At 38.6% G+C, this 144,179-nt stretch overlaps 2 protein-coding genes and 1 non-coding gene across 7 annotated transcripts; 1 reads left to right on the top strand and 2 right to left on the bottom strand.

Annotated features, from left to right (window-relative positions):
• Positions 1-8,071: 8,071 nt before the first annotated feature.
• LOC131241847 (small nucleolar RNA R71) lies at positions 8,072-8,178 on the bottom strand. The gene has a single exon (XR_009169414.1). It is a non-coding gene; the product is annotated as a small nucleolar RNA R71 (small nucleolar RNA).
• Positions 8,179-48,843: 40,665 nt separating this feature from the next.
• Positions 48,844-75,947, top strand: LOC131240055 (plant UBX domain-containing protein 11). 5 transcript variants are annotated; one of them, XM_058238067.1, is made up of 11 exons: positions 48,869-49,045; positions 57,733-57,783; positions 57,934-58,033; positions 58,352-58,404; positions 58,520-58,601; positions 70,713-70,781; positions 70,897-70,964; positions 71,079-71,300; positions 71,748-72,294; positions 73,141-73,416; positions 75,160-75,947. In XM_058238067.1, exons 3-11 carry the CDS (start codon positions 57,934-57,936, stop codon positions 75,390-75,392), a joined length of 1,650 nt encoding a protein of 549 aa, XP_058094050.1. In that variant the 5' UTR covers positions 48,869-49,045; positions 57,733-57,783; the 3' UTR covers positions 75,393-75,947. The 5 variants fall into 5 exon arrangements, with proteins under 5 accessions (XP_058094048.1, XP_058094050.1, XP_058094049.1 ...); XM_058238068.1 differs by having other exon boundaries at positions 48,872-49,000; XM_058238069.1 differs by having other exon boundaries at positions 48,872-49,000; positions 57,733-57,784; positions 57,921-58,033.
• A 15,797-nt stretch (positions 75,948-91,744) lies between these two features.
• On the bottom strand, positions 91,745-102,687 carry LOC131240054 (probable methyltransferase PMT19). Its single transcript, XM_058238064.1, has 6 exons — positions 101,961-102,687; positions 97,940-98,150; positions 95,845-96,142; positions 94,210-94,599; positions 92,577-92,654; positions 91,745-92,089 (listed from the first exon to the last, which is right to left on the bottom strand). Exons 1-6 carry the CDS (start codon positions 102,624-102,626, stop codon positions 91,861-91,863), a joined length of 1,872 nt encoding a protein of 623 aa, XP_058094047.1. The 5' UTR covers positions 102,627-102,687; the 3' UTR covers positions 91,745-91,860.
• Positions 102,688-144,179: the final 41,492 nt, after the last annotated feature.

The following is a 144,179-nucleotide window of genomic DNA, read 5'->3' as shown; positions in this document are numbered from 1 at the left end:
ATCCATTTCCATAGAGAGGGGCGCGGATTGGATACTGACTAGGTTAGTAGCCAAATCACTACTGAAGTGACGTCACCAAGTTCTGTGGACCCCACCATGATGCATGTGTTGTATCCATACCATCCAACCATTTTTAAAGATCTATTTATGGAATTACAAAGCAAATGAGATATATATAAAGTTCAAAGTGGATCCCACCAAAGAAAATAGTGGGGATAGTGACATCCACCATTTAAAACTTCTTAGGAGCCACAATAGTTTCCGATGAAGCTGATATTTTTGTTTTCACTTCATCTATCTCTATGTTAACTTATGAATAGGATGGATCTAAAAAATACATCACTATGGCCCTTATAAATGTTTCAATGGTGGGTATGACGGCTCCCATGGTTTTTTGTAGTGGGTCCACTTGAAATTTAGATCTATCTCATTCTCTTTGTAATGCCATAAAAATAATTCAAATTAAACTATCCAAATTTGGGGTATGAGTTTAGGTGTAGCCAAAGAAGAAGAAAAAAACACTACTCATGGTTAATTATTGATTGTCAGATTGGTGGACATTGATTAGACTGTTACAAATGAAAAAATATCCAGCGGTCTTGTTTCACCGAACAAGTGGTTGTGGATCAGAGGCTCGGATTGTTCTATAACTTAGTGAATTGGGCTCTATAATTTAGTCAATCTAATTTAAGTCAGATTGTTCAAGCAAGATCTAGAATCGAGTAAAGCCCTGAAAATCAAGGATTTTTTACCATAAATTTCTGAGGAATCTTTATTTTACGTTTATTTTTTATTTAAAAAGTAGTGAAGTTCAAGACTGGTCGGGCCACATGGAATGTATATAACATCCAACCATCCAACTTATGCTCCCCATCATAGTTATAAGTTTATAATGTACATCAAGTCGATCAGATCATCAAATTAGCAACATTTGAAATTGGATATCTTAAATGGTGTTTTTTTTTTTTTTGGATGTCCATCTTATGATCGTATCCGCTATAAATTTTTTTGTTCATCTAATGTAGGATGCTTGGAAATGAATAATAGCAGACATGGCATAGTGTCATGTGTGGGTACATGAAGCCAAATCACTACATACATTTTATGTGTAAGTTGCTTAAAGTTGTATGGTGGCACATGTGGAGTAAGATATGCATCGCACATTTAACATTTGAGCACTTAAAGTTAGATGTAGTACTTATGCTCATTAGCATCATTAGCACATGTAGCATATTCGGAACTAATAAAGATGGATGATGACACATGTGATATATTGGAACAAGAAATGCCATGTAGTGTAGGACATGCATTGGCACATTTGACATGTTGGTTAGTGCTGGCCACAAACCAACCCAATCCTGCGGATTCGACTCGATCTGAACCGATCTGAAGGCCTAGATTGGTGTTGTTCAAGTTAGATCAGTCAGATCCAACCGTTCATCGAATCAAGTTCGGATTGTGGTCAATTCGGACCGATCCGAACCGAATGGATCCGATTCGGACCAATCCGATCTGATCCAGAGTTATTCTTATGAATATTTATCACATATATTTATCTTATGAACATGTTGGATGAAAAATAAACATCACTGGGGTCTTATAAATTTATCAATGGTGAAAATCAATACTTTTACTTTTTCTTGTGGTATAGTCCACTTAAGCTTTGGATATGCATCAATTTTGGGTTCAACCACTAAAATGATCTGGAAAAATGAATGGACGACATGGATAAACCACATGCATTCACGGTGGGCCCCAACAGAGTTTACTCAGTACAATAAGAGCCCACTGAGAAATTTCGTGATGTGCACGTCAAGTCGTCAACACAGCTCAGCAGCTTGGAAGCAGATTGCATAGTGAGCAACTCACTACACTTAGCGTACTGAGCAAAGTCTATGGGGTCCACCATGATTATGTATTTTATCTACTTCGTTCATTCATTTTACAAAATAATTTCAGGGCTTGAGCCCAAAAATTAGAGATATCCAATATTCAAATGGACCACGCCACAGTAAACTGTTGAATTGAACATCTACCGTTGAAAATTTCTTGAGGGCCATAGAAGTTTTGGATCAAGCTTATATTTGTGTTTTCTCTTTATCCATGTATTTATGATATTATGAACAGGTTGGATGACAAATAAACATCACTGTGGGCCTAAAAAGGTTTCAACGGTGGAAATCATTATCTCCACTGTTTCAAGTGGTATGATCCACTTGATCATTGGATATGCTTCAATTTTGGGATCAACCCCTTAAATTAGATGGAAAAATGGATGGATGTCGTGGATAGACTACATACATTCAAGGTGGGCCCAACTGAGTTTCCTCAGTATGATGAGAGCGTACTAACTACTGAGTAACTCAGTACGCAATCCGATTTGCAGCCGCTTACAGGCTATAAGTTGTAGCCTATAAGTTACAGCTAGTGTATAGATACGTGTCGTGCAAAGACGGGCGGTGTGGATAGAATTCATACATCTTGTTGACCCCTTAGTGGCCCATTGGAGCGCCATTCATCTCATCCCCCATCCAACCGTTGCATCCCCCATCAAACCATCCATTCATCTCATGCAATCATCCAAACATCCATCAATCCATCTATCCAACCATTCCATCCATCTATATATCCAGTCATCCAAACATCCATCCATGCATACATCTATCCAACCATACTATCCATCCATCCAACATCCAACCATTTGGTTCATACATCAGATCATCCCATCAATCATCAAAACATCCATCCATCCATGCCATCTATCCATACAACCACCCCATCCATCCATCCAACCATCCCATCCATCCATTCATCCATTTATCCCAGCTATCAATCAAACTAACCCATCCATCCATTCATTCTATCCAATCATCAAAACATCCATCCATCCATATCATCTATCCATCCAAACAACCACCCATCCATTCCCATCCCAACCATCTAATCATCTATCCATCCCATCCAACCATCCATCCCATCGATCAATCTATCAATATCCGTCCATTTAACCATCCCATCGATCAATCTATCCATCCATCATCCAATCATAAGATCCGTCCATCTAACCATCCAACCATCGCATCCAAACATCCATCCATCCCATCAATCCATCCCAAATATCTTATTCATCGGTCCATCCATCTGATCTATTCACATATTGATCCATCCAACCATCTCATTCAACCATCCATCCAACCAACCATCCAACCATCCCATCTATCCATCCATCTAACTATTCCATCCAACCGTCTAAACATCCATCCATCCATCCCATCCATCCACCATTCAATCAATGATTGGAGGTTGATTTAATGGTCGAAAGCACTTTGTGTTATACGATCATTGATTGGGAGGTTGATCTTGTGATTGTCGGTGATGTGTAACATTCGATTGTTGATTGGAGACTTAATAAAGTGATGCACGATGATTTCCACCATCCGATAAAGGATTGGAGGTTGATCGGATGGTCAACAACACTTTCTATATATCGTTCGATTGTTGATTAGAGGTTAATCAAGTGATTGTCGACGTGCACCATTCCATCGTCAATAGGGGAATTGATAATAAGTTTTATGTTGGTTTGTACCGTTCAATTATTAATTGGAGGTTCATCAGATGTTCAACAACACTTCGTGTCGTCCAATTTGTTGATTAGGAAGTTAATCGACCAATCATCAGTAATGTGCACTGTTCGATCATCGATCTAGAACTTAATAAGGCAATATACGTTGGTTTTCACTGTTTAATTGATGAGTACACCGACAGATGAAGGAAAACTATTCATAAGAGTACACGGCCAGATAATTTATGATGTTATTACAAATACTCTGCCCTTTCACAATGAAACTACATTCGTCGCAAAAAGATTCAGTTAGTATTTGTCGCAACGAGTTAACCTAGTCACCACTAAAACAAACTATTTGCAGCAACTTTTGTGTTGTTACAAAAAATAATGTTTTGCTATGACACTCAATTCATCGCATAAAGTGGACATTAGCGATGATGATGGAAACAGGTGGTGAAACGTCTTTCCCACCATATAATTTTTCCGGGAGAAATTGGTGGGAAACGTTTTAGCGATGATAATTATATCTCATCACAAAAATGTTGACTATTTATGATGATCTACAATGTTGTTACAAATACTCTAACAATTCGCAATGAAACTACATTCGTCACAAAAAGATTCAGTTACTATTTGTCATAATGAGTTAAATTAGTAGTCACTAAAACAAACTATTTGTAGTAACTTTTGTGTCGTTGCAAAAAAAATATTTTTCCATGACACACAATTCATCGCATAAAGTGGACATTAGCGATGACGATTGAAATGCGTGGCGAAACGTCTTTCCCGCCATGTAATTTTCTCAGGAGAAATTGGTGGGAAACGTTTTAGCGACGATAATTATAACTCGTCTTAAAAACGTCGACTATTTACAATAATTTACAATGTTGTTGCAAATACTCTAACATTTTGCAATGAAACTACATTTATCGTAAAAATCTTCAGTTGGTATTTGCCGCAATGAGTTAACCTCTTCGTCGCTAAAATAAACTATTTGGAGTGACTTTTGTGTCATTGTAAAAAATAATATTTTGCCATGACACTCAATTCGTCGTATAAAGTGGACATTAGCAATGACGATTAAAACGCGTGGTGAAACGTCTTTCCCACCATGTAATTTTCCAAGAAGAAATTGGTGGAAAACGTTTTAGCGATGATAATTATAACTCATTGCAAAAGCGTCGACTATTTGCGATGATTTACAATGTTCTTGTAAATACTCTAACATTTTGCAACGAAATTATATTCATCGCAAAAAGTATAATTCGGTATTTTTTGCAATGAGTTGAACTAGTCATTGCAAAAAGAACTGTGGAAAAAAGTCTAATGTTGTATTTTCGCAAAGAACTTAACCAATTGTCGCAAAAGCTACTATTTGCGATAACTTTTGTGACATCATAAAAAACTTTTTTTTACGACACCTAATTTGTTAGTGAAAAATTCATACAACAACTTTTCACGACAAGTTTTGTGACGACAATTGAAGCTCATCACAAAAAAGTTAACTATTAGCGACGATTTAAACTGTCATCATAAATAATCTATTTTTTGCAACGACTTGAAATGTCATTATAAAAAATTGAATTTTTGCAATGAAATTAGACTCGTCGCTAAAAAAAATCATTGCAAAAAGTCTAATTTGTTGTAGTGGATTCTAGTTCATTCATGTCTATGGTTGGCTAAACCTCTTAGCTAGGGCTAGAAGGTGAAGCTTATAGTGTGATGGGATGTTTTCTATTACTTTGATCCATGTTTAAGTTAAACTATCTTTGATTCTAGTTTGATTATAAGAAATACTTTCAGTTTTTAATGGTTAATTGTGACTTAAATTACAATAGATCTGCGATAGCTTTGAGTATGTTCGTTTTATGTATTGAGATTGTGAAATTAGGAAATCCCATTGTTCACCATCATCCCTTGGGTATGGTTGGATGATGGAATCCTCCATAACTTTCACAATTCTCTCGGATTGATTGTGGGATTGGTAAATCCTGTTGTGAGTCATTGTCTCATGGGCATGGTTTTATAATGGAATCACTTCCAGTTCTCGCACCTCTCATCCATTGACAATTAGGTCAAAGGAAGTTCAGATTGATTTTACTGAGATATCTTCCAATTAGATAAGATGGGACTTTGATTCCAATTGTTCAGATCTCCCAGATCTCTACAAGTGGATCCTTGGAAACCCTAGTTTCCCACCTTTGAATTTCTTAAGTTTTTTCAGTAAATCTCTCACAATTACTCTCTATACTTCCAAGGTTAGGTTTTCATCTTCCTCTAGTTTAGTTCTAGTTGCTTTCAGAAAATACACGAGATTAATCCCTATGGCTTCGACCTCAGTCTCGCCGAGATTATTACTACATCACAGCCCTACACTTGGGATTGTGAATAAGCTTTTGGCGCCGTTGCTAGGGATTGATGGTTGTGTTTTTCTGAGAATAACTAGTTTTAGAATTAGGTTAAGATTAGGGTTTTTCTAGTTTTCTAATTTTAGGTTTAAGTTTTCTGTTTGATTTTTAAAAACTAACCTAACTTTCCTATTTTGTATGATTTTGATATAGACTTTCTAAATTGGTAATCTCTTTCTAATTTTTCTAATTTTTCTAATTTTAGGATTAGGGTTTTATTTTCTATTTTAGAAACTTTCTAATTCTAGGTTTTCTTTTATTTTTAGAAACTAACTTGCTTTCTAATTCTAGGGTTTAAAAATTTCCTAATCAGTTTTAGAAACCTTCTATTTTTTGTTTTTAGAAACTAGTTTACTTTTTTTAAGAACTTTCTAATTTTAGACATTCTATTTTTAGAAACTAACTTGTTTTTTTTTTTTTTTGCAAGTTTTTAACTTGGGGACTCAAATTTGGTAACTTCTTTCCAACCCTCTCTTTTCTTTTTATTTTTAGATTTCTATTCCTTTCTTTCTTTTAGGTTTAGTTTAGAATCTGAATTGAGGGCTGCGAGTGTTTCATGCCTAAGTAAGTCCGTGATAACACTCAACGTCTCTTGACTGAAGGAGGATTGGTTGAGGGGTTGACTATCCATCGCAGGACTAGACATCGCTCGAGATCCCCAGAGTTAATTGAGGTTATGGCCATAAATCAACTGGCCAATCAACCAGAGGGACAACCTCAACCTAGAGTTGGGGAAGTCCAGGATGAGAATGAGGTGCATCAAGCACCGCCGCCTCGTACCTTATGAGATTATTTACAACCGGCGGGGGTAAGCACGCCCTCATGCATGGTTTTTCCAGAAAACACGGGACACATGGATATCAAGCCAATGGTGATCTAACTCCTTCCAAAATTTCATGGGCTTAAATTAGAAAATTCATATTTACATCTGAAAGAGTTTGATGAGATCATAGCCACTCTGTACTTTCCTAACGTGTCTGATGACACGGTCAGGCTGAAACTCTTTCCCTTTTCTTTGAAAGAGAAAGATAGGACATGATTGCATTCACTACGTCCTTGATCTATTAGTAGATGGAATGACATGACAAGGGAGTTCATAAAGAAAAATTTCTCATACCATAAGACGTAGGGCTGTTCACAAGTTGAGCTAGCTCGAAAAACTTGTTCAACTCGGCTTGAGTCAGCTTGGATTAACTTGGCTTGAATGGCTAATTCGAGTCGAGCGGAGCTAATTATTTGAAGCTCAAGTTGAGTTCAAGCCAAGTTCAATCAGGGGGCATTTTAACTCGACTCGACTCGAACTCGAGCTCGACTCGGCTCGATTAATAAATATTATATTATATATATATATATATATATATATATATATATATATAAGTTTTAAGTTTAAACTTAAAAAATAAATAAAAATACAAACCCTAGAGTCTCTACCCGACCGCACACACCCCCTTTCCCTTTCTTCTCTTTCTCTACCCACTGCTAGCCACATGCCCGCCCGAACCACCCCCACCGGTTTTCATTTCAGCTCCACAATAGTATGATTTTAATATCTTGAGATCTATTTCTTGGGCGAGAAACCCAAGAAATCCGAGATGGGTTCTTCTCAGATTTGTTAGAGCTTCAAGGAAATCCACTGATCTGATTGGCTAGAGCTCTTTACTTGGATTTCTGATCTGTGTTCTGCTTTATTTCTTTTCTAGTACTTGGATTTCTGTTGGTGGAAGAAGATCAAGAACAGATCTGTTCTTACAGGTTTCCTCATTCGATTCAAAGCTTTGTTTGGTTTTTTCATCGGGTTTTGCTTTGATTCTCTTAAGATTTTTGAATTTTTCATCAATGGAGGAGGATCAAGAACAGAATCCATTACTCTCTCACCCAACAAGCTTGAGCTCAACTCGAGGTAAACTCGACTCGACACGAACCACTAGCTCGACTCGAACTCGACTTGACAGCTTTGGCAAACAAGTCAAGCTTCAATGTTGAGCTCGAGGCCGAGCTTGAGCTCGAGCTCGAACTCGAGTACATCATGGACAAGCCAAGCCGAGCTTGGCCCACCTCGACTCGACTCGGCTCGATGCCCACTTCTGATAAGACAAACACCCTTAGAAAGTCGATCATGAACTTCGCCCAAAGGTAAGATGAAACGTTCTTCCAGTGTTGGGAGCGGTTCAAGGATCTTGTCAATTCATGCCCATAACATGGTTTTAAAATGTGGCACATCACAAAATTTTTTTATGATGGACTGACATCTCCCATACACCAATTAGTTGAGACAATGTGTAATGGGGAATTCATGAATAAAGGTGTCGATCAGGTGTGAGACTACTTTGATAAGCTTACTGAAAACACACAATCATGGGACATCTCCCCTAAACCAAGCACCATGCCTAGACCAACTTAATCAAAGGAGAGGAGAGGAATGTGTCTCCTAAAAGAGGACGATGATATCAGTGCTAAAGTGGCTAATCTCACTAGAAAACTCAAGGTCATGGAATTAAAGAAGGATGAGGCTAAGGAAACTGTTTGCGGCATTTGTGCTTGCAACATTCACACAACTGAAAATTATCCAACAATACTTGTCTTTTAAGAGGTGTTGAATGAGAAATCTAATGCCGTGAACAATTACTAAAGACCTTTCAATGGACCTACCTCCAATACATTCAATCCTAGTTGGAGAAATCATCCAAACTGTAGTTGGAGGAATGGATAAACTACTACCCCTCAAGGTTTCTTCAATCAAATTCCACATCAAGAGAAACCTCAAGAGGACCCGGTTCTAAAACATCTTCAAAAGCAAGAGCTTTTCAATCAGGGAATGCTACAAGCCTTTCAAGACCTCACAAAGGCCATATAAGGATTTGATACAAAAAGTGTGATTGGGAATAAGGGGAGCCTTCCAGCTCAACCTCTTCCCAATCCAAAACCACAATATGAAGTTAGCGACCCGAGCTCTTCAAATCAGATGGAGCAAGCTAAATCTATCACCACTCTTAGGAGTGGGAAGACCATTGACAAAACCATTCTGGTTAGGGCTAAAAAGCCTAAGGAACAGGAAGAGGACAACAAGGATGGATCTAGCCATGCCCCACAAGAATTAGAACCGGAACCTTAAGGGAAGCCAGTTGCTCCATTTCCCCAATGGTTGGTTGCACTAAAACCTCTCTCTAACTCTCAGGACATTCTACAGGTGTTCAAATAAGTGAAAGTCAATATTCCTCTACTTGTTGTAAAACAAATACCTTTATATGCCAAATATCTTAAAGACTTGTGTACGACCAAAAGATGACAAAATATTCAAAAGAAAGTCTTCTTAACTGAGAAAGTGAGTGTTATCCTAAAGAAAAATGTGTCACAGAAATTTAAAGATCCTAGTAGCCCAACCATTGCTTGTGTAATTAGGAATTACCACATTGAGCAGGCACTTCTTAATTTAGGAGCAAGCATAAATCTGATTCCTTATTCGGTCTACAAACAGTTAGGTTTGGGTGAATTAAAACCCATCTAAACCACACTACAACTTGATAATCACTCTGTTCGTGTACCGAGAGGGATAATTGAGGATGTGTTGGTCCAGGTTGAAAGATTCTACTACCCTGTAGATTTTATCGTCCTAGATACCGAACCCATCAGTAACATGAGCACACAAATTTCTGTCATTCTTGGTCGCCCATTCCTTGCCACTTCAAACGCAATCATCAATTACAGGAATGGTGTCATGAGCATGTCCTTCAGGAATATGAGATTGGAGTTAAACATCTTTTTCAACACGAGCAGATGGTTAGAGGATGATGACGATTTTCATGACATTAACATGATTGACTCTTTCGTGGAAGATAAAATGCATTTGACCTTATCCTCTGACCCTCTAGAGACGTGCCTGGCCCACTCCCATGATTAAGGAGATGGTTGCCATGCTTGATACTACGCTGGTACTTGAAGTTAACCAGTGGAGGCCACAATTTGAAGAATTGCCCCAAATCGAAGAAGTGCATCTGCCATTTAACCTCAAGACACCGAAGCTTGACCTAAAACCTTTGCCCTCTAATTTGAAATATGTTTATTTAGGTCAAGATGAGATGTACCCGGTGGTGATTTCATCCCACCTTGAACGAGAATAAGAGAGTATGCTCATATCTATTCTCATTGAGCATAAGGGAGCCCTTAGATGGACGATTGCAGACCTCAAGGGAATTGACCCTTCGATTTGTACTCATCGCATTTATCTCAAGGATAATGCGAAGTCTTCTTGGCAATCACAATGAAGACTAAATCCAACATGAAAGAGTGGTTAAAGCCGAGGTTCTTAAACTATTGGATGTGGGTATCATATACCCTATATCTGATAGTCAATAGGTGAGTCTAACTCAAGTGGTTCCTAAGAAGTCCGAAATCATTATCGTAACCAATGCCAATAATGAACCCATACCAACTAGAGTTACTACTAGTTGGAGAATGTGTATTGGCTACAGGAAGTTGAATACCGTCACGATGAAGGATCACTTTCCTTTACCCTTCATTGATCAAATTTTGAAAAGGTTAGCTAGTCATTCCTATTACTGTTTCCTTGACGGGTATTCGGGCTACAATCAGATACAGATAACCCCTGAAGATCAAGAAAATACCACATTTACATGTCCCTATGGCACCTTTGCTTACCGAAGGATGTCATTCGGACTATGTAATACTCCTGCCACCTTTCAGCGATGTATGATGAGTATTTTTTTTATATGGTGGGACAATATCTAGAGGTCTTCATGAATGACTTCTCTGTCTTCGGTCCATCTTTCAGCGATTGCTTAAAGAATCTTAAATGTGTGTTGAAAAGATGTGAAGAAAAAAATTTGGTACTCAATTGGGAGAAGTGTCATTTCATGGTTCGTAAGGGAATTGTCCTTGTACATATCATCTCGTCCAAAAGAATCGAAGTAAATAAGACAAAAATTGATCTTATCTCTAACATACCTCCACCCAAGAACATACGAGATATACAATCCTTTTTAGAACACGCCGGGTTTTATAAAAGATTCATAAAGGACTTTAGTCTTCTCTCTCATCCTTTATATAATCTGCTTCAAAAGGATGCACCATACGAGTGGACTGAGCAATGTCAGGAAGCTTTCACGAAGCTTAAGGGCATATTGACTACTTCACCTATCATGCAACCACCCGACTGGAGCCTTCCTTTTGAACTTATGTGTGACGTGTCTGATTATTCTCTTGGGGCGGTTTTAGGCCAAAGAAAATAAAAGAAGCCGTACGTTATCCATTACGTAAATAGAACTCTAAATCCTGCCTAAGTGAACTACTCGACTACGAAAAAGGAACTCTTAGCCGTAGTGTTCGCTTTTGATAAATTTAGGTCCTACTTGATCGGATTCAAGATCATCATTTACACAGATACTGCGCTGAAGTATCTTCTCTCTAAGAATGTTGCTAAGCCCCGCCTAATAAAATGAATCCTCCTACTCCAAGAATTTGACTTAGAAATAAAAGATAAAAAGGGAGTAGAGAACATAGTGGCTGACCATCTTTCTCATCTTAATCTCCCTAATTCCCCTGAGACGACACATATCAATGACATGTTCCCTGACGAACAACCATTCAAAGTCTCCCATTCACCTTGGTTTACTAATATTGCTAATTATCTTACCACAGGTTTCACGGTGACACATTGGACTGCACAAGATAAGAAGAAATTTTTCACCGATGTGCGCAAATTCTTATGGGATGATCCGTATTTGTTTAAATATTGCCTAGATCAAATATTAAGGAGATGTGTGCCAGACAATGAACATCAAAGTGTCATCTCCTTCTGTCACTCTCATGCCTATGGTGGTCACTTTTTAGTTAAAAAACCAGGGCCAAGATTCTATAGTGTGGCTTTTACTGGCCCACTATGTTCAAGGACACTCATGAGTTTTGTAAGGCTTGTGAGCGTTGTCAGAAATTGGGAGCGTTGTCTCATCGAAATATGATGCCCTTGAACCCCATCCTTATCATAGAAGCATTTGATTGCTAGGGCATCGATTTCATGGGACCATTTCCCCGATCCTTTGGAAATCTATATATTTTGCTCACCGTAGAATATGTCACTAAATAAGTTAAAGCGATTCCGTGTAGGAACAATAACCATCGTACGATCATTAAATTCTTAAAAGAAAACATCATTTCTAAGTGTGGAACGCCTCGCGCCATCATTAGTGATGGGGGCTCACGTTTTTATAATAAACCATTCGAGAATTTAATGAAAAAATATGGCATCTCTCATAAGGTGAGCACCCCATACCACCTACAAACAAGTGGACAAGCCGAGATTTCGAACAGGGACATCAAACACATTTTAGAGAAAACAGTTAACCCTGATCATAAGGATTGGTCAATCCAATTAACCGATGTCTTATGGCTTACCGTACTGCATTTAAAACCCCTATTGGAATGTCTCTCTTTAGACTTGTCTATGGGAAAGCTTGTTACTTGCCTGTGGAGTTAAAACATAGAGCCTACTGGGCAATCAAAAATCTAAATTTCAATCTAGACAACGCTAGCTCGCTATGCAAACTTCAGTTAAATGAACTTGAAGAAATCCAAAATGATGAGTACGAGAACTCGAGAATTTACAAGGACAGGATGAAGGCATTTCATAACTAACACATTCTTCGAAAATCATTCACGCCAAGTCAGAAAGTCCTATTGTATAATTCTCAGTTACATCTCTTTCCGGGTAAGCTTTAATCTCGTTGACAGGCCCTTTCACTGTTATCAATGTTTATCCTTATGGGGCTATCAAGATTTGAAATCCAGACAATGGTAATGAGTTTAAAGTAAATGGACATTGATTAAAGCCGTTTGTTGAGGAATTTGATTCAGATGACATTTCCATGTCTCTGAATGATCAGATTTACCAAGATTGATCTCCTAGTCTGGTGGAGGTATAGGTAGGTTTACTACTTTAATAGGACTAGGGTAGTTTGCTTTTTGTCATTCTAAGATAGTCAGCTTTATGCCGTTAAGATGGGTTGCTTTCCAGTTGTTATAGGATAGTTTACTTTGTTGGTTTAACTCATGTACCGAGCCATCTTCACACTGAGATCTCTTTGGAAAAAGCCGTTCAATTGCCTCATCATGTACTATCTTTTCATCACTTCTTTACTTTCGTTGTCTTATGTGCATTGCATGTGTATAAGAATTTTTTCTGGAAATTCTTATGAAGTAGAAGTGATTTTGAAGGTCATCCTTGATTTAAGAAGTATAAGATACATAATGTTGGTGAATTATGACTCTTGGACTCAGTACCTATTAGATTTCACAGTTAAGTTAGAATTATTAATCCATAATTAGAAGTAAACATTGATTGAGTCATGATTTCACATGTCACATCTAGCTTACACATGAAGGTTTCAGTTCGATATTGAATTATTAACCCGGTAATCACTAAGCATGGAAGGAACCAAACTAGGGAAGTTGTCCATCATGTTCAAAAAAAAAAAGAGAGAGAGAATACCCCGCTAAAAAATAGTTGTGTACGAATACAGCTACCTATTAAAGATCTTTAAAAAGGTTGACACAGCGTGAAGCCATCGATGGAAAAATAAAAAACTGTAAGAATAAAAAGGCTGAACTATAAGGCAAGTTTTGGGATAGGTTCGGTTATCCGAAATGCTCTTTTTTATTATCAATGTTATCATGAAAATTGATGATTAGATCTTTAATTGTGATAAGCCAAGGTTGCACTATACATCCATGGAACTCATTGTTTAGAATTTTTCTAATTAATGGATTAATACATTGAGCTTAACCATGAAGTTTATCGTGCGCTTGAGTTTAGGAGAAGGAAATACCCAACATTGATATATCTTGGAATTCTAGTATCTGAATTGTTTTTCACAAATCACTCGAGTTTATAGAAATTGTCATGTAATTCTCAAATTATTTTTCGCATACTTTGCTCGGGACTAGCAAAATGCTAGTTGGGGATTATATTGAGGGTCAAATATTACATATTAAACCCCACTTATCACATAATTTTACATACATGATAATGTTTAACACCCTATTTTAATCATGTTTGTGTTGCAAGGTGAATTTAGGAGCCCGGACTGAAAAATGGTACTAAAAGCATGGATTTAACGCTAAAAAATCATCAAGGCAAGGGACGGATCCTAGGAGACTGAGATCAAATAAATTACACGCCAAAGATCTGAGAAAATCAAGTGATTTAAGTTAAAGGGGCCTGAAAGTCATCCTGAATGCAAGATCACAAGGTTCCCACCATCTGTTTGGCTCGAAACTTTATATTTGGCCTGAGGACCCTAAATTAACTATATATGTCGAAATTTAGCCTTCGGATCCTTGTGGAAGTGACCCAACAGATAGATCAGCCTATAATTCACTAATCTGGGGCCCACCCGATATCTACATATGTTTCAATTTTGGTCTCGACCCCTTAAGTTAGAAGACAAAATGGATGGACGGAGCAGATTTCTCATAAACATCACAATGGACCCCATGTCACGTCCTAAAATTCAAGTACTGAGTGTGCACCATCAGACCTGAGTTACGGTCCATGACTCATACACTTAGTGCACTTAAATCAGTGAGTCATATTATTTAATAGAGGCATAATATAATCTGAATTCTATGTTCTCATTAACATCAATCAATACATTCATATCAACTTAATCCATTCACAAACATTCACCACTACACATCTAAAAAAATCAAGAACAGAAGTTAAAACTAAATTGAGACTTTTATTAAGTCATTATAATCATCAAGTAATTCAAAATTGAAAAAAAAAAATCTAAATTTGAAGTCATTTAAAAAACAGAAATAAAATAATAATAGGAAACACATGTCTCATTTAATTATTCTAATGATCTAATGAAGTAAACTCGTCTTTAGTTAAATATGGCCACTGATCCTATAGATCATCTACTAGTTTGGCTTCATGTTCTTGCTCTTGAGTCATTGTATCTGCTTTAATTTCATCTGTACGGTTTTTTCATCAATAAACCGTCATCTAGCTAGGCCTAGTGAGTGAACCCATCATGGTTCGTGCACAATACAATACAAATAATACATACAAGTAAAGCATAAAAATCAAAAATACAATGCAAATAATTAAAGCGTATGCTATGAATGGTATTGATGATGCATCAAGTGAGTATAAATAGAAATCATCCACTTACTTGAGTTGGACATCGACAACCCGCATCTACACTCGGCAGGCTTCTACCGTTGGTAGGCATGGACAAGGCCCGCATCCCCCCATTGGGCAGGCTTCCACAGTAGTGGGCTTCTAGTGGGTACAATGGGTTGTCCCCTATGTAATCGCACAAGAGTGTTAACGATGCCGAACATGAATGTTTGATGCAACAGTAATCATATCAACAGTCACATACATCTCTCCCTATGAGAAGCATTTCACATGTTCATAATTCAAGAATATCTCAACACTAATCAGTTCATAAGCAATTCAATCAAGTCATTCACAACAACAAATTATTTTAATCATATGGAGAGGAAACATGTTTGCATTACTCACCTAATGATTTAGGGAGAAATCTGATAGAGCAAATCAAATAATACCTATAAATAATCCATATGCAGTACACTATAATATTAAAAAAATATTAAGTTCATAAAGCATTTGATTTGTTTTGATTACTAACTAAGGTCATACATGGGAGTGATCCTTAGGTTTTATAAGGTAACATACCTCATAGATAGTGTTTATCTTATTTATCTCAGCTAAAAAGGGTAGGCTAGATATCTTATAAGATGACCGACCACATGGATGGCTTGGATCTTGTAATAGCATGCCATGATGACACATAATTTTAGCTTATGTATGTTTTGTCCTAAACATGCATATACCTTATATAAGTTTTACCGTGCATCCGAATACTGAAATATATAACACATTTTTTTTGGGTCCTACTTATAGGGATCTAGACTGATTATATGGTTACCACAACTATATTGACTATTGGGAAGAAATTTCAATCCAATCTGAAATTTGTAAGACCCGTAATACCCTAAACAATTATTGTACAACTACCATTATTTTCTTTCTATATGGGTTGCACACATTTTGAATATGTCCTAAATTTACACTCTTCATCCACAGTACCCTTCCAAATCAAATGCATGGAGTGGATACAATAAATATATCATTGTGGGTCCACAATCTGATGACCCAAGATGGTTTTTAACATTAGAATCTGCACTTGGTTTCAACGCTGGAAACAAAACTTTATTTTTTTGTACTTATTTATTTAATTTGTTGATAGGTCTATGATAATCGAAACCATGGATAAGATGGGTAATCTCCTCATAAAGGACGAGCCCTAAAATCTCCTCCAAATAACACTTTTGTGGCCCACACGAATACTCAATGGTGACAATTTAATTTTCACTATTTAAGGCACTGTGGTCCACGTGAGTTTTCTTTCGAATAAATTTTTCAACCACATGTCTCTTATTAAGTGAGAAGATTATTAGATGGTACGAATTTAATACTTACATCAAGAAAGCCCCGCATATAAGGCCCATCAATCCGGACTAATTCCAATAACGTAAATAGATCAACTTTACTTTTGCACACTTGAGTGTTTTTACACCCATTTTATATTATTATACTTTTGTCATGATGGCCCATACATAATATGTGTGTATAAGATCTATCCCATTCACCATTTTACCAACATCATTTTAGGACATTGGTGGAAAAATGAAGTGGATTCGTTATTCTGATGGGTCATACTATCCTGAACAACACTGACTGTTCTTCCACCATTAAAACATATACATTTCTTATTTCAAACCCTCCTAACTTTCTATATAAGATCCAAGTTGTTCATTAGTCCACCCAATTATTTTTTAATGGTCAAAATAATTGGTATCTCCATCAAAACTCTCTGCGACCCCGATGGATATTCCAACAGCGAATGCATCATGAATTCTATTTTGCATATTGTAGCTTACCAAAATGTTAATTTAGCCTAATTTTTGGAAGTTTTCCATATTTTGGTCCTTAGAACCTAATGGACTGAATTGATCGGGCTACACATGCAAAATAATTCAAATATGTAATTCAAGTAAAATAAACAAAAAGAAATTACGTGTTTCCTTTTATTTCTTGTTACATGCGTAAGGTGCTCCAAGGTGCATCGTGCATATGCGCACATATTGATATATGTGCACATGCATTGCACCCATGGTAGATCCACACCATCCATCACGCAAAGCCAAAGCATAATAACATATTTAAAATAAAAATCTAAATTAAAATAAAATAAGTACTAACCTTTGCAAGTTGTTCTTCCACTAATCTCTCTACATTTATCTTTTCTCTTATTTTTGTTTTTCTCTTTTTGATTGGCGAGAAATGTCCGTTCTTATAAAGAAAAGAGAGTTACTCGGATAAAACAGATAAAAAAATGATGAGGGAGGTTTCAACTGATTTGATCCCCTTTATAAAAATAAATAAATAAATATTTAAAATTTTTAAAATTTAAGGAACCAGAAAAAATTGGAGTTGTTACAAATTTATTTTCCATTGATATGTGGGGTCCATCCTGTTCCTTATGAGTAATCTATTCTGCTAATCCACTTTATTATATCATGTTAGGTTATGAACCAAAGGACAAGACATATCTAACAATGTATGAGTGAGTGGTGATGATAGATGGTTGGCTAGATTAGATTGATAGTGACTAGGGTCACGTAGTTGGGACGGTGTAGATCACTAGGAAAATCGACCCCGTTCATTCAACTTCTCGAGTCTTGTTAACTTATAGAAAAAAATGGAGCTTATTTAGTAATCATGTGTGCCACAAAGTTTGGAAATCAACTTAAACCTGTCTATTATTGGAATTTTCCCTGTGGCCAGATCTGATGATCGGTTTGGATCTTCTCAGTGGGTCCTACTATGATGAAAGGGTGAGTATTTGACTAGCCAAGATCCACTTCCATTTCGCAACTAAATGAGTTGAGAGATAACGTGTGATACCAAAACACATTGGTGTTATCTTTACTCTTCTTTTTTTTCTTTTTTTTTTTAAATATATATGTATATAATATATTATATTAAGATACGGGTTCAGTTGCATAAATCGGAAGTCCCACATCCCTTAGTTTTTGGAAATTTTTTTAAAATGTAAATAACTTTCATTCACACCGTTAGTTTCAGATGAAACTTTACCATGGCCCATCATTTTGTCTGCTCTATCAATAGGTTAAGTTTGAGCCTTGATCTTACCAAGATGGTAAAAATGCCTTTTTAATGACTCACATCTACCTATAATTCAAATCAACATGCATTAATGTCCCATGTGAAAACTTACCGGTAATTGTAATGTATGTCTTATAATCTTTCAAATGAATAGTTTATTTTGATATTTTGATGGTCCGTCTGGCGGATACAAACATGATAGACGGGATAATGAAGTACAAAAATTTAAGTAATTGGATTGTTAGGATATTAATCGTACTTATGGGTTATTGTACGGTGAGTTTTGTAAATGGATACATAAAAAGTAGTTTTTATGATGCGATTTATGTTAGAAATGTACACCGTTAGATTTAAGTGAATGGTTCATTGGTGAAAAATGCTTAGATCATAATTTTAACGGTAAGTTAAGCATATTTATAAGTGACAAACAAAATGAGCAGATTCAAATTTTAATTTGATGTGAGAACAAGTGGATGTGAAGACTTGGTAATTAGTTTACTTTGATCAGGTGGTCCAAATTTAAAGTGGATGGTCAGATATCTACAACTGATGGCGATAGGTTATATAAATGGTTAGTTTTAATTTACGAGTAAGAATATTAGGGTATTTAATTATTCATCCTATCAATCAATGATTAAAAAGTGCTCCCTATGGTTAGATTTAGGTTAAACTACATAAGTATTAATGGATCTATAAGTGTTAAGTTGAACAAGTGTAAAAGTGTAATCGTACATCTTTACGTATAAGTAAACTTGCACCCAAAATTTTGGGTTGTTACACCCCACATGGGGACGGGCGTGTACACAACACACGTACACGCGAGCCGTAACAGACCGGAGAGTCCGGTCAACACACCAAGACCTGACCCCCGCCCGAATCTCCACAGCGTCCATAAGAAGCCGACGCTGTGGCACATTATGGCCCACCATTGGGGCCCACATGGCCAATCAGGACCATCTATTCGACTTAGGGGGTGGGGGCGACAGTGCCCATGCCCTCCTTTTGGTCCCATGCACGTGTACATACACAGATCACCGTCAAACGCAGGATGAACGATGAAGTGATTTAATACAGTGGGCCGGACCAAAACTTGACCAAAACCACCCCTTTTCGACCGAAATTTTGGCAGGAATCTAATGGATGGGATATCTTCAAAAACATCACTGTGAGGCCCACCAAGCATCTTAACGCAAGATTCCTCCAATTACGCACATCCGGACGACGTTTCCTCCGTTGGCCATTCTGCAATCTTAATCACGGTCGGATCTATGATCCGGACCATCCAGAGGAGAGAGAGGGTGGCCACTGTAAGTGCTATAGTTTATATCCCTGTCTGTTGTCAAATTTATGATGACAAAATCACTGTTATGTTATATATAACTTGCTTAAGTGAAGCTCTTTCAAGGATCAACATTCATGAACAAGCTAAGCTCACAACAAGCAAAGCTCTCAAGTACAAAGGATCAATCTTGAATGAAAGAACTGCTCACAAGACAAGACTCAAGATCTTGAATGAAAGAACTGCTCACAAGACAAGACTCAAGCTGCAAGACTTCAAGAAGAGTTCAAGGCAGTTTGTACACTTTCAAGATTGAGCTACATCAAGGTTTGATCTACATCAAGACTTCAAGGCTCATACTTCAAGGTCTCAAGTTCCGAATATTTCAATGTCCATACTTCATGGTTGAGGTTTGATTGACCATAGGTTGACCTTAGAAGTAGGTCATTTTGGATACATAAACCGAATGTTTATTTTACATGTGATTGGTCTGTTCTTCGACTAGTCCTAGACTTGCTTCGACCAGTCTAAGAAAATCCTCGACCAGTTGTGAGTTTGTTATAAAATTCCGGATAAAATCTGTTAGCCTTCGACTAGTCCAGGAATCTGTTCGACCAGTCGTAGGAACAGTGTCGACTGCTCTTCGACCAGTCATAAAATCTTCGACTCGAAGTCCAACGAAGATTTGCAGGACCTACGACCAGTCGAAGGAAACCTACGACCAGTTGTAGGTGACCTACGACCAGTTGTAGGAGACCTACGACCAGTCGTAGAACGGTCAGAGCATATCCCGCCGAATTTTTTAAATATCTGTTGTTTCTTCGACTAGTCGAAGAGCACTCTAGACCAGTCAAAGACCCAATCTTCTCACTTATAAATAGTGCACGAATCTCAGAAGAAATCATCGAATTAATTAAAGTATTCAAGTCAATCTTCGTCGAACTTCTGAGAGATAATTCTGTGCTCCATCTAAGCTAAGTGTGCTTATTTAATATTCTCTTTCCTTAGCTTTATTTTAATTGATTTTGTTTCTGCTATTCCAATCTGATTTGAAAAGAGGAATTATTATTCCCTTTCTTTGGAATCAAAATCAATTAAGGCAAGCCCTATTTGGTTTAATTTAAAATCTATTAGAATTAGAACCACTGTAATCGAGTACTGGACATTGAACTTGGACATTCAATCATCTACTTCGATTTGGTTCTATCGGGCTGCTACAACGAAGGAGATATTCAGGTATTTTACATATTGTAAATTCCTTTCTATTATTTTGGTTTCTTTCAAGATTTGCCAGAAAAATCTTGTTATATTGGTTATCTGAGGAGAGCCAGGAAAACTCAGAAGTGGGGTTTTTTTAATTGTGTAAGCCCACATACAAAGACACAATTGTAAGGGTTTTGGGTGAACCTGGGAAAACCTATTTTTAGTAAACGCTAATATCCCCTGTGTGAGGATATTAGGAGTGGAGTAGCTTTTTGTGTGGCTGTTGTTTAACAGTTGGTGAACACACAGGCGAACCACTATAAACCCTTGTGTTTAATTGTTTTATTCTTCTAATTTTTTATTCTTCTTTTGTGGGATGTATGTATGGTGGTGAATGTTGTAATCATTTAATTCAAGCTTTGTGAGAATGTTGTAATAGTTTAGAATTTATTTTCTGCTATTCCTTTATCAGCTTGATTTTCAATTTCATTTGAAAGTTGTTCCAGCAAGGTTGCCCTGCCATTTTTATGGTGTATGGCTGTCCCTAGAATAATACATTTTTAATTACAAGTTATTTCAATTCAGTTTGTATTTATTTTTGTATTCCTCTTCGATTTGAGACTTGATACAAAGATCTTTCTAGAAATAAGGTTGTCCTACCATAAACTCTGTTTTTGGTGTAAGGTTGTCCTTAGAACAACGTTTGTATCAATCTCTCAAGATCTGAATTTTGAGGTTTCTTTAATTTACTGCATTGTGATTTACTTTGGCTATCATTTTCTTTTTATTTCCGCTGTTATTAGTTTTTATTTGGCATTATCCTATTCACCCCCCCTCTAGGACATATAGCTTGGCCTTTTCAAGTGGTATCAGAGCCTAATAGCTCCTTTTTAATTCTTGGATTTAATTCCTGAGCTAACGATTTAAGCTATTTAAGATGTCAAATTTTGATAGCCTTTCAGTCACTAGGCCTCCACCCTTTGATGGCTCCAACTATGCTTATTGGAAAGCCAGAATGAGGATCTTCTTCAAATCAATGGATGAAAATGTGTGGCAAGCCACAGTGACTGAATGGAATCCTCCTATCATGGAAGTTACTGGAGTTGATGGTTCAAAATCAATGAAAGTCACACCATATTACCAATGGACCACTCTTCAGAAAAGTGAGAGTCGTGCAAATGCTAAAGCACTAAATGCAATTACTTGCGCACTATCACCGGATGAGTTCAAAAGAATCATTTCCTATGATACTGCAAAGCAAGCTTGGGATATATTAGAAATGACACACGAGGGTACTACAATTGTCAAAAAATCTAAAGTCCAACTCCTCACAACCAGATTTGAAGAAATTCATATGGAGGAAAATGAAATGTTTATGGACTTTTACACTAGATTGAATGACATTGTAAACTCAATGTCGGGTCTTGGCGATAAAATCCCAGAAAGTAAAGTGTGTGCAAAAATACTACGCTCACTTCCTGAACGGTTCAATTCTAAAGTAACCGCGATCCAGGAACTTCGTGATACGGATAATATGAGGGTAGAAGAACTAGTTGGTTCACTACAAACCTACGAGTTAAACTTTAAAGCTCCTAAAGGAAAATCTATTGCACTAAAATCTTCTAAATGTAATTCAGAAGAAAATTCTGATTCAGATGATGATATGGCTCTTTTAGCTAAAAAATTTTACAAGATTTTCAAAAGCAAGAAAAGGGTTGATTTTCAAAAATCAAATGACAAAAAGAAGTTTAGACCCAAATCTCGAAAATCTTTGAAAGATAGTCAATGTTACAACTGTCTAGAATATGGGCACTTAGCAAATAGATGTCCTAAAAGGGACAAACCCAAGAAGAAGGGTATGTTGGCTACATGGGATGAATCATCTGATTCTGAAGGTTCTTCTGAATCAGAAGATTCTGAAACTGAGTCGGGCAATGAGGTTAAAGCTCTATGACTCTAGCCAAATTCACATTTTCAGATAATGACTCTACAAGTGAAGAAAATCTGAATAGTGAATGTGAAAATGAAGATGATCTTCAAGACGCTTACAATGCCCTATATAAGAAAAGTTATAAAATTGCTGTCAAACTTAAACTTCAAAAAGAAAAGTTTTCTAAACTCAAAAATTGTTTTGAATCACTTGTCTTAAAAAAATCACAAATTTCAGATTGTTTTGAAAAATCAAAATGTGATTTGGAATTCAAAAACTCACTAATTGTTGATTTAAAATCTGAAATTGAGAATCTTAAAACAGAAATATCTTCTCTTCTGAGTTTAAAGGACACATGGAAATATGCCCAAGGTGATCCAAAGTTAGAGAAACTTTTATCCGGATCAAGAAAATGTGGTGATCGATCCGGGTTGGGCTATGATAAAAATTTACCTCCTAAACAAAAGTATATTCCTCCTATGTTTGTTAAAGGAGAGTCCTCAAACTCAAAAGGGAAAAGTACTTATCAAGATTTTTCTAAAAATTCAAAAACTTTTCAAAAACCTAGAAGCAGCCATGTCAACTTTAATCAGAAACGAAATCCACTAGCTGAAAAGATAGTTGATTTACTCAAGGAGCTCTTAAAATCTAACTCTATAAGTCATTCCTACAAATATACACAGAAGAAGACCAACTATGTTCCTAAACCTAAAACTGTTTTGAAATGGGTTCCTAAAGTTACCTGCTTGGTTGCTCACACTGCTTTCAAAGCAACAAGTCATTCAAAGTGGTACCTAGACAGTGGATGCTCACAGGTGACAAAGCTTTATTCACCGATCTGAAAGATATGACTGATGGTTCAGTCACATTTGGTGATGGTAGCAACTGCAAGATTATAGGCCAAGGTACGGTTCAACTTTTTAATCTTCCGGTGTTTAAAAATGTTTTATACGTTGAAGGCCTAAAGCACAACTTGCTTAGTATATCACAAATATGTGATAATAACCATAATGTTCGGTTTTCTAATCAAAGCTGTGAAATACTAAACAATAAGGGTTCTGTAATATTAACTGGACGTAGAACGTCTGAAAATTGCTATATTATTAGTGAATCCAGCTCATCTAATCAAACATGTTACATGGTCCATACAGACGAGACTGACTTATGGCACAAACGTCTTGGACATGTACATTATCGAAATTTATATCGATTGAGCAAACGAGAACTTGTAAGAGGTTTACCCAAACTTCAGAAATTAGATAAAATATGTGGTGAGTGCCAAATAGGCAAACAAACAAAGAACTCATACAAAAAGGTGAATTCAAATACCACATCAAGACCACTCGAACTTCTCCACATGGATCTGATAGGACCTACCAGAACGGAAAGTCGTGGTGGTAAAAAGTATATCTTGGTAATAGTTGATGACTTTACCAGATTTACTTGGGTAGTCTTCTTAAGGGATAAATCTGAAACCCTTGAAGAAGTAAGAAAAGTTCTCAAAAGGATTCAAACTGAAAAATCTTCTCAAATCAGTAAAATTCGTAGTGATCATGGATTTGAATTTGAGAATAGCAATTTTGAGAAGTTCTGTACCGACCAAGGAATATTACATGAATTCTCTGCTCCCAAAACTCCACAACAAAATGGAATTGTAGAAAGGAAGAATAGGGTGCTTCAAGAAATGGCTAATGTCATGTTGAATAGCATGAAGCTCTCTAAAAATCTTTGGGCTGAAGCAGTCAACACAGCTTGCTATATTATTAACCGAGTATACACTAGCAAAGATAATAATAAAACGGCTAATGAATTATGGTTCAATAAAAAGCTTACTGTTAAATACTTTCGAGTTTTTGGCAGCAAGTGCTATATTTTACGTGATCGTGAAAATTTGGGAAAGTTCGATACGAAGAGTGATGAAGGTATTTTTCTAGGATATTCTTTAAACAGTCGAGCTTATAGGGTCCTAAACAAAAGGACTGGTGTGATTCAAGAATGCCAAATAAAAACTTATAACAGCGGAATAATAAAGAAAATGATAGCCAAATTAAATAACAATGCAGGAAAGAAAAACAACCTCAAAATTCAGATCTTGAGAGGTTGATACAAACGTTATTCTAAGGACAACCTTACACCAAAAACAGAGTTTATGGTAGGACAACCTTATTTCTAGAAAGGTCTTTGTATCAAGTCTCAAACCGAAGAGGAATACAAAAATAAATATAAACTGAATTGAAATAACTTGTAATTAAAGATGTATTGTTCTAGGGACAGCCATACACCATAAAAATGGCAGGGCAACCTTGCTGGAACAACTTTCAAATGAAATTTAAAATCAAGCTTATAAAGGAATAGCAGAAAGTAAATTCTAAGCTATTACAACATTCTCACAAAGCTTGAAATAATTACAACATTCACCACCATACATACATCCCACAAAAAGAATAAAAAATTAGAAGAATAAAACAATCAACCACAACTCAAGGGATTATAGTGGTTCGCCTGTGTTCACCAACTGTTAAACAACAGCCACACAAAATGCTACTCCACTCCTAATATTCTCACACAGGGGATATTAGCGTTCACTAAAAATAAGTTTTCCCATGTTCACCCAAAACCCTTACAATTGTGTCTTTGTATGTGGGCTTACACAATTAAAAACCCCCACTTCTGAGTTTTCCTGGCTCTCCTCAGATAACCAATACAACAAGATTTTTCTGGCAAATCTTGAAAGAAACTAAAATAATAGAAAGGAATTTACAATATGTAAAATACCTGAAAATCTCCTTCGTTGTAGCAGCCCGGTAGAACCAAATCAAAGTAGATGATTGAATGTCCAAGTTCAATGTCCAGTACTCGATTACAATGGTTCTAATTCTAATAGATTTTAAATTAAACCAAATAGGGCTTGCCTTAATTGATTTTGATTCCAAAGAAAGGGAATAATAATTCCTCTTTATCAAATCAGATTGGAATATAAGAAACAAAATCAATTAAAATAAAGCTAAGGAAAGAGAATATTAAATAAGCACACTTAGCTTAGATGGAGCACAAAATTATCTCTCAGAAGTTCGACGAAGATTGGCTTGAATACTTTAATTAAATCGATAATTTCTTCTGAGATTCGTACACTATTTATAGGTGAAAAGATCGGGTCTTCGACTGGTCTAGAGTGCTCTTCGACTAGTCGAAGCTCTAACAGATATTTGAAAAATCCGGCGGGATTTGCTCTGACCGTTCTACGACTGGTCGTAGCTCTCCTACGACTGGTCGTAGGTTTCCTTCGACTGGTCGTAGGACCTAAATATCTTCGCTGGACTTCGAGTCGAAGAATGTACAACTGGTCGAAGATCAGTCGACACTGTTCCTACGACTGGTCGAACAGATTCCAGGACTAGTCGAAGGCTAACAGATTTTATCCAGAATTTGTAACAAACTTACGACTGGTCGAGGAATTTCTTAGACTGGTCGAAGGAAGTCTAGGACTAGTCGAAGAAGGCCTAGGACTAGTCGAAGAACAGACCAATCACATGTAAAATAACATTCGACTTATGTATCCGAAATGACCTACTTCTAAGGTCATCCTATGGTCAAACAAACCTCAATCATAAAGTATGGACAATGAAACAAGAGACCATGAAGAATGAGCCTTGAAGTAGCTCAATCTTGAAAGTGGCTTGAGTTTCAGCTTGAGTCTTGAGTTCAGCTTGAGTTTCAACTTGAGTCTTGATTTCAGCTTGAGTCTTGCCTTGTACTTTCTTTTCAGCTTGAGTCTTATTTTGTGAGCAGTGCTTGTATTCAAGATCTTGAGTCTTATCTTGTGAGCAGTGCTTGTTGTGAGCTTAGCTTATTCATGAATGTTGATCCTTGAGAGAGCTTCACTTATGCAAGTTATATATAACAGAGTATAATAGTGATTTTGGCACCACAAATTTGACAACAAACAGGGATAGAAACTATAGCACTTACAATCTCCCCCTTTGTCAAATTAGTGACAAAACACATAACCATAATAAACAAATGTAAAACAACTGGTTAACAACTGCAAATCAATATTCAATATTCAACATTCAACCATTCATTCAACAAGATCAAACATATATTCAAGATCAAACATATATTCCCCCTAACTCCCCCTGGGTAACATAACCACTGCTACTCCCCTCACAATCACATTAAGAACAAACCATTGTCCCCCTTTTTGTCACAATATGACAAAGGAGAACTAAAGAAAGGAAGTCATGAGAGGAAACATGAGGAAGTAAGAGAATGAGAGGAACTCAAGATAGCATCACATATATCCAGCATTACATCAAGAACAAATATTCAGCATAAAACATAAATAGAATCCAAATCAAAATCAACCAAGTGCTAAGTAAGAAAGTTATTACATATAAAAAGTCTCATAGAAACTAGTCAGAACTAGAACTTGAAGATGGAGCAGGAATAGAAGGATCAAGTTGGTGCATGCCTTTGTTCAAGCGCCTAAGATATTTGCGCATATACTTGAATTGCAAATCATGAGCAACAGACATGTTTTCCAACTTAACATTTATATACTCAACTCTACCTTCTAATGCACTCAGACATGCATCAACATCAGATGGTACAAAATCTGGATCATTAGCTGAGTCAGAATCCAGTTCCTCAAAAATGTCATCCATATTAATATCAACACCAGCTTCTTCAGGACCACCATCACCACCACCAACTTGTTCAGGAAGCAGATCCAACTTCATCTTATTAATATTTGTATTGTTGAAGATCAGATGATAGATTGGTGCTTCATCAACAGGTATATCGACTAACATATGAGTAGCCAATACAGTCATAAAGTATGCAAATGGAATGTCACTATGACCAGGATGGAGTCGAAACTGAAGAATGAAATGACAAATTAAGGATGGCAAACAAATCTGAGTACCATTAGAAATAGCATGGATAACACGAACCATAAATGAAGTCAGGTCAGATTTATTATCCGAACGAGGATACAGATTAGACACAAAGATTCTGTGGAGAATTCTGTATTTGGGTAACAAATACCTTGCGGGGAGCGCATTCCCTTTTTGAGTCCATTGAACATCCATATTGCACAAGTCTTTAGTTAGCATACGTTTTTCAGCCATTGAGGGTTTATCAGTTAAGTTATGAATTGGAATACCCTCATCATTCACAGGAATTTCCATAAGGGCTGAAATTAAATGACGATCAACGTCAAATGGCCCTTCTCTAGTAGAAATTTGAAAAGTTAAATTATCCTGTGAAAATGCACTAATACATGAAAACATGGATTGGGCAATGGACCGGTATGCAGGCCCACCCCAATGCAATAAGTTAGTCCAACCTACAGCTTCAAGCATAGGAAGGATGTCAAATGGAGCAATGTGATTGACATCAACAGGATGTTCAACGATAACCTTACGAGATCTAATGTCCCTAACAAATGATGGATCATCATTGGGAACAAGAAGATGACGTTTAGAGATAGGGGTTGATCTGGAGGAAGAAGAAGGACCACGTGAAGTAGTTTTTCTTCCTCTAGAAGCCATTTGCAACACGGAATTAAAAGAATAAAGAAGTTGCAAAGGATTGAGAAGAGGGTTTGCTCAAAACAGATTTTTCACAACCCAAACCCCAAATCTCAATGATTTTCAAGATAGAAAGCTTCAAGAGAGAAAAGGAAGCAATCTTGACACAAATATGCAAGAAAAATGGATTTGGAACACTAACCTTGAAGAACTTGAAGGATGGGTTCGACGAGTCGAAGTTCGGCTCCAAGGAGAAGAAAGAAGAAATGAGGAAGAAAGTGAAAAATCCCCAATTTGAAGTGAAACCTGTGTTCCACGACTGGTCGTGGGTATCTACGACCGGTCGTAGTATGACTGGTCGTGTATACTCACGACTGGTCGTATAAACCCCAAAAAATTCAATTTCTTGCAATTTAAACAAAAATTGAAATACAATCTAGCAAATATATACAATATTATACAAGAAGGCATAAATTATCAATTTAAAATGCACATGCCAAGATCAAATTTCATCTTTTTGAACCTGCTTTTATCAAGAGGTTTTGTGAAAATATCAGCACGTTGATCTTCAGTAGGAATATATTCTAGAGATATAACTTTTTCTTCTACTAATTCCCTTATATAATGAAATCTAATGTCAATATGCTTAGTACGAGAATGCTGAATAGGATTTTTTGAAATATTTATCGCACTGGAATTATCACAATGTAATAACATAGAATCCTGTTTAATTCCATAATCACTTAGCATTCGTTGCATCCAAACAAGTTGTGTACATGCATTACCAGCTATATACCAGTTGTTGAAAGTGATATAGAATTTTATTTCTTACTAAACCAGAAACTAGACAATTTCCAATGAAAAAACAACCACCACCGGTTGATTTTCTATCATCAAGATTGCCACCCTAGTCAGAGTACCCAACTAATTGAACATTGGTTTCATGAGGATACCAGAGACCAAGATTTACAATATTTGCGACATATCTAATAATTCGCTGGACCAGGAATCAAGTGAGATTCTTTTGGATCGATTGATATCTTGCGCAAATACCAACACTTAGAGAAATATCGGGTCTACTAGCATTAAATATAACAAACTACCAATCATACTCCGATAAAGTTTTGAGTCAACATTTTTACCATTAGAGTCTTTTGATAGTTTCAGGGTAGTACTCATAGGAGTATCAAAATTCTTGCCATTCTCAAATCCAAATCTTTTGATTAGATTCAAGGCATACTTAGATTGAGAAATGAATATTCCTTCATGTTGTTGCTTTACTTGCAATCCAAGGAAATAAGTCAATTCCCCAACCATGCTCATTTCGAACTGAGATTTCATCAAATCTGCAAACTCAGTAGTCAGTACAAGTTGATCCATAAATGATATCATCAACATAAATCTGTACCATTAGGATATGATTATTATGTTTCTTAACAAACAGAGTTTTATCAACAGATCCCATTTGAAAATTATGACTTAAAAGAAATTTTGTTAGTTTCTCATACCATGCCCTAGGTGCTTGTTTTAATCCATAAAGTGCCTTTTTAAGCCGATATACATGATCAATATTTTTGAAATCTTCAAATCCCATTGGCTGTTCAACATAGACTTCTTCATGTAAATCGCCATTTAGAAAAGCACTTTTCACATCCATCTGATAGATCTTTATCTTTCTAAAACATGCAATGGATATAAATAGACTGATAGATTCAAGACGTGCTACTGGTGCAAAGGTTTCATCGAAATCAATCCCTTCAATTTGAGTATAACCTTGTACCACTAGTCTAGCCTTGTTTCTAATTATATTTCCACATTCGTCAGACTTATTTTTGAATATCCATTTTGTTCCAAAGATGTGTTTATCTTTAGGTCTTGGTACGAGATACCAAACATCATTTCTTATGAATTGGTTGAGTTCATCTTGCATCGCAACAATCCAGTTTTCATCAGCCAGAGCTTCTTTTACGTTAGATGGTTCAATTTGGGATGTAAAACATACATAATTACATATATCCTCAAGTTTTCTACGGGTGCGAACACCGGTGAGAGGGTTTCCAAGAATTTGTGTGATTGGATGATCTTTAACAGTCCTTAACTCAGAATCAGTCTGATTCGATGAAGTATCGAGTTTATCAATGATTAGTACTTCATCATTATCTGAATTAGAGATTGGTGTGTTTAAGTGATCATCAATGACAACATTAATGGATTCTTGAATCACACCAGTCCTTTTGTTCAGAACTCTATAAGCTCGACTGTTTAAAGAGTATCCTAGAAAAATACCTTCATCACTCTTCGTATCGAACTTTCCCAAATTTTCACGATCACGTAAAATATAGCACTTGCTGCCAAAAATTCAAAAGTATTTAACAGTAGGCTTTTTATTGAACCACAATTCGTAAATCTTTGCTAGTGTATACTCGGTTAATAATATAGCAAGCTGTGTTAACTGCTTCAGCCCAAAGATTTTTAGAGAGCTTCATGCTATTCAACATGACATTAGCCATTTCTTGAAGCACCCTATTCTTTCTTTCTACAACTCCATTTTGTTGAGGAGTTTTGGGAGCAGAGAATTCATGTAATATTCCTTAGTCGGTACAGAACTTCTCAAAATTGCTATTCTCAAATTCAGATCCATGATCACTACAAATTTTACTGATTTGAGAAGATTTTTCAGTTTGAATCCTTTTGAGAACTTTTCTTACTTCTTCAAGGGTTTCAGATTTATCCCTTAAGAAGACTACCCAAGTGAATCTAGTAAAGTCATCGACTATTACCAAGATGTACTTTTTACCACCACGACTTTCCGTTCTGGTAGGTCCTATCAGGTCCATGTGGAGAAGTTCAAGTGGTCTTGATGTGGTATTTGAATTCACCTTTTTGTGTGAGTTCTTTGTTTGTTTGCCTATCTGGCACTCACCACATATTTTATCTAATTTCTGAAGTTTGGGTAAACCTCTTACAAGTTCTCGTTTGCTCAATCGATATAGATTTCGATAATGTACATGTCCAAGACGTTTGTGCCATAAGTCGGTCTCGTCTGTATGGACCATGTAACATGTTTGATTAGATGAGCTGGATTCACTAATAATATAGCAATTTTCAGACGTTCTATGTCCAGTTAATATTACAGAACCCTTATTGTTTAGTATTTCACAGCTTTGATTAGAAAATCGAACATTATGATTATTATCACATATTTGTGAGATACTAAGCAAGTTGTGCTTTAGGCCTTCAACGTATAAAACATTTTTAAACACCGGAAGATTAAAAAGTTGAACCGTACCTTGGCCTATAATCTTGCAGTTGCTACCATCACCAAATGTGACTGAACCATCAATCATATCTTTCAGATCGGTGAATAAGGCTTTGTCACCTGTCATATGCCTGGAGCATCCACTGTCTAGGTACCACTTTGAATGACTTGTTGCTTTGAAAGCAGTGTGAGCAACCAAGCAGGTGACTTTAGGAACCCATTTCATAACTGTTTTGGGTTTAGGAACATAGTTGGTCTTTTTTTGTGTATACTTGTAGGAATGACCTGTAGAGTTAGATTTTAAGAGCTCCTTGAGTATATCAACTATCTTTTCAGCTAGTGGATTTCGTTTCTGATTAAAGTTGACATGGCTGTTTCTAGGTTTTTGAAAAGTTTTTAAATTTTTAGAAAAATCTTGATAAGTACTTTTCCCTTTTGAGTTTGAGGACTCTCTTTTAACAAACATAGGAGGAGTATACTTTTGTTTAGGAGGTAGATTTTTATCATAGCCCAACCCGGATCGATCACCACATTTTCTTGACCCGGATAAAAGTTTTTCTAACTTTGGATCACCTTGGGCATATTTCCATGTGTCCTTTAAACTCAGAAGAGAAGATACTTCAGTTTTAAGATTCTCAATTTCAGATTTTAAATCAACAATTAGTGAGTTTTTGAATTCCAAATCACATTTTGATTTTTCAAAACTATCTGAAATTTGTGACCTTTCTAAGACAAGTGAATCAAAACAATTTTTGAGTTTAGAAAACTTTTCTTTTTGAAGTTTAAGTTTGACAGCAATTTTACAACTTTCCTTATATAGGGCATTGTAAGCGTCTTGAAGATCATCTTCATTTTCACATTCACTATTCAGATTTTCTTCACTTGTAGAGTCATTATCTGAAAATGTGAATTTGGCTAGAGTCATAAGAGCTTTAATCTCATTGCCCGACTCAGTTTCAGAATCTTCTGATTCAGAAGAACCTTCAGAATCAGATGATACATCCCATGTAGCCAACATACCCTTCTTCTTGGGTTTGTCCCTTTTAGGACATTTATTTGCTAAGTGCCCATATTCTTGACAGTTGTAACATTGACTATCTTTTAAAGATTTTCTAGATTTGGGTCTAAACTTCTTTTTATCATTTGATTTTTGAAAATCAACTCTTTTCTTGCTTTTGAAAATTTTGTAAAATTTTTTAGCTAAAAGAGCCATATCATCTTCTGAATCAGAATTTTCTTCTGAATTACATTTAGATGATTTTAGCGCGATAGATTTACCTTTAGGAGCTTTAAAGTTTAACTCGTAGGTTTGTAGAGAACCAACTAGTTCTTCAACCCTCCTATTATCCGTATCACGAAGTTCCTGGATTGCGGTTACTTTAGAATTGAACCGTTCAGGAAGTGAGCGTAGTATTTTTGCACACACTTTACTTTCTGGGATTTTATCGCCAAGACCCCACATTGAGTTTACAATGTCATTCAATCTAGTGTAGAAGTCCATAAACATTTCATTTTCCTCCATATGAATTTCTTCAAATCTGGTTATGAGGAGTTGGACTTTAGATTTTTTGACAATTGTAGTACCCTCGTGTGTCATTTCTAATATATCCCAAGCTTGCTTTGCAGTATCACAAGAAATGATTCTTTTGAACTCATCCGGTGATAGTGCGCAAGTAATTGCATTTAGTGCTTTAGCATTTGCACTACTCTCACTTTTCTGAAGAGTGGTCCATTGGTAATATGGTGTGGTTTTCATAGATTTTGAACCATCAACCCCAGTAACTTCCATGATAGGAGGATTCCATTCAGTCATTGTGGCTTGCCACACATTTTCATCCATTGATTTGAGGAAGATCCTCATTCTGGCTTTCCAATAAGCATAGTTGGAGCCATCAAAGGGTGGAGGCCTAGTGACTGAAAGGCTATCAAAATTTGACATCTTAAATAGCTTAAATCGTTAGCTCAGGAATTAAATCGAAAAAGAAACTATTAGGCTTTGATACCACTTGAAAAGGCCAAGCTATATGTCCTAGAGGGGGTGAATAGGACAATGCCAAATAAAAACTTATAACAGCGGAATAATAAAGAAAATGATAGCCAAATTAAATAACAATGCAGGAAAGAAAAACAACCTCAAAATTCAGATCTTGAGAGGTTGATACAAACGTTATTCTAAGGACAACCTTACACCAAAAACAGAGTTTATGGTAGGACAACCTTATTTCTAGAAAGGTCTTTGTATCAAGTCTCAAACCGAAGAGGAATACAAAAATAAACATAAACTGAATTGAAATAACTTGTAATTAAAGATGTATTGTTCTAGGGACAGCCATACACCATAAAAATGGCAGGGCAACCTTGCTGGAACAACTTTCAAATGAAATTGAAAATTAAGCTTATAAAGGAATAGCAGAAAGTAAATTCTAAGCTATTACAACATTCTCACAAAGCTTGAAATAATTACAACATTCACCACCATACATACATCCCACAAAAAGAATAAAAAATTAGAAGAATAAAACAATCAACCACAACTCAAGGGATTATAGTGGTTCGCCTGTGTGTTCACCAACTGTTATACAACAGCCACACAAAAAGCTACTCCACTCCTAATATCCTCACACAGGGGATATTAGCGTTCACTAAAAATAGGTTTTCCCAGGTTCACCCAAAACCCTTACAATTGTGTCTTTGTATGTGGGCTTACACAATTAAAAAAACTCCACTTCTGAGTTTTCCTGGCTCTCCTCAGATAACCAATACAACAAGATTTTTCTGGCAAATCTTGAAAGAAACTAAAATAATAGAAAGGAATTTACAATATGTAAAATACCTGAAAATCTCCTTCGTTGTAGCAGGTAGAACCAAATCAAAGTAGATGATTGAATGTTCCAAGTTCAATGTCCAATACTCAATTACAATGGTTCTAGTTCTAATAGATTTTAAATTAAACCAAATAGGGCTTGCCTTAATTGATTTTGATTCCAAAGAAAGGGAATAATAATTCCTCTTTATCAAATCAGATTGGAATATAAGAAACAAAATCAATTAAAATAAAGCTAAGGAAAGAGAATATTAAATAAGCACACTTAGCTTAGATGGAGCACAAAATTATCTCTCAGAAGTTCGACGAAGATTGGCTTGAATACTTTAATTAAATCGATAATTTCTTCTGAGATTCGTACACTATTTATAGGTGAAAAGATCGGGTCTTCGACTGGTCTAGAGTGCTCTTCGACTAGTCGAAGCTCTAACAGATATTTGAAAAATCCGGCGGGATTTGCTCTGACCGTTCTACGACTGGTCGTAGCTCTCCTACGACTGGTCGTAGGTTTCCTTCGACTGGTCGTAGGACCTGAATATCTTCGCTGGACTTCGAGTCGAAGAATGTACAACTGGTCGAAGATCAGTCGACACTGTTCCTACGACTGGTCGAACAGATTCCAGGACTAGTCAAAGGCTAACAGATTTTATCCAGAATTTGTAACAAACTTACGACTGGTCGAGGAATTTCTTAGACTGGTCGAAGTAAGTCTAGGACTAGTCGAAGAAGGCCTAGGACTAGTCGAAGAACAGACCAATCACATGTAAAATAACATTCGACTTATGTATCCGAAATGACCTACTTCTAAGATCATCCTATGGTCAAACAAACCTCAATCATAAAGTATGGACAATGAAACAAGAGACCATGAAGAATGAGCCTTGAAGTAGCTCAATCTTGAAAGTGGCTTGAGTTTCAGCTTGAGTCTTGAGTTCAGCTTGAGTTTCAACTTGAGTCTTGATTTCAGCTTGAGTCTTGCCTTGTACTTTCTTTTCAGCTTGAGTCTTATTTTGTGAGCAGTGCTTGTATTCAAGATCTTGAGTCTTATCTTGTGAGCAGTGCTTGTTGTGAGCTTAGCTTATTCATGAATGTTGATCCTTGAGAGAGCTTCACTTATGCAAGTTATATATAACAGAGTATAATAGTGATTTTGGCACCACAAATTTGACAACAAACAGGCATAGAAACTATAGCACTTACAAGTTCTGAATAAAAGGACTAGTGTGATTCAAGAATCCATTAATGTTGTCATTGATGATTACTTAAACACACCAATTTCTAATTCAGATAATGATGAAGTACTAATCATTGATAAACCCGATACTTCATCAAATCAGACTGATTCTGAGTTGAGGACTGTTAAAGATCATCCAACCACACAAATTCTTGGAAACCCTCTCACCGATGTTCACACCCGTAGACAACTTGAGGATATATGTAATTATGTATGTTTTACATCCCAAATTGAACCATCTAACGTAAAAGAAGCTCTTGCTGATGAGAACTAGATTGTTGCGATGCAAGATGAACTCAACCAATTCGTAAGAAATGATGTTTGGTATCTCGTACCAAGACCTAAAGATAAACACATCATTGGAACAAAATGGATTTTCAAAAATAAGTCTGACGAATGTGGAAATATAATTAGAAACAAGGCTAGACTGGTGATACAAGGTTATACTCAAATTGAAGGAATTGATTTCGATGAAACCTTTGCACCAGTAGCACGTCTTGAATCTATCAGACTATTTATATCCATTGCATGTTTTAGAAAGATAAAGATCTATCAGATGGATGTGAAAAGTGCTTTTCTAAATGGCGATTTACATGAAGAAGTCTATGTTGAACAGCCAATGGGTTTTGAAGATTCCAAAAATACTGATCATGTATATCGGCTTAAAAAGGCACTTTATGGATTAAAACAAGCACCTAGGGCATGGTATGAGAAATTAACAAAATTTCTTTTAAGTCATAATTTTCAAATGGGATCTGTCGATAAAACTCTGTTTGTTAAAAAACATAATGATCATATCTTAATGGTGCAAATTTATGTTGATGATATTATTTATGGATCAACTTGTACTGACTTGACTACTGAGTTTGCAGATTTGATGAAATCACAGTTCGAAATGAGCATGGTTGGGGAATTGACTTATTTCCTTGGATTGCAAGTAAAGCAACAACCTGAAGGAATATTCATTTCTCAATCTAAGTATGCCTTGAATCTAATCAAGAGATTTAGATTTGAGAATGGCAAGAATTTTGATACTCCTATGAGTACTACCCTGAAACTCTCAAAGGACTCTAATGGTAAAAATGTTGACTCAAAACTTTATCGGAGTATGATTGGTAGTTTGTTATATTTAACTGCTAGCAGACCTGATATTTCTCTTAGTGTTGGTATTTGCGCAAGATATCAATCTGATCCAAAAGAATCTCACTTGATTGCTGTCAAGTGAATTATTAGATATGTTGCAAGTACTGTAAATCTCGGTCTCTGATATCCTCATGAAACCAATGTCCAATTAGCTGGGTACTCGGATGCTGACTGGGCTGGTAATCTAGATGATAGAAAATCAACCAGTGGTGGTTGTTTTTACATTGGAAATTGTCTAGTTTCCTGGTTTAGTAAGAAACAAAATTCTATATCACTTTCAACAGCTGAGTATATCGCAGCTGGTAATGCATGTACACAGCTTGTTTGGATGCAACGAATGCTAAGTGATTATGGAATTAAACAAGATTCTATGTTATTACATTGTGATAATTCCAGTGCAATAAATATTTCAAAAAATCCTATTCAGCATTCTCGTACTAAGCATATTGACATTAGATTTTATTATATAAGGGAATTAGTAGAAGAAAAAGTTATATCTCTAGAATATATTCCTACTGAAGATCAACGTGCTGATATTTTCACAAAACCTCTTGATAAAAGCAGGTTCAAAAAGATGAAATTTGATCTTGGCATGTGCATTTTAAATTGATAATTTATGCCTTCTTATATAATATTGTATATATTTGCTAGATTGAATTCCAATTTTTGTTTAAATTGCAAGAAAATTGAATTTTTTTGGGGTTTAGTCGACCAGTCGTTAGTATACACGACCAGTCGTACTACGACCGGTCGTAGATACCCACGACCAGTCGTGGAACACGGGTTTTACTTAATATTGGGGATTTTTCACTTTCTTCCTCATTTCTTCTTTCTTCTCCTTGGAGCCGAACTTCGACTTGTCGAACCCATCCTTCAAGTTCTTCAAGATTAGTGTTCCAAATCCCGTTTTTCTTGCAGATTTGTGTCAAGATTGTTTCCTTTTCTCTCTTGAAGCTTTCTATTTTGAAAATCATTGAGATTTGGGGTTTGGATTTTGAAAAATCTGTTTTGAGCAAACCCACTTCTCAATCCTTTGCAACTTCTTTATTCTTTGAAATCCTTGTTGCAAATGGCTTCTAGAGGTAGAAAAACTACTTCCCGTGGTCCATCTTCTTCCTCCAGATCGACCGTTATCTCTAAGCGTCATCTTCTTGTTCCTAATGATGATCCATCATATGTTCGGGACATTAGATCTCGTAATGTTATCGTTGAACATACTGTTGATGTTAATCACATTGCTCCTTTTGACATCCTTCCTATGCTTGAAGCTGTAGGTTGGGTTAACTTATTGCATTGGGGTGGGCCTGCATACCGGTCCATTGCCCAATCCATGTTTACTTGTATTAGTGCATTTTCATAGGATAATTTAACTTTTCAAATTTCTACTAGAGAAGGGCCTTTTGACGTTGATCGTCATTTAATTTCAGCCCTTATGGAAATTCCTGTGAATGATGAGGGTATTCCAATTCATAACTTAACTGATAAACCCTCAATGGCTGAAAAACGCATGCTAACTAGAGATTTGTGCAACATGGATGTTCAATGGACTCAAAAAGGGAATGCGCTCCCCGCAAGGTATTTGTTACCCAAATACAGAATTCTCCACAGAATTTTTGTGTCTAATTTATATCCTCGTTCGGGTAATAAATCTGACTTGACTTCGTTTATGGTTCGTGTTATCCATGCTATCTCAAATGGTACTCAGATTTTTTTGCCATCCTTAATCTATCATTTCATTATTCAGTTTCAACTCCATCCTGGTCATAGTGACATTCCATTTGCCTATTTTATGACTGTATTGGCTACTCATATGTTAGTCGATATGCCTGTTGATGAAGCACCTATCCATCATCTGATCTTCAACAATACAAATATCAATAAGATGAAGTTGGATCTGCTTCCTGAACAAGGTGGTGGTGGTGGTGGTGGTCCTGAAGAAGCTGGTGTTGACATTAATATGGATGACATTTTTGAGGAACTAGATTCTGACTCAGCTAATGATCCAGATTTTATACCATCTGATGTTGATGCACGTCTGAGTGCATTAGAGGGTAAAGTTGAGAATATAAATGTTAGGTTAGAAAACATGTCTGTTGCTCATGATTTGCAATTCAAGTACATGCGCAAATATCTTAGGCGCTTAAACAAAGGCATGCACCAACTTGATCCTTCTATTCCTGCTCCGTCATCAAGTTCTAGTTCTGACTAGTTTTTATGAGACTTTTGGTCTGTAATAACTTTATGTCTTAGCACTTGTTTGCTTGAGTTTGAGTTGGATTTTATGCTGGATATTTGTTCTTGATGTAATATTTATGCTGGATATTTGTGATGCTATCTTGAGTATCTCTATGACTCTTTTGCTATACTCTCTTTTCCTCTCATGACTTCCTTTATTTAGTTCTCCTTTGTCATATTGTGACAAAAAGGGGGAGAATGGTTTGTTCTTAATGTGATTATGAGAAGAGTAGCATTGGTTATGTTACTCAGGGGGAGTGGGGAGTCAAGGGGAGTATATGTTTGATCTTGTTGAATGAAACTGGTTGAAACTGGTTGAATGTTGAATATTGAATATTGATTTGCAGGTATTAACCAGTTGTTTTACTCTTGTTTATCTTGATTATGTGTTTTGTCACTAATTTGACAAAGGGGGAGATTGTAAGTGCTATAGTTTATATCCCTGTCTGTTGTCAAATTTGTGATGACAAAATCACTGTTATGTTATATATAACTTGCTTAAGTGAAGCTCTTTCAAGGATCAACATTCATGAACAAGCTAAGCTCACAAGCAAAGCTCTCAAGTACAAAGGATCAATCTTAAATGAAAGAACTGCTCACAAGACAAGACTCAAGATCTTGAATGAAAGAACTGCTCACAAGACAAGACTCAAGCTGCAAGACTTCAAGAAGAGTTCAAGGCAGTTTGTACACTTTCAAGATTGAGCTACATCAAGGTTTGATCTACATCAAGACTTCAAGGCTCATACTTCAAGGTCTCAAGTTCCGAATATTTCAATGTCCATACTTCATGGTTGAGGTTTGATTGACCATAGGTTGACCTTAGAAGTAAGTCATTTTAGATACATAAACCGAATGTTTATTTTACATGTGATTGGTCTATTCTTCGACTAGTCCTAAGTCTTCTTCGACTAGTCCTAGACTTGCTTCGACCAGTCTAAGAAAATCCTCGACCAGTCGTGAGTTTGTTACAAAATTCCGGATAAAATCTGTTAGCCTTCGACTAGTCCAGAAATTTGTTCGACCAGTCGTAGGAACAATGTCGACTGCTCTTCGACCAGTCGTAAAATCTTCGACTCGAAGTCCAGCGAAGATTTGCAGGACCTACGACCAGTTGAAGGAAACCTACGACCAGTCGTAGAACGGTCAGAGCATATCCCGTCGGATTTTTCAAAAATCTGTTGTTTCTTCGACTAGTCGAAGAGCACTCTAGACCAGTCGAAGACCCAATCTTCTCACTTATAAATAGTGCACGAATCTCAAAAGAAATCATCGAATTAATTAAAGTATTCAAGCCAATCTTCGTCGAACTTCTGAGAGATAATTCTGTGCTCCATCTAAGCTAAGTGTGCTTATTTAATATTCTCTTTCCTTAGCTTTATTTTAATTAATTTTGTTTCTGCTATTCCAATCTGATTTGAAAAGAGGAATTATTATTCCCTTTCTTTGGAATCAAAATCAATTAAGGCAAGCCTTATTTGGTTTAATTTAAAATCTATTAGAATTAGAACCATTGTAATCGAGTACTGGACATTGAACTTGGACATTCAATCATCTACTTTGATTTGGTTCTACCGGGCTGCTACAACGAAGGAGATATTCAGGTATTTTACTTATTGTAAATTCCTTTCTATTATTTTGGTTTCTTTCAAGATTTGCCAGAAAAATCTTGTTATATTGGTTATCTGAGGAGAGCCAGGAAAACTCAGAAGTGGGATTTTTTTAATTGTGTAAGCCCACATACAAAGACACAATTGTAAGGGTTTTGGGTGAACCTAGGAAAACCTATTTTTAGTGAACGCTAATATCCCCTGTGTGAGGATATTAGGAGTGGAGTAGCTTTTTGTGTGGCTGTTGTTTAACAGTTGGTGAACACACAGGCGAACCACTATAAACCTTTGTGTTTGATTGTTTTATTCTTCTAATTTTTTATTCTTCTTTTGTGGGATGTATGTATGGTGGTGAATGTTGTAATCATTTAATTCAAGCTTTGTGAGAATGTTGTAATAGTTTAAAATTTATTTTCTGCTATTCCTTTATTAGCTTGATTTTCAATTTCATTTGAAAGTTGTTCCAGTAAGGTTGCCCTGCCATTTTTATGGTGTATGGCTGTCCCTAGAACAATACATTTTTAATTACAAGTTATTTCAATTCAGTTTGTATTTATTTTTGTATTCCTCTTCGATTTGAGACTTGATACAAAGATCTTTCTAGAAATAAGGTTGTCCTACCATAAACTCTGTTTTTGGTGTAAGGTTGTCCTTAGAACAACGTTTGTATCAATCTCTCAAGATCTGAATTTTGAGGTTTCTTTAATTTACTGCATTGTGATTTACTTTGGCTATCATTTTCTTTTTATTTCCGCTGTTATTAGTTTTTATTTGGCATTGTCCTATTCACCCCCCCCCCCCTCTAGGACATATAGCTTGGCCTTTTCAGCCACGACCCCAACCACGATGCCGAAACTAAATTGTGGGACAGTCGGCCGTCCCAAACACCATTCAAATGCGGCTGTTTTCGCGTATCACTGCGCAAGTTGCGTAAAGAGCTGCATAAGGAGCTCTCCACCGACTTCCCGTACTGCACCTGCTATCTATAAAAAGGAGAGAAGAGAGAGAGCATGAAAATCATTATCTTTGGATGTGAGAAGCAAGCCGTGGAGAGAGAGAGAGAGAGAGAGAGAGAGAGAGAGAGAGAGAGAGAGAGAAGGGCCAGCGGCAACAACTCTTCTTCCCTTCCTTCTTCCTGGTTTTTTCTTTGTTTATGTCTTTCCTTAAGAGCCTTTAGCTTGATCATGTCTGGCTAAGCCTCTTAGCTAGGGCTAAGAGGTGAAGCTTGTAGTGTGATGGGATTATTTTTATGCCTTTGATTCATGTTTAATGAACTCTCTTTGATTATAGTTTGATTATAAAGAATGTTTTTAGTTTTTAATGGTTTATTGTGACTTAAATTACATTGGATCTACGATAGCTCTGAGCATGTCTTTTCATTATTAGTGTGAAGTTAGGAAGCCCTATTGTTCACCATCGTCTCAGGGACATGGTTGGATGATGGAATCCTTCCTAACGTTCATAACTCTTTCAGATTGGTTAAATTATATTGTTTGCTTTATCTCATGGGCATGGTTTTGTGATGGAATCAATTCTAATTCTCATACCTCTTATCTCTTGAAAGTTAGATCAAAGGAAGTTCAGGATTGGTTTTTAATGAAATATCTTCCAACTGGATGAAGATAGGACTCTGATTCCAGTTGTGTTCTTGAATCAAGCATAGATCTCCCTGATCCCTACAAGTGGATCCTCGGAAACCCTAGCTTCCCACCTTTGAATTTTACAAGTTTTACTTAAATATTTTTCCATTATTCTCTTAAATTTCCTTGATTTAGATTACATCTTATTGTAGTTCTAAGTCTGGTTACTTTCAGAATACGTACAAGGTTCAATTCCTGTGGATTCGACCTAGGTCTTACCGAGATTATTACTACATCGCAACCCTATACTTGGGGTGTGAACATCCCCAACGTCCAGATGGACGGTGGGATAAAATACATATATCATGGTGGTTTTCCACCATCCAGATAGCTAGACGGTGTGGATTACAAAATATATACATCACGTGGGGTCCATGAACATGGACGTGCAGATTAAAACCCATACACCACGTTAGGGCCCCACCGTTTAGACAGTCTGGATGAAACTCTATCATCCAGGTGGGGTCCCACATCCACGGATGGACGACGTGGCTAAAACACTTACATCATGTGGGATCCATGCACACGTGGCCCACCAGCTAGATAACCCAACCGCTATCTACATGGTCGTATACCACCAGGCCCTGCCTGGGCGTCCCTTTGACAGACGGCCTGGATAAAATACATCGGTGGGCCCTTCTACTGGATGGGCAGTGTGGATGTCGCTCATAGCTCGGGTGGGGTTCACGTGAGTGGTCCACCAGCCATGGACCAAGCTGACATTTGTGTTTCCCCTCCATCCAGGCCCACCCGAAAACTGGAAGTAAGGTGGGCCCTTTGCGGACAGTGGTGTGGTCCACTAAATGGATAGCATGAATAAAATACTTGCATCATGGTGGGCCGCAAACAGGGAAGAGAGAGAGAGAGAGAGAGAGAGCCTTCAGTGCCGTTGCATAGCACTGTCGAGCGTCATGTTGGTCACCCTTTACTGACCTGATTCCCTACTCGGTTGGGAACTTCATGGCTAGGTGGTAGGTCGAGACCACGGCTCACAGGACATTCAGAGACGGTCAACCAAGGATCACATTGTAGACTGATGAACAGTCTATTACCAAGAAGTTGATCATTTTAGTGGGTTGGTTCTATCCGTCTCCAGCTGTGAGCGAGAGCTGAATTGCCCCTTCAAGTATGACCTTGCCACTAGAGAAGCCGAGCAACGGGGTTTTAACTGGTCGAAGTAAAGATCATCCAACTCCCATTTTGTCGAAGGCCTGGGTGAAGAGAACATCAACAGATGATCCAGTGTCAACGAGGATTCAAAACACCTTTCGATTCATTATGGTCAAAGTGACCACTAGTGCATCGTTTGCGGGTGGTGGATTCCTCGGACATCTTCTTTAGTGAAGGTCAGACTATAACTGTCTACTTTATGCTCCTTAAGAGGCCTTCTGATCTGTAAAATTTCGTCATCAGGATGACCAATGCTTCTAGCATGTACCTTTCGAGCATTGTTGAGTCTCCCCTGCCTCCGTGGCCTCCAAAAATAGTACGGATCTCTGCAGTTGGTTCGTTGTTGACAGGTTGGTCATCCTTCACTGCGACCCGATCTTCTCTCTAGTTAACGTATTCTCCAAGATGGCCGCTACGGATGAGTGCTTCAATCTCTTGTTTGAGATCAAAGCAATCACTCGTGTTGTGTCCGTGATCCCAATGAAAGTGACAGTACTTATTTTTGCTTCTGTTTCTGGGGCCAGACTTCATCTTGTTTGCCCAATTGAGGACACGTGTATCTTGGATCTCCATTAGAACTTGTTTGGGAGTCTTGTTGAGGGGAGTATAAGTTTTAAACTTACTGTCGGGCCGTTTGCTCGACGACGATTGTCCCAAGATTGGTTGTCCTTCATTTTCTTGTTCAAATCGGCCGAGCTTGGCTCTGCCTTTGTTTGTCGCTCTTTGGTCGGATGGACTTTGTTCTGGACGGCTTCTCATATGATTCAGGATTCCTCAACATTAGCATACTTTTACAACCTATTCAGTAGCTCAGCCATCATCGTAGGAGGGTTCTTGTCCAGCGAGAAGAGGAATTGCTTATCCCTCAGCCCAGTAATGATAGCGTTGAGGGTGAGCTCTTTCGAATGCTTACGAACCTACAAGGCTTCTAGATTGAAGCGTTTAATGTAGTCCTTTAGGATCTCGCCTTCTCTTTGAATTGTCTGAAGTAGGTGGGAATGGGCTTTAAGCCTCTTCTTTCCTCCGATAAAGTTCATGACGAAAGCTTGGCTGAGCTAAGAGAACGAACTGACGGAACCCGATTTCAACTACTTGAACCATAGTCGGACAGCTCCAGCCAAAGTTAAAGAAAAGGCTCAGCACATGACCGCATAAGAGGCATTATGGAGTTCCATGTAGACCCTGAAGGATTCCATGTGCTTTGATGGGTCGGTGTTCCCTGAAAAGGGGGTAATCTAGGGCAGCCAAAACCTGTCTAGCAGTCGCGCTTGCATAATATCGGCAGTGAATGGGGGATTAGTTTCTTCCATTGTGGAATGCATTGGCACATTAGTTCGATAAGCGTGCTGCATGTCTCCGATCTGATCTCGCAGATTTTTCAGCTCGGCCTCCCACGGTTCACCTCTTTCAGCAGTAGTTTCGACCAAAACCTTGCCACGCTTTTTCTAATCTAGCTCATGGCGTAGGTCGGAAGCGGGCAAAGTTGCGGTTTTTGAAACGTGAGATGGGGCCGGCCTTGCCGAGCTACGTTGTTGGCTCTTCTGAGAAGCGTCTCAGGTGCATGAAGGCTAAAGAGGGTTGTCGCCTGTTCTTTCATCTTCCTTGTCGGTTCCCTTCACATGCTAAGGTTGTAATCGCTCTAGCATATGCTTCATACAACCCATATCTTCTTGGATCATGTCGACTTCTTTCTCGAGGGAGTTCAGCCGACCTCCCTTCGCACGGGACCACTGACCCTGTCTCCCAAAACTGGAATTTGCTTGGCGATGCAAAGATGAGCCTTGTTGATTTTCTGGTTCCTCGGGTTGTTTTGGGGGCGGCGGTGTGTGTTCTGGTGCAACTGGGGCTGCAACCGAGGAGGCTCGAGTTCTCTTCTTCCCTCTCGCTATTGTAGTATGCTCGAAGCTTATCTAATAAAATAGGAACAACTTAAGATGTTGTTCCCACAAATGACGCCAAACTGTTGATGCAATTTTCCGGTAGACCATCCCTGACTAACCCATCTAACCTGCACAGAGAAAAACAAACACAAAGGAGACCCTGGCTAGTGTAGGGGACCCCCTGATGCCTAAGTCAGGTCTTTAGGGTCTTTTGTAGGGTATGATCTCTCTGGAAAAGAGTCATTAGTCGAGTATTAGGGTATGAATGTGCGTACCTTGCATTGGTTATGGATTCCTCTATTTTTAGGGGATGGAAGACGATGGCATAAGGAGTCTTTCCTGATATGTTGGAGACGAATCCATTTGGATCCAGGATCTTTCCGCGAACCGAGGTTCCCAGGATCTGATCCGATCTTCCAAAGATCTTGGGAGAGATCTTCGGATCGTTGGTCCGAGGCTAGGTGGCATATTGGGCTTCCTACAGAGTTAGCGTTAACCTTCTCTTAGAGGTCATCTCAAAATATAGTCGAGCTCTGGTCGAGCTATGGCCGACCTACAGCCGAGCTATGGCCGACCTATAGGTTAGGTCGACAGTTGGCCATTTGAGTAGACTTATAGTTGCATCTTCTTTGAGTGTCCTTACAGTCGTATCAACCTCATGGAAGGTCGGCCTGTTTTTAGACGTAGACGCTCCTTAGGGCTCAGGTGTCGAAGGGCTCATGTTGTTTAGTAGAGTTGGTCCATTTCATAAGTCGACCTAGCAATTTAACTATTTTTCACCCAACAGTAGGTATTCACATCGTCCATCCATTTTTCGAGACCAACTCGGGGCATTATCTCCAAAATGAAGCAGATCCAATCATCAGGTGGACGATACCATAGGAAGTAATGTTGATTGATCACTGATGAGCACGAAAGTTTTAGATTACGCTTATATATATATATATATATATATATATATATATATAGAAAAGGTACTATGCGCTCGACCTCACGAGTCCGTCTCATGAGGTCGAGCTGTGTGGGCCCCACTGTGATGTGTTTCGAACATCTACCCCATCAGTCAGATGCACCATTCCATCATGGGCTTGTGTCTCAAAAATCAAGTCAATCCGTGACTTGTGTGGGCCACACCACATACAGAAGTGGAGAGGGGCCGTGCACGATTAAAACATTCATAACCATTTTTTGGGCCCATCGAGATGTGTTTTGCAAATCCAGCCCATCCCTTATGTGTGTCCCACTTGTATGAGGGTTTAGACTAAGTTTCAGACGCATGAAAATTTTAGGTGGGCCCCACCAAGTGCTTTTATATGTTTTAACGGTGTCTTCACTTGATTTTAGATGGTATGGCCCACCTAAGTTCCGTATACGGCTGATTTTTGGGATATCCCATAATTTAAAGGGGACCCATCAAATGCACGGTATTAATGGTCGACATGCATCACGGTGGGGCCCACACAGCTCGACCTCACGAGAGCTTATCGTGAGGTCGAGCGCATAGTACCTTTTCCCATATATATATATGGGAAAAGGTACTATGCGCTCAAGCTCAAGGGAACTTCTCATGAGGTCGAGCTATGTGGGGCCCACCACAATGTGTGTTGAAAATCAACATCATGCATTTGATGGGTCCCCTTTAAATTATGGGGTATCCTAAAAATCAGCCATATACAGAACTCAGGTAGGCCATACCATATAAAATCATGTGAAGACATGCCTAAAAACATATAAAAGCACTTGGTGGGGCTCACCTGAAATTTGGATGCATCTGAAACTTAGTCTGACCCTTCATCCAAGTGGGACACACATAATGGATGGGATGGATTTGTGAACCACATCTCGGTGGGCCCAACAATTGATTATGAATGTTTTAATGGAGGGTAACCCCTCTCAACTTTTGCATGTGGTGTGGCCCACACAAGTCATAGATTGGCTTGATTTTTAAGCCCGAGGCCTACCATGGAATGGTGCATTTGACTAATGGGGTAGATGTTCGACACGAATCATGGTGGGGCCCACACAACTTGACCTCATGGGAAGTTCCCATGAGCTCGATCGCATAGAACCTTTAAATATATATATATATTCTTGATCCAATTTGATGTGTCCTTATCAATAGATTGGATGGAAATTAAACACAAGGCAAATATTAAATATTAAAGTACGCCCTATGAAGTTTTTAGTAGGGGTGTACACGAACTGAGCCAGCTCGATTAGCTCACTCAACTTGACTCGAAAAAGCTTGATTTGACTCGGTTCGAAGCTGAGTTCGAGCCAAGTCGAGCTGATTTTTTGAGCTCGAAAATAAGTTCGAGCTAAGTTTGAGCAGGCCATAGCTCGAATTGACTCAGATCGAATCCAGCTCGAATCGAACTCGGATCGAACTAGTTCGGTGACTCGGTTACTTTGCCATTGATGTTGCTCACCAAGTGTTTAATAAAATGACTCAACGAAGTGTGGCTAGTGGCAAGGAAGGTATGTACATGAAACAAATACCATTTTTTTTTTCTTGGTTTTTCTTAGTTTTTATGTTGCTTAAAAGGTGTTTGATAAAATACCTGTAAAACTATTGCTTCTGTTTCACATCCAAAGGGATTTTGAAGGTGCAGTTCATGTGTTTGTGAAAATGCCTCAATGGCGAACTTGACTCAATCTTGGCTCGAACTCGGCCCAAGCTGTTGACCAAATTGAGCCGAGCTTGTCAGTTTGGAACGAGGATCGAGCCAAGCCAAGCTCGAGCTGAGGTCATGTAGTGGCCGAGCTAAGTCAAGCTGAGGCGCTCGACTCGGTTGGACACGATGTACACCTCTAGTTTTTAATGAGAGGGAGTTTAATCACCACTGTTTCGTATAATATGGTCCACCACATAATTGGATCATATTCATTTTTGGCATAACTCTATAAAATGATCAGAAAAGCGTATGGACGGTGAGGATACGGACCATATACTCAGGCGCTTCTCATAATATGGCCCACCACATAATTGGATCATATTCATTTTTGGCATAACTCTATAAAATGATCTGAAAAGCGTATGGACGGTGAGGATACGGACCACATACTCAGGCGCTTCTCATTGCATGAACTGGAACATGACCCAGCTCGACGCGGCCCATTTGCCACCTTAACCTCAGCCGGAGAAGTCCAGACGATACGAAGGATCTATGCCACGTGTAAGTCTACAGAACAAGATATGCCAAACGCACAGGGAAGTGGATTGTGTGTTAGCCGGGAAACACGTTAATGGGTGTTTCCAGACCATTGGCTTACCTTGATGTATGTGTTGCATATCCGCGCCCTCCATCAGTTTTTTCAGCTCCCTCCAGGGCATGGTCTCAAAAATGAATTACATACAAATATTAAGTGGACCACACAGAAGGAATGAATTCCCACCATTAAAAACCTCTCGGGGTTACGGAAGTTTTTGATCAGGCTGATATTTGTATTCTCGCTTCCTCCAGGTCTGTTGATCTTATCAATAGGTTGGAGGGCAACTAAATATAACGGTGGGCCCCAGGAAGTTTTTAATGGTAGGCACTCAATGACCACTTTTTCCTGTGATTTGGTCCACTTGTAATCTGCATCTGCTTCAATTCGCAGCCATGCAATAAAATGAGCTGGAAAAACTGATGGACGGCGTGGAAATACAGATAATACTTTAAGGTGGGCCCCACGGTCAGGGAAACACGCAGTAACGTGTTACCCGCGAACACCTAATCTGCTCCCAACGCACAGACTGCAGCCAAGCAGGTGAATCTTCTCTCTCTCACAAGTAGAGAGCAACCGACGGAAACGACTCTCTTGCGCAGCCTCCATACAGACGGATTTTCGGGGGAGAAGCGATCCCGAAGGTAAAACCCTAATTTCCAGACGCCCTAAACTCTAATTCATCTGCGGTGAGTACCTTGATTCCTTCTCGTTCCATCTTCAATAATTCGTTTAAAGATATATGGTTCGGAATCGATTCTGTAGCCCTAAATTCTGCAGTTTCGTTCCAGGAACTTGGTTTTGCGCGGTTCCGAGTCCAGTCGTTGAATTTCTATATAGATTCCATCATTTGTAACCCTCGATTCTGTAATCTCGTTCCAAGAACTTCACCTTGAGGCTTTAGCGATTGAAGTTGATAATTACGGTTTTATCATTTTCTTAAATTGGTTCGAAGTCCAGTTGTTGAATTTCTATATATAATGATCAGTGCAAACGGTTTTTATAATTATAGTGCAGACGAGTTGGATGGCCCCTACCGTTATGTGTTAATGACATCCTCTCCGACCATCATGCGTGCCATCCCTCGTCTGGCCATGTGACCAAAAATCCGGCCAATCCATCACTCAGGTGGGCTACATGAGCAGGAACAGTAGGGAGGGGGAGGGTGTGCCCTCTTGAGTGTTCCGTATGGTGTGGTCCACCTGAGTTATGGATTGGCATGAGTTTTGGACCAATGACTGAACATGGAAGGACGTGCAAAATGGTCAGAGTTGATGTCATTAACACATCATGGTGGGGCCCACAGAGGTTGTTTGCATGTTAATTGGGGTGAAATCCTTTTTTCATCTATATATTCGATCCTTTGCTTTGAAGTTTGGTTATTTAAAACAATGTGTGTGTCACACACACACACACATTGTTTTAAATATCGACGATATTGGCTGATATATCCTATGATATATCTTGTATCCCACATGTGCAATACGAAACTCCCAAGTAGTGCGATATATCTCACATATTCGATCCGGTGAGTATTTTCGATTTTTGGTCCCCCCCTCCCTTTTTTTTTTTTCTATAAATCATGTTAAATTAGTATCAAATTGTTACAAATCCTTGGTTTTTCATGTTTTGCATGAAAAATCATGGATTAGGAGCTCCAATTTCGAGATTTTGAAGAGATGGGCTGAGTTGCGGAAAATTGAAAAAAAAATCAAAATTTCGCGCTTTCTTGCAAATCGGTTGCAATCCTTGTGTCTAAACATAAGATCAAACATGTACATAACTTGATCTAGTGATTCCTTTTGCTTTTGAATGCATTACTTGTGTTTCCATACATCTTTTTACATTTATAAATTATATGAATAGACTTTGAATATACTTGCATCAATTTAGTTAGACAACGCATAGATTAGGAACCCATACAAAGAAAACCTATTATGTGCACTTATTTTTAGTAATGTTTTGATCTATAAATGTGTGTTGATGTCTTTTTTAACAATCACTGAAGTTTCATTGAAAAATTCGACCAATTTCCCCATGTTTTCAACAACAACGATACATTACGCGATACAACCGATATATCTCATGCGATAACCGATATGTATCCATATCCTAAGGGTGTGATACTTAACGCGATACTGATATTTCGAACACTATATATATATATATATATATATATATATATATATATGTATATGTATGTACTCACACACACATAGAGGAATGCTCACCTGCGCACCAGTTCTCACAAGAACTCGTGAGAACCTTTTCAGAACTCATCACACGTGATGTGGGCTCAAAATCTGAACCATCCATGTGATGCAGCACCCCATGAAATCCCTAGGGCCCGACTTTCACTCTGATCCCAAACTTTGGTGGGCCATGGAAAAATGAAACAATTTCCTCCCTTGATTTGTCTCTCTCTTTTGCCATGGCCCACCAAAGTTTTGGATAAGGGTAAAAGTCAGGGCCCCGGGGGTTTCATGGGGTGGTGCATCATATGTATGGTTCAAATTTTGGGCCCACATCATGTGTGATGAGTTCTGAAAAAGTTCTCATGAATTCTTGTGAGAACTGGTGCGCAAGTGAGCATTCCTCTCTCTCTCTCTCTCTCTCTCTCTCTCTCTCTCTCTATATATATATATATATATATATATATATGCTCATGTTCAAGTGTTAAGTGATTGGAATTTGATGAATTATAGGATCAATCCATGGTGGGATGCATAGTTCAACAATCTAGACTATTTTTATGATGCCACATCCAATGGGTGGACCATCCCCTACAAACTTTCATGAGCCTATTCTTTCAATTATGGGCATGCTGATATATAATTAAGAAGAGATACAACAACCTTCCATTTTGAACTGAAATAAATCCAAACAACATTGGTCGATAGAACCTTCCTATTTGGGAGATTTTCTGGGTGTGGTCCATCAGTAATGAGTCACATCAAATCAATGGTCTAGACCATTTGAGTATGGGCCCCACTTGTACAGATTGAAAACCTGAGGATGTATCAGGTTTTTGTGGTAGTCTTCTATGGCTTGTAAATAGCTGAAATTTTTAGGTTTTCATGACTCATCTTTAGGCTCAGCTGGAGGAAAATGGATGGTCATCTTCTTGGGCTGTAGGAGAATTTTCTATTTATATTATAACCTTTGAATTCAAGATATGTGACATAAAGTCTAGGTCTTTAAGTTGAAGTCGAATCCTTACCACCATTACCATAATACATATAGGTTAACATGATCACACCTGTTCATGAAAAAGGTGATCAATTTGCCGTCTCAACAAATTAAGAGGTAAGAAATCATAAGAAGAATAAAATAAAACAACCGAAATTTTTTAAAAGATTCTTAAAGGCCCTACCAATTTAAAACCATAAAATGGATGCCAAATAAAAATTAAAACTGGAGATAACAAGTAGAAGTTGAATTGTAAATTCAGATTTAAATTGTTATTGTAAGATCTAAATCATTCATCTAGAAAGGGATTCAAAGTGGAATCAATTTGTTTTGCCCGAGATTGACTTAAATCATTAAAAAAAAAAAAAAAAAAAAAAAAAAACCCTCAGGACTTTCACAAATATAGTAGCACTGTCTCTGCCTCATTAATGCTTGCTGCCCAGATTGTTCTAATTGCATCCTGTAGGCTTGCATGAGACTTGAAGTGATGTAGGGACATGTGATGGCCTAACCCTAGATGCATGTATAATCAGGTTGAAGAGATTTAAATAATAAAATTAATTAACTAACTATTTTCAATCAAGGGAATTAAGCAAATCTCAACACAAATGAAATCATTTTGTTAGGATCATGCCCCTTAGCATAAAATAATGTAAACAGTAAAAAAAGGAGAACCCATGGATATGAGGATATCCTAAATCTAGCATAAGGTAGTTCATAGTCAAGTTTGGATCCGATTCTCCTGACTAGCCATCCATCTTTTCCGTTCAAACCAAAGAAAATATCTAGAGATGAACGAAAATATGAAGAAGAGATGGGTTCGAGACGAAAGAAAGTATGGATTCTAAGGCATCAAAGAAAAGAAGACGGTTGATTCTTACATTTTCTTGCGCCTCGAAGATCTAGAAAGAAGGAAAATCTGAAACTAGTGTGGAATCCTCAACACCCTAATCTCTTTCATAAAACAGGAAGAAGGCATGTGAATTATCAAGTATTTAATAATACAATAAGGTTTCTCACAATGTATATATAAGTAATGAAAAAAAACAAAAAAGTGCACTAAAGCCCCTGAAAATAAGGAAAAAAATAAAAAAAAGCCTAAAACTAAAACATCCATGTGACAGGGTGTGAAATCCGCCCCATTGGCCTGCGATCAGGGTGTGGTCATGCCGCTCCTGCACTTGTAGCGTGTTATAAAATGGGTTCGATGGACCCAGCGTCCATCCACATCAATTCTTCCACTCCAGTATGTTGTCGGCGATGCCTCCTCTGGTATACTCTAAAGGGTGCACTACTGATGTCCGCATCAATTTTCCCCGGGTAGGAAGAATTCGCCACTGACAAAAGTGAACTTCCGTATCTCTCAAGCAAATTAGGGTCAATGCGCTGTAGCTCTGTCTCTGTGATCTAAGAATTTTCTGTAATGAGCCTGTTCCTCCATTTGACTAGGAATTTCTGGAAACCCCCGAAGCGAGTGGAACTTGCCTTGGAGTCCAAAATTTTCTCTATCTCGTCTTTTCTCGGTGCAAGTGGAAGAGAAGGTAAGATGGGTACAGGGAGGTCGGGCTGTGGCCAAGGTCCCATATATTTTGGGGGGGGGGGGTAATGGGAAGAAACACGGGAACTAGTAGATAGAACTGATGGCTCGTGATAGAGAACTAAATCTTCCACATTAAATGTGGGATTGATGCCCATGGTAGCAGGGATATCAATAACATAAGCATTAGACTCCAAACTTTTCACAATTTTAAGTGCGCCTATGCTATGGGCATGGAGCTTCTTCAAGGATCCAGGTTAAAACTAATCAGACCTAATACGAACCATGACGTCATCTCCAGGTTAAAATTCCCTAAATTTCTTGTGAGTGTCAGCAGAAAGTTTATAATGTTCATTACTTGAATTAATCTTCCTCCTGATGTCATTATGCATGTATATGTTGGGTGAATGACTCCTAACTTTGAAGGATGCTGTGGGGTAGCTATGGGGGCTCGGGGTCTAAGATCTAAAGCAATTTCAAATGGGCTGATTCCTGTGGACCTGTTCATTGAAGAATTAAATGCGAACTCTGCTGTGGGAAGAACAGTGTCCCAGGTCATGTGGTGGTCTCCAACCAGACATCTCAACAAATCCCTAGGCTATGGTTCACTACCTCTGTTTAACCATCCAACTGGGGATGATATGCTGAAGAAAATTGGAGCCTCGTACCTAAAAGATGCCAGAGAGTCTTCCAAAAATAACTAGTGAGCCTAGTATCTTTGACGATGGATCTAGGTACTCCATGAAGTCACACAACCTCTTGAAAGAATAACTTAGCAACGTGGGAGGCATCTGAGGTCTTATAACAGTGTATGAAATAGGCCATCTTAGAAAACTGATCAAAAACCACGAATATGGTATCGTGCTTACAAATAGTCTTGGGAAGTCCAAGCACGAAGTGCATACTGACATCTTGCCACGGGGTATGTGGAACTGCCAAATGAGTATATAAACCTGTATTTTGTTTCCTCTGCTTCGCCAATTAACATGTCCGACACTGCCCTACAATCTTAACCACATCTCGCCGGAGATTTGGCCAATAGAAACGATTAGACATAAGGACAACTGTTTTATGTTGACCAAAGTGACCTGCCATCCTCCCAACAAGCAACTCTCAAACTAGAAAATCACGGAGGGATGTGTGTGGGATACAAAGCTTATCCACTCTAAAAAGATATCCATCCGTAAGGACGAACTCCGCACTCCTCGATGGCGGGTCACTAAATAATGACACGCATAAATGATCTTAAAATCAGGACATTTTGAGTACTCACTCTTGAGTTGTTCAAAGCCTGTACCTTCAATGCCCATGGACCACAGCGTTATGACACAACGACTAAGCGCGTCAGCAATCTCTTTTCTGGCATTATGCTTAAGCACAAACGTGTACTCTTGAAGAAACTGTGCCCACTTGGCATGCTTGGGGCTCTACTTCTTTTGAGAGCTCAAATATTTGAGGGCCTCATGATTAGAGAACATGATGAATTCTTACGGTAATAAATAATACCGTCAGTGGCGCAATGATTGCACAACTGCATAGAACTCCTTATCGTAAGTGGAGTAGCGTTGTTTAGCCTCGCTTAGCTTCTCACTGAAAAAAGCCACAAGATATTCCGCTTATGACAATTCCTGAAGTGTTACATACTACCTCAAAGACTTTGGCAAAGTTAAGTAGACACATGACTGGCGCTACCGTTATCTTCTTTTTAATTTCTGAGAAAGCCCGCACCGCAACTTTAGTCCATTGAAACTCCCCTTTTCGTATGCAATCTGTGATGGGAGCCATAATCGAGCTAAATATATGGATGAACCACCGATATAACGTAACTAGGCCATGAAAGCTTTGCATGTCGTGTATGGTACACGGCTCAGGCCAATTGACAATGGCCTCGACTTACTTAGGGTTTACAGACATACCCTCTGACGACACAACGAATCCTAATAAGATAATTCGGGAGGTCAAGAAGGAACACTTCTTGAGGTTCGCAATTCGCATGGAGCTTTTCTGCGTGCATGTAAGGTGTTGCAAACCTGCCTCAAGTGCTCGATGTGCTGGCTAGGGGATGTATTATAAATGAGGATATCATTGAAGTACACAACTAAAAACTTGCCCATAAAGGGTCACAACACCTGGGTCATCACCCTCATAAGCGTACTTGGGCCATTGGTTAACCCGAAGGGTATAACCAACTACTCGTACAGCCCGTCCTTCATCTTGAAGGCAGTCTTCCATTCATCTCCCGGGCGAACACAAATTTGGTGATAACTAGTCTTGAGGTCAATTTTTGAAAAGATAGTAAAGGTGGCCATCATGTCAAGCATGTCATCAAGCCTCAGGATGGGAAACCGATTCTTAATAGTGATCTTGTTTATGGCTCTACTATCAACACACATGCGCCACATGCTGTATTTCTTGGGCATAAGAAGCGCGAGCATGGTGCACGGGCTCAAACTCTCACGAATGAATCCATTTTAAAGCAATTCATCCACCTGCCTCTTCAATTTGGCATGCTCGGTGGGATTCATTCTGTAGTGAGGGAGGTTTGGTAGGGTCGTCCCTGGGACAAGATCTATCGCATACTGAATGTCTCGCATCGGTGGAAGCTCGTCTGAAAGGTCCTCAGGGAAGACATCCTGAAACTCCTCTAAGACCGGACGGACCTCCTAGGGTATCCCCATAGCAACCTTGGGTGTACTCTCCATAGCAAGTTGGTTGCACACCAGTCCCCACTTTGGTCTCTCTCAAACTCCTTAGCATCTATGATATGGAGAGATTTCGACTGAGGCGCCCTTTGACTCTTAGAACCGCTTGGGGACGCAACATCTTTCGCTCCTGTGGACAATTTGGGAGGGGAGGGAGCGTGCTCAAGACAAGCTTCTTTCTTTCATGCTTAAACACACAATTATTCGTACGCTCGAATATTATGACAACTTTGTAATAGAGCCATGACCTTCCCAAGATGATATGATCAACGTCCATCGTGATTACATCACACCACAACTTGTCCTTGTATGGTCCAAACTTAATCGAAACAAGGCATCGCTGGGTCACAGGGATGGATGTCGCATCCACCTAAGAAAATCTGTATGGGTTGGGGTGAGGGACTAGCTTTAACCCAAGGCGATTCAAAGTAATTGAGGAAATGACATTCTTGTAGCTCCCGCTATCTATCATCACTTCGCAGCTCTTTTCTCCACACTTGCGTGAACATGAAAAACGGTGGTTCTGTGCCAATTTTTACTTTCCTTGAATTGGGTCAAGGCGCACCTCACCATTGCAAGTGGGGTAGTCTCCACAGTATCATCCTCGATATCACTAGCTAGCTCAAGGGATGGGATAATGATCTCCTCCTCATCCTGGTCACCCTCAACTTTATCTGCCACTTCTTCTGCAGGGTGTTCAGAAACAAAGGCAATGCGCCCACCCATATTTGAACACTCTGCGGTGATGTGACCCATGCCACCACAGCGGTAGTACTACCCTGGCATCGCGGGCTTAGTACTTGGTCCAGCTGCATTATTACCTTGATTTCTGTTAACTGGCTGGATATCAGGTTGAGCTCTGTGTTGATTTTCGACCTGGGGTCTCACTCCTTGTGGAGCTACTCTAAGAATAGTAGGTCGAAGATCAAGCCCCCTCATATTGGACTGGCGCACATAGTGCTCCAGTTCATGTACCACCTGGTAAGCATGTTTCAAACTGGTGACCATGTGAAGCGTGAGCTCTTGGTGAAGCTCAGGCTTGAGGCCCATACGGAAACAGGAGAGAATTACAACAGGGTCCTCATCCACATCGCACCTCATCATATATTTATCGAACTTGGCGATTTATTCTGTCACCGTCATGGATCCTTGGCATAAAGTGTGTTATTGATCCAACAGCCTTTGCCTGTAAGAAAGGGGAACATACTTCTTTCGCAACAACTCTTTCATCTCAATCCAAAAGAGAATTGGCCCCTCTCTAGATCGCTTGCGGCGACGCTCCTTATTTCCTCAATATAACTTTACTTGGCCCACCAATTTCATCTGGGCGAACCCGACTCGTTGTGAGTTTGACAAACCGTGCTACTCAAAGAAGTGGTCCATTTCTGCTAACTAGTTGGAAAAAACTTTGGGACCCAATCTCCTATCAAAACTGAGGGTGTTAACCTTGATGTCCTTCATGACCCTAGTGACAGGGTCCTTGTGCTCATGGTGTCTTTGAGGTTGCTGAAGACACACCGCACCATGACCCTCCCATTGGGTGGGAAGAACAAGATTACGATTGTGTGTGGGTGGTAATGGATACACCCTATCGTGTCCGTTGCCAGGCCCACGGGCTTGGCCTGTGCCCAAAGCATCCCTAGGCGGATCAGGGCGCACAACTTGGGATTAATCGACAACCCCAATGTTGGGGTCGCCTGGGCACCAGCTACAGTGGTGGTTGGAGTACCAACCTCTAAGCGTGTGACACCAAGCAGAAAAAAAAAATACAAAAAGTAATACATTGACGAAGAGTAATAGCATCAAAGTGGAATAAGGATAAAACATCAGCTACATCAACATGTTTGCTCCCTGAAACCCACTCCAAGACATCTCCTTAATAGATTCTCTCATAAGTTGCAAAGAACAACTGGGAATCACCTCAAAGGATCTGGTTTGATATTTTCAGGCTTTGGAAGCAACAATTGGGCTTTATGAACGTTACTTGTTAGAGTCAAATGTAAGGTTGCCAATTTGCAGTCTTTTGTTTATTTGCTTCTCTTTGAATGCCTTCTTGCAGTAATTTTTATCTTCATTTATTATCTAACTTTGAGATTTATATTAATATCTTGTCCTTCCCTAAGTTTTGCTTTTGGGATGTTTGAGACAGATGGAAAGTTCCACATCTTCATTAACATTCAAAGGTTCTATTCCCGAAGCGATCATTGAAGCACAAAAAAAGAGGAAGCTCTTCGTAGTATACATTTCAGGTGAATTTGGTCTCTATTACTTTTTTTGTTATTTTTCTGTTTCAGAGTTTCTCAAGATGTGCATAGTATACATTTCAGGTGAACTTGGTCTATTATTCTTTTCTTATTTCTGTTTCAGAGTTTCATCAAGATGTGCAGCATGGTTACTTAGTGCTGAAGTGGATCATTTTGTAATGCATTGTCGATAAAATTGAGTCCCCAGTTAACCTTTTTTTTTTTAAAAACAAAAAAAATAATTATTATAGAAATTCAGAAGAAGGAAATCACTTGTGTGGCTACTTTTGCATTAATATCAAGCCTTTTATTTTGGTTATTCAGGCGAAGATGAAAATTCTGTTCTTTTGGAACAGACAACATGGGTGGATTTGAATGTGAGTGTGCTCTCTCATGATATCTTCCTCATGTTTGATTGAGAAGTCTGCTGACAATGTTTTATACTTATACCCTGTGTGTGTAACCACATTATTTGTCATGTTTTTCATGCAGGTAGCAGAATCAATTTCAAGGCATTGTGTTTTCTTGCATCTTGTGCATGGAAGTGTTGATGCATCACGGTTTTCTGCCATTTGTATCCTCTACTTGAAGCTGTTCTATAACCTATGCCATGTTGACATTGTGGAATAAGCACATCACATGTTGTTTGCATTCTTGAAATATTGCACTTCCTTCATTCAAAGGCTTTCTATATTGCCTGCTGCAGTTAGTATGTAATAGCTCGAGTTAAGATTTAACAAATATTTTGCAGGAAAGACTTTTGGACAGTGTGCTTTATACAGAAATTATGACCACACAGATTCTTGAACCATGCCATACTGCACAACTAATATTTATGAACATGAACTTCACCATTGTCTCCAACCACGGTGGCACACGATAGTCGCAGAAACTGAACTTCCGGCAACCACAATGCGGTATAATCTTGGAAAATTGAAGTGGATGCAAAACCCAATCAAAACATGAATTTAAAACCAAAAAAAAAAGAAAAAAAGATGAGATTGTTTACCTCGGTTTTTGAAGAACGAGGGAAAACAAAAACATAGAAAAACACACCTTTTGAGAGCTTGATTTGTGTGGTTTGAAGAGTTTTTCTTAGCATTTGAAGCTCAAAGGGGGTTTCTAGAACACCAAAATGCTATCTCTAACAATTTGGTTCCTTAGGAAGTGATAATATGGGGAAAAAGTGCTAAAATTGGTTTCAGTTGGCTCCCTTTATAAACAAATGAGTCAGATCTGTGGACTCAGATGACTCGGGGATGGTTCGGTCTGAATTCACTCCCTTTTTTTTGGGATGAGATCAGCATGTTTTGGACAATGTGTAGCAGTTTCAGAGGATTTTAAAACCTAGGGGTAAAGCTGATGTACTTGTAGAGGAGCTGAAAACCTCTCTATGGCTTCTCTATGAAGTCATTGTAGGGCTGTCAAGTGTTTTTTCCTCTCAAAAGAACGTATAGTGGAAAGATCTACAATTGGTAGATGTTCCTACTTAAAATTGATTGATATGATCTTTGAATTGTGTTCAGATGCAACAAACACCTATGCTTGTCAGGGTGATGGAATGAGCTGATCAAGGTGAGAAGTGGGGCTATGGAATGAATAGACTGATGGGAACCAATATGAGATGAAATGGGACATTAGGGGTCTGTTTGTTTAGAGAGGATCCAAAATATGTAAATGGAAAACTCCTATGGAATATGCAGGAAATGGAAAACTATGGAAAACTGTGGAATCCAAGTGTTTGGTTATGAGTGTGTTGTTATCCACTTGAAAATGTTAAAAGGTCAATGGTCAAACATCAAGAGCTCTCTTTCATAAATGCTTTTTATTTTTTTGGAGAAGGTTTGAAGCAAAACTAGGAAAATAGATCTATTTCTCTCTCTTGTTCGGTTTCTCAAATGGAGTAAACTATCACATCAGGGGAATTGGTATTCTTCTCCACAGTTTTTCAAGGTTTTCTCTAAACAAACAGGCCCTAGATGAAATTGGGATGAAGAAAGCAGGTATCAAAGGAATGTTCAAGAAGTTCGTGTTTGTGAAGATGGAGCTGGAAGTGAAGATTTTGATGATCAATACAACAACAAAACTGGTATAATCCTCAAAAATGAAGGATCACATGCTCAGCACCATCAATGCGATGAATGATGAGTAGCTCAAGTAGAGCTCACAAGAGTTCCTCAGGATGAATGAACGCCCAAGGAAATGGGCAAAGTAGCTCTAGTTGAATCAAAGTCAGGTGAAGTAAAGGAGTACATAAAAGTCAAGAGGAATGTAAGATGACTTCTTTATAAGGTAGCTTGATCATCAAATCAATTGGAGCTGAGTTTTTCCAACTTGTTGAGAATGATATAGTTGCAAGCAAATGATTAAAACTTGTAATGTTCATAGGATATCTACTCATGATGCCTCTCTGTTTGAATGAAGTTCTTTTTACCAAATTCAATCATCTTTCTGTTATATTCTGATGTTTAATTTAACTATGAAATTAGGGATAGATTTGGTACTTTCTTAATTCTTTATGGGTAGTCTACCTAACTTAAGTGTGTTGAGATTTTAAGGTTAGTTTCTAATAGTTAAAGGTTTTAAAGTAATATCTTATTGTGTCTGGCTTCCTTGTGAGCTTAGTGGTAGGATTTATGTGCTTCATATGTGCTGGTTGTGGGAATTATCAAAGGGCCCGTTTGGTTACATCAAACTGTTTTTGTTCAGATAGGCTATTTTGAGCACATCTATCCAGCTAAGGCATGTCTGATTAAGTTTGGATGGATAGACCACTCTGCTATATTGATGATTGTTTGTCGAACACCCTGCCTGTACATGTTTGGCACAATGGCAGGTGTGGACATGCAACACTCTTGTAGGTTAATATTGGCACATGTAGTAGATGTGGGTCACTTTAAGATGCATGGTGGCATGTGTGGCATATGTACATGTGGGTATTGGTGCATGTCGCCCCCTACACACGTACGGAAAGAGAGGGAGGGTCCCACCACCGATCTGGCTCGATGACGACGTCCAGGAAGGGCCTCCTAGTTAGAAGACGGAGTTTTGGTTTATTAGAGTGAGCCCGATAGTCAAGTAAAGCCCATCATAGGATCTCATGATCCGGGTTCCACTAGTCGGATTGATTTCATATTTTAGGTTTTAATTATTTATGTTATTTAGAATATCATGAACGCTTTAGATTTCAAGTAATAGGTTGTGCACATGGCGCGAGTTTTTGGGTATAGGGTTTTCCCTATAAATAGGCACCCCTCGTAATTCTTTTGATTCATTGAAGTTTAATAAAAATTCCTGCAAGTTTTTTCTACTCTCTGAGTTTCTGAGTTGTGGAAAAATCCAAGTGGGTGCGAAGCCCTCCCTTTTCGAAGGGCTAATTACCGTGATACGAAGCCACATCTATCCCCATTCGCCTCTACCCTTTTCCATCCATATATCTCACCTTCTACAACCATCCTTGCCTCGAATCCATCAGTTTTGCAGCAGATCTTTTCCCTATAGTCAATTTCCAGAATCTGGCTCTGCAGGAGGGCTGAAACTTCGATGGAACACCGCGCACAACCCGTAGCTCTGATCGCCCTGAAATTTTGGGGGTTTGGAGCCCACCCCTGGCCGACCAGGGCCAAGGAATTGGTTTCCGGGTGTGGGACCCGCTCGCACGTGCGGCCAGGCTAGTCCGCACGTGCGTCAAGCCTCGGGCCGCTGTCCGCTCGTGGGATTTGTCTCCCGGTTCAGGTTTTCTCTTATTTTACCCTCATTATCCTTAATTTATTTGCCCCTTTCCTCACCCTAGGGTTCCTTGATTTGAAATCGGTGAGTTCCTTGGATTAGAGATTGATTGTCATGCATGTGTGGATGATTTCTATTTCCCTTTGAGTATTGTTTGGTTTATAATTTTTATTGATCCAGCCCTAACATGTGTAGGCCTGGACCCACATAGATTCCCCTTAATTGAATGCTTGAACTTTTGTGTGGGATATGGAATTTTGTATGATTGTTTCTGATTTAGTATGATCTTAAGCTTGAATTTTTTTTTTTCGCATACCATGTTTAATTTCCATGTCCTGCATCAGTACATGTGGCACATGTCGGGTGCTTGAAACTGGGTTGTCTTACTTGTGGGTTGTGGCACATTCACACGTGTGGCTCATGTGGCACATGTACCCAATGTTATCAAAATTGTGATCATATCGCAAATCGTAGAAGGGGTTGAATCGTTTCGAATTGCAAATCATATCGTAAATTGTAAGATTTTATTTATTTATTTATTTATTTATTTATTTTTTCCTGATTTTAAAAATATACATTTAAAAAAACAACTGAAAAAATATAAGTAAATCAGAAAAAAGATTAAAAACTCATTAATCATCCATTTCCCATCAACATGTACCAAAAAAGTAATACATATCATGATATTATCAAATGAGAAAATGTATATGGTATACATATCATGATATTAAAAGATTCTTGTCTTTTTCCTTTGTTTTCTCTTGCTGTCTTTTGAAAAAATTTACCTTAAAAAGTATACAAGAGTCCTTTAATAATTTTATTCTTTTGTACCTTTCTTAAGTGTAGATTCATGTTAAGGAAAAATGGCATTCGATTCCATTGTGAATAGTATCTTGATTTCTTTGTTTTGGGTTTTTGAATATCCAAATCCCCAAATCTCCTCTCTCTCTCTCTCTCTCTCTCTCTCAAAAGGAAAAAAATGAGGATATATTTAATAGGGGAGGCCTTTTTCATGTTTTATGAGCAAAAGGGTACAAAGAAAGAATAAATTTTTTTAATAAAAATTAAGAAATTTGAATTTTAAGTAATTTTGGGCCCATTTTTGTAACCTACGATTATCATAATATTCAATACGATTATCGTGCAATTTGATATGATTCATACGATTATTTGGGATTACGATTTGGGTGTACAATTCAAATGGTATTCCCATATGATGCGATATGAATCATATGATTCATATGTTGAATCGTACAATTCTGATAACATTGCATGTACCATGCATTCATACAAAAGATAGCTACTCATTTGTGTATATTTTGAAAAATGGGCTAAAACCAACTTCCTATCTAGATTGCCTTGCACACCTAATAGTTAGTTTTCTGGACAGCCTTGTATATGTTTTTACTGAATTGGTGCCACTATCCGAATAAGGGTTGTTAACAAACCATGGACATGTGCCCAGTCTGGACAAGGTTGTCCAAGTAGAATTTTTCGTGTAGCCAAACAGCCCTAATGATTTTTTTCCCTTCATTATTTGTTGTTGCTCTGATGTTTACATTGCAACCCTAGTTGTTGGCTGTTGCAAAGTTTGTTCTTTTTGTCTTGGTGCATGAAACCTTATGGGATGTTTGTTTGCGCTGGTTTACATTTGCAAAAAGATTTCACCCCTACCCATTTACATATGCAAATGGCCAAAATATCGTCATACCTCCCCCCACGAGGACGTGTTTACATATGTAAATTTTCCCTCTTTGGTTTTACCACTTCAATATGGACAACCTATTTCCTAAACCACTGAATGGATGGTTAGATGATATAATGGATGGTTATATGATATATCATCCTATCAAAGTGATTTCAAAGGGATGAGCAATCAAAGGTGGGCCCCACATGATGGATGGTCACCATAGTCCACGTCAATGTCAGACCTTTCTTGTGTACCCAATATGGACCATTCATTTCTTAAACCATTCATTCGATAGTTAAGCTCATCTAATCGAAGTGATTTGAGAGAGATTGGCAATAAAAAGGTAGGTCCACGTGATGGGCAGTTCACATCAATGATTAGACCTCACTAGCATACTAGCTATGGACTATCCATTTCACAAACCAATAATCCAATGGTTAGGCTTATTTGATCAAAGTGATTTGGGAGAGGTGAGCAATCAAAGGTGGGACCCACATGATGGATGGTCCAAATCAATGCTTACACCTCTTTTTATACTTTTATACCAAATTCCATTTCCTAAACCACTAATTGGATGGATGAACTTTTTCATAATATGAGTGTGATAAAGCATCTCTCCACTTTTCATAGTACGAGCAGGATTAAGCATTGCTCTTATATTACGAGCGGGATTAAGCATCACTCAGCTTTTTCATACATCATTTGATCAAATTGATTTGAGAGGGATGGAAATCAAAGGTGGGCCCCACATGATGGATGGTGTAGATCAAAGCTTGGACATCTTTATACCGAATGTCAATTGTCTATTTTCCAAACCATAATTGGACGGTTAGAATCACCTAGTCAAAGTGATTTGAGAGGGATGTTCAATCAAAGCTTGGCCCCATTGATTTATGGTCCAGATAAATGCTTATCTCTCTCTAGTATGCTCAATTTGAACTGTCCATTTTCCCAAACCACTAATTAGATGGTTAGGATCTTTCGATCAAAGTGATTTGAAGGGTATGAGCAATCAAAGGTGTGCCACATGTTATGGCCAGTCCATATTGATGCATAAACCTCTTTATTATACTCAATATAGGTAGTTCATTTCCCAAAACACTAATTTGATGGTTAAGATCATCCAATCAAAGTGATTTGAGAGGGATGGGCAATTAAAGGTGCGTCCCACATGATAGACGGCCCACATCAATGCTTGAAACTCTCTAAGAGACTCAATATTGCTTGTCCATTTCCCAAACTAAACCAATGGTTAGGATCATCAAATCAAAGTGATTTCAAGAGAGGGATGCCAGTCAAAGGTGGGCCCTACATGATGGACATTCCACATCAGTGCTTAGATCTCTCTACTTAACATGGACCATCCATTTCCAAGATCACTAACTGATGGTTACGATCATCCGATCAAAGTGATTTAGGATGTGTTGATGTGATGGGACCCATCTTTTAATGATTTGGACACGTGATATCTCGCGTGTGTTTATGTGGTTGGATAGTTGGTCCATCATGTGATCGATTCTTACCGGTTTTGTTGTATTCACACATTTTTACTCTTGTTTCTAGCACACAAAAAAAAAAAAAAAAAAAAAACAACCTTGGGAAAGTGACTTGCATATGTAAATTGGACCAAAATCACAAACATGGTAAACAACATACATATGTAAATGGATTCCTACATGAATACTCCACCATTTATGTAAGAACCCATTTACACATGTAAGAAGATAAACATGTCCTTACCAATTGGTAATTTCTTTCTTCCATTATTCTCATATGGAAAATTAATGGCACAAGAAAGAATTACTCAATTTTATTAAATGCAAAGGCTAAAGAAACCAATGCATAGAGGACATGCTAATTAAAGACAATATCAAACGGGATGATGATGAGGAGTCATCAAATAGTTGATAGAGCTCTTGCCCTATCTACCCTCAAGATGTTCCTTACAAAACCTTTTAAGCACATTCAGCCGCACAGCTAATGATGCAACACTATCCTTGGTTGCAATGAAAATTGCTTGGCTGAGGAAAAAAAGTCCTATTACTTTGTTCCCTTTATGATTGTCCATATTTTGACAAGCCTTATCCAATGTTGGCTTCCCCCATTCCATGCTTTGAAGAAGGCTCCAATCGAGTCTAGCTAGATTGGTTTCGCATTATAAAGATAGTGAAAAACATTTGTGATCATCTATTTTGGTCAATTATAAGCACCTTATCATTCCCCACAAGCCACCCAAGAGTGATCACCTTAGAGGGGCATTGGTAAGACCATAATGATGCACTGGGCCTACCTTTATTTAGCTACCACGTCTAATAACAATGTGTACATAACCCTTCAAGTATCACAGGATCCACTTCACAGCAGTCCAATGATCTCTCCCCAGGTTCGCCATGTATTTATTGATTGCTCCCACTACTTGAGACATTTGCTTTCTCCGCTTCTGTGTTAGGACACTGATCTAAAGATGGCTCGCAACTAACATGGAATGGAGTACTGATTGGGTTAGAATTCTACATGTTGAAGCAGCACAAAACTATTTTTACATAACCCTTTTGAGCTATCTAGACTTTATTGAACCTCTTGTCTTTAGGTACAGTTATATCAAGAATCTGATTAACGGCACCCAAATCTTTCATGTCAAATTCCCTAGCTAAACGAGTTATTAATGCTGCAATAGTATCTCTACTAGTACTTGCAACCAGCATGCCATCAATTACCATAGCTACAAACATAAGCATAATAGTCCACCTCTCATCTCTAAAATCCCAAATTCACAATGAAGGAATCAAACTGCTTGTACCAACGCTTTAGCACTTGCTTTAAACTGTAAAACAATCTGCTCAGCTAATAAATGAGATTCTTCTTGTTTTCTTCAATAAAACTTGCAGGTAAAGTCATATAAATTTCTTCATCAAGATTCCCATGTAGAAAAGCAATTTTTACATCCAACTGCTCAAGCTTCAAGTCAAGCACCGCTACCATACTCAACACATTATGAATAGTACTTGATTGGACAACTTGAGAGAATTTTTCATTAAAGTCAATACTTGATATCTGAACATGCTCTTTTACCATTAATTGATCTTTGTATCTTTTAACATTTCCGTTAGTATCTTTCTTTAGCTTGTAAACCCATCTGCAACCAATAGCTTTCCACCGTTTGAGGAATTCAACCAATTCTCAAATCATATGTTTTATGCAAAACTTCTCTTTTCTCCTCCATAGTCTCTCTATTAGCTTCCATTGGCTAGCGTCCACAAATTCATATGCTTCTCAGTATGAACAAGGCTCTCGTGCTCTTCCATCATTCAAGCGTAAGCCGTAACATAATTCTTGAGCCCAACAGAAGGTTTTATAATTCTCTTCAGTCGACCTTGATTGGTTTGAGTTTTACACCCGATATCTCATCTGCATGCTCTTCATCAACTTCATCTTCAACAATATCATCAACTTGTTGATTTTCTCAGTCAGTAGGTTGATCCTAAACATCGTTTGAAGATTCTAACTCAATTATCTCTTGCGACTCTAAGCTCGGCAATTCCTTGTCTTTCTACATTGGATTTTCATTAAAAATGACATCTCGTCTAACCACCAACTTGTGGGCAGTAGGGTCCCACAATATGTACCCTTTGTTCTATTTGCATAGTTGATAAAAATACACTTTCTGGACCTCACATCCATCTTAGTCATTTTCTCTTTGGGAATTGTCACAACCAAAGTATGGATGAACAAATAATTAATAGGTTTTTTCAAACGATACATCTTCAGGGATCTTGCAATCTAGCGTAGTTGTAGGAAAATGATTTACTAAGTAACAAGTTGTGTTAACGGCTTCCACCCAAAAACACTGCTTGAGCCTAGCCAAACTTAGTATGCTCTAAACACCATCCACAAGCGTACGGTTAATGCGTTCAAAGTTCTCCCATATGGGCCTTGTATCCCTTGGTTGTGCACCAAAACACAACATTGAAAAAATCAAACTGTGCCGTAACCTCTTGACATACAACCTTGCATAGACATCAAACAAAGAATTTTCACCGGACAACAAATCCTCCCAAAACGTTGTTCTAGAGCCATTGCCCAAATTCATGACTATCCTCTTCTTAGGTTATTGTTTTTTCCTAGAAGTTCCCTTCCACGCGCATGGTGCTTTGTATTGTGATGACACATTCATAAACCAACCCCCTCCATGGAGTCATACATACACAATCACTCGATGCCATAGAGTTACTTCTGCTGTCATAGGTCTCCACAACCACTTCATTGGTAAGGCAGTATTCTTAGTTTTTAGGGACAATAGCCCCTAAAAATTTCAGAATTTCATGACGTGTGAGGAATAGAGAATGTCACCTGGTTATATAATCTAATAATCAACCTTCGAGAAGCAATGGTTGTGGCATTGTTCACTATGAGAGTTGCACAGTATGTGATGCAGACCTGTATATGAGATGGTACTTATATAACAAGCACACTCTATGCTGCCTGTAAGGAAGTATTGGCTGTGACCCTATTTCTTGTAGTGTAATTTGACTTGATACATTCATATGTTGGATGCAACAATTACTTCCACAAAATAAAAATGCATGAAGGTACCATGAGTCATAAGATCAGGGGTGTCTGTGGACTTTATATATGAAGAGGTGACTGACTGTCTTCTGACGTTTTGGATATTTTTCACAGTTGCTGATAAAATGAAAATGCTATACTGTGCAGCTATTGTTTGATAGCCAAATACCTAATAATGCTCTATATACCTGATCTGATCTCCATCCTGGTATCAACATGATATGGTGCTGATATTAGTAACTGGTGCTCGTTGAACGCATTTTAACTAAATCCCCTTGCATTAGGTTTGTCAAACTTGTAACATCTTTCCATATTTTAGTCAATTATATAAGCAGAGAGTCTTTTACTACAAAAATAAAATAAAATTGGTAGTAATAGTTTTCGTTAAACTTAAGATGCTAGAAAAGCTTTAAATATGACCCTTTCTTATAGAAAGCTTCTCTGGATGTGGACTAGCATCTCTCTTCATCCGCAACTGGGACCTTTCGGAATTCCTTCAAACAAGCCATCAGAGAGAGTGGGACTCTCTATTCATCCATAATTGGGACCCCTCAGAATTCCTTCAAACCAGCCATCATTTACCCTTTCTTATGAAAAGCTTCTATGGATGTGGACTAGCATCTCTGTTCATCCACAATTAGGACCTCTCAGAATTCCTTCAAACCAGCCAACTTAAATGATTAGCACTCATAAATGTTTCAATAGGAAAACATAAAACTATTTAAATTGGGATTTTGTATCTGTAAACGATTCAGGATTTTGAAGTGGGAAGCTATCTTCTTGTTCCCATTTTCGTGTCCATATCATCATTTACTGCACCATGCGATGGTTTAGTTCTTATGGCTATATTTTCTCTGCTATCTTCAAATGTTGTGACTCTTTTACAAAACATGCGCGCGCGTGCCCACGTGCACACACACACACACACACACACAAAGACTCAACTCCAACTGGTTGGACGTACAACCACGTTGGTAATTGGTGATTAGTTAATGGTAATAAATCTGGTAATAAACAGAGGAAGGGAATGAAAAGGGCCCGGCCGCTTGGGTGGGCCCGGCCATGGTGGTGTATGTGAAATCCACCTCATCCACCACCAGGTGCGTCATGTTAGGCCCAAGACCCAAAAATTAGCCTCATCCATGATTCAAGTGGACCATATAATTGGAAACAATGTATAGAGCAACTCTCATCCCATACATTATTTCCCTTGGTGTGGCCCACTTGAGTCACAAATGGGCCTAATTTTTCGGATCCAAGCCTATGTTTTGGTGTGGCATGAAATGGTTGGAGTGGATTTCATATAATCATCTTGGTGTGCCTTGTAAAAATTAAGGGTTGATGTCGCTCTCTCAACTTTTTCCCTTGGTGTGGCCCACTTAAAATCACAAGTCACACTGGTTTTTCAGCCTTGGACCTAAAGGTGGGATTATGTATCTAATGGTCAAGAGCCAACATACCCATCACGGTGGGCCCCATCAAATACAAGGGCGGGTGTCCCAAAATTTCCTTTTTAAAAGTGTTTTCTAACAGTTGGGTGATGGACGTGCACCCTTGATTTTTAGGGGGCCCATCATAATGTGTGTGAAATTCACTCTGACCATTCAATGCGTAATCACACATTATGCCTAGGGCTAAAAAATTAGGCTGAGCTCTGATTCAAGTGGGCCATGCTAAAAGAAATAGTTGGGAGAGAGACGTCCACCCTAGATTTTACAGTGCCCACCATGATGATTATATGAAATCCATTCCAACCATTAGATGACCAAAATATAGGCTTGACGTGGTAGATTTCACATAAATACCATGGTGGGCTGCTGACCATTTTCCTTCCCTTTATTTATTACTAGAAATAACATTTATCAATCACCAATTACCAAAGTGGTTGTACGTGTGTGTGCGTGCGTGCGTGCGTGTGTGTGTGTGTGTGTGTGTGTGTGTGTGTGTGTGTGTGTGTCGAGAGAGGGAGGGAGGGCAACCAGAAGATTGGATGAAAGATATCCCCTGGGTGGACCATAAGTTGCGGTTCAATCAATATCATGGAAACGGACAGCCAAGACTGAGCTGAGAAACAAGATAGCTCCAATCATCACCTTGAAACATCTACTAGAAAGATCCCATTCTTTATTGTTTGTGATTCCAAAGTAGCAATTTGGTTTGATGATTCTAACCATGTGATCCATGGCTTGTAAACAACGGGTTGGTTATAACAAATTGGCCCCATTCAAAGGTTAGGATCATCATATCAGTGTGATTTTTGTACCCTGGCTTGCTCCCATTAGTACTATTGAATGAACCATCCCGGTTGATTTTTGGATGTCCCACGTGTAATTCAAAAGGTTAGGGGACATTACGAATGTCCCCATAAAGCTGGGAACATTAGCAGGAAACACATACACATACATATGTTCAGCAGCATAGCTTTCTTTTCTTTTAGAATGTTCTTCTTTTGCGAATGAGAATGTTGCTAGTGCTAATGAGATTCCAACTTTCTTTTGCTGAAATTCCTAGAGCTGCAAACTGGGTTGCAGACTCTCTAGCAAAAATTGGTTATCAAAACCATCTCTTGTAATTGGAAATTGCTGTCCACTGCCCTTTTGAATAGTTGCCCCTAGTCTTGTTTTTCTCGCTTCTGTTAATAAAATTTCAGTATTCTATCCAAAAAAAAAAAAAAAGTTCTCCTTAAATGAACTTGGTCAGACCCACAGAAATCTGTCCCAAGCATATCTGCTATTGGATACAATGGTGGCAAGTTGCTGTGGCAGCACGGTGAGATATTCATATGTGATATAGTTTGGAATCTTTTTTCTGATCTGTTAGAGAACATACATGATTTGCATGTCCTGATTTGTTTTGGTAATCTTCTTCTGATTGAATTTTCCAGAAGGCTATGTCAATGCTGAAAAACTTGTGGCCGACATTCAAAAGGCATGCACAAGCCTCCATCTACAGGTTTGCGAGTGCTCCTAAATACAGAACTGGATTCTGTCAAACATTTATTTTGTTGAGTTCCCAAGACGTGATAGAACATAAACATGTTGCAAAGTGATGTGGTGGGTTTTACAGGAAACAACTGCTACTGTCCTTACTGCGGCTGCACTTGCTTCAAAGAACCCTGAACCTCAGAGATTTAATGCAACTAGCATTGCCTCTTTTGAGCAAGGAAGTTCTTCAACAACTAACATTCCGACTTCTTCAACAGAAGACCCCCCTCAAGGCTCAGAGACCAAACCACTGATTACTTCTGAGATCATAGGGGAAAACCTAACCTCTGATCCAATTGCTGAGGTGAGCTATATTACAAGTTATGCAGTCTTGTAACAAAAAGGACATTCACAGGGAGATCATTGAGAAATTGTGCCTGGCAACAAGCAAAAGATCTAATATGGAGATTCATGCGTCTCCTTTCTGTAGCACATGTTTGAAAATGGGACTTAGGTGGACTCCACCATTATCGTGCCCTGTACCATAATTAGGTTAGTCTGCTTGTCAAGCAGGTACCATGTATTTGTCGAATGTAGTACATTTTTACCACACATGTTTGGCCCACTTGTGATAGATGCCTGATTTTTGGGCCTAGGCATGTTCATGGTGGGCCCAGCTTGATGAGCAACTTGGATCTTGCACGTTTCCCATGAAGAAGATTCTCAAACCTTGTGCTGGAATATCCCGAGCAGGGATCCATTATATTTCTGCTGACTAACCATCCAGTTATTGTTCTTTTATGTGCAACAGAAATATTCTAAACTTGATGAAGAGACCACTTCGCAACCAACTCATGTCAATGAGTGGGAATGCGGCAATGATGGACGCTCAATTTCAACAAGCAAAACCTCTAAAAGTTCATTTAGCCCTGCAACAATAGATGTGGCTGAGTCTGACATTGAGACTAGACCTTTAAATGTTGGAAATGGTTCTGTTGCACCACCAGATGGCATTACTTTGAATGATCATAACACCAGAAACTCTATGGGATCTTCTGGTGAAATGCCCACAAATCATGGTCCAGAATTTTCCCAAGAAAGGCCACAGGTATCTGTGAATGAGGTTGAAGACAGTTCTCTGGAGAAGCCTGATGGATCAGCCAGTCATGGAAATGTCACTCGATTGAACGAAGTTCATCTCAATATTCGTTTGCCTGCTGGCAGCAGCCTCCAAGTGAAGTTTTCCATAACTGATACACTGAGAATGGTGAAGAACTATGTAGATGAGAATCAAACGGATGGAATAGGCGCATACGATCTCGCAATTCCTTATCCTCGAAAAGTATTCAATGAGCAAGGTATGGATTTCTTGGAGTTTGCTTAGAATTTGTTCTTCATCAATATTCCTGACCCGACACCCGAGGACCCTGACAAGCCAACCCAACTTGACACGAACTCGGGTGCATCATTCAGGTATGGGTTGACCTGAACCCAAGTTGGTGCCCTAATTCCCATGGTGTTGTTTGGCTAGTGTGCAGCAGAGTATGTTTTGGGGGAGATCATATGTTCACAAACACGTGCATTAGTGTACCTCTGCATTGTTATATTTGAGTATAATGGTAGATTTCTAAGGTCTTTCCAATGCTTCTAAACTGGTGAATCCAAGCCCATTAAGCTATAGGGAAGCATGTGGATGAACTATCAAACTGGAGTGCACTTACTAGCTTCATCAAATGGAAACAACCAAATTGTAATTCCCTTGCCATTCGTATTGTAGCACTTGCCTCCAAATTGTAATTACAAACTTCCAAGTCGGACTTAATTTGAACATGTCTTCAATTTCAGGACGACTTCCTCATTAAGAATTCTCCTAAACATCACCAATATTTTTCATCTCCTACCTACAGAAACTGAATGTTTGTAGTTTAATAAACTTGTGCATCCGAACACAGCTTTGAGCATTTTCGCTTATCTGGTTTATTTGAAATGCAAAATTGCAATATTTATCAATCTGCTACAGGCTGGAGAATTTTGCTTATTTTTCCCCATGGGGTAGTTAAGCTACCATTTCGAGTTTATATTCTTTCCTTTGCGCTTGATGAGTTCTATATGCCCAAAAAAGAAAAAGAAAAGAAAAGGAAAAAAAAAAACAGCTGCTTTGACATGTCAATTTTAACTAATGATGTTTATTTGATATTCTACAGATATGAGCAAAGCACTTTCAGAACTGGGATTTTTTAACAGGGAAGCATTAATAGTCGTTCCACACCGCCCAGTCTCTGGGTCCTATAGAGGGCAATCATCATCACATGAGAACTCAAGCTCCGTGAGTGACACTGATACTTCAGCTGATAATGGTGGGGGATATTTTGGATATGTGAGGGGGATATTATCATACATGAATCCCTTCTCCTATTTCGGTGGAAGTGCAAACCCATCAAATTCAGAACCAACTCCAAATGATGATTTATGGCAATATCGTGAGTTCATATGCATTACTTGAAAAGACCATTCTCTTAAATTTCATGCTTATTCAGGTTCTACTCTCCATCAGCTATTGAAATGCTGTTCGAAGTCGGTTTAAACTGCCTTCTATAAAAGAGTTATTTTTGTCTTATTACTGATTGAGTTTTTATTTTGGTGAAGTCCTTTTTTCACTTTGGACTTCATTTTGGCCACATGTAATTCTAGAAACTAGATTTCTCTTTCTTTTCTTGAAAAACCTATGATGGTGTCACTCGTGGGCGGTAACGGGCCAGGGCTGGCCTTGGCCTAGCCCTAGTTCCCTAAGCCCTGGCCCTAGCCTAATTGGGCTAAAAATAGAGGTGGCAATGGGCCGGGCTGCTCAGCCTGGCTTTGGTGGCCCAACCCTACAGGGCTAGGGCTTGGGCCCCAAAACTTGACCCAAAGGCTGGGTTTGGGCCCTGGCTTGAAATCTAGGCCTGATGTCCAAGTGAGGCCTAGCCAGGGCCAGTGATGAAAGGCAGGAGCCCGGTCCAATCATTAAGTGGGTCACTGTTATGCAACTGTTATGCAAAATAATGAATGACTGGAATACACTTTTGATTGATCCCATTTAACGCACGTGCAGTTTAAAAGCACTTTGGATTCAGTGTCATGTTTTCTATGATCAAAACCATTTATATGATGCGGATACATTGTGGATGGAGGGGAAAGTGCAAAAATTTCTTAGATTCAGACCACGTTAAACCTTTGATCATGTCACTCTTTTCTTTGTAGGGCTGGCCTGGGCCGAGCAGGGCCAAGGCTGGTTGAGTCCAATTTAGCCTGATTAGGACCAGGTTGCGGCCAAGGCTTCCGACTATAGCTGGGCCAGGCCCAAGGCTTCCAACTAGGGCTGGGCTAGGCCCTATCCTAGCCTATTGCCACCCCTAACTAAAAAGGCTTGGGCCCTGGCCATAGTCTACGGGGCTGGCCCTATAAGCAAAAGGCTGACCTGATCAAAAATTTGAAATAGTCTGAACGTAAGAAATGTTTTGCAATATCCACACCATCCGCAATGAATCCCATCATATAATGGTTTTGATCATAGAAACATGACCTTGAATCTGAAAGTGCTTTTAAAGTGCTAAATGGGACCACTAACAAGTATCTTCAAATCATCTATTCTTTTGTATAATGGTCCAGTTGATGATTGGAACAGTCCAATGGGCCAAGGTCATTCATGTTTGACCCTGGCCTGGCCAACCCAGACACCGGCCCTCGAACCAATAGGGGCCCAAGCCCAAGCTCTATGAGGCTGGGCTCCCAGCGCCAGGCCAGGCAACCTGGCCCATTGCTACCCATACTCATATATGAGCATGTTTCCTAGCACCTTTTTCTGCGCTCATGTTGCACATGTATGGGATATGGACTGTTCACTTTCTGTATACTATTGTTGCTGGGATACCCAAAAACCACGACAATCCGATGGTCCTAACCACTGAGTGGAGGACTTCTTGCGAATCTCAAATGGACAGAACTGACTATTGGTTGGCATTCAAATGAAAGATATTCTCTGATCAAATGTTAGAATCATTGAGCAGCTGTGATTTTTGTGGTATGGCCAGCAGATGAACAATCAGGATCTCTTCCGTTCTGAATCTTGTACACTGACCAAGTGTAGTAGAGTGAAAATAAGTAGGATGTGTTTTAGCACTGTGGTTTAGCTTTTCGAAAACCTCTTTCATAATTTGTCTCAACATTTTGGATGTCTTTCATAGGTCCAAATCCTACCCACCGGAGTGCTTCATCGGGAGCAGAAAGGTCCCATCGTCCATACCCACCTGGCACCACTCCTGGTGAGAATGTCAGCAATGCCAGGAAAACGACAACCACAGGATTTGGGGGCAACATCCACACTCTAAAACATGATGAAGATGATGGCCCATCCAGTGATAGGAATACTTTCTGGAATGGAAATTCTACTCAATATGGCGGCGGTGACAGTAAGTAAGAAAGCACCTGCCCCCCCCTTTAAAACTGAATGTTACGTGAATAATCAGCTGCCACTTGTGGGCCTTGTATTACCTCCACCCTCGCTAGAAAGAGGATTTATATGAAAGGTGGCCATGGATCATTACAGCATACACTGGTTTTCAGCTCGGGCAAGTTGTGCCAATGGTCTGGTAATGCAGACCATTGGTCTATGGAGTCCTGTCGTGGATGGACCCAAAAAATCTCCCAGGTTTTAAGCTAGTAGGGACCAATAAAGGGGGTTTTTTAGTTGATCGTGGAGCATTAGTTGTTGCTCTTTTTAGCGTCTATTTGTAGCCACAAATCAAAAGCTCACTGTCACTTGTTGCATGGTCCCTCCACAGCAGACCACAATAGACCATTGCCTGGATTACCTACCTGTAGGCCCCAGTTGTCATGACTGAAACCTGTGTATGTACTGTCAGGGAAGATGCAGGCCACGTGATAGTTTTCCTATTTTTAGTGAAAGATAACACATGAGCTGCTTATGCTTATCTATTTAATTTTATTGCTTTTGGATGTGAGAAGGTTCTTATCTTTGGCTGTAAATTCATCTATTCATGATTAGCCGTGAAACTGTATCACAAAGAACTCATGTTTTTGGTCAATATGCCTAAAACTGAGCTCATCTCATTTTAGTTAGCCGTTACTAATCTCTAATACATAATTAGATGCACTAAAATGAGATGAAATTTAGAGATTTTGATCTCTAATACATAATTATGATAGACTAAAACGAGATGAGCTAATTTTAGGCATCTGCTAAACAGGTCTTGTGTACTCGTGGAGAAATCCATTTTATGAGGTTACCTAAGCTTACATGCGTTTGAGCCCCACCCATTCACACACAAGCACGTGCCAATATGGTGCATGTGTTCAATATCTAAGTTTTCCTCATGTGGGAGGCACTGATTAGATTTTCTACCTTAAAAAATCAAGCTGTTGCACTCACAGGCGGATCACAATCTACAAAATGAAGGGATGGTGGAAATGTCTCTCTTTTCTAGCCATCCTTTTCTTTTGCAGATTGTGGAAATGAAGCTGGTAGATTTAAACTGGGTCGCCCACCTGATAGAAATATCGGATCTTGCACCAGATTGGGATGTGGGTGTTTGTGTGTGGATGCACTGGGCCCCACATGCATGTGGGCTTAGCAGAACATCTCCATATTATACATCATAAATTGTTACATGGGGCATTGATTGGTTATCCATTATGTACTCGTGGGTTGTACTATAATGATGACCCTCATTTTCAAAATGGTTGTGATTCATCCACCATACACATGGAAACCTGCTTAGCACACACAATGGTATCGTCACTTCTTTTGAAATAGCACTGATTGAAACTATGGAATGGATGGCCTAAAAGAGTCGGCAGTTTCAAGTTTAACAGGCGAGATCAGATGGTTAAGAATTTTGTTCCCATTCTGGATGGCCCATGATTTGGACTGTCTAGATTTTTGTGCCTGTATGCCACGGGTGGTAGATTAGTCACTATTTGTATTGAAATGAGTAATACCATGGAGATAAGCCCAGGTGATTCACCATTGTCATTCGGTACGTGTCCCTGCCTTGTGTAATTCAGGCCAGACCTTCGCGGCAACATGTTCGAGCAACCAAAAGCGTGTGGTTTGGGGCGACTGATGGCAATGTGGAATCCACCCTGTCCATCAGCTGCTCCATCTCATGCTCAAGGACATGAGCCCAAAAACCAAGCCGATCCAAAAATCATGTGAGCCAAAACGCATGGAGTAGTGCGAGTTGGGATGCACACTATTGAAACCTTCTTGGGACCCATGGTGATGTTTGCATGCTGTCCAACCTATTCATAAGCTGGGTCCACCACAGTGAGTCCGGAAAGCCCAAATATAAGCCTTATATAGAACTTCGGTAGGGCTTAAGACAGTTTCAATGGTGGGCTTCCACTCCAACCATTAGATTCCATACAAATATTTAGGGCTATCCGTGATGATTATATGAAATCTGCTCCAACCATTAGATTCCAAATAAATATTTAGGTTTAGGGTACAAAAAGCAGAGCTCTCTGTGATTCCTATGGGCCATATCAAGGGAAACAGTGTGGAGGGTGAACCTTGCCCTGTACACTGTTTTCAATCGTGTGGTCCACCTTAATCATGGATGGGGCTGATGTTTGGGCCATGTTAGGGAACATTGGATGATGTGCCTGGTGGTTGGGGTGGATTTTACATAAACATCACCACTGTGGGGCCCACTCAAGCCAACAATCCTCGCTTGCACGGGCCAACCTAATTTTCGTTAAGATATCTAACCCAAAATTCCACAAATCATTTTGCAAACCCCGGCCAGGATGACGGGCTTTTGGACATCTAGTCCATGTTAAGCCCAAGCCCGGCATCAGGCTTGATACTGAAACCCAAGTCTGGCCTGAGGCTGGCCAAGCCCAGAAGCCTGACAGGCCAACCCAGCCAATTGACATCCCCAGTTGTAACCTGAGGAGACACCTAATGGACGGTTGGATGTGATACATACACTACATGGGCATCACATTTGCATGGAACCACCTAAAGCTTAGGAGGCACCGGTAGGCGCATCTCATTTTTTATTTTATTTAATTTTTAATTTTTAATTTTAATTTTTAATTTTTAATTTTTTTTAAATAAGAATTATGGCATGTTTGGATTGACGGAAAGCACAGGAAAAGGAATAATGTTTCTTGGCAAACCTTATTTCCACGAAACTATGGGTAAGGAAACATTCCTTTTCTTGTTATCTTTTCATCAAGAATTTTCTGGAAATTTAGAATGTTATCTTCAAAATTGTTGTTCAGTAAAACAATTTTTTTCTTGGGAAAAAATCCATATTCACTGACATACTGGCATATGTCAGATTAGCCAAGTAGCACACGTGGGATTTTTAAAGATGAATAGTGACACGTGTGAGTGGCACACGTAGTACATGTGAGGTGCTTAAAACTATACAGTAGTACATGTGGTCCGCGATGTGCATCCGGATATTTGACACCTGGGGGCGCCTGAAGCTAAATGGCAACACTGCATTCGAACCATTGGCATATATTGCATATTTGGAGCAATTGAAGATGGATGATGGCATTGACTGCTTTGTGCAAGAGATGATGAATGGTGGTACATGTGGCACATTAGCAACATTGGTACATTAACATGTGAGGATGTTAGCACATGAGCATGAAAGAAGATGAATGGAAACACGTGGCATCATGGTACATTAGGTACATGTGAGGCAATTGAAGATAGGTGATAGCACATTTAAGCTTAGCCAGAAACTTATCATCAATCCATTTTTGAGATATTTCGCGGTCATTCACGAAGCATTCATTAGCATACAAGAGATAAGTAGACCAGGGGCTATTTTATTTTTCTAGATTTATGTACATTCTGAATGTGATGCAACACGATCCTTTGTTACATTACATGGCAATAATGCTTGATTCTAAAGCAAAGATCAGTTACTTGTCATATAGTATATGATGCATGCTCTTGCTATGCAATGGTAGCCTTTGGCTGATAAAAGGATCACTTTAGCTTTTAAGGGCTTAGATCACCAACTTCGGGCTACAATATGATCGCTACATGGAGCATATTGCAACGGGTGACGCATAAAAGACAAGTGAGCACCCGGTGAGAGAAATGTCTAGTCTCAATAAATTTATAAGAGTTAACTTGTTTCTCGAATATAGCCAAGTAATGTCGACCTTCTGCGCTCATCACGTGATAGCACAAACGGTGAGTATGTTAGCAAGGTCGACAAGGAGCTTCATTACTTTGTCAAACCGGCAAATCTTGTGGCCATATGATAGGGAGTTAAGGCTCATAGGCCATACCTTTATGGCTTTTCTTAAGAGATGCTCGTTCTCAGTTCGTTGTATGGATATGCATACATGTGAGAGACAGTAATATGCTTGACATGAGTGTGTCGAATAATCACATATTTTCAAGGTTCGTTTGATATGAGCCCAATCAGACGGCGTAAATGAGCCCATTAGAGCGATAAGAGGGGTTCGGATGTCTTTAAACAAGGCCAAGTGATCTCTTCTTTAAGTAGCTCAAGACTGTGAATGAGATGGGATACGATACTATGCATGTGAATATGACCGTGTGACTTGGCATGATAATGCATGTGTGCAACTCATCCGGAGAGTGTAGGAGAATGTCGAAGTGGAGTTTGAATGATTGCTTTGGGGAAGTGGTTTTTAATGCCAAAGGTTACTCGTTTCACAATTCAGCTTCTTTGGTGACTTAAGAGAGGGGTGTCTATCTAGCTAGGGAATCATAGAGCTCAGTGTGTTGACAAGTTTAGAGGGCATCGAGGCCCGGAGAAGCGAGTCTGAGGTCTCATAAATGTCATCAGGACTCGGAAGAGGCCGAGGCCTATATATAATAGGTCCAGAGTACCACTAGATTGGAGTGTCTTACGAGCTCAAGTTGCCAGCACATGAACGGTGCAAGCAAGTCATACAAGTGCCTTTAGTCTACTTGGGGTGGGCTTGACCGTCGGTGAATACCCATACATCAAGTAACTAATTTCCAAATCGAACTAGTATATATTTGATCACTTGCTTAATTATGCATATGTGTTGAATGTTTAATCATATGTATGAATGATTAAATGAATGCGAGGTATTGATAGTTAGTACATTTCACACACACATGCACACAATCATGTTTATAGACTAGTTGCTTAATTGCCACATCATTTATAGTTTATGTAATTGGACCATCTAATGGCTTAGAACCCTTAGATTTAATTTGCGAATTAGTTTAATTTGCATATTAGTTTAACTTAGACAATTGTGTTTTTTTAAAAGGACATTATTTTTAATTGGTCCTAAACACCCCTCTTTAAGACAGTCATCATTCATTGGCTCCCCCAAGCTTCCACGTATAGCCTGCTGGTCCTCCACGTGTAATTTCAATTGGTATCAGAGAGGGTAGCTCTTGAAGGACATAATCGCCTTGAGTTGATCCAAGGAACTTGAGAATGATGTCTACTCATGAGGGGTGTACCATCACACGACCGTCATATTTTAACGGATATAACTATGTCACGCCCCAAACTCGAAAACCGGGCTCACAAAATTTTCAATCCCCGAATCTGGTGCCGACAGCCTCCTTAATATCCCATTTTCGGCTCCCAACGCCTATACGCCAGATTTCGATCCTAGGATCCTATAAGGAGAATTTTTCAACATACATTTATCTCTTAAGAAGCATAACCACAAGTTTACCCAAATCACAAAGGCAACATCATCATCATATATCCACTAATATAAATAGTTGAATATAGTGCTGAAAGGAAAATATATATATCAAAAATCAAAGCTCCAGAAGACAGCTACACGCTCCAAGCCCAACGCTACTGCGACCTAACACCACCTACACGCATCTATCATACATGAGCTTATAGAAAGCTTATAGGGTGGTATAAATGTGTGCGTAAGATAAGTGTCAAGCACACAAATATCAGCGTAAGCGGAATACAGGCAAGGCTAACAGTCATTTAATATTAGAGTATGCAATGCAGATCGGCTATGCAATGCGGAATCATAGTGAGCCAAATATCAAACATCAAGGATGCAATACAATATGCAATTCTGAAGACCCACGAATACCATCAACCTCATCTATGCCATATAAATCCAGAAACATAGCAACTCAAATGCCATATGCCATGGATGTAATGCAATATGCAGATCTTGGTGAGTCCATAATACCATCAACCTTATTCAAGCTATGCAAAACAGAAGTATAGTTATAAGTCCCATATCTTAGACCATACCGTTCCGTAAGCTTCCGCGGTCTTTCCGGTCGAATTTCGGCAACCTTCGACCCTTAACTGGTATTTGTGCGCAACCTTGAGTCACACGCCGTCAACCTGAATTGACTCAAACCGAGACTTGTACCCCTGCGACCGCGCCGTCGCCGCGGTTCCAATGCCTCATTTCGTGCGCCGATCCAATACTCTGGCTAGGAGATGTGGGCCAGCGTTCGATGGGAGAAAAATGCTGCGCGTGCGAATTTTGAAAGAATCTCTACAATATGTCACATCAATCAATCCCATCATGTCAAGTACACATCACCTTTTTATCCATTCCCAAGCAACCCCAAAGTCAAAAAGTTCTTACACAAGCCCATACTTTTCTTACACCAAACAACCCCAAAGTCAAAAAGTCTTTTACACACCCATCACTCACTACATCCATCACCCATCACTCCTTCTCTCTCTTTACAACCCTCTCTCTCCTTCATTTTCAAATCTCATTCCAAGCAAACCCAAAAAAAAACCACCACATGTCCAAGCCTCTCCCCATCTCTTCCAAGCTACAAGTGTGGCCCACCTTTCCTACCCTTTCATCTCCCATCTCAACCATCCAAACCTCATCTCTTCCGTTGGAATCAAAGCTTAGGAGCTAAGGAAGCTTAGGGTGCAAGAAGAAGCCGGTGGGTGATCGTGGATGTTTGTCATTTATCTTTTTTTAATTTAATGGTCCACATATGTGGGACCCACCTTGATGTATGCTTATATTCAAGAGGGGCCCATAGTGGTGGGGCCCCTCCGATATTGTCGATGTCTCCCTCTTTCTCTCTCTCTCTCTCTCTTTCTATGATTATGGCCCACCTAATATATGTTTATCATCCATGCCATCTACCGGTGGACCCCATCTATGTGGGACACACCATGATATTTTTTATGCCATCCCAACCGTCCATAGGGGGCCCAACTTGATGTGGCTAGAGTGGGGTGTGGCTGTTAGTGAAGTGTGATCTGACGTGGGCCCACCCAGCTCCATAGCTCAGGTGGCAGACCGAGTGAAAGATGCCTCGTTTCAACACAGGGGGTCTTGGTATTGATCCCTGTGGAGGTGGCTAACATGGAGTGTGTGCTGACATGGGTGTGTGCTGACATGGAGTGTGTACTGGCATGTGAGTGTGCAGTGACGGTGGGGTCCATGGGACCCATCCACGCCGTCCATCCTTGTAGATGGGCCACACCATGGTGTGCGTGCTTCATCCAAACTGTCCGCCACCTAGGACGGTGGGACCCACGTCCGTGTGGGGCCCTCCCTGTCACACACAGACCCATAGCTCACGTGGTAGACTGAGTGAGAGATGCCTCATTTCAACGTTGGGACCCACCCAGCACCATAGCTCTACTGGTAGACGGAGTGAAAGATACCTCGTTGCAACGCTGAGGCCAATGGGTCGTGGGACCCATCTATACCATCCATCCATTTGGAGTGGGCCACATGTGCTGGTGGTGTCCACCGTCCTTAGACGGTGGGACCCACCCCACGTGTGGGGCCCTCTTGATGTATGTGACCGTCCAAGCCACGGCTTGGACGATTGATATATAATATTTATTATGTCACATTATATATGTTATATATATATATATATATATATATATATATATATATATATATATATATATATATATATTATATTTTATATGTTGTTGCGGTGGGCCCTACTTGGGACCCACCTCTGTTTTGTTGCAGAGCAGATAGGAAAAAAAAGGAGCTATGTTGCTCATTAAAGCAGCACGTGGCTGCTCTCTCTCTCTCTCAGTACATAAAGCTACACTAGCAGCATATATATATATATATATATATATATATATATATATATATATATATATATAATATGTTTTATGTATATATATAAGGATGGGCCCTACGTGGGACCCACCTATATATGCCATTTAGGAGTGCAGCAAGCTGCCTGTGGAGCAGCTATCTAGTTGTTCCTCGTTGGCAACAAGCCCGCAGGCCCACATTGATGTTTGTGTCTTATCGAAACCATCCACTGTTTGAACGATGGGGCCCGCCATGATGCATGTGTTGTATCCGAACCGCCCAACCATTTATGAGATCATTTTATGGCGTGAGGTAAATGAGTGAAATCCAAAGTTCAATGGACCCCACCATTTAAATAATAGACCGTGTCATCCACCGTTCAAACTCCTAAGGGCCACAAAAATTTCAAATTGTTTTCATTTCATCTATCTTTATGATAACTTATGGATATGTTGAATCTTAAACACATAAGGGTGGGCCCGATTTGATATACATTTGGCCTATTTGACTCAGCCATTTAAATCGGCCCATTGACTCGGCCCATTTGACTAGGCCCGGTGCGATGTACTCGGGGCCCAGTTTGTTAGGCAGATGTGATATACGAGGCCCGTTGTTGAGGCCCACCTTGATATGTATGAGGCCCATATGATTAGGCCCATCTTGATGTAATTATGACCCATCCATTGAGGCCCACCTGATATACATAAGGCCCATGTTATGCGGCTCATTTGTTGTATCTAAGGCCCATGGGTCAAGGCCCAATTGGATGTACACAAATCCATTATAATGTATAACTCTACCATGGTTTGTGTAATGATGTTTATGACAGCCGTGCCTTGGGAGCAATGTTGGTTTGATGTCCACATTATAAGAATAATGTTGGTTAAATGTCCGTATTATGATTCTCCCTAGGGCCCATTGTTAGGCCCATACTTGTAGGCCGTTTAGGCCCATCTTCGTTATAAACAACATCTATCACCATATAACATGTTTAGTATAGTCTCATGATTTATGCGCATACGCATCATATGTATGCTTGGTATGAGGAGTGATTGACCATAGCATATGCCTTCGGGCCAGTCGTTTATGGGCTCTCGGATACTCGGTGTTGCCCTACATGAGCGCACGATACGCGCAAGATTGCTCCATGACTGGATAGTGCAATTCATGCATTTACATTGTGTGATATGGTACTGAACGCCCTAGCGACATCAGGGACGTAGCCTCAACAGGGGTATCGTGGTTGACAGGATTGGATACCGAAAATCTTATTCTACATGGGATGCTATAGATATCCCTAGGTGAAAGTCCCTAAACCCTTATGGTACCAGGAGGTTGCTCTAACGTCTAAACCGATTGGGTGCATGAGCGTCAAGTGCCGATTACCAGAAGGCCTCGCTTTCCACTGTGTCGCCGTCGGTTGGAAGGGGGTGCGACCTTACCTACCCGAGAGGAGGGGGCAAAGCTAGGCTGAGTTTGACCAGCTTGAGGAATGGGTCCGCTATCGACGAGCCGAGTCCGTTATTGGCAGGTGGATAGTGAGGTCTTTTCCACTCACCTTATTGCGCGCAATAGGGCGGCAATCTGGCTTGTAGTGTACTAGACCCCGGTTATATTCCAGAGTTGAGCTATACTGATATGTGGACTTAGATGAGGATTTGTATCCTTGAATTGCATCTCGCATCGCATGGCCTCGGTACGGCCGACATCATTCATGCCTTGCATCGCATAGCCTTGGTACGGCTAATGGTATTCATGGACTCATCAGCATATTCTGCATTACTCTGATACTGCATAATTACATTACTATCTTGTGCACACACTTACACCACCCTCTAAGCTTTCCATAAGCTTATGCACGACCGTTGCGTGCAGGTGATGGCGCAAAGCAAATAGGGTTCTATTAGACAAAGTTACAGATTGTCAGAAAAAGTGATGGATTGCCGAACAAAGTGACCTGGTTCCACTAAACGAAGTGACAAGGCTAGAAAACAAAGTGACTGGGTTCCACTAGACAAAGTAATGAGGTTGATGGACAAAGTGATGAGGCTATTGGACAAAGTGACGAGGTTCACTACACAAAGTGATTAGGTTGCTAGAAAAAGTAATGAGGTTCTACTAGACAAAGAGATTATGTAGCAGGACAAAGTGATAAAGTTCTACTATATCAAGTGACGAGGTTCTACAAAGAGTGACGAGGTTACTGGACAAAGTGACGAGATTTTACTAGATAAAGTAAAAGGGGTGCTAGACAAAGTGACAAGGTTCTAATACACAAAGTGACATGATAATTTGATAAAGGGGATTCCATTAGACAAGTAACAATGTTCCGCTAGATTAAGTGATGCGGTTGCCAAACAAATTGATAGGGTTTTGCTTGATAAAATGACGAGTTTTCGAATAAAGTGACTTGGTTCCACTAGAAAAAGTAACGATGTTACTATGCAAAGTGACAAGATTTCACTAGATAAAGTATCAACTTATCAAATAAAATGACGGGATTTCAATAGACAAAGTGACAGATTCATTTGACAAAGTGATAGGGTTCCATTAGACAAAATGATAGGGTTCCATTAGATAAACTAATGTGTCCATTTTATATAATCATCATGGTGGGTCTTATAAATTTCAAGGACGGATGTCTCCCTTCCAAATATTTTCTTTAGTGTGGCTCGCATGAATCTCATGTTAACCAATTTTTTTTGGATTCGGGCCTAAATGATTATGCATTTAATTGTCAGAATGGATTTTGCATACACATCATGGTAGGCCGGTCATATTATATTAATATATGTATATATATGTATAGGTATGTATATATTATAATATTATATTATATTATATTATATTATATTTTATATATATATATATATATATATATATATATATATATATATATATATATATATATATATATTTGTATGGGCATGATTCTTAATTCTTTCAGGGCCCACTGCGATGTTTATGTAATATCCACTATAACCAATGGCTATTAAGTCTCATATTGAGCCTAGAGATATGCACTAAAGGAAATAGTTGGGAGAGAGATGTCCACCTTTTCTTTTAAAGAGTCAAACATTGTACGTACATCAAAATCCACTTCAACAACTAGATTATTAAAAAAAAATGCCAAAAATCGTACCGATACATGAATCACTTGGGCTAGAATAATGGAAACAATTTGGAAGGCGAGGATTATCTATACACTGTTTACAATCATGTGGTCAACCTAAATTATAGATAGAACTGATTTTTTCAGCTTGTGGCCTAAAATGGGGTGACACACATTGTGGTCGAAGTTGATTTTCCAGAAAACATCATAGTATGGCCTACCTGAGCCACTGACTATTTGCTCATACAAGTGGCTTTGACAAAGGGGACACTGGTAGTCTATGAAAAGGCCAAGCTATATGTCTTAGAGGGGGGGAGGGGGAATAGGACTATGCCAAATTTAAGCTTTAACAGCGGAATAAAAAATATATGATAGGCAAATAAAGGAAATCAATTTACAATGCAGAAATAAAAAGCAGCTTCAATAATCAAGTATTGAGAGATTGATACGAATGTTGTTCTAAGGATAACCTTACAGCATAAAAACCAAGGGTTTATGACAGGATGACCTTATTTCTAGAAAGTTCTTTGTATTAAAAACTCAAATTGAAGAGGAATAAATAAAAAGCAAGGAATAGAAATATTAAACTATTACAACATTCCCCACAATGCTTGATATGTAAATATTAAAACATTCACATCTACACATACATCCTATAAACTTTGAATGATAAAAGATAGAAAAATAAATCACACATCCACAAAACACAAAGAGTTATAGTGGTTCGCCTATGTGCTCACCAACTATTAAACAATAGCCACACAGCTTGCTACTCCACTCCTAATATCCTCACTCAGTGGATATCAGCGTTCACTATGAAAATAGGTTTCTCAGGTTCACCTAAAACCTTTACAATTGTGTCTTTCAAATGAGCTTACACAATTCAATAAACTCCACTTCTGAGTTTTCTGGCTCTCCTCAAATAACCAACAGATACAGTATATACCACCAACTGCAGTACTGTGTGTTATTGAAAAAGCTCTATTGGCTCCACCATGATGTATTTATTTTATCCACATCGTCCATCTATTTTTACAGATCATTGTAGTTCATAAGCATAAAATTGAGGAAGATTAAAATCTCAGGTGGACCACACCACAAGAAACATGGATGATTAGAAGATTAAAAACTTATTGGGGGCTACAAAAGTTTTGGATCAAGCTGATATTTGTATTTCTCTTCATCCATGTCTTTATAACATTATCAGTTGGTTGGATGGAAAATAAACATTACATTGGGCTCTACGAAGTTTATAATGATATGTGTTCAATAACCACTTTTTCTATGGTGTGGTCCACTTGAGATATCGATCTATCTATTTTTAAACTCCTGCCCTGATGTAAGTAGGTAAAATGGATAAACAGTGTGAATAAAAAAGCAACCATCATGGTTAGAGGTGGGCATCGAATCGATTCAAACCGAGTTAAGGCTGACCCAACTTAATTCGAAATTGAAATACGCCTGACCCGAACTCGACCTGACTCGGTACTGAGTTTAGCATGCCTAACCCAATCCGAGTCCGAGTCTGGCCTAGACTAATCCAGACTGAATCTGACCTGATCACAAGTACCGATTCAGGTCGAGTCTTAAAATAATATGCGAAAATGGATAGATGAAATAGATATACAACGTAAAGATCAAGGTGGGCCCACGACGAGGATCCTACAGACATCACTCATCTTGGGTCGCAACTAATCCTTGCTAATCAAGCAGATTTTGTAAATATTTTTTTTATATCTTATAAAATTGTCGTGAGCTGACAAGGCCTAATTAAATTTTAGAAGAAAGAAATTGGAGGCGGATTAGCTATCGAAACGTTGAGTAGTTGTGGGGCCCACCATGATGTATTTGTTGTATCCACATTGTCTATCCATTTGGAGAGATCATTTTAGGGCATGATCAAAAGAATGAAGTAGATCCAAAGCTAGAGTGAACCCCACCATATAAAATAGTGAGGAGAGTGATGTCCACCGTTGAAGCCTTCTTAAGGTCCACCGTGATTTTTATTTGAGATCTAACCTGTTCATAAGTTAACACAGATATTAAAGAAGTGGAAACACAAATATCAGCTTGATCGAAAACTTTTGTGGCCCTTAGAAGTTTTTAATGGTGAGCGTACTCTCTTCACTGTCTTCTGTGGTGGGGTCCACTTGAGTTTTGGATCTGATTCGTTCTTTGGCTCATGCCCTAAAATGATCTCTCGAAATGGATGGACGGTGTGGATACAAAACATATATCATGGTGGGACAGACATAACCGCATGGCGTTATTACTTTAATAGCGAGTCTCACTACTCAACCTTGGCGTTGAATCCCCAAATGAAAACTTAAATAAAAATTATGGTGGACCTTAAGTTAACACAGACATTGAAGAAGGGAAAACGTAAATATTAGCTTGATCAAAAACTTTTGTGACCCTTAGAAGTTTTTAATGGTGGGCATGACTCCCTCCACTGTTTTCTGTGGTGGGGTCCACTCAAGTTTTAGATTTGATTCATTCTTTGGCTCATGCCCTAAAATGATCTCTCCAAATGGATGGACAGTGTGGATACAAAAGATACATCATGGTGAGACCCACGTAACTAGGTGACGTCACTTTAGTAGCGATTCTCGCTACTCCGAATCCCCAAATGGAAGGGAATCGGATTGCGTAGCGAGTAGCGTACTGAGTAAACTCTGTGGGTTCCACCATGATTAATGTATTTTATCCGCTCGGTCCATCAATTTTACCAGATAATTTTAGGGCTTGAATCCAAAAATGAAGCATATACAATGTTCAAATGGACCACACCATAGAAAACAGTTGAATTGAACATTTACCGTTGAAGATTTCTCGGGGGCTACAAAAGTTTTGGATCAAGCTTTTATTTGTGTTTTCTCTTCATCCATGCCTGTATGATCTTATGAACAGGTTGGATGACAAATAAACATCACTGTGGGGCCTAGAAAAGTTTCAACGGTGGAAATCGTTATCCCTACTGTTTACTGTGGTATGATCCACTTTATATTTGGATATACTTCGATTTTTGGCTCAACCTTAAATTAGATGGAAAAACGGATGAACGGCCTGGATAGACTACATACATACAAGGTGGGACCAACTGAGTTTACTCGGTACGGTAAGAGCAAGAGCCTACTGTAATCGGTATGCAATCCGATTTTCCAAGGAAACCGTATAAAGGCGTTAGACTTATCGTCAAATGTAATTATTTTTAATATATTAAAAAAACCGGGTGACGTGGCACTTAAAGTGACGTGGACCAATAATAATATTGGATTCAGCTGCTCACTGTTTCCGGGATACAACAGAGGATCCGCACTCCTTTTTTTTAGAAGAAAAAAGTGGCCTTTTTAAGGATTTTCGATCATACTAGATTTAATCCACCCAAAATTCGTGGATTTGAGCGGTTTCTTGTTGAATAGTTGCCTAAGGAGACCTGGTAACACTCAAATGGACGCTCGATCATGAAGATACCCTACAGAAGCATGGGTCCACTTGCAACTACATTGGTATTACCTCATTCTTTTTTATTACCAATCATCTAACTGTTGGCTGTCGATTGATGGATATGATTAGCTAAGCAGCTTTTCTCTTTCTTTTGGTAAAGAGCCCATCCAAGTTGGCTTCTCCCTGTTGATTGGTAGGACTAAAACATTGAGCATACAGAGCATGAAAAGTGGGATGAACAAGAATTGTAAGTGCTGCTATCGTCTCAAGATCTCCATATCATTTTACTTCAAATGTTAATCAAAATTATCATTGTTTGCCACAATATTCCCTGATTTAATAGTTCTATATTTTTACATCATGACTATGGCCGTTGGATCTGCATCATGTTCTCATCCACACTATTGATACCATGGTCCTCCCTCCCAAAACAAAATCTTCAAAATCAGAAGATCCTAATGGCCCATAGAAAACAGTTGAAGGATGCGTACATATTCAAGAAAAGAGTTGAATGATCAAATGCATTCTATTGAGTGCTTTGTGGGTATTGCACAACCAAGTTTGGATAATCAAAACACAATGATAGATCCAATGGCTACAGTACTAATGCAAAAGTAGCAATACCCGGCGATGTAATGTAGGAAACCTCTCAACCAATTGACCAACTGATGTAGAACAAATCGCAGACTCATTCATGGCTAAGATGGACCGAAGAAAAAAAGCCACGAAGGATCGAAGACACTCAGCATAATAGTTCGACCAGTTGACAAATCTGACCGACAGGTCGAAATTGCACCAGAAATTCCAGATTGCTTGTTGTCTGGTTTCTGCTGGTTTAGATAGGTCGACAAATCTTGTCGACAGGTCGAAATCCAGTTTGACGGGTAAAAAATTATAGAATTTCTTATTTAAGTCTCTAGACACTTTTTGGTTGTGTTGACCCATGGACTTGACAGGTTGACTGACGCAGAAAATTTGCATAATTTTCTAAATTGATTTCCTAGTTTGATTATAACTCTTAGATTACGTTGTTAAGGTTTATTTAGGGTTATTTAAAGGGTGTTAAACTCATTTTTATTCATTCATTCAATAAGTTAATTCCTTCGAACTTTTCTTCTTTCTTCTTGTGAATTCGAGATTCTCTTATGGATCCAAGAGAGCCTTGTGGATTCAAGGTAATTATCAATGGAGGAAGACGGTGATTGACCTCATCACGTCCTCCCCCGCATCACCAACACACATAAGAATAACAATTTCTTTACTGGCTAAAGAGCAAACGTAGTTCTTTTACATAAAACTTTAATATCTGGACCTTCTAGGTTTCACATTGGCGATTAGTTCATCTTTTGGGAACCATTTGCAAAGAGGAATGCAAGCAAAACCGGTTTCAAATGGGTTGTATGCATTCGTGAACCATGTAGACGCACTGACAACAATTCAGCAATGAGTTGTTTAGTGATACTCAAAATGAAAATGAGAGTAACTTTAATTCTAAAAGGGTCCTGCATTTCCATTTTTTCCCCATCTTGTAGATGTCAGGCAGCAGGCAGGCATGTTTACCAAATCAATGGCTGGGTTGATGTCGGGCAAACCCACGTTTCCTGAACCAAAATGATGGGAATTCATGCATCGCTCATCCCAAACATCACCTTAATCGACCAGTCATGAAATATAAACAGTACCAATAGGTATTACAAAATGCTTGGCCAAGAATGGCATCTATAGCATGCCTGGGTTTCTAGTTTCTACAAGTGGGCCAAGGGTTCAGTGATCCAAACCGTTGGTATTATTGGAACCACTTGGGACAGCCCAACCACCAAATGTTCCAAGAGTTCAGAGATATCTACAGTCATGTGTGTATCTTTCCTTCTTCTTCTTCTTCTTATTCTTTTTTCATTATTTTGCTTTCCTGTAGTAAGCTTATGTACTGGTTTCATGTGTTAGTCTCACAACTAACACACTCTCTTTGAGCTTCATCTTCCTATTTCTCTGCTTCTCTTCCAAACATAAGCTTCTCTTTTCTTCATTCCATGAGATTTCAAGTGGACATCAAATAGATTGCTACCAGAAGAAATGTATCAAGGGTTCCACATTTGATGGCAGAGGCCCAAGTTGTGGCTAGATTTTATTTTATTTTTAGCCCATCAGATCCACTGTCTATATCACCAAACCATGTGTTTCAAGCCAAGCATATAATACCTCCTTAGTAAATGTCGGAAAAAGAACAGAAACAAATGGCAGGAATATCCACTCCATTTCATATATGTATTAGGGGCCAAAGTTGATTAACATGTTATTTCCTTGTACCTTCTTTTGCATTTACCTTTATGGAATTGTCAACAAAAAGAATCTTCTCTGGATGATGTGGCCCATTTTCGCTGTGAGAAATCCAGCTGTGCCATCTCAATTGGTCAGCGACGCCCTTTGCTTTTACGACAACGTCGACATGATCTCGAATGATAACAGCCCCTTCGGGGCGAAGAATACGGTCCATTTCAAGGAGAATGTCAAGAATATCGCACCTGCATGACGGAATGAAGCAAAAGTGTGCATTAGTCAATGATTAATTTGTTAGAGCTGTGTTTCATACAACCTGGAAAAAGCTTTGTAAATACATGGTGCATGCATCTGTGGTGATGCACAACAAAACGCAGTTAGTGGATTCCATGATGTTTCTGTTGTTGTTGAATTTTAACTTTGAAGGTGTTCTTTTCTTCATATAACTCATTTCATTGGATGAGTGTTTGAACCTCGTAGATGTGAGGCATTATACAATCCTCGATCCGCGGACATGTATAGGATCCTTGGACCTTGGGTCCATACAAGTGGAGCCAGTGGTTCAGGGGATTCAGATTGGATCCACGAAGCGATGCATATGCCAAAAAAAATAAAAATAAAAATGCAGTATGCTTTTGTTTGTTACAAATCACCACAATGAGATTAACTTCAATAGTCGATGATTATTGTAGCCAGGATTGAGTGGGAACAAGCATATGCAAGATAACTTACTTGTCTATGTACATGCTAAGTACCCGACTGGCATGTATAAGATCATACGTGCGGGGATATGTTGAGAAGGCCTCACACCTGCAGTAGGAATAGTTATAACATCAACTAAGGAACTAATGAACTTCAAAAGCACTTCGCTCATTTTCAGAGAGCAATTCAATACTTTAGTCTAAAATCACCGACTGATCTGGCTTCTCCTGAACAATTGATTAAAACCAGTGACTTTGCAATAAGAAAAACTATGGATTTCTGGGATAACCGTTTGGTTGGCGTGAGAGGAAGCACATGAAACCTTCAAGACATTTCACTTTTTAAAAAGACTACAACTCATTTCCTCACAACACGACACTTCGCACATCTTAGTTTAGCAAGTGTGAATCATTTTTTGGCCCTTTTTGGTAGACACCTAAAAATGAGTTCAGCTCATTTAAGTTAACAACAATTATATATTAGATGCAGCCAGATTCTCTATTCGTTATGAACAGAGAACTTCCTTATTTGGAACTTAATTCGTAGATGTGGGGCCCATGGTTGATCTATCCAACGCATCGATCTGATGGCCCCCATCATGGATGGACCATTGCCCCAAAACTCCCAAATTGGAAAATCCCAGCCATCAGATCTTTGGTGTTTCCTCCATTGAATGTATTTGCATGCCAAAGGTTAGAGTTGACCAATTGAGGGGATATTTGGGTAATGGTCCATGATGGGGGCTGTCAGATCAATGGCATGGATAGACCAACCATGGGCCCCATATACACCAAGCTCTGAACAGGGAAGCTCCCTGTTCGGAACGAATAGGGAACTTGACCTCTGTATTAGAGATCTCAATCTCTAGTACATAATGAGTTCATGTTAATAGTAATTATGTATTTGTGATCATGTCTCTAATACATAATTGAGGTCTCAAGTCCAACGGGTTGTGGACTATAAGTTATAGTCCATCCAGTGGATAACTTCCAACCTTTTGCATTTATGTTACATCCTACCCGTCCAATAGGCCCTATCATGAGGTTCACCTTGTGCAAAAATCAGCTATATCCACTCATCTGCAAAAATCAGCTATATCCACTCATCAAGTGGACCACATTTGTATTTTTTGATTTATCAATGGCTAGAAATTGTTTTCCTCATGGTTGGATGTCACACGCACTTTAGGTTGGAATTTATCCACTAGGTGGACCGTACCTTGTGGTCCAACCAGTTGGACTTGAGACCTCTAAATAATTGCAGTTAACTAAAATGAAATGAACTCATATTTAGGTGTCTAACATACGGGGCCTTAGTATGTGCGGAAAGTGCTGCAAAGTCTTGCCAAAATATCATAAAACATCAGCATATGTTTGGGCGTTGGCAGTTCCTGAGGCTGACAAGAAGAGCTAGCATCAAACCATGTTAAAAGCCGGTCCTTTCAACTAAGTATCTCAATCACATTTTGGTGGTGAGAGCAGAAACTAGCCCACCTCATGAAGGTTGTGTTTTCCCACACTGCCCCAAATGCAATACCATTGCCTAGGGATGCACCATCTCAGCAATGATTGAAGGTACGCCCAATGTCTACCTGATAATTGGGAAATAGTATGACATTTTGCTATTCAATGTCCATGTTCATGCTACGAGGCTTACCACTTACCAGTCCATGTATGTCCCAATGAGTCCACGCTCATAGATGAAGCCGAGAGTGTTGTTCTTTGTATCCGAAGGGACCACATTCATAACCCAAACAGGATATTTGGACAGTGCTGAGGCAAAACCCCCTAATCCAGCATTCATGTCCATAACATTTCTGTATTTACCCACAGTGATGAAACTCAGAACACGCGCATAGTGCAACACTCTCCGAGTCCATAGTTGATTATCTTGACTGAAGATCTTGACTGTGATCCCTTCTACATTCCCACCAAAGGTCCTTGGTGGAGCAGCATTCAATCTTTTAGGCCATTTCATGAGAGACCCTCCAGCCATTTCCTTGATGGATTTCACCTCTGGCAGAGGAGTAATGCACATCTCCATCTTCTTGTACCTGTTGTGCTCATTGACAACATCAAAATGGCAGGTGTAGAATGGGGATTACAAGCAGATCATGAAATATTACATCTCCTTTTTGGTGAACCAACGAAAATAAGCTCGCAATGAGGTCTCGGAATAAAATGAACAAAGAAGGCAATAGCAGTGAGGAGAACCTTGCTAAGCGCACATACACATGCATGTGAAATAAAGCTCATATACATGCCACACATGTGCCAGCATGGCATGATAAGTCCAAGATTAAATCCATCAATCAGAAAGGCACCACTATATTGATGCTGTAGCCCAAGAATCATGTTACCTCACTTGTCAAGTGGGCCACACTTAGCAAAACAAATGTAAAGCTCTGAAAAACTTGGCTGAAGTTTTCTAACCCATCCACTTGTTGCCAATACTGGGGCTCACATGCGGAGTGGACTAGATTTATTTTTGTGTATAGATGTACAAGGTCGGACCAACCTGATGGATGCAGTGGAGCTTGCACCTATGTGCCATGCTAGCACGTGTGGCATGTATGTGAGCTTTATTGCATGCCTACCATAGCTCGCTATGAAGAATACTGCTATGTCTTAATCAAAACAAAATAGACGGGGGAAAATTCATGCCTCCTTTAAGGAAAATTCCTTTTATTCCTCATAACTAAAACTCATGTAGCCATCGGGTCCTAATGTATCAGGACATGTATCCAGCCAGATCAAACGCAGCGGCCATGGTCAATTATCAAGGCCATTGATCCAATGGACCCACTTTGGATGGGGGGATGCCCCAAAATTTCTAGATTGGAATACTATTAACCATTTGATCAGCTACTAACAAATAAAGAGTCATTAAAAAATATACAGAAACGCTTTAGAGAAAAGGCTAAAGATTGGATAGTTAGAATCTTCCAAGCTGTAAGATTTTTGGGGCATAAATTCATGCTGGTACCCATCAGATCAAGGATCTGGACCATGGCAACATGGTCCCCACTCATACGAACATGGCGAACCATGACGGTACATGTCCTGATGCATTGGAACCTTGTAATTCAATTCATCTGGAGCTATTTCAAACTTCTAATGTCTCACTCAGTTTCAACATAAGGAGCATTCAACAAAGTTTTCAACACATCGAGATAATTTGGTGAATTTCAAATAATGGAGGTGCGTTGGCAATATTATAACACTAATGGGTGCCTTTGTATTTTGAAATGACAGGAGAAGGAAGAAATCAACAGTCAAAATTGAAAGAGTGAACTCACCAAGCAGCATCGGGATCAGTTGCTGTGCAGAAGGGAGGAGATGCCAGAATCTTTGATTTCCGAATACAATGAATATGATTCGTAGGCTTTTGCCACACTGCAAATGCGCCCCTCTCTGCAATTTTCTTCCAGCACAGCCGCCTTGCCAGATCCTCTATGCTGGCCTGCTCTTGTTCCAAGTCTTTAGTCTGTCTCTGCCAACCTTTGTAGTTGTTTCTCCAATTAATGGGCGGGCCAGACAAAACCCAGTAGGCACCAGGCCGCAGAACCCGATCAATTTCCATCAGATATAATCCACCTGGGCAACAAAAAACAAGAAAATGTCAGCATTTCAGGAAAGGCACTAAAAGATGACAATGGTCGACATCAGCTCTGTACAAATGTGAATTGTATTTTGAACGAGGACAGATTTTGTTTTGAAAGAAAAATGAAAATAACAAAACGGGCAAGGAATGGCCAGTAGCTCCATCACAAGCGAGGCTATTGGCTTCCTCATTGGCACCATTTGGCACTGAAAAAAACAGAAGTGCCCATGTGAGCTTTGATTCCCAAATACATAGCACTGTTCTCCAAGGGCAACCGAAGACCCTGAAAATGCGAAACTGCTTAACATGTTATGTGGTTGAATATGTTGCCAGATAAATGGACATCTTTCATTTTTGTTCCCAAGATTGGATAACACAGAACGTTCTGCTGTATAAATAATGTCAATGGATACATGAGATGAGTGCATTTCATTACATTGTAAAATCATGTAATCCACCAAAGTATGAAAATTGGTCATTATAGCAATGGGCGATACTAGAAGAGTTGCAACTTCCACAAAGCATCACATCGGTCTTTCTAAAATAAATTGAATGCAGATCTGTTGTTTCATAAAAATCAGCATATAATGCATAATCCAACGTGCAAATGGATAAGAATGACATTTCAGTGTGGCTGTAAATGAGCTGGCTAGGCCCTACAGGTTCCTGCACCCAGAGTGTGGCTAAATGGGCATGGGCATGGGTTTGGGTAAGTTTTTTAGCTTGGTTAATAAATGCACCAGGTGTTGTTACACCCCTGCCCATGCTCAAATCTGGACCGAACTGGATTATGTATATATGAGAATTCTTATGTGATACTTCCTGTACAATGTATTAAAATACTGTAATTTTAATAACATGTTATGCCTGACCTTGGTTCATGCAGTGTTCTCGTAATCTTTTCCATATGAATATGTAAAAATATCACACTAAAAAAAAAAATCAGCAATTGATATTTATACTCACCCTGTTCAGTAGACACAGTTTTTTTTTTCTACTTTCGGAAATAGAATAGTACAACTCTATAGTCTTCATGTTGTGCCGTAATAGTAACAGTGGCAACTGTTACAAGTTACGAGGTTGTAATGGCTGTAATGTCCATTACAGAAAAATGACCTGTAACAGCCCCGTATTGGTACGTTACACGACTGATACAGTTTTTTCTTTTTTCTTTTTTCTTTTAAGACTGCGACGGTCATTATAGCCCATGTCCTAATAGTAATGGTGGTGGGCATTATAGCCACCGTTACCATTAAGGAATACCTCATTAGTCTTCCATCTCTAAAAGTTAAAAGAAATGGCATATCTATTAAAATATAAAAAAAAAAAAAAAAGAAAAACAAGAAAAAGAAAAAGAGAGGATGGGTGCAATATAGTGGCTCCCTAATTATCAAAAATATATTCTCATCGTCCTCCAAGCCTTATATCAATTAATTGGGGTCAGCTACATGTATCCTTTTCTGCCATTCCACTCTATCAAAGGCCATAACTGAAATTGAATTTTGTATATGAATATAATTATATATAGTTGAATTATTAATGCTTAAAATCATCCTAGAGAAAAACCTAAAAAGTAGTCTCACACATTGAGCTGCCTGCATCAATGATAATCATGTGTCCATGTCAAACCTGTTGAAATAGCAGGAAACCTAAAAGGTCCCATGTCCTTGTCACATGCATGAATTAAAAAGAAAAAGGGAAATATCTTATGGTTCCTGATAAACCATGCACCCTTTTTTTTTTTTTCCAAATAATAAATGTGCGTTTTGCTGAAGAATATAGCTACATACCATAACCAGCCCACTGGACAAGGCATCGTGAACAATGAGCCATATCAAAAGACCTTGATGGATATGGTAGCCTGTAGGTGCTTAGTATCCCTAACATTGCTGGCAGTCCACGTTCCAGGGCAAACTGTACTTGAGCTTCATGTATATCTCTTGGTGCAATGGACATTGTCAAGATGCCAAAATCCATTAGATAGGCACCAAAGCTCGCAACCTGAAGAAAAAACTTCCTCAGGAACTGGAGAACAGAAATTCATTTGCGAGGTGGAAAATTGGAGTTAGGTCGGTTGAGGCATGAAATTCTGTAGATTGGCTATGGAAATAACATTTGCATGTATTGAGTCATATGTACGTGAACAACATTATTAACTACCAGCCACAACATATAAAATCATCAATATTTCAATAACCTTAGGGTCTGTTTGGGAAGGGGATCCTACAAAATTGGGATTAAGCCCAATCCTGATTTTGGTAGGCCCCACGCCCTCCACGTCAGATTTTCCACCCTAAAGTGGATATTTCCTCCACATGAATGCACTTACCAAAGTTTTATAAAAATTCAAAACACAGCTAATTGCATTTATGTGGAGGAAAGCACCATTTTAGTGCAGCCAATCCTACTTGGAGGGTATGGGGCTGTCAAAATTGGAATTAGAATTGATTTCAATTATGCAGGCTTCCCTAACCCAAACAGACCCTTGAGGTTGTGTTTGGATGCTAAATTAAATTGAATAGCAATCGTTCAGCTCAATGAATAGTAAATGAAGAAAGTAAGTGCTAGCTCCATTCCACTTGTAATGAGGTGCTAGCCTCAAATTGCAATTATTATTATTATTATTTTGGAAGGTAACACTACTGGGGATTAAACCCCAGATCACTCACACACACTACACTGTCTCTACCAGTTCATCTAACGAGCAGGAGACCAAATTGTGTGTGCACTTTGGACATCATTATGGACTAAAATGACTTTGCCCCACTTAGGTCATTTATTCTATAATGAAATGAATGCATTGCAGTCAGGTCAATTGAGAATCCAAACACATCCTAATAGTAATTGAACAATAATTTTCAAAGAGAGAACATAAAAAACACAAGCCTCATCCATTAGTACAACTACCCAAAGGTAGTGTTCGGATGCACAAGTTTGTTGAATATTTTGAGTTCAGAATACCATTTGACAACTTTGTAATTGGAAATAAATTGCAAATTACATTTAGTCTGTTTGGCTAACCTATAGCTAAATTGCAATTTGATTTTCATTTCGGTTCAGCAAGCATACTTTAAAATAAAAATGTTGCATGTTGGAGATGATATGGCAATGCTGATAGAACCATAATATGGTAGAGCCATCTCTCCACAGCACACGTGACAGGTGATGCACAAATCAGGATCATCCATTTTGTTTTCCATCATGTAAATGCTAAATGGTTCAAAAAAACACATCCATCAATAATCCTAGCCATCTGATCAATAGCCTTCAAAACAATGGTACTAAAGAAAAGTAGGTAATGACCAACATTCAGTGTGAGAAAGTGAATAAAAGCGATGGATGAGATTGTCTAATATGTGTGATTTTTTGAAACATAGGTCATCCACAATATGTATCACTAGATGGATGGCCCTAGTTGATGCATCGCCCTACTGTGTATACTATAGAGAAATGAATCTACCATATTCTAATTCTCCAAACTATTGTATCTTTTGTTGCCACAGGAATGTCTCTATGATTGCAAGTAGGAACTGCAAATGAAAAAAGACAAAAACTCGTACACATGTACACACCTGCTATCCACATGGAATTCATTACCTCAATTTAAACAATCCAAATCATGGGACATTGTAGATGGATCATAACTCAAAATCATACCAAATGGATGGTCCTAACTAGCCTATCTATGGGCTCCCAATGGGCAAGCAAAATGGAATTTGAAATGCTAAAGTGAGACCTCTAAGGAGAGGGAGGAGTAAGAAAGAAAGAAAGAAAGAAAGAAAGAAAGAGAAAAGAAAAGAAGAAGAATATAAAAGAAAGGCAATGCCTAGCAGCATACAAACTAAACTAAACGTGTCCGGCTAACTTGACCAATAGACTAATAACACACCAGGATTCAAATCATCATGAGATTTTTTACCACCCTCCCTTTTTGCTATATGGCAAGTAACCCCTTCCCTTTTCAGTTTGCCAATTAACCCCTTCCCTTTTCATATATGGCCATAAAAGACCATATGCTTTACTGCCGTTAGAGTTGAGCGTTAAAGGGAACACCATTAAATTTGACCTTTGACCACATGAATAAAGATTTTTCCCTTGAATTTGTACATATGAAAGGAAATTCCGTTCTACCTCTATGTAAACACGAAAAGGTCATCCACGGCATTTGGACGGTTCTGATCTACCATTTAGATGATTTTTCAATCAAATGCTATCAATGGTCCACCATTGGACAATCTTGATGGCTATGTTGGGCCCACATAACAAGCAGTTTGGATATCACCCAAAAAGGAAATTTCTCTCATCTCCATAATGTCAAAGAAAAGCGTCATTTCATATGGTAGACAATCAAATTTAACGGTCAAATATCCTCTTTAATGGTCAACTTTGATGGAAGTTAACGACATGGTGTTTTATAACTACATATTGAAATGGGGAGAGTTCATCTAACAATACTGAAAAGGCAGGGGGTTTGTTTGGCGTTTAGCGAAAAGGGAGGGCAGTATATGTCAAAAATTTGATCATCATCATATCTCAAATTGGTTAAGGATGGGAGGTGACAGGCTGGGGCAAGAGGTTTTGCTGGATAAGATCTCAACATGTCTGCTAAGATTTTGTATAATTTGTTATTGTGGATGCGTGGATTGTCGACCAACCTACCAGAGGTTCAAATGGTAATAGTAACAACAACAACAACAATAACATCAACAATCATAATAACAAGAAGTGAATCTTTCCAATTCAATTAAAAGTGCTAAGGGGTCGTTTGGATGGTGCTAAATGGGGCAAGTAGTAAATGATTTACATGAAAATCATTTACTACTTGTGTTTGGATGCTCTAATTTGCTAGTAAATCATTTATTACTTGTAAATGATTTACTAGCAAAGCCCCCTTCTCATTTACCAGCAAAAAGCTGAGATTTCATTTACTAGTAAATGAGCAGATGGCAACGGTTCCATTTTTTATTTTTATTTTTTGAATGAAAGCCTATAAAGCAGATTTCATTTACCATTTACAGGCTATTCAAACACTCTAATTCAGATAGGCTGTAAATCATTTACAGCCTTAAAGTGATTTACTAGTAAATCATTTACAACGTAAACCATTTACCACCATCCAAACGACCCCTACGCCTCTGTGATGGATTTTCTAACTTCTATATTTCCAGTCCAACCTCCATGAATTGGAGCTAATCTTTAACATCAGAAGGAGAAAGCAGAACTTCCAGACTCTCGAAAAACATATGAGCTCCATTGCCTGATCCAGTTGTGGGTAATCACATGCTTTATTTGCTATTTCTTTCCTGGTCTAACTTCGAAAATAAACCACTACTACAACATTGCATTGTGGTGTTTGTCAAACTTCAATGCATAGTTCCGTATGAAATTGTTAAATCACAGGCCCAAGGAACCATTAAATCAAGTAAAGAAAACCAAATTCAAACAGATATAATTGAAAACCAATTAAAAAACAAAACATGAAAAAAGATAAAAACGAGTCTGCTTCTTTGTTTCATTTCCATAATTGTTGTGGAGCTCATCATCATCTAAGCCTTATCCCAACTAATTGGGTTGGGCTATAATCATTCTGAAAGAATCAAAAACAAACAAAACCCACATCAAACAGGTAGAAAATTAACCAATCTAACTATGGTAAAGACAATATAACAGTTCTCAATTCTCGTGACGCAAATCAAACAACATACTGACCAGATCAACACCAATCTAAGGAACCCGAATGAAGAAAAAGACCAAATAGTTCCACAATCAAATAAAAGTAATTAGAACTCAATCCATGAAACTCCAACTCACCCCACAACCAATGTCAAGAACTGTCCGCACTTCCCCTGTCTTTAGTGGCACAACCCGCCCGATCTCATCGATGTAACCCTTCACACCTGTCGGAAACGATGTCCCACCACCAGGAAAGACCAACCGGTCACCCTCCAGTCTCACCCAATTCTGCTTCTTCTTGCTCTCTGTCAGCCTCTTGTACGGCACATTTGCAAACCAAGCGAATTCCCTGCTCTTCGGCCACGAGAACGGGGTCCGATACCCGTCCGGCCTCGGAATCAAGCATCTCCGCCGCTCATCAGTATTGGGGCAATGCCGCTCTCTGTGGAGCATAGTCGACATGTCGAACTGCCTCTCTCGAACTGGGTCTTGACATGGGCAGTAGTCGGTGAAGTTCTTCGGGCAGAATTCTATTGGTTGGAGACCGGCGGCAGGGATTGTAGGTAGGGAGGCAGGGTGGTGGGGCTGAAAATCTAATGGGAATGATGATGGGTTTTGAGGGGTGGAGAGGTTGAGTTGGAGGCAATTGGGATTTGAGAGTTGGGTTGTTTGGGAGAGAGATTTTGAGTTTTGGTAGGAACCAATCAAGTAGGAAAGAGAGCACAGGAAGGCAATTAGAAGAAACCAAGAAAGGGTTCTTCTTGAAAGGAATGGAGGGAGAGATGGATATGGTGGTTTGGCCATTACCGAGAGAGAGAGAGAGAGAGAGAGAGAGAGAATGGGAGGAGTTCAGAGGACTTGGGTGTTTGGTGTGTTGTTTTTCTCCTTTCTTTTTTTTTTTTTTTTGAATTTGTTGCATCCGTTTATCAGGAATGGTATGATACGTGGGCCGCATCTTTATACACCATACACGAGTTTTCAGTTCAGAAAGATGTGGCCTATGGTTGCAATTCAAGTAACCCCACCCCACCCCACCCCACCCCAGAAAACAGTGGGGATTAAACGCCTACCATTAAAATCTTCTTTGGGCCACAGAAGTTTCGATCAAGCTGATATTTGTGTTTTCCCTTCTTCAGTGTCTGTGTTAACTTATAAACAGGTTGGATCTCAAATAAACGTCATGGTGGGCCCTGAGAAAGTTTCAACGGTGGGCGTCACTGTCCCACTGTTTTCTGTGGTGGGGTCCACTTGAACTCTGGATCTTCCTCATTATTTGGCTCATTCCCTAAAATAATCTCTCCAAACGGATGGATGTTGTGGATGCAACACATATATCATGGTGGGCCCAAAGAACGTGGTGACGTCACCTCAGTTTCGAGACTCGCTACTGTCGTGTTCAGTAGCTAATCCGCGTCCCTAAACTACCAAGGGAGGTGTTTTTTTTGTTGACTATGTATTGTGTAACAATGATAGGGAGGTCTGATAATCCGACACGCACCATCTCGGCAGGCACACGTTTCAACATGGAATGTGTACGGGACATCTGAACCGTGGATTATGAGACACCACCGGGAACAGGGACGAGTTAAAAATCTAGGTTTCTTCACTCCCTCATTGGGTCATCCCGATACCTTTATAATGGACGGCTTGGATAAATCTTCAATGATCCATAGTGAACGCACACGTGTAGATCTACTGGTACTCGAAAATATCTGATTTTTATTTGTTATAATTTTATCTTTGATGTCCACATGATCCACCGCTCGGATGTCCTGAAAAATTGGCATGTTGGCACATGTGATGCGTGTAAAAGTGGTGCGTGTGCGTCTATCAAAGCAAGATTATTGCCAGGAAGGAGGACGATTTTTCGAATGATGCGACAGTTAGTGGGGTCTTTTCTATTCCCTGCCTGCTACGGTTTTCTCGAGTAAACCAAATACAACACGTAAGCTTGAAATAAGTATTTTCTTCGCGGCAGTCTTATTAATGTGATAAATGTGAGAAAGATCTAAACCGTTTATCATTTTATATTCACCATATAAAATTTATGGATTGAAAAGATTAATGTTAAAACAGAAATATCATTCACACGTTCAAACTAAATTGTCGAGTAGACTGGCCTGTTTTTGTACCATGGAATGTTAACCGGTCGTCTTAGTCTCTCGTAATCATTTCACATGAAGAAAACAGCTTGAGTGGGTGCCACTACTAGAAAGACTTGGGTTTGATTAATCCGCCGATCGTCACGTGAGTTGATTTCCTCGGACCAGTTGGCAATACAGTCACAACGCACCGTTTTTCGTGGGACCGACCATACGGGACGTTTACTTAGATGACCATGTATTGCAATATGGTAAGTCAGGACTTTAGCCGCTGGATAGGAGTTCCTTTCAATGATCCAAACCGTTTATATGATGGGCCCATATTGAATGAACGATACCTATCAAAGCTCTTAGATTCAAAAGCTTCAACCCTTTGAGTTATCAAAGGTTAAACAAATGATCGAAGGGTTGAAATGTTCCACGTAAGATATTTATTTCTCGGACATCCTCACTCCATTCAGGTAATACCTATTATATAAACGGTTTGTATCCTATGGTACATCCAGATTTAATCCAGAGACTGTTTGGTCCATGGGAGTAAATGGTATAGAATTGCATTAGATGGTATTAATGCCATTCACAATGATTGCATGTTCGAAAATACTATTGTATTTTGGACATTTAATCTCATGTTTGAGATAAATTCCTAGGTACGGAAAAAAGGCTAAATTAAGAAAAACCATGGACTATAGAATTGTAATCAACTAACTAAATTCACAATGGATGTTGATCACTTGCACCCATATATGACCAGAAAGTCAAGTGTAAAGGGTGTATATGGATGGATGGAGTCGTGCCCCAAATGTGACCTCCTGCATGACCGATTTATAATAGCTAGACCTGCCTTACTGCCTTACGATGCGTCAAACTCAGAGTTTGGCACCCGACGCCCACACATCAAGTCCCGAGCTTGGCGCCCGACTATAAATTCTAGGGACAAATTTATTTATTTATTGCTAATAGTTATCAAGCATGCATATTGGCATTTCCAACACAAGCAAAATAATTAGCTTTCACTATATAATATATTTACAGTACAACTATTTCACAACGGTATATATCCATCAAAATGAATCGGAAGCATAGTATCCAAGAATAATGTAATAGACATCATCTGCTGCTCCTGCTTCTGGTACTGTACTGAAAAAACCTATGAACGAAAGGTTGAGCTTTTAAAACCCAATGAGTACACACATATGTGTAGTTTCCTACATGCAAGTAAGATAAATATGCCACGAAGAAATCATGTATACTGAAAGGCGTGTAACATGTAAGGTATGATCCTAATACCAATGCAATGCATATGCATTATGATAATACTTCGAGTTCGTGCTATCAACACTACCAATTCATATTTTATATCTCTATTACCATAGCCATAACCATATTACACGTATCCGTAATCACATCATCATGGTATCATGCCATATCACGGTAACTGTATATCTTGAGAAACACCGTGGTTGACACTCATGCACACAGGGTACCAGTAATCGACCAAGCATATATACTTGCCCTACGGTAGACTTTCACGCTGCATGCCAGTAGCGGACCTCATTTGTGCTTTTCCTCGCCGACAGGTCAGACCGATCCCTGTTCACACCTCAGCCCTTAAGCAGGTTGGACCCATATCTTCTCAACCCAACCTCATCAATGAGAGTCAAATCCATGAGCCATGTATCCACTCGGCACGATGATGAGGCATCCCTAGCTAACATTGGGGTTTAAAGACTTTCAACCTAAGGAATTTCTATCTACCCCTACTATTTCACACTTCTGGTGTCTTGTCCTTTTTAAGGATAACTTAAGTCATCATCATAGACTCACATTTTACCATTAAAATCCAACTCATATTATACGACACGACTGTGGTATTTCCATCATCCTGTATGTCATGATCATGCATGAATTCAAGCAATTATGCTAATGCATACATTCAAGTGCATATATGTACGTGCTTATATTTAAATCACATTTAGTCTTGTCAAATTTCGTAGTTTTGGATGGATCACAAGTACACTCTAGTATTCTTTGGCAACTCATAAAGATCACTTAAAGGCAGAATCAGCATCTCAAGGTCGACTCATTTCAAGCCTTAAAGACTTTACATGGTTCAAGATTAAAGCACTCTGTATATGTCAACCATCATGTGGTATAACCTTAGAATGACTTTAGGTTAGGTGTTTTTAAATTATGGCCATAAATATAATATATACAATGTAAAAATACTGAAGTTCGGCTAGCCCAACTTCAGGTTCGGCCAGCCTAACTATATTTGGCTAACTCAACATAATTCGGGCAAGTTTACGGCAATGATTGAATTTTTCATGGCAATTTCAGCCAGCTCAAGTTTTGTTCGATCAAGTTTCCAACAAGACAACTTTTTGGATTTCAGGCAAATTCGGCCAACCGAAAATTTGATTTCTCTTATCCCATGGAATCTGAAAGCCGTTGGATCGTAATCTTTGAAATCCGACCAACCAAACCAAAAATCAGGCTGACTGAATTTTCAAATCATTTGGCTGTAAATAGAGGCCTTCTCTCATTCATTCAAAATATGAAAATTGGTGAATAATCTATTCAAGCAAAGAAAGAAACTTAGGCCTTCCTTAAGCTATTTGTATGGTAATTCTAATCGTTATTTTAGCTTAGTTTATTATATTTCTCAAGTGAGTTTTAATAATTTTTAATAGAGTAATTCATACTCTACTTGAGATTTAGAGAGTTGAATTTGCAACATCAGGGTTTTCTTTTATTACATTGAAAATACATTACATCTATTTATTCTTTTAGGTTGAACATATATTGCTATATAAATTTCCAAGAAAGAAGATCACTCCAATCAAGCTTCGGTTTTATCTTCAGCTTTAGAAGATAAATAACTTGTAATCCTTTTATTTACTTCATTTGGGTTTTTCTGAGATTGCTAGAAAATTTCAGTGGGTTGTTTTATGGTGAGCTTGTGAAAATCACAAAGTGGGTTTTATTGTAATAACCCATCAAAATCACAAAAATTGTATCAGGTTGTTAAGGTGACCCTATAAAAACCTTGAAATAGTGAAAGCCAAAATTACAAATGCCGTAATTTTAGGAGTGGAGTAGGTGTGGGCTTAAATACTGAACCACTATAACTCCTTGTGCATTGGTTGTGATTGATTATTTTACTTATTTTAATTATCTCTTGCAAGTTTAAAATATTGATCTTAAAGATGAAATGAAATAAAGTTGTCCTGCGTAAATCTTTTAGGTGAAGGTTATCCTACGAATTATTTGGAATCAAGGTTTCAATACTCTAAGTAATTAAGATTAATTGTTTATTTATTACGCACTATAGCGAAATATTTAGTATTGACTTATTCACCCCCCCTCTAGGACATCGATAACTCATCTTTTCAATGTTGTATATATGCATGTAATGCCATGAGTTTGGGGTCCACTTAACTCTTAGGCTAGAAAAATCACATATAATTATCACGTGCCACTGTCAACTATAACAATCCATGATCATGTGACCAAACTGTAAAGGATATATCTTACGCATGGACAATATATTAAGGTACACTTGCACATATCATCAGTCCATGATGCATGGGTATGATCAATATCAACATGAATTTAACATGCTAGAAAGTAGAACAATGTTAATTAACATATCAAAACACATACTTCTATTAAACCATAATCACTAACATCATTAATGCCATCTATAGTTATCCACTACCAGAAAAAGGGGCAAAGGCTATGGATAAAAGCCATACTTAAAGAACGATGGCTACGGATATCGTCCGTAGCACGTCCGTAGCAATTGGTACTGTAGCTATAGGTCTCAAAGCTATAGGTATGGATTTAATCTGTATCTGTAGCTATAGAAGATATGGCTACGGATTTAATCCATAGCTATACTATCCGTACCTAAAAATATATACAGCTACGGATTATATTTGTAGCTAAAAGTAGAATGAGAGCTGTAGTAATAGGCTGAACTTACTAATGGCTACGGGTTCTAGATAATGAGCTATGGTTAATAGCTGTAGCCACTGCGTTTATTGGTAAAAAAAATAAAAAATTATAATAATGAATGGTGTCTTTTACTAATACATTCCTTGATAAAAATTATAATAATGGTCTCACATTTGAATTTTAAATCTGTATATCATAGGTGGGCACCACAAAAACAACGGGCCTCACCTATCATATCTTCTGAACTCATTCACAAAAAGAAAAAAGAAAAAAAAAAAGAAGAACTTCTTACAATTGAACAAATTAAAGCTACCACTTAACTAGCCACCACTTACATAGATTCCCATAGGGATAAGTGGCATTAGTATGCAATATCTAGACCACTCAACTAGCAGACCACACCATAAAGGGGCCATTGAATAAAAGCTTATCTAACCATGGTTCTCATCGATGGGAGGGACTGCTGGATGAGCAATCTAGATCATGCACATGGTTCTCATGTGCTTACATAGGAGCTCATGAGTGATAAGTGTAAATGCTATCTTGTAAATCTAGTACCCAGAGTTGTAAAATTTTGTTGTACCCAGCTACTTAGAATTTGTATCTTGTTTTGATGAGATGGATGGATCAACTTCATGCATTGTGAGTCATCTTTGTCATTGCCAAACTTTTCTACATAATCAAGTTAAAGAACGTTGTCGAAGTTCAAGGATTACAAGTTCAAGTGCAAGAACAAAAGTTCAGGGCTCAAGTTCAAGTTGAAAGCTCATTGTTACTACTTTAAAGAATCAAGAACTCAATCCCTAGCTCAAGCTCAAGTTCAAGATTTGGAACATAAGTTTCATGTATTTCAAGTGAATGAGTTACTGAAGTGATCGATGTTTCGATGGTTCAAACTCACAAACAAGGTATAGATGACCCTAGATTGACCATAGGTTAGGTCATATTCATTGCATATTTTATTTGGGTCATTACATAAGTTTATAGGTCATTTCCTCGACTAATCCTAGTCTTTGTTTGACTAGTCTAAGCACTGGCTCGACTAGTCCAAGAAGTTTCTCGACTAGTTCAAGATTTGTTGTGAATTTTCAGAATTTTTTGTTGGACCCTCGACCAGTCGTGGAGACTACTTGACCAGTCGAGTGAACAGTGCTCAACCAGTCGTGCAGTGCTCGACTTAAATTCCAGCAAGGTTTTTTGGTTCCACTCGACCAATCAGTCGAGCAAGCAATCAGTCGAGCAAGCCACTCGACCAATCGAGTAACAATCTTATCTTATCGCGCCAAAAATTTTGAAACATGATTGGTCCTTTGACCAGTTGAACCGACCCTTAGACCAGTCGAGTGAACAATATTATCATATATAAATAGAGGACGAATATCAGAGTTTTTCATTCATTCCAAGCATAATCAAGCCATCACTCTGAGAGATAAGTTCTTGCATTTCTTAAGCTATATTGTGTTCATTTTAGATTCTCTTAAATAACTTTTTGTATTTGATTTTGTGATCTCCATTCAACTTTATTTCATTGAAGAAGGGAATTGTGATTTTACCCTCTTTGAGAACAAAATCAAATCAAGCTAGCTCAGGTTGATTTAATTTAAAAAATCATTTAGACCTAGAACCCTTTTATTTGTGAGACTGGACATTGAACATCTTTGTCTATATCGGATTGGTTCTACTAGGCTTCATCAGAAGGAAAATATTCAGATAAGTACAATTTAATTGTGTATCTTTTGTGGTTTGTGAGATTCAGTCAAGAAAATCTCATTTGTAGTTTTGTCTGAGATAAGCCAGAAAATCTCAGAGTGTGAGGTTTTTGTAATTGTGTAAGCCCAACTAAAAACACAATTGTGAAGGTTTTAAGGTGAACCTTGGAAAACCTTATTTGACAGTGAAAGCCAATATCCCATGGGAGAGGATATTGGGAGTGGAGTAGTTGTGTGGCTGTTTTTCAAACAGTTGGTGTACACACACAAACCACTATAATTCTCGGTGTTTGGTAAATGCTTATGGTGATGTATGTGTGGTGCTGAATGTTGTAATTTTCTTTTATACACTTGTGGTGAATGTTGTAATAATTTAGATTATTTCTTTTGCCTCCTTCTAATTTTGAGTTTTTGATACTTACAAACGTTCTAGAAATCAGGTTGTCCTACCATAAACCTTGGTTTTTGGTGTAAGGTTATCCTTAGAACTCAGTTTGTATCAACCTCTCAATACTTGTGTAGTTGAGGTTGCTTATAATTGTGTTATTTATCTTTGTTTATCTTTGTAATTCCGCATTTATTTTTTATTTTGGCATAGTCCTATTCACCCCCCTCTAGGACTTTAAGATCAGCCTTTTCAAGTGGTATCAAAGCATAATAGTTCCTTTTTGTTATTTGGATCCATTTCCTGAGCTAACCGATCTGAGCTTATAAGATGTCAAATTTTGTTAGTCTCTCGATTAGTAGGCCTCCACCTTTTGATGGCTCCAATTATGCCTACTGGAAAGCCAGAATGAGGATCTTTTTTAGGTCCATAGATGAGAGCGTGTGGCAAGCCACAGTGACAAAATGGAACCCACCCATATTTGAAGTTCTATGCACTATTGGAACTAAGTCTGTTGTAGTTACACCTTATTATTCATGGACCACTCTTCAGGAAAATGAGAGTAGTGCCAATGCAAAGGCTTTAAATGCAATCACTTACGCACTATCACCAGATGAATTTAAAAAGAATTATATCTTATGATACTGCAGAGAAAGCCTGGGATATTCTAGAAATGACACATAAGGGTACGACTATAGTCAATAAATCTTAACTTCAAATCCTCGTCACTGGGTTTGAGGAAATACGTATGGAAGAAAGTGAAACTTTCATGGACTTCTATACTAAGTTAAATGACATAGTGAACTCTATGTGGGGACTTGGTGATAGCATCCAAAAAGTAAAGTCTATGCAAAGATACTGCGCTCATTGCCCGATAGGTTCAATTCTAAGGTTACTGCCATTCAGAGACTTCGTGATATGGATAACATTCAGGTTGAAGAATTGTTGGTTCTTTACAAACCTACGAATTAAATTTTAAAGTTCCTAAAGGTAAGTCTATAGCCCTTAAGTCTTCTAAAAATATTTCTTAAGATAATACTGGAAATTCTAATTGTGAAAATTCTGAAGATGATATGACACTATTAGCTAAGAAGTTTTATAAAATTTTTAAAAGGAAAAAGAGAATATGTAAGACCCGTGTCCTAATCCATACCGTTCCATTAGCTTCCACGGTCCTTCTGGTCAAATTTCGGCAACCTTCGCACTGTATCCGACGTTTGTGCGCGATTCTAAACCAGGTCCCGCATACCGAAGTCGGTTCGAACCGAAACCTGTATCTTAGCAACAGCGTCGTCGCCGCGGTTCTAACGCCGCGACTCACGCACTACCCAGGCTAGAAGATGTTGGTCTACGTTTATTCCGAAGAAACGCCGCACGTTGCGAATCTCTAGGGAATCTCTACAATAAGTCTCATCAATCAACCATAAATGTATCCCTTATCCAAGTACAACCACCCCACTCCTCCTTTTCCCATAAGTCAAACCTCTCTCTCCCTCACCATCCCTCTTTTACTCATTTTTCAAACCAACCCATACTTCATTAATTACACCCACCACTTCATCCATCACTCTTAATATTTTCTTTCTCTCATTTTCTCAAACCTCCCAGCAACTCAAAGCCTCACACGTCCAAGCCTCTCTAAGTCTTCCCAAAAGCCAAGTGTGGCCCACTTTCCCTACCCTCTCATCTCTCATCTCAACCATTCATCTTTCATCAACCTCCATCAAAGTTGAAGGCAAGGAGCATAGAAGGCTAAGGGAGCAAGGAGGAGGCCTAGAGGTGGGTGATCCACCATTAAATTCAAAATTTAGGGTCCACTTGTTGTGGGACCCACTTGATGTACGTGTTGTATCAATGGAGGGCCCATAGTGGCAGGGTCCCTCCTCTCTATCACCGTCTCTCTCTCTCTCTCTCTCTCTCTCTCTCTCTCTCTTTCCATTGTGATGGTGTGGATCCCACCAAAATGTGTTATATCTACTCCATCCCTCAACATCAGATGGTGTGGCCCACCCTATTGTAGGTGAAGATCCACACCATCCACTGTTAAAATGGACCCAATGCCCTTCTTATTATATGATATATTTTATAATATATATATATATATATATTATATGTATATAGGTGTTGGTGGGCCACATCCACGTGGGACCCACCACAATGATATGCTTTCCTATGTCGTCCAGCATCCCTAGACGCTTGATGTGCTGTTGGTAAAACATTGAAGTATAAACTGACATGGGAGTGTACTACCGAGCTAGCCAAAAGAGAAGGGAGAGGTGGGCCACTTATGCAGGACCCACCTTGATGTTTTTATATAATCCAAGCCAACCATCCTATTTCCCAGATCATTTTAGGCGTTGAGCCAAAAAATGATCTCAATCCGAATTTATGGTGGGCCATAACATAACAAACAAGTTTCCTACCATTGAAATACACTCTGATGTTGCTGTACATTAAAAAACCATTCAATATTGGTCTCGATAGGTTTGTATCGAGCCACAGGGGCCAATGGCTGGTGTGGATCTTGCTGATGCGGGCCCCGCCTGTGAAAAACTGCAGAAAAATAATATTTTCAAAAAAAATTAGTTAAGCAGGTAGCGCTGACGCTGCGGTTGCTGCAGACGCAGGCAGCGCCTGCGCCTAACGGACGGGCGGACGGACTGGACCCATGGTCCAGCCATGGGCTCCACCATGATGTGTGTTTTATACATCCACACCGTCCATTTTTTGGCCCCCCTCCCTGTCTGTGGGCCATTGAAAAATCAACTGTATACGGAACTTAGGTGGGCCACACCATCTAAAATCATGTGAAGACATGCCTAAACATATAAAAACACTTGGTGGGGCCTACCTGAAATTTGGATGTGACTGAAACTTGATCTGTACCCTCAGCCAAGTGGGACACACATGATGAGTGGGCTGGATTTGTGAACCACCTCACGGTGGGCTCCCTGTCCACATATATGTATATATATATATATATATATATATAATAATAATCATGGTGGGCTCCCTGACCGTGTGACCCTTTCAACAGGTTGCATGGCAAATAAACGTTATAGTGGGCCCCAGTCCGACCCAGGTCCACGTGGCCTTATGAATAGATTGGATGAAAATAAACATTAAGGTGGGCCCCCTGGTCCACGTGACCTTACCAACAGGTTAAATGATAAATAAATATTATAGTGGGCCCTAGGCCCATGTGATCCTATGAACAGTTTGGTTGGAAAACAAACATTACAGTGGTCCCAGGGTCTATGTGACCTTATCCACATATTGGATGTAAAATAAACGTTTATGGTGGGCCCACATGGGACCCACTAATGTATGTTTTGTATCTACACTGTTCATTTATTTTATGGGGTCCACCCTATTTATGTGCCCCAGATATGGGCCATCCTAGGCAAGCCCACCATGATGAGTGTGTCGGACCCTCTGTCCTTCTAATTTTGCCAATCATGGGCTGCCATATGAGGCCCATGTGACTAGGCCTATTTTGATGTATTTATGGGCCGTCCATTAAGGCCCACTTTGATTTGTATAAAGCCATTAGTTGAGGCCCATCTTAATGTATTCATGGTCACCCACTAAGGCCCATTTGATGTATTGAAGGCCCATGGGTTGAGGCCCAATGGGATGTACATGAGGCCCATTACAACGTGATTCTACCATGGTTCATGTGTTGACTATTGTAGTGGGCTATGCCTTGGGAACAATGTTGGTTTGACGTCCACATTGTAAGGATGATGTTGGTTAGATGTCCGCATCATCACTCTCCCTAAGGCCCACTGATAGGCCCATACTTGTAGTAAGTAGGCCGTTTAGGCCCATCTTCGTTATACACAGAGCCCATCTCTTTATACATGTTTAGTATAGATCTATGATCATACGCATCATATGTATGCCTAATATGAGGAGTGACCGATCATAGCATATGCCTTCGGGCAGACTATTTATGGGCTCCCTGATAGGCGGAGTTGCACCATATAAGTGCATAGTACACGCAGGACTGTTGCATGACTGGTAGTGTGACTCATGCACTTGCATTTGTGTGATTGTAGCTGTATGCCCTAGTGACATCAGGACCATAGTCTCGACAGACACATTGTGGATGGCAGGATTGGATACCGAAAATATTTGGTTCTAGTATACGGGCATCATAGATGTCCCTGGGTGAAAATCCTTAAATCCGATGGTACAGAGGATGAGTCTAACGTCGAGATTAAGTGGATAAACGAGCACGTGAGGGCCGTATACCAGTAGGCCACATCTCCCACTGTGTCGTGGTCCGTTGGAAAGGGGTGTGACCTTACCCGCCTGAGTGAGGGGGTAATTTCTACGTTGAGTTTGACTAGCTTAAGGAATCGGTCCGCTATCGACGAACCGGGCCCGATATTGGCAGGCGGATAGTGAGGTCTCTTTCACCCTCCCAGTTGTGCGTCCGGATAGGGGCGGCTAGCTGACGTGGAGTGTACTTGACCCCGGTGATTATCCAAACTGAGAACCGCACTGATTTGATGCTCTAGTGAGGAGCTGCATTGATATGTGGATGAGGATTGACATGCTTGACTTGCATTCTGCATCGCATGGCCTTGATATGGCCGATCGCATTCATGTTTTGCACCGTATGGGCTTGACACGGCTGATTGCATACATGTGTTCATCAGTATGATTCCGCATTTCTCTGACCTTGCATCCTGAGTACGCTTATACTGCGCACACACTTACACTACCCTCTAAGCTTTCTATAAGCTTATGCACGATTGATGCGTGCAGGTGACGCTAGGATGCAGCCGTAGCTTCATCGCCATTGGAGTGTGCAGTCGAGCTTTTGGAGTTTTCGTTACTTTCAGTATATTGTATTTCCCTTACATACGCCTTGTACTCAAAAGTTTTTGATCATAATGGATTTTGTGATGGTGTTTTTGGAGTTATTGTTCGTGGGTTGTGCCTTTGGTTATGCTCATTATGAATCAAATTGATGATTATTAATCCTCCTTATAGTATCCCAGGATCGGAACCTGGTAAATGGGTGCCGGGAGCCGAGAATGGGGTTCTACGGAGGCTATCGGCGCCAGATTCGGCAATTGGGAATTTTGTGAGCCTAGTTTCCAAGTTCGGGGTGTGACAGAGTAGATGTTTAAAGACCTTCTGAAAAGAAAAAGAGTAGATCGAAAAATTGAAAATCTATTAAAGATAGTTAATGCTTTAACTGTCATGAATATGGGCATCTGGCAAACAAATGTCCAAAGAGGAACAAACCTAAAAAAGAAAGGTATGTTGGCTACATGGGATGAATCGTCTTGCTCTAAAGCTGCTTCTGAGTCAGATGATTCTGAACCTGAGTCTACTAATGAGGTCAAGGCCTTAATGACTCTAGCTAGAGTCACTTCCTCACTACAAGAAATCCCACCTTTAGCGACGAAAATTTTTGTCGCTAAAAGCCAAAATTTCGTAGCTAAAACCTTTTAGCGATAAAAATTTTCGTCGCTAAATTCATCGCTAAAAGACCGATGCAAGAGGTTGTTATTGACGAAAAATTTGAATCGTCGGCAAAGGCAAGCTTTTTAGAGATGAAAATTTTCGTTGCTAAAAATATTTTGCAATATTTTTAGGTATGAAAATTTTCTTCGCTAAAAAAATTTGCAAAATTTTTAACTACGAAAATTTTCGTCGCTAAAAATATTTTGCAAAACTTTTAGCTACGAAAATTTTCGTTGCTAAAAAATTTTGTAGAACTTTCAGCTATAAAAATTGTCGTTGCTAAGAAAAATTTGCATAACTTTTAGCTACGAAAATTTTCGTCGCTGAACAAATTTGCAAAACTTTTAGCTATGAAAATTTTCGTCGCTAAAAATATTTTGCAAAACTTTTAGCTACGAAAATTTTCGTCACTAAAAAAATTTTGCAAAACTTTTAGCTGCGAAAATTGTCTTCGCTAAAAGTCTCTTTTTTTTTAAAAAAATATTCCAGCACAAAATTCCTAATATACACCTGTTACAATATATTTCATCATATTCATCCTGATATACAACTGTTATATAATATATTTCATCATATTCACTTTCACATCCATCTAAACACAAACTAATAAATCCATCCAAACATAAACTACATTCATCCAAACACAAATAATCTTATCTACATCACATTCATTCACACATAAATACATATAAGCTTTAAGTTAAGGTTATAAGTTTAGGTTTAGGAAATCGATTCGGGGTCGGGTTTAGGTTTGGGTTTTCAAGTTTAGGTTTAGGTTTAAGTTAGGGAGTTGAGATTAGGATTAGGTGTAGGTTTAGGTTTAGGGATTTGAGAATACGTTAAGGTTTAGGTTTAGGAAATTGGGTTTGGCTTATAGGTTTAGGTTTAGGTTAGGTTATAGGTTAAGGTTTAGGAAATTGAGTTTAGGGTATAGGTTTAGGTTATAAGTTAAGGTTAAGGTTAAGGTTTAGGTTTAGGTTTAGGTTTAGGTTATAGGTTAAGGTTTAGGTTTAGGTTTAGGTTTAGGTTTAGGTTATAGGTTTTGGGATTTGAGAATAGGTTTAGGTTAAGGTTATAAGTTTAGGTTTAGGAAATCGGGTTCGGGTTCGAGATCGGGTTTTCAAGTTTAGGTTTAGGTTAGGGAGTTGAGATTAGGATTAGGTGTAGGTTTAGGTTTAGGGATTTGAGAATACGTTAAGGTTTAGGTTATAGGTTAAGGTTTAGGTTATAGGTTAAGTTTTAGGTTTAGGTTAAGGTTATAGGTTTAGGTTTAGTTTATAGTTTTTGAGATTTGAGAATAGGTTTAGGTTAAGGTTATAAGTTTAGGTTTAGGAAATCGGGTTCGGGTTCGGGATCGAGTTTAGGTTGGGGTTTTCAAGTTTAGGTTTAGGTTTAGGTTAGGGAGTTGAGATTAAGATTAGGTGTAGGTTTAGGTTTAGGGATTTGAGAATACGTTAAGGTTTAGGTTTAGGAAATCGGGTTCGGGTTATAGGTTTAGGTTTAGGTTAGGTTATAGGTTAAGGTTTAGGAAATTAAGTTTAGGTTATAAGTTAAGGTTATAGGTTAAGGTTTAGGTTATAGGTTAAGTTTTAAGTTTAGGTTTAGGTTTAGGTTAAGGTTAAGGTTATATGTTTAGGTTTAGGTTATAGGTTTTGGGATTTGAGAATAGGCTTAGATTAAAGTTATAAGTTTAGATTTAGGAAATCGGGTTCGGGTTCGGGATCGGGTTTAGGTTTGGGTTTGTAAATTTAGGTTTAGGTTTAGGTTAGGGAGTTGAGATAAGGATTATGTGTAGGTTTAGGTTTAGGGATTTGAGAATACAGGTTTAGGTTTAGGAAATCGGGTTTGGGTTATAGGTTTAGGTTTAGGTTAGGTTATAGGTTAAGGTTTAGGAAATTGAGTTTAGGTTATAGGTTTAGGTTATAGGTTAAGGTTTAGGTTTAGGTTTAGGTTATAGGTTTTGGGATTTGAGAATAGGTTTAGGTTAAGGTTATAAGTTTAGGTTTAGGAAATCGGGTTCGGGTTCGGGATCAGGTTTAGGTTTGGGTTTTCAAGTTTAGGTTTAGGTTTAGGTTAGGGAGTTGAGATTAGGATTAGGTGTAGGTTTAGGTTTAGGGATTTGAGAATATGTTAAGGTTTAAGTTTAGGTTATATGTTAAGTTTTAGGTTTAGGTTTAGGTTTAGGTTATAGGTTTAGGTTTAGTTTATAGGTTTTGAGATTTGAGAATAGGTTTAGGTTAAGGTTATAAGTTTAGGTTTAGGAAATCGGGTTTGGGATCAGGTTTTGGTTTACGTTAGGGAGTTGATATTAGGATTAGGTGTAGGTTTAGGTTTAGAGATTTGAGAATACGTTAAGGTTTAGGTTTAGGAAATCGGGTTCGGGTTATAGGTTTAGGTTTAGGCTATAGGTTTAGGTTTAGGCTATAAGTGTGGTTTTAGGTTTAGGTTATAGGTTATAGCATTAGGTTATAGGTTTAGGTTTAGGTTAAGGTTAAGGTTTAGGTTATAGGTTTTGGGATTTGAGAATAGGTTTAGGTTATAAGTATAGGTTTAGGTTAGGTTGTAGGTTAGAGTTTAGGGAATTAAGTTTAGGTTATAGGTTTAGGTTATAGGTTATAGGTTTAGGTTAAGGTTTAGGTTGTAGTTATAGGTTTTGGGATTTGAGAATAGGTTTAGGTTATAGATTAAGGGTGTGGTCCCTGCAAATACAGATATAAACACGGTCCGTCTAAATGGCTAGGCTACTCCAATGCTGTCCATAGGAAATGGACAACTTTATCATAGTCATAACAGCAGTTCCCACCTTCCAGGGACCCCCTCTCAATATCCGGATAGCTCCGATGCACATCCGGGTCTGCTCCATCAATTTCGAGCAAATACAGATATAAACACGGCCTGTCCAAATAGTCAGGCCCCTTCAATGCTGTCCATATGAAATGGATAGCTTCATCATGGTTATAACAGCGGTTTCCACCTTTCAAAGACCCTCGCTCAACATCTGGATAGCTCCGACGCATATCCTGGTCTGCTCAAACAAATTCGATCCAATACATAAACACAGCCTGTCCAAATAGCCAGGCCAGTCCAATGTTGTCCATAGGAAATGGACAGCTTTATCATGGTCATAACATGGATTATCACCTTCCACGGACCCCGCTCAACATCCGGATAGCTTCGACGCACATCCGGGTTTGCTCCAACAAATTTGAGTTAATACATAGACACGGCCTGTCCAAATGGTCAGGCCACTCCAATACTGTTTATAGGAAATGGACAGCTTCATCATGGTCATAACAGTGATTCCCACCTTCCAGGGACCCCCACTCAACATCCAGATAGCTCCGACGCACATCCGGGTCTGTTCATTTAAATAAAATAGATTATCAAGATCATTTAAATAAAATCAGGTCTAATCAACAATCTGACCTGGAGGATTCTGTTAGTATTGTTAACGGCACCTCAAACCTTATTTAAATCCAGGTTATAATCTATAGCCACTGATGCTATTTGTCTTTCTGTGAAGTTGGCGACGATTTCTGCATCAAACCCGGCGAAAGAAGCCCTAATGATAAAGAACATTTCTTTCCATGAATTCATTATCTCTTTTAATTTTTTAACTTTTCATTACAATAATAACTACCTGAAATCATGGTGTTTTCTCAAGATAGAAGTCCAATCCATCCCAACTTGTGCACCTGTTAGGACAAGCAATTCAAACAACATCCTGCAGCACATTTAAATGCCTAATCAGTCTCACTCCAGTCTTATATATTGAATGCCTAATGCTTAGTCTCTTGAATTCATTTGGATATTCAACAAATAAAAAATGGGTTAGAATGAATTCATTTGGCTAATTCATGGAAACCTTGCGTTTGGATATTCAACAAAATTGAATTGTAATAATTCAATTCAGTTCAATAAACTCAGATTTCTGAGACGGATTTAATGGTTTTAAATCCATGGTTTTCCAGAAAAGGTCCATTTCCTGAATGTCAAATTCAACGAGAAAAGTAAGATGGTTAATATTACTTTTCACAGTGCAACGTTTCAGTTATGTCTCTTCTTTACCTTCCATTTTCTTCTTAATAAGAAAATCCATATTTACTAATATGCCCATTTTCTTATTTTTCAAAAGAATGAATTCAGACTTTAAAAGCGTCGGCTCCAGCACTCGTACTTTCAGCCCAAACCCTAACCAAGGACTCCAAAATTACCAAGTACTCATAAACATTCATTGCAAGCATTTTCTATCTATGTGCATGACGACCATACTGTTAAGATCAATCCTCTTATTTTCATTTACAGAAACTAGTGGATGACAAATTATGTGTAACATACAGAGATGGTTCAGCCACTTGTGCAATTAGGGAAGGTTCAAAAAGACATACATATTTGAAAGTTGGTCAAATCATAAACAGACGTATTATAAATGGAGACATTGTTTTCATTAATAGGCTACGTAGTACTCATAAAAATTCATTGCAAGCATTTTATGTCTATGTGCATAATGACCATAACTGAAGTCAATCCATGACTTAGGTGGGCAAAGAGCTTAAAAATAAAGTCAATCCATGACTTGGGTGGGCCACACCACATAATAAAATGGAGAGGGGTTTCCTTAAAACATTCATAATCATATATTGGGTTTGCCTAAATGTGATTCACATATCCAACCCACTCATTATGTGTGTTCCACTTGGATGAGGGGTCAGACCAATTTTCAGCCGCATCCAAAACTCATGTGGGTCCCACCAAGTGCTTTTAAATTTTTCAGGATGTCTTCACATAGTTTTAGATGGTATGGCCCACTTGAGTTTCGTATACAGATGATTTTTGAGATATCTCATAACCTAAAGGGGACACATCAAATCCACGGTGTTGATGTTCGACACACATCATGATGGGGCCCACAAAACTTACTAACATCAATTCTTAGGTTCTCACGAGGTCAGTAAGTTGGGTCACAATTTTGACCAGAATATTTGGCCCATTTTACATGTCTGATCCATTCACTCTATTTTACTGATCAATACCCTCAGGGCGCGTTTGGGCAATGGGATTAGAAGGGATTAGGTGGGATGGGGCCAACTAATCAGGTAAATCTAAAGCTCAAGTGGACCCACCATAGAAAGCAACGGGGATTGAATACTTACTGTTGAAAACTTTTTTGTGGCCACATAAGTTTTGGATCTACCTCATTTTTAGGCCCATGCCATAAAATGAGGTTATAAAACAAATGAACGGTTTAGATATAACACGTGTGTTATTCTCAATAATTTTAAATAATGGTGGGTACATCCATTCAATGTACCACCATATTACCAATAAAGCATGGCATTAATCTTATCCCAAGGCAACCAGGGACAATCCCTGCCATGGGTAATAATTATGTTTTTTGAATCTCATCCTACCTAATCCTTTCTAATCCCACCGCCCAAACACACCCTCAATTTGATTAGTTACTCGCCTTAATCAGGCTACATATGAGAAAAGATATTGGGCAAACTAAATTGATCAACAATTTGAGTGAATTTAATTTGATTTAAAAATATGAAGTTATTTACTCTTCAATCTAGACTGATCAGATTGTCCAAAAACAATTAAAGGTTCCATTAGTGGATATGCATAATAATTTAGTAATTTTATTTTTCACAGATAAATTTGAATTTCCTTTTAAAATTAACATTTTTTTCAAAATGTATATTTTTTCTCTTTTAACAAAATATCATTTTTATTAAAAAATATTTCAAAAGATATTTTATATACAAATTCTGAATTTTTATATTCAAAATCTCAAAAAATTTCTCCTATTTTAATTCTTTTCTCAACAAGCTTAAATTGTCGATTTTTTTCTTCAAAAGCATCATTTTGTTTTCAAAATTTTCCTCAAACATTGTTAAAATTTCTAAACTTCTCAATATTCTTTCAAATTAATTTCGTCGCTAAAAGGAAACAAAAATTCAGAACACCTTTTAGCGATGAACATTTTCGTCGCTAAAAGCCACATTTAGCTTCAAAAAATTAATTTCATCTCTAAAAAGAAACTTTTCAAAAATTCAAAATATACTTTAGCGACGAAAATTTTCGTCGCTAAAGGTGACTTTTAGCTAAAATTCAAAACAACCTTTAGCGACGAAAATTTTCGTCACTCAAAGTCTCATCCACGTTTTTTTAGCTACGAAAAGTTTCGTAACTAAAAGTAAACCTATTGATTTTGTTGGAAAATTGGTCATAGCCTTTAGCTACGAAAATTTTCATCGCTAAAAGTCTCATCCACATTTTTTAGCTATGAAAATTTTTGTAGCTAAAAGTAAACCTATCGATTTTTTTGAAAAATTGGTAACAGCCTTTAGCGATGAAAATTTTCGTCGCTACAAGTCTTATCAACGTTTATTAGCTATGAAAATTTTCGTAGCTAAAAGTAACCCTTCGAATTTTTTTTCAAAAAATTGTTTACAGCCTTTAGCGACGAAAATTTTCATCGCTAAAAGTTTCATCCACGTTTTTTAGCTACAAAAATTTTCGTAGCTAAAAGTGATTTTTTTCAAAAATTGTTTACAGCCTTTAGCGATGAAAATTGTCGTCGCTAAAAGTGTCATCCACATTTTTTTGCTACGAAACTTTTCGTAGCTAAAAGTATTTTTCAAAAATTGTTTACAACCTTTAGCGATGAACATTTTCGTTGCTAAAAGTCTCATCCATGTTTTTTAGCTACAAAAATTTTTGTAGCTAAAAGTAAACCTTTGGATTTTTTTAAAAAATTGTTTACAGCCTTTAGCGGCGAAAATTTTCGTTGCTAAAAGTGTCATCCACATTTTTTAGCTACGAAAATTTTCATAGCTAAAAGTACTTTTCAAAAATTGTTTACAACCTTTAGCGACAAAAATTTTCGTCGCTAAAAGTCTCATCCACATTTTTTAGCTATGAAAATTTTTGTAGCTAAAAGTAAACCTATCGATTTTTTTGAAAAATTGGTAATAGCCTTTAGCGACGAAAATTTTCGTCGCTACAAGTCTTATCAACGTTTTTTAGCTATGAAAATTTTCGTAGCTAAAAGTAACCCTTTGGATTTTTTTTCAAAAAATTGTTTACAGCCTTTAGCGACGAAAATTTTCATCGCTAAAAGCTTCATCCACGTTTTTTAGCTACAAAAATTTTTGTAGCTAAAAGTGATTTTTTTTCAACAATTGTTTACAGCCTTTAGCGACGAAAATTGTCGTCGCTAAAAGTGTCATCCACATTTTTTTGCTACGAAAATTTTCGTAGCTAAAAGTATTTTTCAAAAATTGTTTACAACCTTTAGCGACGAACATTTTCGTTGCTAAAAGTCTCATCCATGTTTTTTAGCTACGAAAATTTTTGTAGCTAAAAGTAAACCTTTGGATTTTTTTCAAAAATTGTTTACAGCCTTTAGCGGCGAAAAATTCGTCGCTAAAAGTGTCATCCACATTTTTTAGCTACGAAAATTTTCATAGCTAAAAGTACTTTTCAAAAATTGTTTACAACCTTTAGCGACAAAAATTTTCATCGCTAAAAGTCTCATCCAAATTTTTTAGCTATGAAAATTTTTGTAGCTAAAAGTAAACCTTTGGATTTTTTTCAAAAATTGTTTACAGCCTTTATTGATGAAAATTTTCGTCGCTAAAAGTGTCATCCACATTTTTTAGCTACGCAAATTTCCGTAGCTAAAAGTATTTTTCAAAAATTGTTTACAGCCTTTAGAGACGAAAATTTTCGTCGCTAAAAGTCTCATCCACGTTTTTTAGCTACAAAAATTTTCGTAGCTAAAAGTAAACCTTTGGATTTTTTTCAAAAATTGCTTATAGCCTTTAGCGACGAAAATTTTCATCGCTAAAAGTAACTTTTAGCGACGAAAAAAAGTTTCGTCGCTAAAAACCCTCTTTCTTATAGTGCCTTAGATAGTTGTAATTCAACTTATGATGAAAATCTGAGAAGTGACCCTGAAAGCGATGATGATTTACAAGATGCCTATAATGCCCTATACAGGGAGAGTTGTAAGATAGCTGTAAGACTAAAACTTCAAAAAGAAAAGTTTTTAAAGCTAAAAGAAGATTTTGATTATCTAGTTTTAGAAAAATTGCATCTTTCTAATCGTTTTGAAAAAGCTAAGTGTGATTTAGATTTCAAAACATCCCAAATTGAAAATCTAAAATTTAAAAATGAAAAACTAAAACTAGCAGTCTTTTCTCTCTTGAGTTCAAAGGATACTTAGAGGTATGCCCAGGGTGATTCCAAACTGGAAAAATTGCTAATCAGATCAAGGAAATGTGACAATAGATCTAGTCTGGGCTATGATAAGAATACGCCTCTTAAATGTAAGACTACTCCTCCTAAGTTTGTTAAAGGAGAGTCCTTTAACTCAAAAGGAAAAAGTCTGAATCAAAATAGTTTTAAAAATCCTAAAACTTTTCTGGCTATGAAACCTGAAAGCAACCATATCAATTATAGAAATCAGAATCATAACCTCTTAGCTGAGAAAATTATAGATTTACTCAAGGAGCTTCTAAAATCTAACTCGAATGGTAGAATATATAACAACTACAAGTGTAGAAAAACCAACAATGCTCCAAAACTCAAAACAGTAATGAAATGGGTCCCTAAGGTTGCTTGTCTGGTTGCCTACACCTCTTTCAAGGCTTTGAGTCAATTAAAGTGGTACCTAGACAGTGGTTACTCTAGACACATGACATGTGACAAAGATTTGTTCACCAATCTCAAAGATATGACTGATGGTTCAGTCACTTTTGGTGATGATAGCAATTGCAGAATTGTTAGCCAAGGTACGATTTAACTCTTTAATCTTCCTCCATTTGAGAATGTTTTCTTTATAGAGGGCCTTAAGCATAATCTCCTAAGCATTTTTCAAATTTGTGATACTAAACATAACGTCAAATTCACCAATCAAGGGTGTGAGATTTCTAATGAGAATGGTTCTGTGATATTGACTGGTCACAGAACATCTGAGAACTGCTATATAGTTAATGATTCAAGTTCATCTAAGTTATCATGTTACATGGTCCAAACTAATGAGACCGATCTATGGCATAAACACCTAGAACATGTACACTACCATAATCTTTATGGACTGAACAAAGGTGAAGTAATAAGAGGTCTACCCAAGTTAAAGAAAATGGATAAAGTTTGTGGCGAATGTCAGATTGGAAAATAAACTAGGAGTGCTCACAAGAAAGTGAACTCTAGTGCCACATCCAAACCCCTTGAACTCCTCCACATGGATCTCGTTAGACCTACTAGAATAGAGAGTCAAAGAAATATATTATGGTAATAGTAGATGACTTTACCAGGTTTACATGGGTAGTTTTCATGAGAGAGAAATCTGAAACTCTCGATGAAGTGAAAAGGATACTCAAAAGTATCCAAACTGAGAAGGAATCGCATGTTACTAAAATACGAAGTGATCATGGATCCAAATTTGATAATAACAGTTTTAAGGAGTTCTGTAGCAATCAAGGAATATCGCATAAATTTTCTACTCCTAAGACACCTCAATAGAATAGGGTTATTGAAAGAAAAAATCGTGTGCTTCAAGCGATAGCTAATGTTACGTTAAATAGCATAAAACTTCCTAAAAATCTTTGGGCTGAAGCTGTGAACACTGCTTATTATATTATTAACCATGTATATACTAGAAAATCAAATAATAAGACTGCATATGAACTGTGGTTCCATAAGAAGCCAACAGTCAAATACTTTCATGTTTTTGGCAGCAAATACTATATTCTACATGACCAGGAAAATTTGGAAAAATTTGACACTAAAAGTGATGAGGGTATTTTCCTAGGATATGCACTAAACAGTCGAGCGTATCGTGTTCTCAATAACAGGACCGGTATAATTCAGGAATCCATTAATGTAGTTATATATGATCACCTGAATACACCTGTCTCTAATTCAAAAGATGATAAAGTCTCTTTATTTGATAAATCAGACTCTTCATCTAGTCAAAATGACACTAAACTGCGGTCAGTTAAAGACCATCCAATTGATCAAATACTTGGGAACCCTATCACTGGTGTGTGCACTTGTAGACAACTAGAAAACATATGTAACTATGTGTGCTTCACTTCATATATTGAGTCGGCCAATGTAAAAAAAGCACTTACTAATGAAAAATGGATGTAGTTATGCAAGATGAATTAATCAATTTGTAAGAAATGATGTATGGCATTTGGTTCCTAGACCTTATGATAAACATATAATTAGAACTAAGTGGATCTTTAAAAATAAGTCTGATAAATTAGGTAACATTATAAGAAATAAGGCTAGACTGGTTGTACAAGGTTATACTCAGATAGAAGGCATCGATTATGATGAAAACTCTGCCCTAGTAGCTCGTCTTGAATCTATTAGACTGTTCATATTCATTGCTTGTTACAAAAATTTCAAAATCTATTAAATGGATGTTAAGAGTGCTTTCTTGAACAGTGATCTGCATGAGGAAGTATATGTAGAACAAACTAAGGGTTTTGAAGACCCTAAACATATTGATCATGTTTCTCGCTTGAAAAAGGCACTCTACGGATTAAAACAAGCTCCCAGGGCATGGTACGAAAAGTTGACTAAGTTTCTATTGAGTCATAATTTTGTAATGGGGAGTGTTGGTAAGATATTGTTTGTAAAGAAACACAATGATCACATTCTAATAGTACAAATATATATTGATGGCATTATCTATAGATCTACTGTTCTAACATGTCTGTTGAGTTTGCAGAATTGATGAAGTCCAAGTTTGAAATGAGCATAGTAGGAGAATTGAACTACTTTTTACATCTGCAAGTGAAACAACTTATTGATGAGATTTTTATTTCTCAAACCAAGTATGCTCTAAACTTAGTGAAAAAGTTTAGATTTGAGAGCGGTAAAAACTTCAATACTCTTATGAGTACGACACTTAAGCTCTCTAAGAATTCAACAGGTAAAAGTGTAGATCCTAAGTTATATCGTAGTATGATAGGTAGTTTAATATATTTAACTACAAGCTGACCTGATATAGTATTCAACATAGGCATCTATGCTAGGTATCAATCTGATACTAAAGAATCCCACCTGATTGCTGTCAAGCGTATTTTGAGATATGTCGCAAGTTTGGCTAATCTTGGCCTTTGGTATCCACATGATACTAATGTTCAATTAGTCAGTTATATATGATGCTGATTGGGCTGGTAATACTGATGATCGCAAGTCTACCAGCGGTGGATGTTTTTATGTCGGGAACTGCTTAGTTTCATGGCATAGTAAAAAATAAAGTTCCGTATCGCTATCCACAGCTGAGGCTGAATATATTAAGCTGGTAATGCATGCACTCAGCTTGTGTGGATGAAGAGGATGTTAAATGATTACAGACTTGCATAAGATTCTATGGTTCTGTATTGCGAAAACTCTAGTGCAATTAACATCTCTTAAAATTCAATCTAGCATTCACGAACTAAGCATATTGACATTAGATATCATTATATTTGTGAATCAGTGGAAGATACGATTATTTCATTAGATTATATTTAAACTGAAAATCAGCATGTAGATATTTTCACAAAACCACTTGACAGAAACAGATCCGCTAAATTAAAATTGGATATTCGAGTAGCTCGGATTTGGGGTTTTTAAAAGTGGAAAAAACATTTTTTTCTTCATTCTTTTCATCTTCTCCAACCAACCCTTCCATGACCGGTCGAACTTACCTTCGATTGTAACTTGGTTAGTGCATCTTTTCCATTTTCATTTCGGATTTAGGATCTTTGCATTTTTATTTCCTTGATTTTGAAGTTTATTTCAAGGTTTCTAGTGGTTTCTTTAGTTATCTTGTAAAAAATCTGATTTGTGTGAAACCCTCCATTCCTTTATTGTATTCTTTTTATACATCCTGAAATGGAAGGTAGATATAAGAAGAGAACCACTCGTGGTCCTTCTTTTTCCCATTCTACACCTATTTCGGTGCGTACTTTTCGACCACCCGAAGAGAACCCAGAATATGTGCGAAATATTTGTCTCCCCAATGTCATTGTTGAGCGGACTGTCAATTCTAACCATTTGAGTCCTTTCAATATCGTTCCCCTCCTTATGACTGTTGGATGGGCTAACATATTGAATTGGGGCGGACCCGCATATCGATCCATTACTCAAGCCATGTATGCATATATTAGTGATTTTTTTATTAAAAATTTAACCTTCACTGTGATGTTTAGAGAAGGTTCATTTCCCATAAATCGTCATTTGATTTCTAGCTTGATGGATATACTAGTTAATGATGAAAGAATTTCAATATCCACATTGGTTGTAAGATTATCTGAATCAGAAAAACGTATGTTAACTAGAGATTTATGCAACATGAATGCGGAATGACATTCCGGCATTGCGCTTAGTTCCAAAAATATGTTACCTAGATACAGAATTCTTCATCGAATCTTTATTTCAAATGTATATCCAAGATCTGGTAACAAGACTAAGTTAACTTCTTTCATGGTGCACATTCTTCACTCAGTTGTTTCTGGTACTCCAGTGTGTCTTCCGTCTCTTATTTGCTACATTATAATTCAGTTTCATCTCCATCCTGGCCATAGTGATATTTCTTTTGCTTATCTAATGACCGTCTTAGATACTCATAGTCTTGTGGTCTTGCCTATTGGAGAAGCTTCTATATCCCATCTTCCCTTCAACAATTCAAACATTAACAAGATGAATTTGAAGTTGGCTCCTCGCCAAGTTGATAGGGATGCTGGAGGAACTGCTGAAGAAGCTGGAGAGGAAGATGCTTTACCTCCTGATGATGTGACTATGGATAATATTTTTAATGAATTAGAATTTAGCTTTGAGGCTGATTCTGGTTATCTGCCACCTAATTTTGATGAGCGGTTGAGAAACTTAGAGGAAACGGTGCAAAGTTTGCATGTGTCCCAAGAGACTCAATTCAAATATATGCACAAATACTTTCGGTGCATTAATAAGGGACTTCATCAAATTGATCCATCTATTCCTGCTCCATCTTCTGGTTCTGACTATATTTTATTGTCAATACTGGGTTTGTAATAACTCTTATCTTTTCTTGTGCTTGAATAGTTCTTGAACATGTGTGTTTTTATTTTGCTACTTTATGAACATGTTAGTATGCTTAATGATGATCTTTGAATGCTAATTTATAGACATGTTTATGCTATTCACTCTCTTATCTCATATTTTTCTCATATCTTCTTACTTAAATCATCTATTTGTTTTTCTTTCCTTTGTCATATTGTGACAAAAGGGGGGAGAGTGTGGTATGGATATATTTAATGCTATATGATGATTGTTGGGGAGATGCGTGATTGTAGAATATATGGAAGTGTATTTTTTTTGGGATATGTATTTGATTGATACAGGTTCTACAAATCACCTCGCCTGGATTGAGGGGGAGTTGTTGTAGCATGACTGGTGCATAATTCTTTTTCGAACTAGTGCATGATTCTTTAGTCAGTTTTGTCACAAATTTGATAAAGGCGGAGATTGTAAATACTGTCTTATAAATCTAGCACCCGGAGTTGTCAAATTTTGTTGTGCCAAACTACTTAGAATTTGTATCTTATTTTGATGAGATGGATAGATCAACTTCATGCATTGTGAGTCATCTTCGTCATCGCCAAACTTTTCTACGTATTCAAGTTGAAGAACGTTGTCGAAGTTCAAGGATTACAAGTTCAAGTGCAAGAACAAAAGTTCAAGGCTCAAGTTCAAGTTGAAAGCTCATTGTTACTACTTTAAAGAATCAAGAACTCAAGCCTAGCTCAAGCTCAAGTTCAAGATTTGGAACACAAGCTTCATGTATTTCAAGTGAATGAGTTACCGAAGCGATCGATGTTTCGATGGTTTAAACTTACAAACAAGGTATGGATGACCCTAGATTGACCATAAGTTAGGTCATATTCATTACATATTTTATTTGGGTCATTACATAAGTTTATAGCTCATTTCCCTGACTAGTCTTAGTCTTTGTTCGACTAATCCAAGCACTAACTTGACCAGTCCAAGATGTTTCTCGACTAGTTTAGGATTTGTTGTGAATTTTCAGAATTTTTTGTTGGACCCTCGACCAGTCGTGGAAACTGCTTGACCGGTCAAGTGAACAGTGCTCGACTCAAAGTCCATTAAAGGTTTTTGGTCGCACTCGACTAGTCGAGCAAGCCACTCGACCAGTTGAGTAACAATCTTATCTTATCACACTAGAAATTTTGAAATGTGGTTGGTCCTTCAACCAGTCGAACCGACCCTTAGACCAGTCGAGTAAACTATATTTTCACTTATAAATAGAGGACGAATCTCAAAGTTTTCATTTATTCCAAGGATAATCAAGCCATCACTCTGAGAGAAGTTCCTGGATTTCTTAAGCTATATTGTGTTCATTTTAGATTCTCTTAAATAGCTTTTTGTATTTGATTTTGTGATCTCTATTCAACTCTTTTTCATTAAAGAAGGGAATTATGATTTTACCCTCTTTGATATCAAAATCAAATCAAGCTAGCCCAGGTTGATTTAATCTAAAATTCATTTAGACCTAAAACCCTTTCATTTGTCAGACTGGACATTGAACATCTCCGTCTACATCAGATTGGTTCTACCAAGCTTCATCAGAAGGAGAATCTTTAGATAAGTATAATTTAATTTTATGTATCTTTTGTTGTTTGTGAGATTCAGTTAGGAAAATCTCATTTTTGGTTTTGTCTGAGATAAGTTAGAAAATGTCAGAGTGTGAGGTTTTTGTAATTGTGTAAGCCCATTTAAAAACACAATTGTGAAGGTTTTAAGGTGAACCTTAGAAAACCTTATTTGATAGTGAAAGCCAATATCCCGTGGGAGAGGATATTGGGAGCGGAGTAGTTGTGTAGTTGTTTTTCAAACAGTTGGTGTACACACACGAACCACTATAATTCTCGGTGTTTGTTGGATGCTTATGGTGATGTATGTGTGGTGCTGAATGTTGTAATTTCCTTTTATGCACTTGTGGTGAATGTTGTAATAATTTAGATTATTTTCTTTGCCTCCTTCTAAGTTTGAGTTTTTGATACTTACAAATGTTCTAGAAATTAGGTTGTCCTACCATAAACCTTGGTTTTTGGTGTAAGGTTGTCTTTAGAACTCAGTTTGTATCAACCTCTTAATACTTGTTCATTTGAGGTTGTTTATAATTGTGCTATCTATCTTTGTTTATCTTTGTAATTCCGCATTTACTTTTTTATTTTGGCATACTCCTATTCACCCCCCTCTAGGACTTTAGGCTCGGCCTTTTCAATAAGGCAGTGCAATGAGCATGCTTCCATCTTAGCCATTAGATTACAACACAACTGCCTATGGAATTCAAACTATATTTTCTCAAACTCTCTCCCATTTAATCCAAAAACTCAGGGGTTCTTGTTTGGTTATACACATTGTTCAAATCTAATCAAGATACATAATATGGTCATTAAACTATGCATATACACATGGAGAGTTATACTACAACTAGGACTCACCGGCTAGATGTTGCTATAGGGTATTTCATCTTACTTCCTCCCAGCTTCCATTTCATCTTCTATTATATTGGCATTCTGTGCTCTAGATGATCCTATATATCTACTTTGTTTGGCTTATTGGCATGCAAATTCCACCTCCATAGGTTATACATTGAACGCATTGATGTTGTTGGTCAGTTGTACACTTGCCCATGACTCCTGCAACGTTTGGAAATATGCATAAGGTCCCCAACCTACATCAAAAGGGCGTATATCAAAATGGACACTTGAGCAATAGAAAACAGTCCTAAGCAACAAACTGTTCTATTTCTTCAATTTCAAGTCAAAGTTCTTGTTTGGATTTCAAATCAAAGCTTTACTAGCAAAAAGTAAAAGTAAAGAAAATTTCTACTTAGACCATGAAATAGGACCAATGCCATCGACCAACAAGGTCAAACTTAAATTCCACCTTACCAAAAGGAAAACAAAAACCAAGAATTTTAAGTTTAAGAAAGAAAGACAAGTGACCATTTCTTTTCACATGTATAGAGAAAAAAAAACAATAAAGGGCATAAATTAAAATCAAGCTTGTGAAATGCGATAATCATGATAATGTTGAACTAACAAAAGAAAAAAAAGGAAAAAAAAGGAAACATCCAATCATATAATATGAAATTGACCCTTCTTCCCTTTATTCATAGAAAGGGATTCACAAAAAAGAAACAGACGCTAATCTAACCAACTGCAATTTAGTCCCAAGCAAATTGAATTGTGAGGGCCCTTTTGAAAATTGCATGACATACCTAGTGAAGGCTAGCAGGTTATTTTGAAGCAATTGGAAACTCTTGAAACTTCCTCTTTTGTGGAGGCCATTTATTTGTTTCAATGGTGGAGCTCGAATTCATCTTTGGTAGTGTACTGATGACTGAAGTTATGAGAGCAATCACACCAAACCCTTTGCTGGTGACGATCACATGGTACAATAAAAGACTTATTCACTCTTGATTCATCCTCTTCCTAAAGCAACATGCATTGTAGGGATCACTGATAAAGTAGCATGATCAAATAATTTATAAAGGACAAATCAACAATAAGACTGAAAAGATGAGCACAACAAAGATACATACGTGTATGTAAAAGTGTCAAGTTAAGACATAAAAGCATGAAAATGTTAGTAAAACCAAGAGAAAGGAAGAAAATTAAATTCAGACCATCTCCAATCACACCAAAGTAATCTGAAACTGGTTTCTCAACATCCTCATTGCCCATCTAGATCAAACTAACTAGTGATTACAATGCTTTAAGAGATGTTCTAAGTAGTTTGCATCTGGTAACTAACAAAATTGATATAAACGCTTTAAGAGGTGTTCACCCCATCACCTGTCATTCCACAGATGTGCTTTCTAGCTTGGAGTTTCTTCACAATCTCATACTTGTACTCTGTGGAAGAAAACATAGTATAAGAAATGGCATAAGAAAAATTGATAGGACCAACAAAATATACGAAAATTTTACCAGGAAAGACCCCAAGAAAACCATCAGCTTTCTCAATTAGTTCATCCACAAGTAGAGCTGAAACTGATTCATCCTTGTTGTCCCCCAAAAGAGATGAAGATGGGTACATGTTTGTACCCATTCCTAGCCGACGCCCAGTTTCCTTAGCAATTGCCAATTGATCACCTACAATGGTTTCCATGGCGGACATTAGTGGAGACATATTTAGTGATATAACATCACTGACTGGTAGTGCGATAATACTAAGAAAACCAGTTCAAACATGAAAAGAATGATTTTGACAATGAGAAAACTCAGAAAAAGGTTTCACTACTCCCAAACTTCAGATGGTAAATCTGTAAATATAAAGGGAAAAAGGAATTGATCAGCCATTGTATTTATTGTTTGGCAGATGAGTAAAATAACATTTATCACAGTACCTATAGTTGAAGTTCTTCACAACAAAATATAATGGTGGTCCTACTCTGAGATGCTCTGAAACGTTATCAAAATAACCTTGCATGAAATGTCCATCAGATGGTTCCACAAAGTAGCATTGCAGATTCAAAGAAGACATGAAAGAGCACCACATAACTGAATGGAATTGTGCATCAGAGAAATTTGAAACACCACCTGAAGATACGAATTGCATGAAAGAACAATCTTTTGTTCTAATCCAGGTTGAATCCTCGTAGATAATGCCTTAAACATTCAAAAGAAAGAGTACAGTTTCATAAGACCATAGTACAACTAAGTAAAAAAGCATCTATTTTCCAATTGGAAACTGATTCTAAAAGGAAATGAAATGAAGATTTGTTATATGGTGTCAATTAGAAGGGATTAACTTGTAAGAAAGTTAATCCTGATAGATGCAACTAAATAATATGGTAAAGCATTTTAAATTTTAAATCATGGCTATCTATTTGAATTCTATGAAACTCAAATATCCAATTAGGAGAAGAAAATGAAACTCAAAGCTACAGAAAGGTGAGCAACAGACTCTGCTTCTACTTTAGCTTCTTGTGGGGATAAACCCTCAGCTGCAACACCACCAGCTACTGCTATAATAACTTGAGTCTGTTGAAAAAGAAAAGGTGGATTTAAACATTATTATAGATTTTGTCATCTAATAACAATAGTAATTTTTTCTTGATTCAACTGGAAAGCATAACAGCAAGACGCCATCTGAATTAATGGTGGCTGGTTGGACTTAAAACCTTTTAAACTAATAAAACAAGTATAAAAGTCGACCAAAGAAAAAACAATACTTAACAGTATGTGATTTTTATGAAAGTTTATTCTAATGAAGAAATACATGAGAAGATGCCTGAATACAATTTCCTTTCTTGGTCACTACAGTGTTGATATTCCCCAATGTAACAACCTGAATGTCAGGTTATTAAGCATGCAGAAAGAACACCAATCATAATATCAGCAACAGATCTATGTGTGAACAGACATGAAGACAAGATTCTGAAACAATGACAATTTGTAAGCCTCGAATTGTTAGTGCTAAGTTGAAAATCTAGCACCCTACGTTGTCAAATTTTGTTGTGCCAAAATACTTCAGTATGGTTGACTTGTTTTGATAGATGGATAGTTCACCTTCAAGTTTAAATTGATGGAAAGTTCACTTTCATTTGAAGATGAGTGTGGTGTTATCTACATCAATGTTATATGTGCTACAAGTGCACATGTTCAACTACAACAACAAGTTAGAGTTCATCAAGTCTCTAATTCAAGCTCAAGTAGACTACTTCAAGCTCAAGTCACAAGAACAAGCTTAAGTACTTTTGCTCAAGTCTCAAGACATAAGTTTAAGACAAATTCAAGAATTCAAGGTCAAGCTTCACATGCTTTAAAGTGTCCTATCTACCGAAGCGATCAATGGTTCAATTTCAATACTCACATTTAAGGTATACATGACCCTAGAAAGACCTTAGGATTAGGTCATTAACATTGCTATTTAATTTAGGTCATTGTACTTAATTTAGGCTTTACTTTGACTAGTCCTAGTCTTGGTTCGACTAGTCCAGGCCCTGGCTCGACCAGTCCAGATTTAAATTCAAATTTTTGAAAATTTCTGTTAGGTCCTTGACCAGTCGAGTACCCTGCTCGACTGGTCGTGGAGACTGGTTCGACTAGTCGAGTGTGACTCGACTCAAACTCTAGCAACGTGATTTTTATTCACTCGACCAGTCGAGGGTCTGTTTTATCTTATTGCACTAGAAAAATTTGAAATGTCGTTCAGTTAGAACCAGTCGAGCCAAACCTAGGACCAGTCGAGTGAACCGATTTGCAGCTTATAAATTGAGGACATTTCTTAAAGATTTCAATTTATTCCATTCCAAATCAAGCAATCACTCTGAGAAATAAGTTCCCACTATTGTGAAGCTATTGGTTAGTAATTTTAGATTCTTTTATAGCTTTTCTATTTGATTTTATTAATCTCCTTAGTCAAATCTATTCTATTGAAAGTGAACTTTGCTTTACCCTGTGAGATCTAAAATCAAATTCAAGCTAGCCTTAGGTTGATTTAATTTAAAATTCATCTAGACCTAGAACCCTTCCACTTGTGTGATTGAACATTGAACATCTACATCTACAAGGAATCGATTCTACCGGGCTACATTGAAGAAGAATTTTTAGATAAGTATTAATTCAATTTTCTGTATTTTCGGTCTGTGAGATTCAGCCAGGAAAATCTCATCTTTTGGTTTTATCTAAGATTAGCCAAGAAAATCTCAGAGTGGGGTTTTTATAATTGTATAAGCCCATTTGAAAAACACAATTGTGAAGGTTTTAAGGTGAACTTTGGAAAACCTTATTTCATAGTGAAAGCCAATATCCCGTGGGTGTGGATATTGGGAGTGGAGTAGTTGTGTGGCTGTTTTCGAATAGTTGGTGTACACACACGAACTACTTCAATTCCTGGAGTTGTGGTGGATGATTGTATTTGTTTATGTAAGTGAATGCTGTAATTTATTTTATGCTTTGTGGTGAATGTTGTAATAGCTAGGATTATTTCTTTTGCCTCTATTTCAATTTGAGGTTTTGTTACTCACAGATGCTCTAGAAATCAGGTTGTCTTACCATAAGCCATTGGTTTTTAGTGTAAGGTTGTCCTTAGAATAACATTTGTATCAACCTCTCAATACTTGTGCATTTGAGGTTGCTTTATATTTCTACTATCTATGTTATATTTTCGCACTTTATTTTTATTTGGCATAGTCGTATTCACCCCCCCCTCTAGGACTTGGAGCTCGCCCTTTTCAAGTGGTATTAGAGCCTAATAGCTCATTCCATTGGATTAATTTCCTGAGATAAGAGATCTCGAGCTTCTAATATGTCAAATTTTAATAGCTTTTCTATTACTAGGCCACCACCATTTGATGCCTCCAATTATGCTTATTGGAAAACTCAAATGAGAATATTTTTAAGGTCCATTGATGAAAGCGTGTGGCAAGCCACAGTGACTAGATGGAACCCACCTACGTCTGAAGTTCTAGGTTCCGATGGAACTAAGACTGTGAAAGAAACACCTTATTATATGTGGACCACTCTTTAGAAAAATGAGAGTAGTGCCAGTGCCAACACTTTAAATGCAATCACTTATGCGTTATCAACAGATGAGTTCAAAAGAATTATATCTTGTGATACTGCAAACAAGCCTGAGATATCTTAGAAATGACACACGAGGGTACGACTATTGTAAAAAAGTCTAAACTTCAAATCCTCACTACTAGGTTTAAGGAAATACGTATAGAAGAAAGTGAATCATTCATGGACTTCTATATTAAACTAAATGACATAGTCAACTCTATGTGGGGTCTTGGATATAGTATCCCAGAAAGTAAAGTTTGTGCAAAGATACTGCACTCACTTCCTGAGAGGTTCAATTCTAAGGTGACAGTCATTCAGGAACTTCGAGACACAGATAATATTAGGGTGGAAGAGCTTGTCGGTTCTCTACAAACCTATGAGTTAAATTTCAAGGCTCCTAAAGGTAGCCCTTAAATCATCTAAATGTATTTCTGTTGATAATAGTAATAATTCTGATTGTGAAAACTCAGAGGATGATATGGACTTATTGTCACGCCCCAAACTCGAAAACTAGGCTCACAAAATTCCTGATTGGCCGGTGTTGACAGCCTCCGTAGTACCCCATTTTCAGCTCTTAGCACCCATATACCAGGTTCCGATCCTAGGATCCTATAAGGAGGATTTTTAAGATGAATTTGATTCGTAATAAGCATAACTATAAGCATAACCCACAAACAATAACCAAGGCACCATCACAAAATTCACTATGATAAAAAAAACTTTAAGGTACAATGCGCATAAAGAGAAATATAATAACAAAATTGGAAGCTCCAGAAGTCCACTGCATGCTCCAATCTCAATGCTACTAAGGCATCCTAGCGTCACTTGCACACAACGGTCGTGCATAGGCTTACGAAAGTTTAAAGGGTAGTGAGAGTGTGTGCATAATATAAGCGTGCTCAGAATGCAAAATCAAAGTAATGTGGAATATGTTGGCGAATCCATGAATACTATCAGCCGTACCAAGGCTATGCAATGCAAGGCATGAATACTATCGGCCATATGAAGGCCATGCGATGCATGACTTAAATGATGTTGGCCATACCAAGGCCATGCGATGCGAGATGCAATTCAAGCATACCAGTCATCATCCGAATCCCCATATCAATGTAGCTCATCACTAGAGTATCAAATATCAGTACGGTTCTCAAGCTTGACAATCACTGAGGTGTAGTACACTCTACGCCAGCTTTTCGTCCCTATCTGAGAGCATAACTGGGTAAGTGGAAGATGAAAGTGCCCTGGTTTGTCAATTAACATGAGCATTGAGTCAGATAGATAGAGGAGCCTCATAGGAAGATTGATCAAGCATCTGCCGCAACTGGATGTGTGCTCGAACTCGCTATAGGTAAATCTTAGCCTCACATCCCATGTCCCAAAACACCAGGTAATTAAACCCCTTAAAAATTGGAAAGAACATCTTAGGGTTTTTGATTAGAAAACTTTTTCAAAACTTTAAGAAAATCTTTAAGTTCTCTACCTTTGTCGATTTATTGATACATGGTTCTATGAAATCAAACCTTGTTATCGATGTCCTCGAAGCTCACTCAATATTATCGAAATGAGGACATAAGATGTCCAACAACCACAAAGATCTCTGGACGGAATTATCGATGTATCGGTAGATGGTTCGATATCATCGAAATTTGAATATCGAGTTCATTGAGTAGACTCGATAAAATTGGTAAATCATGTAATCCTCAATATATCGAAGAGCTCCTCGATATCCTCGAAATTCAAATATTGATGATATCAGAAGCCCTTCGATGATATCGGATTAGGACACATTTCTATCCAGCAAGTTTTTCAGGTTATTTTTCTTGGATCGAGGGTCACTCGATAAAATTGATATTCAAAATTAATCATATCGAGGCATGGTCGATGTCATTGAAAGAGTTCAGAAACTGTCCTGCAAGCTTATAGGAAAATTTTCTTGGAATTATCGATGAATCGACACTGTCCTCGATATCATCGATATTCAAATTCCGATGATAACAAGTGATGCTCGATCATATCATTAACCTGAAAATTTTCAAAGGCAAGTGCTCTCACATTTTCAAATGTCCAGAAATCCAACCTCGTGTCGATAAAATTAGAGTTTGAAATCCGATGACATTGATGACCGTTCAATTTCCTCGAACAGTTGGTAAAAGGTTTTCAAAAGCGTTTGACATTTGAGTTCGTGTCATCGAGCAGCCAGTCGATGCTATTGAGAGTATATACTCGATGATATCGACCTTGCTCGATGATATCAAACTCTGTCAAAAATGTGACCATTTTATATCCATTGGAACCTTTTGCCTATTTAATGAGAGCTTACCCTTGGTTGTTGGTAGAGAAAATAGAGAGTGCTTTTGAGTGTTTAACCTTACATCATATACCCTAAGCATTTTCTCTCATGGAAGTTCATCCTCCAATCCACCCTCATCATTGACATTCAATAGAGTGGATTGGGGAATGAACTTCCGCATTCAAGGATCCTTCAGCTACCACCTTAATGGCAAATCATTAAGTTGGGATGCCTTGAATGCATAGATGATTGAAATCGCTCTATCTCCCTTATAGGAAAACATTTAATAGAGTAGGATTCCATCATAACCTTGACCCAACTTGTCGCCATGTATTGGTACATCTTCTGAGTTACGGTTCAAGAGAGCTAAAGATTCTTCAGCATCAAAGGAGGGGATCTTCATCAACGCACTGAATGGGGCTCATCTACTTATCTGTAAGTCATTAGAGTCCAGAGGACCCTCGTGATCATTCCTTTTATAGGATTGGGTCTAAGGTGTTTCTTACCCCTTGCAAGCCCTCATAGGAGGCCTCCCACCAGAGTGTACGTGGGGGTGCTTTGTGTTGACCCTTGCTCTGTGGAGAGCATAAACTGGTTTGAGGTGAACTTAATTTGAAACCTCCAGTTTGAGGTGAACTTGATTTGAAACCTCTGGTTTAAGGTGAACCCATCGTGAAACCTCTGTTAAGGTTCCTTGAGTGGATCCTTAGCCTGTGTGGCCTAAAATTAGGTGCCGTGTGTTGACCCTTGCTCGTGGGAGCATAAACTGTGTCCTGTAGACATGTTGTGTCAACCTAAGTGTAGGTTGTATTGGTTAGAGGTGAACCTAATTTAAAACCTCCAGTTTGACGTCAACCTGTTATGAAACCTCCTTTAGTGAGATCCGGTACACTCAAGGGTTGAGTGCATCTGCCGGAAGTGGAGTAGACAAGTAGTCGAACCACTATAAAAATGACTGTGTTTGTGATTGCTATTATCTTCTATTGTTTATGTGATTTCCCTAAATGTGTTCATACTTGATTATCTGAGATCACACCTCACACACACAGTCACATCCATCATAACTGATTTCCATCTTGTTTATCTCTCAATTAGTTTTATGAATGGATCCTCTATTAAGCTTGGAAGCCATTAGAGTTACTTTGAAGAAATCCTGATACATGCATATTTTCTCAGTATAAGATTGATAGAATTTTAAATTATCATAAAATATTAAAAAGTCCTATTCACCCCCCTCTATGCATATTGGCATATTCCCACTTCAACTAAAGCAGTCATTACCGCAATTTCAGAAGAGACCTCACTATCTGCCTACTAATATCAGGCCCGGCTCATCGATAGCAGACATATTCCTCAAGTTGGTCAAAGTCAACTTAGATATTGCCCCCTCACTCAGGCGGGTAAGGTCACACCCCTTTCCAACAGACCACAACACAATGGGAGATGTGGCCTATTGGTATACAGCCCTCGTGCGCTCATGTATCCACTCGGTCTCGATGTTGGAGTCATCCTCTGGTACCATCGGGTTTAGGAATTTTCACTCAGGGACATCTATGGCACCTCGATGCTAGTAACAGTATTTCTGGTATCTGATTTGACTCTCCATGATATGCCTGTGAAGGCCACGACCCTGATGTCGCTAGGGCGTATAGTAACCATGCATGAGTCATACAATCCAGTCATGCATCAAACCTGTGCGTACCGTGCACTCACGAGGGACAACACCGCCTATCAAGGAGTTCCATAAACAACTTGCCAGAAGGTATATGCAATGGTCAACCTCATCTCATCACAAATATGCAGATGATGCGTATGAGCATGTATCATGATGTTATGCTGTCATATACTCATAATCGGTATCAATAATTGGCCTATAGATGGAGTGGGGTCCACGGAAGGACCGCGGATCTGGTCTACAATGAGATACTCTCTCATATTAAGGTTGGACCTAAGTGGCTTACTTATAACCTAAGGATCCGGAAAGGGTTCCTTCATCATACTATTTCATAGCCCGCTAGATGCCTTAGGGGGCCTAAAACAAGTCCTAGGTGGACTCCAAAATAAAAGAAATAACCCTAATAACAATTAATGGGGCCCAACATTATGGTTAGCCTGATGAATAGATGAACCATGCAATATCAATGGGGCCCAGTAATTTGGGTTGACCCACTAAGAAAATGATTAGAATGAGCCTAACAAGGTCTAATGGAAGGTTAGAATGTGGACATTCAACTATTATTTCCCATCAATATGGTCCTTTAACTAACATTGCTCCAAGGAGTGACCCACATAGAGCTAAGCATATATTGGGCCCACGGCTTCACACAAGGGCCTAATATACATCACAATGGGCCTCACTCAAGGGTCACATATACATCACATCGGGCCTCACCATATGGGCCTCATGTATATAACGTTGGGCCTCACATATGGGCCATATATATATCATATCGGGCCTCACTCATGGGCCATAAATACATCACATCGGGCCTCACTCATGGGCCACAAATACATCACATCGGGCCTCAACGGATGGGCCACAAACACATCACATTGGGCCTCACAAATGGGCCACAAATACATCACATTGGGCCTCAATGGATGAGCTACAAATACATCACATTGGGCCACACCAATGGGCCTCATATACATCAAGATGGGCCGTAACAATAGGTTGCACCATCTACACCATTCATCTATTTTAGAGATCTTTTTAGAGCATTACCCAAAAATGAATTACATCAGAAGATCATCAGGACCATACCACAAATAATAATGGAGATAATGACCATTGAAATTTCCAAGGCCCACCATAACGTTTATTTTCCATCCAATCTATTCATATGGTCATAAGGACCTGAATTAAGAGGAAAAACAAATATTATATTAATCCAGAACTTCTGTGATCCCTAAGGATTTCAATGGTAGGCATTCAATTCTCCAATATTTTCTGCATTGTGATTCACCTAATAGATCTGCCTCATTTTTTAAGTCTCAGGCCTTAAGGAGAGCTCATCGTTTAGATGTAACATATACATCAAGGTGGCCTCACACCACCCGTCCAGATGGATAGTGTGGATATACAATACATACAGCAAGGTGGGTCCCACCCCCACACGTGCCACACGTGTGGGGTGGGCCCCTACTTCCTAAATAGATGGATGAGATGGAGAGACACGTACATCACGGTGGCCCTACACCACCCGTCCAGATGGATGGTGAGGATTTAGAACATATACATCAAGGTGAACTTCACCTGCCACCGTCTAGATGGACGGATGAATAAAACACATACATCATCTAGTGGGCCCCACTTCCACACATGCAACACGTGTGGTGTGGGTCCCACATGGCTGAAATGGCTTGATGGTGTGGATTATACCACATATATCAAATGGGGCCATAGAACTTGCTGCCGGTAATACAACAACTATATGGCTGTGTAGGTCCCATCATCCTGGCTTCAACGGACGTTGTGAATCAACACATCATCATGGTGGGTCCACACATGTGGCGAGATGTGGTCCATGAGAGTGTGGCCCACCTAAGCTTTGGATCAACTGATATTTGTGTTCTTACTTCACGCATGGCAGCGGGATGGGGCCCAACACATGGATGGGCTAGATCAAGTGGGCCACATTCCATCATAGAAGAGAGAGAGAGAGAGAGAGAGAGAGAGAGAGAGAGAGAGAGAGAGAGAGAGAGAGAGAGAGAGAGATCGACACATTAGAGGGACCCCGCCACCATGGGCCCCTCTTTGTTACAGCATAAACTTTAAGATGGGTCCCACCACAAGTGGGCCCTACATACAAATTAAGGTCCTATGCTACAATCATCCACCAATTGGCCTTCTTCTTTAGCTCCTTGGAATGCTAATCTCCTAAGCTCCTTCTTTGATGGATGATGATGGTTGGATAGTGAGATGTGAGGGGTAGAAAGTGGGCCCACTTGGCTATTTGGAATAGCTTAGATGTTGGCTCTCTTGGTTGCTTGAGAGAGAGAGAGAGAGAGAGAGAGAGAGAGAGAGAGAAGTGATGGGATGAAAAGGTGATGAGGTGATGGGTGATGGGTGTGAGGAAGGGATGGGTGGAGAGAGAGAGAGTTGACTTTGGGAATGGGAGAGGAATGGGTGTTGTAGAGATTCTCTCGAAATTTGTAACACGTGACGTTTTTCTTGAAATAAATGTGGGCCCACAACTCCTGGCATGGGTATCACATTGGCATGTGAGATGCGGCGTTAGAACCGCAGGGACGGTGCGGTCGCTAGAATATAAGTTTCAAGTCTAGTCGACTCAGATCTTCAGGATGCGACTTAGGGTCGCGTAAAAATGCTATATACGTATCGTGGGTTGTTGGAATTCTACCGGGAAGATCGTGGGAGTCTACGAAATGGTATGGTTTATGATATGGGTCTTACAGCCCCCTCCTAATAAAAATTTCATCCTCAAAATTTACACAATCATCGCAATTAGACATAACTCATAAGGAAGAGAAAACATAGCATCATCATATACAATTGGAGACAACATACAAGATACAACATATAATCAATCATTAAAGAGATGGGGATAACACTCTTGAATCTGGGCCTTGCGCTCCCAAGCCCCCTCATCAACATAATGGTGACCCTACTGCACCTTCACCAAAGGAATGACCTTGGTCCGAAAGACCTGATCCTTTTGATTAAGGATACGAACTAGCTGCTTAATGTAAGAAGCGTCCTCGCAAACCTCCAGCGGCTACCAATTAATAACTGGAATGGTGTCTAACCCACACTTCCTCAACGTAGAGAAATGGAAAACATTGTGGACATCAAGCAACTGAGATGGTGAGACAAGCCGATAGGCCACAGCGCTAACGCACCCAGTGATCTCGAAAAGTCCTATAAATCTCGAGGCAAGCTTGCCCTTTGCTCCAAATCGAACTACACCCTTCATGGGCGAGACCTTGAGATACACTCTATCCCTAACAGTGAATTCCAAGGGATGATGCCGGTGATCAGTAAAACTCTTCTACAGACTTTGAGTTATGTGCATCCTCTACCTGGTGATATTGATAACCTCTAATGTCTGCTGCACAAGCTCGGGACCTAGGAGATGCCGCTCTCCACCTCGTCCAACAACTCGGTGATCTGTACAGTTTGTCATATAGTGCCTCAAAAGGAGCCATGTCGATGGTCACCTAATAGCTGTTGTTGTATGCAAACTCAGCCAATCACAGATGCTCATTCCAGCTGCCCCAAAAGTCAATCACATAGGCCCGAAGCATATCCTCAAGGATCTGGTTGACCCTCTGAGTCTACCCATCGGTTTGCGGATGATACATGGTACTGAGCTGCAAAATAGAACCCATCGCTCTTTAAAAGCTCCCCCAAAACTGAGACGCAAACCTCGGGTCTCGACTAAAAAAATAAAGACTGTAATGTCATGCAGTCTCACAATTTCCTCAATGAATAACCTTGTAAGCCAATCAAAAGGCCAATTCGCATGAATCGCAAGAAAATGTGCTGATTTCATCAAACGATCGACAACAACCCAGATGACGTCGTGATCGTGATGAGTCCTCGGCAAGCCCATGATAAAATTAGTCGACACGTGCTCCCACTTCCACGTCAGGACGCTTAATGGCTGTAATGGAGGGGTCTCTAATGATCGGCCTTAACACGCTGACATGTGTCACACCCAGCCACAAAACTGGGGACTAGTGCTTCATCCCCGCCCAAAAATACTGTCACCTCATATCTTAATACATCTTCATCGAGTTAGGGTGGATAGAAAACCGCGATCCATGTGCCTCGGTCATAAGATCTCTGTGCAACTCAGGAATATCCGGG

Source organism: Magnolia sinica, chromosome 3 (assembly GCF_029962835.1).
Source record: "Magnolia sinica isolate HGM2019 chromosome 3, MsV1, whole genome shotgun sequence".
Taxonomy (NCBI): Eukaryota; Viridiplantae; Streptophyta; class Magnoliopsida; order Magnoliales; family Magnoliaceae; genus Magnolia; species Magnolia sinica.
Note: the sequence above shows the minus strand (reverse complement) of the source record. Positions and strands in the feature narration are given on the sequence as shown.

Coding starts and splice junctions, on each gene's coding strand:
- LOC131240055 (XM_058238065.1), top strand. CDS start 57,934: ATGGAAAGTTCCACATCTTCATTAACATTCAAAGGTTCTATTCCCGAA. Junction 70,782..70,896: donor CAAGTTGCTGTGGCAGCACG/GTGAGATATTCA, acceptor TGAATTTTCCAG/AAGGCTATGTCAATGCTGAA. Junction 73,417..75,159: donor TGATGATTTATGGCAATATC/GTGAGTTCATAT, acceptor TGTCTTTCATAG/GTCCAAATCCTACCCACCGG.
- LOC131240054 (XM_058238064.1), bottom strand. CDS start 102,626: ATGGCCAAACCACCATATCCATCTCTCCCTCCATTCCTTTCAAGAAGA. Junction 96,143..97,939: donor TGTCCAGTGGGCTGGTTATG/GTATGTAGCTAT, acceptor TTTGTTGCCCAG/GTGGATTATATCTGATGGAA. Junction 92,655..94,209: donor ATTGGGACATACATGGACTG/GTAAGTGGTAAG, acceptor TTCCTACTGCAG/GTGTGAGGCCTTCTCAACAT.